General features: G+C 38.7%; 3 protein-coding genes across 4 annotated transcripts; 1 reads left to right on the top strand and 2 right to left on the bottom strand.

Annotated features, from left to right (window-relative positions):
* Window positions 1–1020: 1020 nt before the first annotated feature.
* Window positions 1021–4003, bottom strand: LOC118636288 (zinc finger X-linked protein ZXDB). 2 transcript variants are annotated; one of them, XM_036271366.1, is made up of 2 exons: window positions 3757–4003; window positions 1021–3720 (listed from the first exon to the last, which is right to left on the bottom strand). In XM_036271366.1, exons 1-2 carry the CDS (start codon window positions 4001–4003, stop codon window positions 1514–1516), a joined length of 2454 nt encoding a protein of 817 aa, XP_036127259.1. In that variant the 3' UTR covers window positions 1021–1513. The 2 variants fall into 2 exon arrangements, with proteins under 2 accessions (XP_036127259.1, XP_036127258.1); XM_036271365.1 differs by having other exon boundaries at window positions 1021–4003.
* A 16280-nt stretch (window positions 4004–20283) lies between these two features.
* On the top strand, window positions 20284–20969 carry LOC118636289 (ferritin heavy chain-like). The gene has a single exon (XM_036271367.1). The coding sequence runs from the start codon at window positions 20284–20286 to the stop codon at window positions 20833–20835; it is 552 nt and encodes a 183-aa protein (XP_036127260.1). The 3' UTR covers window positions 20836–20969.
* A 41257-nt stretch (window positions 20970–62226) lies between these two features.
* VAMP7 (vesicle associated membrane protein 7) lies at window positions 62227–106233 on the bottom strand. The gene is made up of 8 exons (XM_036271407.1): window positions 106111–106233; window positions 98621–98775; window positions 92193–92250; window positions 90086–90223; window positions 87623–87713; window positions 75898–75965; window positions 68098–68190; window positions 62227–64176 (listed from the first exon to the last, which is right to left on the bottom strand). The coding sequence occupies exons 2-8, from the start codon at window positions 98764–98766 to the stop codon at window positions 64114–64116; spliced, it is 657 nt and encodes a 218-aa protein (XP_036127300.1). The 5' UTR covers window positions 98767–98775; window positions 106111–106233; the 3' UTR covers window positions 62227–64113.
* Window positions 106234–144179: the final 37946 nt, after the last annotated feature.

Raw genomic sequence — 144179 nt, 5'->3', positions numbered from 1 at the left:
ATAGAGGGAGCAGAGCTGGCAGAAAGCAACAGATACCAATTTAGGTGGAACAGAACAAGTGGTTATAAACAAAACTGATCATGAAACCCAGAAGAGTTGAATGGAGGAGACTTCATATACATATATGTATATATATATGTATATACACACACACACATACATATATATACATATATATGTTACTAAGCAAAATGCAATTGTAATGTAAATTAGGTAGATTTTAATATCAGTTATTGCAAAATCTTGGCCACAACTATCTCACAAAATTGTGAGAATCAAATATAACATTTATGAAAGTGCTATATAAAATGTAAAATGCTATACACATGTAAGACAGACACTATTTACTCAATATGCAAACAAAACCTCTCATTCCAACTATGGGATAAGGCACACAATGAGCTCTCTGGAGAGAGAGGGGAGAAAATCTCACTCAGGTCCATTCCCAGATTTTCTTGGAACTGCAGGCTTTATAGTCACTCTAAGGGCTGCCTTTGAATACAGGGCAAAGACAATGTAATTTGGTCTAATGGGCATGTGGACAATGTCATACAAGAACTGTGGGGAGAAAAATCCTTCTTAATCTGTAGGAAAAAAAGAGATTTCCTTCCGTGCTCCTTAACTTTCACAAAACTTTATTGACTGCACAAGTGTGATATTAAATTATGCCAATTTATCCTCTTTGAGGAAGGAATGAGAGGGACAGTAAACATCATAAAGATTCACAAAAACATGCCAAAACACATAACATATTCCCTCTAACAGTAACTACTGGGGTAGAAAAAGAAATCTAAGATGCACCATGTAAATGTACACTGAAATGACCATTTTACAGCTAGAGAACTGAGGCTTAGTGAGACTAAATAATTTATTTAAGGCCACTTATTAAACACCACAAGTCAATTTTTTCTGGGACTGAGTTATATTAAAGCCCTGGCACATTCACAACACAGTCTTACATTTAAAAAAAAAAAAAAAAAGAGGCTATAAAGATAAACAGGTAAAAAGAACCAGCCCATATTTTTAGCTTCCTATTTTCAAGTTCTACCGCTAGTTTTAGAAATACTTTGGCATTGTGTAAAATTTCCATTACTTTTTAAGTTAAACAGCAGTTCCACAATTTCTGATCATTTAACTCTCAATGCAGTTTCCATCACATTAAAAGCACATGCAATAGTTAATCGTTGTAAAATGTTTTCAACTTTTCCAAGAAGAGCAGAAAATCATGAAAATACAGAGCTTGAAGGACCTTAGAAAGAATCTATTCAAACCACCTCATTTTATAAATAAGGACATTAAGGCTCAGATAGGTTAAGTGACTTGCTCAGGGTCACACAACTTGTCAGTTCCAGACTCAAGGTCAGAATTGAAACCTCCACACTTATAGCCTGGGGCTCTGTTCCTTTTCAAACCTGTAAAAAATGATTGCAGTTACACATTTAGTCCAGAACATCCTTAAAATCGAGTGTAATAAGGAAAGTAAGCCATGTGGCGAGGAATGAATGGAGTCAGTTCATACCAAAAAGGAGCTGCCAGTCACTGTGATAAGATCTGTTTCTTTCTGGCAACCATGGTTTCCCGCTGGATTGGAGAATCCAAACTGGGTTTCTTCCTCCTGTCCGAAGAAGTCCGAGTCAGGATGTACGTTCCACTCTGCTTTGGTTGGCGTCAGTAGTTCTGAGACACTGTTTTCACAGAGGGTGCTTGAAGGAGTCAGAGCGTCTGTATCCACGGTTAGCTTACTGCTGGGGGTCAAAGCTTGGGGCTCTTGACTGGAGGTTTTCATAGCCAAAGAGCCCAGAGATCCCAGTGGGCCCGCGCCTGGACTGGAGACATCATCCATATCTAACGGGCTCTGCTGAAAACCGGTGGCTGTCGTTCCAAAAAAGAGAGAGGTATCCAGACTTTGAGGCAGGTCAGTGGTGGCCATCAAGGCCCGAGGATCCACAGCCTGCGCTAAGGAAGTGTTACTGTTAGCAGGGAGGTTCCCGGCCAGAGTTGAGCTCACAGAAGCCACATCAATAGTCAAGATTCCAGAGTTCACCAAGGCCGTGTCCAGCACCGCCGCGGAACTATTGTTGCCAGGCACATCGGAGAAGAGAGACACCAGCTCTGCGTCACTGAGATCACTCTGTCCCTGGCTGGTAAGTTCACTGCTGGGCGTAAGAGAATTTGCAGCTTCTAGCTGAGCTAAGAGATCCTGGCCCAGGTTGTGCCTTTTGGCCATGTGGGTCTTCATGCTGTGCTTGGACGTGAAGAGTTTATTACAAGTGGAGACCGGGCAGCGGCTCTTCCAGGTGTCCACATCCTGCAGGTGTTTCTTGGAGTGAATGTAGAGGCTACTGCGAGCAGAGAACCTGGCAGAGCAGCCTTCCACGGGGCACACGAAAGGCTTTGTGCCCAGGTGGGTTATGCTGTGGCCTTTCAGATGCTCGGCCCTCGTGAAAGATTTCCCACAGCCCTCCACCGGGCACATGAACCTGCGGTCGTCGTCGTGCTTCCTTTTGTGCCTGAGCAGTTTGGACATGCTGGTGAAGTTCCAGCCACAGCCATCAAAGTCACAAAGGAAAGGTCTCTCTCCGGTGTGGCTCCGCAGGTGAATTTTCAGACGACAAGCCTTGTCGTACTGCTTGCTGCAGCCAGGGAAGGAGCAGGAAAAGAGTTCCTGTTCCCTGAAGTGGGCGCGGTTATGGGAGAACAGGGCACTCACTGTGATAAATGTCTTCTTGCAGCCGGAGAAAGCGCACTGGTAGGGCCTTTCGGGCTCGAAGTGGCTGCGCTGGTGGGCGCTGAGCTTGGCCTGCGTGGGGAAGCTCTCTTCGCACACCTCGCACTTGAACGAGTTCTCCTGCTCGTGCCCCTTCATGTGCGCCTTGAGGTTGTACACGGTGGTGAAGCTCTTGCCACAGCCCTCGGCCGGGCAGCCGAAGGGCCGCAGTTTGTCGTGCGACTGCAGGTGCCTCTTGAGCTTGTAGGACGTGGTGAATGTCCAGCCGCAGCCGCCCAAGGGGCACTTGAAGGGCCTCTGGCCCTGGCTGCTGCTGTGCGTCAGCAGGTGCACCTTCAGCTGGTGCTTCTTGGCGAAGGTCTGCCCGCACTGCGCCTCCGGACACAGGTAGAGCACCATGCCTGAGCCCGGGCCCGGCGGCCCGCGGGGGCTCTCGGCGGCGGCCGGGCCCTCCGCCTCCTCCTCGGGCGCAGGGGCGGGCGCGGGTTCCGCCGGCTCGGCCAGCAGGAGGTCCGGCGGCAGCTCGGGGCAGTCGCCCGGCTGCGCGGCGTGTGGGACCCCGGCTTGCGGGGCGATCAGGCCCGCGGGCTGCGGGGCGGGCGCGACCCCGGGCTCCCAGGCTGGCGGCGGGGGCGTGGCCAGGGTCAGGACGCCGTTCTCGAAGCGCAGCAGCAGGTTTTGGTTGTGGATGGTCACGGTGCCCGCGAAGGCCGCGGCCGGGCCCGGGCCCAGGCCCGGGGCGGGGATCGGGGACGGGACCGGGGCCGGGGCCGGGGCCGGGGCCGGGGCCGGGAGCGCGGACAGGCAGCGGGGGCCCGGCGCCGGGCGGCCCGCGGGGTTCGCGCCGCTCTCGCCCCCGCGCAGCCCTGGGCCGGGTTCGGCCTCCTCCCTCCAGACCGGCCCTGCGGCCTGGCCGGCGCCCGTGGTCTCCACGTCGCCACCCACCGGGTCCAGCAGCACCAGGAAGAAGTCGTCGCCGCCGCCGCCGCCTCCTCCGCCGCCGCCTCCTCCGCCGCCGCCTCCTCCGCCGCCGCCAGCTTGGTCGGGCCTCGGCGCCAAAGGGCTCGGGCCCGGGCCCCGTGAGGCCGCGCGGGCCTCCTCGCGCCGCCGCCCGAGCCCGCCATCTTGGGGGCCCCGGAGCAGCAGGAGGCGGCGCGCGGGGGCCTGGCCAGCCCGCGGGTCGGGGCCTCCGTGGACTCGGCCGCCGCCCGCGGGGCTGCCAGCGCCGCCGCCCTGTCGCGTCCCGCGAGCCGGGAGCAGCCTCGGGATTTCCATCTCCGCGTCCGTGAGGCTCGGCTGGAACCAGAGCCGCGGAGGAGGTGCGACCCCGCCCCCTGCCGCGGGCCCGAACACGTTCCTGAAAGGAAAAAAAAAATGTGCAATGCGCAGAAACTGGCCCTATCAGATATTAAAACGTGTTTAACGCCACAGTGATTTAAATATTGTGGTACTGGGTCTCTGGAACAGAGCAGAAAGCCCAGAGGCAGAGCCTGGGAAGCATGAGGAAACCCCACAGTTAGTATTAGTGGGAAATCCAGCCGATCTTCCCAGGTAATGGGGAAATGCCGGTTCACTTGGTACATGGTGCTGGAATACCTCGGTGTCTGCCTGCCACATGCAACCGAAATCCGTACCTCACTGTGTAGACCAAAACAAACACCCCCAGCCCCTCCCAGTGCTAAGCATGGTGCTTAGTACTTCTCACGTGTGAAAAAATGTTGTGCTGGCTGGCTGGCTGGCTGCGTAGATGAGACAACATTCCTCAGAGAATACAGTGTGTGTCCATGTTAAACTACCATGGTGCTAGCATTTCCTACTGAAAATGACGTCTTATTTGTTTCTGTTTTCTGGACAACTTCCATACCCAGAACTGTCTGGAGCAGGAAGTTTGGAACATGATGTTTGGTTCTGCTGATGCAGAGATTAGAAGCAGTAAGAGGTGGGGGCGGGGTGGGGGCAACGGATGAGCACTGTTCTGCCTAGAAATGATGCAAAGCCTGGAGGAAGAGAGGATTTATATTGAAATCTGGAAAACCCACCCTACTACCCCAGGGTGGTCCCTATACAGTGCACAACCTACACCCAGTCTTTGCCCTCCCACCATCGGTTACCCCATGGTAAATTTTATGTCCAGTCTCACAGCACAATGAGAACAGTCGTCAGCTTACTCTAGGTTCTCCAGCACAGGGAGGTCTCCAGGTAGGCGTGCCAGTTCAATGTGATCAGGTTAAACCCCAAGTCTCTGCAGTGAAGTCTCCCGAGAACTGAATGCACAGATGCCCGTGTGCAGTACACACCACCACCACTACCACCACCACCACCCGGTGCACCTGCTTGCATTTAGTGGTGGTGGCCTGTCATGCCTAATGATCTTATCATTGATTGTGATGGTCCTCCAGTTTGTCTAGCAAGAGAGAGGTTTAGAGAGATTACTTGATTAAGGGGTACTTACAGTTTAAAGAATCCCTGCCCCCCCCCTTTAATGATAATGTACACTTGCATCCACAGCCATTCAAACCTCATCAAAATTTCTACTTCGCATGTTTTTGTTTATATTTCGTTTGGGGGGATGGGGAGAAGCTGGTTTCAAATCTGAGATATAGAGGCGTGCATAAGACATTTCAGCCAGACTTAGATAACTGTAAGAGAGCCAACACCCATTTAACCAGGACCAAGGTCAAGAACTCCCTCCCTCCCCAATGGATATACTTATTATCCTGATTTTGTGATAATCATTTCAGTGCTTTTCTTTATAGCTTTACCACTTCATACGAAGTTATGAAAACAGAATTATACTGCATGCTTCCTTTTATAGCTTCCCTTTTTCATTCTGTATCAAATTCGAGAGAATAATCCATGTCACGCACAGTAGCTGTAGATCTGTTGCCTCCATCGTCGACTAGCAGCATCCCAGTGTATGATGTTAGCAAAGTGATTATGATCTGGCAGTACCATTCTGTCGTGGATGGACGCTAAGGGTTGTTTTTCGTTTTTGACTATTGCTATGAACAGTGCTGCGAAGAACTTTCTTGGACATTTCTCGTGGGACACATTGGAAAAATCTCTTGGGCATACATCGGAGAACAGAATCACTGAACCATATATATGCAAGTCTTCATCTGTTCTAGATGATTCCAAATTGTTTTTCTGTAGTTGTTGTCCCAATTTACTATCTTGCGCATAGCACAGAGAGTTCCTGCTGGTACACGTCTTCGCCTACACCTATTGCCAGAATTTCATACCAGATTTTACTATTACTGTTAAGCTATTGCATATTCTCATGTCTATGAGCCTTTCAGATTTTTCTCTTTTGTGAAAGTCCTGTTCAAATTAAACTCTTTCACCCATTTCTCTGTTGTTTTCCATTGTGTGCTTACTGATTTAATGAATTATTTTTGTGTTTTAAATACCAGTGCATTGGTGGTTATACATTTGGCCAAAATATTCCCTTGCTCTGTGGTTTGTATTATCACTTGCTTTGTGTGGTGATTTGTGAACAGAAAATCTCATTCATGATATAGAGTAGTTCCATCCTCTCTGTGGCTTGGCTTTTTGTGGTTTCAGTGACCAGTGGTCAACTATGGTCCGAAAACATTAAATGGAAAATTCCAGAATTATACGATTTATAAGTTTTAAATTACACATCGTTTTGAGTAGCGTGACGAAATCCCCCACTGCCCCTACTCCTTCCTGCCCACGATGTGAACCATCCCTTTGCCTAGCGTATCAACACTGTACATAGAGTACAACAATATATTTTCAGAGAGAGAGAAAGTGGGGGCGGGGGGAGACCACATTCACTTAATTTTTATTACAGTATATTGTCATACTTGTTCTATTAGTAATTGCAGTTGTTAATCTCTTACCGTGCCTCATTTATAAATTAGACTTTGTCATGAGTATGTATGTATGTATGTATGTATAGGAAAGAACATACGATATACAGGTTTTCGGGGATACTCTGGGGGGCCTTGGAATGTATCCCCAACGGATAAAGGAGGTCTACCAGTCAAATTTATTAATCTGCATTTTGCGGTTAGTGCTTTCTGCTTTAAGATATCTGCCCCAGTTCTGGGGCCATGAAAACATTCTCTGTATTGTCTCCCAAATACTTGTGGTTTTGCCTTTCACAGCTAGGTCTCAGTCCACTTGCAATTGTTATTTGTGTATGGTGTTGAGAGGGGTTCTATTTTTTTCGTGGGAATACCTGATTTTCTCAACGCACCATTTATTGAAAAGTCTGCACTTTTCCAACTGATTTGCAGCACCACATGTATCATAAATCAAGCATCTATGTATGGGTTAGTTTCGATTCATCTGTCTATTTGAAATACCACATATCATTATTAATTGCTACAGACCTATAACCAATCATGATATTTGGGTAAGGCCATTCAATTCTACCTTGTTCGACAAATTACCTTGGTTATTCTTGGCCTCTTTTGATTCCATTTAGTCTTATTACTTTTTATTATTTTAGAGAGAGAGGAAGGGAGAGGTAGAAACATAGATGTGAGGGAGAAGCATCCATTGGCTGCCTCCTGCATGCCCCCTACTGGGGATCGAGCACGCAACCCAGGCATGTGCCCTGACCTATAACAGAACCTGAACCTCTCAGTCCCTGGGACGATGCCTAATCCACTGAGCCACACTGGCCAGGCTCTTTTGAATCCATTTAAATGATCAATCACTAGAAAACATTCAACCAAAAGCTTGTTTGGGGTTCTAATTGGGCTTGTGTTGAGTTTTTAGGTTTGATTTCTTTTCAATATTGAATGTTTGATTCATGGCTATGACGTATGTCTCCTTTTTAATTTTTTTAATCTTTATTATTGAGAGTATCACAGATGTCTCCCTTTATAACTCCCCCCCCCCGCCACCAGTGCCTCCCTCCACCCTGTTCTGCCCTCTCCCAGGCCTTCACCACCCTATTGTCTGTGTCCATGGGAAATGCATATATGCATATAAGTTCTTTGGTTAATCTCTTCCCACCCCTCTCTCCACCTTCCCTCTGAGGTTTTTCATTCTGTTCTGTGTTTCCATGCCTCTGGTTCTATTTTATTTATCAGTTTATTTTGTTTGTTAGAGTCCACATATAAGTGAGATCATGTGATATGTTTCTTTCTTTGACTGGCCTATTTTGCTTAGCATAAGCAAAATAAGTACTCCAGGTCCCTCCATGCTGTCTCAAAGGATAAGAGATCCTTCTTTGTTACAGCTGCATAGCATTCCATTGTGTATATGTACCACAGCCTTTTTTATCCACTCATCTACTGACAGATACTTGGGCTGTTTCCAGATCTTAGGTATTGTAAATAACGCTGCTGTGAACATTGGCCTGCATATATTCTTTCTGGTTGGTGTTTCGGGCTTCTTAGGATGTGTTCCTCGCAGTGAGATCACTGGGGAAAATGGCAGTTCCGTTTTAAATTTTTTGAAGAAACTCCACACTTTTCCATAGTTGCTGCACTATTCTTCAGTCCCACCAGCAGTACACTAGGGTTCCGTTATCTCCACATCCTCGCCACCACTTGTTGCTTGTTGATTTATTGATGGCAGCCATTCTGACAGGTGTGAGGTGGTACCTCATCATTTTATTTATTTATTTATTTATTTATTTATTTTTTAAATCCTCATCCGAGGATATTTTTACATGTATTTTCAGACAGAGTGGGAGGGAGCGAGCGAGGGAGGGAGGGAGGGAGGGAGAGCGAGAAAGAGAGGAGAGAAACATCGATGTGAGAGAGACACATCGACTGGTTGCCTCCCGCATGACCCCAACCGGGGCCGGGGACGAACAGCATCCGAGGTACATGCCCTTGGCCAGAATCGAACCCGGGACTCTGTGGTCAGTGGGCCGATGCTCTAACCACTGAGCCAAACCGGCCAGGGCTGTCCCAATGGTGTCTCATATTTTTCCCAAAAGAGGATATTTTACCCTAGGTACTTTATATTTTCACAATACTATTTTTTGACATTTTATTTTCTAAATTTGTTGCTGGTAGATATGATGTAATGGGCTCGTATACGTTGATTTTTTTTATCCTCAAATGTCCAAACACGTTTACTGATTCCAACAATTTGTCTGTAAATACCCATAGAGTTTAATATACACAATCATATCATTTGCAAATAATGCCACTTTTACTTATCGCCAAATATTTTGTTTCTGTTTTTCCCTTGCTGCTCTCTCTAGAAGATAATGGACATCTTTACTTGATGAAGCTCTCAAAGAGAAACTTTCAGTGATTCTATGAATGATATCTGTTACTAATGTCGTGTTCTGTAGCAGTCTTGATTCAATCAGGAGATAGAAAGTACACAGTGGACAGGGGAAGTTCAACATAAATAATTATTAAACTATGACAAACGTATGATACATAGGATATAAGAAACCTCTGTACGGTATTTGAGGGCTTAGGGAGAGTAGCCAAGGAAAGACACACTTGGAATGGGGGCCCCTCCCCAAGAATGGAGTCCACTCCTCATTGGAGAAGGTATGGAAGATGCAAGTGAATGGCAGAGGAGTTTGCTGGTTTGCCTGTGCCAGAGCTGGACTACAGAACCATAGCTGGTCGGTAGTTGCGAGGTAAGCAGGCAGCAAAGCAACCCTCTGGAGCACATCAGTGTGGACATGCCACAGCTAGTGGCCAGTGTGTGGGCATGTAGTAGGAATAGGGGTCCTGGTAGATAGAGTTGGGGGTGTGGAGCTTACAGTGTCCTATTCATAGAATCGGGAGGGCTGCAGTGTTGGGAGAGCTGCAGCATTGGGAGCAGTCCAGGGGACAAAGCTGCTATTGGTTGGCAGGAGGGGAGGGGAGTAGGAGAGCAAGCAACCAGAGGAAATCAGTGAGCAAGTGACTTGGAGCCTAGGATATCCCTATGAAGAGGGCCACAGAGAGCTGATCACCAGGCCACATGAGGATTGCACATTCAGCAAGACAAGGACACCTGTTACGGGCTCATGCCTGGGGAAGGGCGCCCAGTATATCTTCACACCCACCCTTCGGAGAGCCAGAAAGCACAGGAGAGCCACTTCCTCCTTCATCTTATACTGATAACGTGTAACACTGTGCTCAGTTTGAAGGAGAGGCCCTTAAAGGATTTTGTCTATTATCAGAGAGCACACACTGAAGGGTGATGGTAGAGCAGAGAGGCAATACATCAATAATTGGCTTCATATACTTATCGGTTTAGGGGAGTCCTTTCTAGTCTTTGTTTGTGTGAATAGTAGTCACCCTGCCTGCCAGGGTTGTTGTTAGCTCATCCAAGGACGAGTACTGGCCATCCTGTTGTGTCTCTGGTATATTAATAAAGCAGCAGGGCTGGCTATTTCAGGAGTTTTAATAGACTGTTTAGGATGGTTGGTGGCCCCTTAGTTCCCTGGTCTGAACTGAGTTTTGCTGAAAAACCTAGGCCCTGACACAAAGGCATGCCACGGTGTTAGGGCAGGCAGCCTGTGAGCCCTGTACTGCAGCCTTATTCAGAGCTTGCTTGCTGCTCCTTCAAGGAGAGCCTTGGTGTGTGGTGACAAGGCCTCTTCCACCATAGGTGTGAGTAGCATATTTTCTCCTCAGGAATAGACTTGTTTATACCTTAAACACTGCTCTGCTTTCCTGGTAGCTGCACCTGAGCGGAACAGGGAGAAAAGGTCCTTGGATTTCATTTAAAGTCTCGTCTAGTGGAGCCCTGCCTATGGAGGAGCAGTGCAGAAGATTCCTGTGTTACCAGTGTTGGCAATTCGAGTGCTTTATTCGCACTTTTCTCAATTGGTTTCCGACTCCAAAATGGTGGGGGCAGGGGGGTTGATGGGAGAAAATGCCACATATTTTGCCCTTTCTTAAGTGGCAAACAATCCATTCTTTAGTGATTAAACTGGCAACTTATATCGAAAAGGATGGACATTTTAATAAAAAGCTTTTCTTTGGGTGTGTCCATAGTCAATAGATAGAATAAGACAGCACTAAATCAGGAGAGGAATACACTTTCCTATTACTGCCAATGTATAAAGCATATTAACTCGTGTGTTCAGAAGCCACACGAGACTAACTCACTCTTCAGTGAGCATACTATTTACAAAGAGGACTGGGATGGCTTCCTGACCCAGGCACCCTGAGATCTAGTACACGAGGACATGCAAATGAACAGGTTTATTATCCTTGGCAACTGATGATCAAGTGGAGTGCCAATTCATTGCCATCAGGAACCCCCAGTCTGGGGTGCGGTGAAGTTAGTCAGTACAAAACAGCTCCACTGTGATACAACATGGCTGTGAAAACAGCATGGCTGTAAGGGGGCCCTGGGGCCAGGATCTCTCCCCTCCACAGCTCTGTTCTGCTCTTTGCTGGTCTGCTCTGCTCTGCTCTGCTCTGCACAGGTCTGTATTGTGTTGCTTTGGTCTGCTCTGCTCTGCTCTGCTCTGCTCTGGTCAGTTCCATTCTGTGCCAGTATGTTCTGGCCTGCACTGTTCTGCTCTGTTCTTTTCTGGTGAGATATTTGCAGTATTTCAGCTCAGCCAGGGAAATGTAGTCTTCAGTGTTGTGTGGAAAGGGAAAGTGTGTTCTCAGAGTCAGAGGGGAGCTGGCTTATATGGACCGAAGCCCCTGCCCCTGGTCTCTGATTGGTCCATCCTCATGCAAATGCCTCCACATCTTCACAGTTTGGTTGGTCCAAAAGGCACTATCCTGATTGGTCAGAACAGAGCTGCTCTGGTTGATTGGAGCTGCGTAGCTCTGATTGGATGGGGAAAGCCTCAGTCCTACTGGCTGAAATAGGATTCCAGGAACACCTTCATAAGGGCTGGATCAGATGGCAGAAACCCAGTGCAGGCAGGCCGTTCAGTGGAGAAGCAGGTAGTCCAATGCTTGCTTCTACGTGCAGTTTGTGCGAGAGACCCTGTGTAGAAATGGTGGCTAGGCTCTTTTATTTTTATGTTTTAATTTGAGCCCAGTTAGCCACCAGGAGCCCTTTCTAGTAGGCATCTTCTTTCTCAGCATCCACAGCCTTTAAATACTGGTTGGATCTCCTGCCTGGTCGGTCCACTGCCACTCTAGCAATGGTGAAACACATATGAAGTCTAAAACGTGTTCACTAACAGGAGAGAAGCTCTCTAGGCCTTCCATTTGGGAAGCTGTCACCACTGGGCATCCAAGCAGGCACTCTCACTTGCTAGAAATCATGGAAAACCAGGATTTTTGGAACCCCACCCCTCTAATCTGTGGTTTTTGAAGGTGGGCTGTGTCACGGTGATGTCTCTGCCTGCAGGAGGAAGGTAAATTTGGAGTTCCTCATGAGGCATGGGCTGGAAGGGACGCACCAAAGTCGCATGCTGTCACTGACAACCAGAATGACCCCTTTCCTGTCACTCTTGCACCCCAGTGAAAGAGCACAAGGGACTAAATTAGGAGCTGTTGATATTGCGAGGGTACAGTCTTATTCGCTCTGTCCCTCATTCCAATCTGCCATACTCTGCCAGAGGATGCAGAGAAAGAGCCAAGGTTTAGTAGTTCCTGGAAATTCAAATAGTTGTTTTCACCTGGTCAATGGAGGGAAGAAGAGATGGGGCCGGGGTAAAATCTGTATTTATGCCTGGCTACCGGTTGTGCTTTGGGCAAACTTGACAACTACTGCACCACAGAAATTCTCCCCAGGCCCTGCATCCACTTGTACAATGTAATAACATTTCTAAGTGTCACACTAGAACCAGCTAACACTGGTCCTATTCTTTAATAACAAGACCTGAAACCAAAAGTATTAGATTTAAGTATTTATGAGTAATACTTGGGATCACCACTCATAGGTAACACTTGTGAACTCTTTTGTAAAAAACAATATATGTTTTTATTGATTTCAGAAAGAGAAAGGGAGAGAGCGAGAGAGCAAGAGAGAGAGAGAGAGAGAGAGACAGAGAGAGACAGAGAGACAGAGAGATGGAGAGAGAGAAAGAGGGAGAGAAACATTCATTGGCTGCCTTCTGCACAACCCCTACTGGGGATGGAGCCTGCAACTCGGGCCTGTGCCCTGAGCAGGAATTGAACTGGGACCTCTCAGTCCATGGGATGATGCTCAGTCCACTGAGCCACACTGGCTGGATGATGTTTTTCTATTTCTTACGTTAAAAACAACACTCTATATATGTATTCATAGAGCTCGCACCATCACCAACATATTTACCTGTTTTTTTCCCAAATTTAATTAATTAATTTATTTGTGTTACAGATGTTTCTCCTTTTCCCCCCACTGATACCCCGCCCCCACCCTCCCTGCCCTGTCCCCAGCTTTGTTGTCCATGTCCATTGTTCGTGCATACATACATATAAGTTCTGTGGTTTATCTCTCCCCCACCACCCCTCCTCTGGGGATTGTCAATGTGTACCCCACTTCCACGTCTCTGGGACTACCCCATTCTTCAGACTATTATGTTCATTATATTCCACAAATAAGTGAGATCATATAATCTTTGTCTTTCACTTCATGGCTTGTTTCACTCAGGATAACACTTTCCAGGTCCCTCCATGTCGTCTCAAAGGATAAGAGATCTTTCTTTCTTACAGCTGCATAGTACCCCACTGCGTATATGTACCACAGCTTTTTTCATCCATTCGTCTACTGATGGACACTTGGGCTGTTGCCAGATCTTAGCTATTGTTAATCGTCCTGCTAAGAACAAGGGGTGCATATATTCTTTCTGACTGGTGTTTCAGGTTTCTTAGGGTATATTCCTAGAAGTGTGATCACTGGGTCAAATGGCTGTTCAATTTTTAATTTTTTGAGGTAACACATATTGTTTTCCATAGTGGCTTCACCTGTCTGCATTCCCACCTGCAGTGGTCTTGAGGCCCCTTTTCTCCCTACCCTCGCCAACACTGGTTGTTTGATGATTTGTTGATGGCGGCCATTCTGACAGGTGTGAGGTGATACCTCATTGTTGTTTTAATTTGCATCTCTCTGATGATTAGTGATGTTGAGTGTTTCTTCATATGTCTCCTAGCCATTTGTGTGTCCTCTTTGGAGAAGTGTCTATTTAGTTCCTCTGCCCATTTTTTAATTGGATTCTTTGTCTTTCTTTTGTTGAGTTGTATGTATATACAACTCTCTATATATTGAAAATTAACACCTTATCTGATGTATCATTGGCAATGATGCTCTCCCATAGAATGGGTTGCCTTTCCATCGTGATGATTATATCTCTTGCTGTGCAGAAGCTTTTGAGTTTGATGTAGTCACATGTGTTCATTTTCTCCTTTGTTTTTGTTGCCTTAGGTGATGTATCAGTGAATATTCTGCTGTGTATGATGTCTGAAATTTTGTTGCCTACAGTTTCTTGTAGGATTTTTATGGATTCATGAGTCACATTTAAGTCTTTTATTCATTTTGAGTTTATTCTTGTGTATGGTGTGAGTAGATGGTCTAGTTTCATTTTTTTTGTTGTTGTTGTTTTTTTGTTTTTTTTGCATGTAGCTGTCCAATTCCCCAACCCCATTTATTAAACAGGCTGTCCTTACTCCACTGTATGCTCTTGCCACCTTTGTCAAATATTAATTGAGCCTATTGCCTTGGGTCCATTTCTGGGTTCTCTGTTCTGCTCCACTGGTCTATATGCCTTTTCTTGTGCCAGTACCAGGCTGTTTTGATTACAGTGGCTTTGTAGTATAACCTGAAATCTGGTAATGTGATCCCTCCAACTTTGTTCTACTTTTTCAAGATTGCTGTGGCAATTCAAGGTCTTTTTTGGTTCCATATGAACTTTTGAAGTATTTGTTCTCGTTCTGTGAAGTATGTCCTTGGTATTTTGATGGTGATTGCATTGAATCTATAGATTGCTTTGGGTAGTATGGACATTTTCATGATGTTAATTCTTCCAACCCATGAACCAGGCATGTGCTTCTACTTTTTTTTATCTTTCTCTATTTCTTTTTTCAATGACCTTTAGTTTTCTGTGAATAGGTTCTTTACTTCTTTCGTAAAGTTTATTCCTAGGTATAATAATTTTTTTGTCCCAATTGTAAATCGGATTGTTTTCTTAGTTTCTCTTTCTGTGAGTTCATCATTGGTGTAAAAGAATGCCATCTTGAAGTTAATTTTGTATCCTGCTACTTTGCCAAATTAATTTATAAAGTCTAGTCAATTTGTGATGGAGTCTATGGGGTTTTCTACGTATAGTATTGTGTCATCTGCGAATAATGACAATTTCACTTCCTCTTTTTCAATTTGGATCCCTTTTATTTTTATTTTTTTTTCTGTCTGCTGTGGCTAAGACTTCCAGTGCTATGTTAAATAAGAGTGGCGAGAGTGGACATCCTTGTCTTGTTCCTGTTCTTATGGGAAATGCTTTTAATTTTTGCCCATTGGGGATGATGTTGGCTGTAGGTCTTTCATATATGGCCTTTATTATGTCGAGATATGATCCCTCTATTCCCACATTGCTGAGTGTTTTTATCAGAAATGGGTGCCGTACTTTGTCGAATGCTTTTTCAGCGTCTATTGATATGACCATGTGATTTTTATCTTTTATTTTGTTTATGTGGTGTATCACATTTATTGATTTACGAATATTGTACCTGCCTTGCATCTCTGGGATGAATCCCACTTGGTCATGGTGAATAATATTTTTGATGTATTTCTGGATCCCATTTGCTAGTCTTTTGTTCAGGATTTTGGCGTCTATGTTCATCAGGGATATTGGTCTGTATTTTTTTTCTTTGTAGTATTTTTTCCTGGTTTTGGAACTGGAATTATGCTGACCTCATAAAATGAGTTTGGAAGTCTTCCTTCTTCTTGAATTTTTTGAAATACTTCAAGGAGAATGGGTATTAGTTCTTCTTTGAATGTTCAGTAAAATTCCCCCGTGATGCCATCCAGGCCTTCACTTTTGTTTGCTGGGAGAGTCTTGATTACATCTTCAATTTCTTTCGTTGTTATTGGTTCATTCAAGTTTTCAATCTCTTCCAGGTTCAATTTTGGGAGACTATGTGTTTTTTGAAATTTGTCCACTTTGCTTAAATTGACGAATTTGTTGCCGTATAATTGTTCATGGTATTTGTTCACAATCCTTTGTATTTCTGTCCTGTCAGTTATTATTTCTTGTCTTTCGTTTCTGATTTTGTGTATTTGGATTCTCTCCCTTTGTTTCTTGGTGAGTCTAGCTAAGGGTCAATCAATGTTGATTATCTTTTGAAAGAACCAGCTGTTTGTTTCATTGATCCTTTGAATTGTTTTTTGGTCTCCATGTCATTTATTTGTGCTCTGATCTTTACTATTTCCTTCCTTCTGCTTGATCTGGGGTTTTCTTTTTGTTTGCTTTCTAGTTCTTTAAGTTGTGAGGTTAGATATTCTATTAGAAATTTGTCTTGCTTCTTGAGGTAGGCCTATAGTGCTATGAACTTTCCTCTCAGAACTGCGATGGCTGCATCCCGTAGATTTTGTGTTGTTGTGTGTTCATTTTTATTGGTTTCCAGGAAGTTTTTAATTTCTTCCTTGATCTCCATGGTAACCCATTCATTATTCAATAACATGCTATTTCACCTCCATGTTATCAGATGTCTTTGCATGTTCTTGGTGCAAGTGGTTTCTAGTCTCATGCCATTGTGATCTGAGAAGATGCTTGATATGATTTCAGTCTTCTTGAACTTGTAGAGATTTAGTTTGTTCCCTAACATGTGGTCTATCTTTGAGAATGTCCCATGTGCACTTGAGAAGAATGTGAATTCTGCAGTTTTCGGGTGTAATTCTCTGTTGATATCTATGAAATTATTTTGATCTAGCGCTACATTTAGAGTCTGTGTTTCCTTGTTAAATTTTTGTCTAGAAGATCTATCCAGTGATGTCAGCGGGGTATTGAAGTCCCCTGCTATGATTGTATTGCTCTTGATTTCTCCTTTGATGTCCTCCAACAGATTTTTAATATATGTTGTTGCTCCTATATTGGGTGCACATATGTTTACGATGGTTATATGTTTCTGTGGGAATGATCCTTTCAATATTATGTAGTGCCCTTCTTTGTCTCTAGTTATGGCCTTCATTTTGAAATCTTCTTTATCAGGTATGAATATTGCCACCCCAGCTTGCTTATTTATTTATTTATTTATTTATTTATTTATTTATTTATTTATTTATTTTTGGTCTTTGTTTGCTTGAAAGGTTTTTTTCCATCCCTTCACTTTCAACCTATGTGAGTCTTTTGTTGTGAGGTGGTTTTCTTGTAAACAACATATATATGAGTCATGCTGTCTTATCCAGTCAGCTACTCTGTGTCTGTTTATCAGAGCATTCAAACCATTCACATTTAAAGTGACAATTGATATGTACTTATTTATTGCCATTTTTGTTTAGTGTGGTTCTATTTTTCTTCCTATTCCTTCTACTTATTACAGTACTCCTGTTAGCATATCTTGCAGTGCTGGTTTGGTGTTAATATATTCCCTTAGACTATTTTGTGTGTGTGTCTGGAAAGCTCTTTATTTGACATTCTATTTTGAATGATAGCCTTGCTGGATAGACTAGTCTTGGATTCAGATGCTTGTTTTTCAGGACCTTGATTACTTCATGGCACTCCCTTCTGGCCTGTAGTGTTTCTGTTGAGAAGTCAGCAGAGAGCCTTATTGGGTTTCCTTTGTAGGTAACCTGCTGCTTATCTCTTGCTGCCTTTAAGATTCTCCCTTTGTCTTGAATTTTTGGCATTTTAATTACTATGTGTCTTGGTGTGGCCTTGTTTGGGTTCTTCTTACTTGGGGCTCTCTGTGCTTCTTGAACTTGAATGCCCTCTTCCTTCATCAAGGTAGGAAGTTTTCTGTCACTATTTCTTCAAATATATTCTCTAACCCTTGCCCATTTTCTTCCTCCTTGGGGACTCCCATGATGTGAATGTTAGTACGTTTTCAGTTTTCACACAGTTCTCTTAAGCTGTCTTCCTGTTTTTTATTGTTTTTTTTCCCTATTGGTTTTCGAATTGGTTGATTTTTCTCTTCCCTGTCTTCTAATTCACTGATCCGGTCCTCAGCTTCCTCTACTCTGCTGGTTAGTCCTTCCGATGTGTTCTTAATTTCTGCTATGTCATTTTTCATTTACACTTGGTTGGTTTTCAATGTTTCTATATCTTTACTTATGGTGCTGATGTCCTTACTCATGCTGTTGAGCCTCCTTGTCAACATCATGGCTCTGAAGTCTACCTCTGATAATTTGTTTCACTGCATTTCATGGATCTCATCTTCGATAGTGTTCTCTTGTTCTTTCATTTGGGATTTATTTCTTTGTTTCACCATTTTGGCTATCTCAGTGGGTTTTGGAGCCTGCCAGATTTTCCCTGTGGGTCTTGGTGTTCTGCTGTTTGTGGCTCCCTCTGCTGGGTTTGGAGGAGCCTGGTTGGGCCCTCGTTAAACACCACTGTCACGTCTTACTTTCCAGGGTAGATTTGCAAGCCCAGGAAAGGTTCATTTATCCTCTAACTTCTTCCTGGTGGCTAGTAGTCTCAGTTACTCAGTGCCTTGGAATGTAGCACTGGTGTTCTGCATAAGAGGATTTCCAGAGGGTGGGGTAGATGCTGGTTATTAATGAGCTTGAATTTGCATTCCTATGCCTCACCTGAGAAAGCCTGAATCTCTGGGACGGGGGGGTGCTGCTTTTCCCCACAGTTCGGGGAAGGAGCACATTGGCCCCCATTTTTTGTGGCCACTACTCAGCAAAACTCTAAGTGCCCTCCTAATCCCAGGAATCCCCACTGAGTTCCAGCCCAGTCTGCCCTCCCTCTGCTGTAGACCCCAGGTGAGTGGCTGTGGGTATTTAGCGCTCTGTCTAGGCTATCTGCTCTGTGGAGTGGGCTTGGTCTTTATTCCCCAAGGGCGCTGCTCACACCTTAGACTGCTGTTGTCCCTGGGCTCCCAGCCTGCCACCCTCTCACGCCTCTGCAGATCCTACCTATGCCCCTGGTTATATGGTCCTGTCCTACTGCTTTCTGTTGCTTTTTTTTCTGAGGATTTGGCTTTATTTTAGTTGTAATTCTCGTTTGGTCCACAAAGATCGTCTGTGTAGCTTCTATTCATTCATTCCATCTCCATTTTCACATCCTCTATGCCTATTTTGTGTGCAGCTGAGTTGCACAGGCCTTTCTGTTTCCCCCACACCCTGCTGGTCCCCCAGGAAACTGGATCACACAGTCCCTTTGGGGACCTGGGTCTGTGTCTATGTTATCAGCTACTGGGTCGCACAGGCCTCTCTGGTGCTTCAGCACCCAGCAGGTGCGGAGGGTAACTGGATGGCACAGTCCCTGCTGGGTCATGCAAGCCTCTCTAGTGCTTTAGCACCCTGCAGGTCCTGCGGGTAACTGAATGGCGCAGTCTCTGCTGCGTTGCACAGTCCTCTCTGGTGCTTCAGTACCCTGCATGTCCCGGGGGTCACTAGATTGCACAGTCCCTGTTGGGTCGCACAGGCCTCTCTCGTGTTTCAGCACCCTGCAGGTCTCTGGGGTAACTAGATAGCACAGTCTCTGCTGGGTCACACCGGCCTCTCTGGTGCTTCAGCATCCTGCAGGTCTCCTGGGTAACTGGATCGCACAGTCACTGCTGGGTCAGACAGGCTTCACTAGTGCCCCCGCATCCTGCAGTTCCTGTGGGCAGGCAGCTTGATTGCTCCAGTCTCTCTGGGGCTCCAGCTTCCCACTGCTCTTGTGTGCTGCTGAACCGCACAGGCCTCTGTGGAGCCCCAGGTCCAGCAGCTGACGGCTGGGGATTCCTGCTGCCCAGTGGGACTCAACTCAGTGCTGCTGTGCAGTGGGGCTGAACTCCTTCTCAGCTTTTGCTGTAGCTTTTGGGGATGGGTCTCAGCTGCTGGTCTTTGCTTCTGTTGCCTGGGGATAGATGTCTGCTCTCTAGCCTCTGTTGCTGGGGGTATATCTGGACTCTGATCCTGCTGCTACTATGAGGGATGGTGCTGGGCTCTGGGCTGTCTACAGCTTCTGTGACTGGCATCTTGGGAGCTCCACTGCTGTGCACCGGTCTGTGTTGACACAGACTGTCCACTGGTCCGATGGTGCCAGGTGCACTGGTGGGATCAGGTTGCTGGGCCCTAGCTGCTCCCACTGCCTCCTCCCAGGGAAGACCTGGGATCTTCCAAAATGGTGGGACCTCCCTGCTGTGCAGGGAGAAGCACCCTGAAGGGCACCTTACCAAGGTAGCAGGCTTCTCTGTGCACAGCACGGAAACCTTCTGCTCCACGTCTCTGCACTGTTGGGGTTTGGTCGTCCACCTTCACGTCCACTCACACTCTCTCACACACTAGCTCACTCCCTCACACACTCGCTCACTCTCTCACACACTCACTCTCCGTCCGGTCCTGCCACCGTCATCTTCCTCAGGATCTAAACATCACCTTTAAAAATGTCTTTGTTGACAGTCTTTGCGGAGAGTCGCCGTGGTTTCCTGCTTCAACAGTGCTTGGACGGAACCCGGTGCTCGACCCATCCCCCTCAGCCACCTGACCGGCCTTCGGCCACCTCCTCACCGCGCCTCATCCCCAAGGCCCCGATCCAGCGCCGCGCAGCCGCCCCTCCTTAGCCGCCCGCCATGACGCCCACCGCGACCACCTCGCAGGTGCACCCGAACTACCACCAGGACTCAGAGGCTGCCATCAACCGCCAGATCAACCTGGAGCTCTACGGTTCCTACGTCTACCTGTCCATGTCTTACTACTTTGACCGCGATGATGTGGCTTTGAAGAACTTTGCCAAATATTTTCTTCACCAATCTCATGAAGAGAGGGAACATGCTGAGAAACTGATGAAGCTGCAGAACCAACGAGGTGGCCGAATCTTCCTCCAGGATATCAAGAAACCAGACCATGACGACTGGGAGAATGGGCTGAATGCGATGGAGTGTGCATTGCACTTGGAAAAAAATGTGAATCAGTCACTACTGGACTTGCACAAACTGGCCACTGACAAAAATGACCCTCACTTGTGTGACTTCCTTGAAACTCACTACCTGAATGAGCAAGTGAAATCCATCAAAGAACTGGGTGACCACGTAACCAACTTGCGCAGAATGGGGGCCCCTGAAGCTGGCATGGCAGAGTATCTCTTTGACAAGCACACCGTGGGAGACAGTGACGAGAGCTAAGCCTTAGGCTGGCTTCCCATAGCCAGGGGGGTGACTTCCCTGGTCACCAAAGCAGTACGTGCATGTTGGAGTTACCTTTACCTTTTCTATAACTTGTACCAAATCATCCACTTACATCTTTTCATTTGTACCATTCCTTCAAATAAAGTAATTTGGTACCCCCCAAAAATAAATAAATAAGTAAAAATGTCTTTGTTTTCTCATGTATTCCTTTCCTCCTTACCTATCCCCACCCCTATCCTTAGGCAATACTGATTTATTTGGGTTCTCTCGCTATAGTTTAATTTGTGTTTTCTGAATCTTACTTAAATAGAATCATACCCAATATTCTAATTTTTTTGTCTTTTTAAACATAGCATAATTATTTTGAGAATTACCCTTGCTCTTATTTCAAGCAATAATGCATTTCTTTTTGTTGTTGTGCTGTATTTCGTTGTATGGTTATTTGGGTTGTTTTCAGTTTTTTACTATTACAAATAAAGCTACTATGACAGTCAGTTTAGTATATCCCTGTGGGTCTATTTCTGGATTCTCTCCTCTGCTAAATTGATCTATGGTCCAACACTTTATGTCAATGCCACACTTTTTTGAATTCTGTAGCTTGGTGATAAGTCTTGCAACCTGGCAGTCAGTGTAAGTCCTACACTGTTTGGCGCAGGGGTAGAGCGTCGGCCAGTGAACCAAAGAGTCGCGGATTCGATTCTGGTCAAGGTATGTACCTCGGTTGCAGTTTGGTCCCTGGCCCTGGTTGGGGTTGTACAGGGGGCAACCAATCGATGTGTTTCTCTCACATCGATGTTTTCTCTCTCTCTCTCTCTCTCTCTCTCTCTCTCTCTCTCTCTCTCTCTCTCTTTTCTCCCCACCCACTCTATCTGAAGATAAAAGGAAAAATATCCTCAGGTGAGGATTAAAAAAATAATATAATGATAATTATTTTGAGTCCTATGCATTTCCATATAAATCTTAGAAATAGCTTGACATTGTTGGGAAACAGTTCTTTATAGGTCCCATATTTCTACCTGAATTCTGACCACAAGTATTAACATCCTTTGTTTCAAACTATTCTTCAGTGCTATTTGTATAAACATCAACCTTGGAAGAAAATACAGATAGTGTTTTCCTCTGGGACAGAGAGCATATTTGTTTGCTGTTCAGGATAATAAAGATAGTATTTCCCTCTGAGGAGGTTTGTTAAAATGCCCTTTAAAAGATTGGAGTTTCCTACACTGTAATGCAAATGCACTTTGAGCATATCCTACAACTGCAGTACTTCTTATCATCGGTGTGGGACTTTGGAACGGACATTTGTAGACCATTGCAAAAAGTTCATGCTGCCTACTGTGGCATGAATAATAAGCCACCTTTTACATATGACGCAGGAGTCTTGTATCATCTTCCAGCATCTATGATACTCTGTCAAACCAAATTGTTAGCTTACAAGTAGGGTAAAATCTTTGACATTTCAGAGTTTTTGACTCTCAGTTGCCTAAAAGGATGTCCAAAGTAGACTCCAACAAGATCTCCAAATCCTACCTGTAGTGCATGGACACAACCAATGCATGTTTAGATGTTCTGCTTTCATAGATTTACCAGCCATCTATGGGGGTTATTGCCCTACTTGACATTGAAGATTTTTTTATCTATCAGGAAAATCAATGCTTGTTAGAAATTTTGTCTACTGCATGCTCACATTGAACATGTGGAATATTTCTTTTACATACATTGTTTCTTCTTCTCTGGCTCCTATGCTGTTTTGGGGGCACCAAAAGATCTTGTTCTTGTTTGTTTGTTTTTTGTTTTTACACAAAAGCAAACAGTTCCACACAGCTGTTTGTTGCACTTTTCAGGGCCAGTTGTCCTGAGAAGTCAAGTTTAAAAGGCAGAAGACCAGTTATTATGTTGGAAATGAAATTTTTGCCATTATTTGATAATCCCCTATCTTGGGATCTCAATATGTTTAGTCATGTAGGTATTTGTTTAGTCATGTATTTATGGTAGTTATATTACATGTCCTGAGTGGGACGAAATGGGATGGTGTGAGATTTTCCATTCTACTAGGATTAACATACAATTTAAAACTTATGAATTATTTCTGAAGTTTTCCATTTAGTATTTTCTGTCTGCAGTTGACCATAGGTTACTGAAACTATGGCAAATAAAATTGCAAATAAGAGGAACTACTGTAAACACAAAGAAGGCAGCAGTGGTGGCCACAAAAGACAAAAGCTATACGACGTTAAGACAACACACTACAAAGTAGAAAAATGTAAGTCCTTCCCTATCAGTAAATACCTTACATTTACATAGATTAAACTCCCTAATTAAATGACAAGGATTGTTGCAATGGATATTAAAAAATGATCCTACAATATGCTTTCTATTAGAGAAGCACTTTATTATATTTATTGTTGAGACTATTAGAGATGTCCCCATTTTCCCCCACTTTGCCCACTTCCACTCAACCCCAACTCCTCTTCCCTCTGGCCATCATCACACTGTTGTCTGTGTGTATGAATTATGCATATAGGTTCTTTGGCTAATCTCTTCACCTTCTTTCATCCAGGCCCCCACCCCCACCCCCACCGCACATAGATCGAAGGACACATAAAAATTGAAATTGAAAAGATGGAAAATTAGCCCGGCTGGGGTGGCTCAGTAGTTGAGCATTGACCCATGCGCCAAGAGGTCGTCGGTTTGATTCCCAGCCAGGGCACGTGCCCAGGTTGTGGGCTGGATCCCCAGTAGGGGGCATGCAGGAGGCGGCCAGTAGATGTTCTCTCTGACCGATGTTTCTATCTCTCTCTCCCTCTCCCTTCTTCTCTTTCTAAAATCAACAAAGAAAAAAAATTTCAAAAAGAAAAGATGGAAAATTATATTCCATACAAATTGTAATCAAAAGAGACTTGAGATGGCTATATTAATATCAGACAAAATAGACATTATTGTAATAAGTGTTACAAGGCAAAGAGAAGGAAATTATATATTTATAAAAGTGTCATTTCACCAAGAAGATGTAACAATTATAAATTGCATGCATAAAATACCAGAACTCCAAAATATACAAAGCAAATATTGAAATTAATGAAGACTGAAATACACAGTTGCACATTGGTTGGGGACTTCAATAACCTGCTTTCAATAATGAATGAAACGACCAGACAAAGGATAAATAAGGAAAAATCCCTAGCCGGGTAGTTCAGTTGGTTAGCGTGTTGTCCAGTACCTCAAGGTTTCGGGTTTGATGCCTGGTCAGGGCGCTTACAAGCATACACGAATGCATAAATAAGTGGAATAAGAAATCAATGTTTCTTTCTCTCTCTCTAAAAGTAAAAAAGAGCAAATCTCAGCTTTAAAGATAAATGAGAAGAGAGAGACTTAAAGAGCACCATAAAATCAATCATCCTCAACAGACATCGAGAGAACACTGTACCCAACTACCCCAAAATACACCTGTGTTTCCTCAAATGCACATGGTACATTTTCCAGGATAGACCATATGTTATGTCACAATATAGATTTCAATAAGTTTGAAAATTTTAAGTCATATAAATAATCTTTTCCAACCATAATCAGTAGCATAATAATATCATAATAAGGGAAGGACAGAGGTGCAAAACAGTCCTTCATCACTCAATGAAAAACAGAAGTCAATAGCAGAAGGAAATCTGGAAAATTCACAAGTATATGGAAATTAAACAACACGATATTAATCAACCAATGGTTAAAATGTAAATCAAATGGGAGTTTAGAAAATATGTTTGGACAAATGCCAAAACCATAACATAGCAAAACTTATAGGATGCAGTGAAAGCAATGCTGTGAGGAATATTTATAGTGAAAAACACTTTAAACAGGGAAGATCTCACATGAATAAACAGATTTTACAACGTAAGGAACTAAAGAACAAAGAACAAACTAAATCCAAAGGTAACAGGAGGAAGCAAATAACAAAGATTAGATCAGACATGAATAAAATAGAGACTAGAAGGACAGCAGGGGAGGTCCAAGATGGTGACAGAAAAAGTGGAAGTTACACTCACTTCCTCCCAGGACCAAACTAGAATTGTAACTAAAATTGACAACAATCAACTTGAATAACAAACTGAAGACTAGCTGAATAGAAGTCTCATAACCAAAGATTTATAGAAGAAGCCACATTGAGACTGGTGGGAAGGACGGAGAAGTAAAAAGGGCTGGCCTCACACCCATGGGCAGCATTTGAGAATCTGGAGGGAAATCTCAGCTGCAGAGGTTCCCCCTGAGGAGCAAGGAGTCTGAACCTACACCCAGCTTCCCAGCTTGGAGCACCAGGAAAGAGGTGCCCACATAACATCCAGATGTGAAAACCAGCAGGGATTATATCTTCCAGGGAGAGGCAGGAGTCTGCTGGAAATGCAGGCCCGGTTAAAGGGCCAGAGAACAAAATCTCGTCCATGGCCACTCACCCTGGACTCCAGCAGAAGAAAGGGAGAGTCATACAGAAAGAGACTGAGTAGTGTGGCTCTTGGGAGAGGGATGGAGGGACGGCCACCAAGGTCTCTGTACTGAGTCCCTCTCCCACACCACTCGCAGATGCTATCTTTTCTGGGTGGAGCACTCCCCTCCATAGCACATAAGCTTGGAGGAATGCACCAGCTCTGCCAATTCCCTCGGGGCCCTACTCTCCTGAGCTCTCACCTAGCGGAGGAATCTGTTGCCAGTGGCCAGACTCGGCCCATGGTGCAAACTTTCTTGGAAGACTCTCAAGGAGGTCTGGGCAGACTCCAGGTAGCAGAGATGATAAGGAAAACCTGAATTGTGTGGATCTAGGGCAGGGGCCATTTTACCCTCACTTGTCCAACCAGTACCACCGCATTTATGCAGAGCCCTCCCTCCACACATCCAGATCTTGTAGCCTGACGAATTCTGCTGGCCTCCCCCTGATGACTCCCTGAGACCCCACCCTACTACAAAGGTCTGCAGGCCCCTGGAAGCTGGCCTTGGTGTACCCTGAAACTTCTGTTGAGTAGCCTCAAACCCAACACTGGTGCTGAGTTTGAATCTGTATCAACCTGATGAACACCACTCGATTCTACCTGATGACTCGCTGAGAACATACCTCACACAACTTGTGTACTGCCAAAGGCTCTCTCAGTGAATGAGCCTAACAGGAAGCTGGCAGGCAGAGGTGAATCTCTCAAAGTCTTGGACCTTTTGCTGACCTGCCCTTAGGCTCAGTGCTGGTGGAAGCTGACATTGGTACACAGATTGGCCCCTTGTACATGCACCAGGGACCAGCAGAGGCAGCCTCAAAGTGTGGATCACTTTGTAGCTCCCAACAGGTAGCCAAGGTTGAATCACAGGCAGAACCTCACAGTGACCAGCACCAAAGTCCCTCCCAAGGGGTCCCAGAAACAATACACCTGGTGGCTGGCTTCAGACCAAAACAGAGCATTATCCTATTAGCTCCTCAAGCGGCATACACAAAGGGAGATCTCAGCAAGCACCAGTCCCTGCTCGGATGAATTCTGCTTTACTGGGATCAGTCCCCACATAGAAGCTTGAATACTGTGGTTGGGATCAATCCTCATGGTCAGCCATCCTGAGAGTTAACCCCACCCACAAACACATGCCAACAGCAATCAAGATTCAAATACAACTGGAGGGCTCACATAACACAGACAAAGTATATTCCTAGAGCACATAGCTCAGGTGATCAGGGAGGATGCGCCACTGAGCCCCACAAGACACCTACTACATAAGACCACCATACCAAGACTGGGAGACTTAGCAGATCTACCTAATACACAGAAACTAATACAGAGAGGCAGCCAAAATGAGAAGGCAATGAAATGTGCTCCAAATGAAAAACAGGAGAAGTCTCCAGGAAAATAACCAAATGAATTGGAGGCAAGCAATCTACCAGATACAGAGTTCAAAACCATAGATACCCAAGGAACTTAAGAGATGAATGAATAAAGTCAGTGAAAACTTAAAGAGATAGTAAGCATAATAAAGAACATAAAATCATAAAAAGAACCAGTCTGAAATAAAGAAAACAATATCTGAAATGAAGAATACACTAAAGGAATCAGCAGCAGGTTAGATGAAGTAAAGCATCCATTCAGTGATTTGGAAGAGACCATCCAATCAGAGCATAATAAAGAAAAAATGTAGCTAGTTTAAGGGACCTCTGGGACAACACCAAGAGCAACAATATCTGCATCATAAGGGCACCAGGAGGAGAAGAGGGCGAGCAAGGGATTGAGAATCTATTTAAAGAAACAAGGACTTAAAACTTTCATAACCCGGTGAAGAAAAAGACGCACCAGTCCAGGGAGCACAGAGTCACAAACAAAATGAACCCAAAGAGGCCCACACCAAGACACATCATAATTAAAATGGCACAAGTTAAAAACAGAGAGAATCGTAAAAGCACCAAGAGGAAGACAGTTTGTTGCCTACAAAAGAGCTCCCATAAGACTATCAGTTGCTTTGTCAACAGAAACATTTCAGGACTGAAGGGATTGGCACAAAATGTTCAAAATGATGAAAAAGAAGGACCTACAACCAGGACTAATCTACCCAGCAAGGCTATCATTTAAAATTTAAGCAGAGTTAAAGAGCTTTCCGGACAAAAAAGAGCTGCAAGAGTTAATTACCACCCAACTAGTATTACAAGAAATGTTAAAGGGACTTCTTTTAGAAGAAGAAAGAAAAACTAGAGGAACATAATCATAAAGAATAAAATGACATCAAATATGTACCTATCAATAATAACTTTAAATGTAAATGGAATAAATGCTCCAAATCAAGATACATAGGGTGGTGAAATGGATAACAATACATGACCCATATATGTGTTGTCTGCAAGAGACCCACCTCAGAAGGAAAGACACACACAGACTGAAAGTAAAGGGATGGAAAAGATATCTTATGCAAATAGAAACAAAATATGCCGGGATAGCAATACTTTTATCAGGCACAGCAGAATTTAAAACAAGGGCCAAAATAAGAGACAAAGGAGGGCATTACATAATCTTAAAGGGATCAACCCAGCATGATATAACGCTTGTAAACATTTATGCACCCAATATAGGAGCACTTCTATATGTAAATCAAATATTGATGTCCATGAATGTAGAGATCAACAGTAATACTGTCATAGTAGAGGACTTTAACACCCCATTGACATCAACAAGGAACAGTGACATCAAATGGCACACTAGACCAGATATGTCCAATTGGTGCTTTCAGAGCATTTCACCCCAAAGCAGCAGAATATGCATTATTTTCATGTGCACATTGAGCATTCTCCAGGATAGAGAACATGTTAGGACACAAAACATGTCTCAATAAATTTAAGAAGATTGAAAAAATATCAATCATCTTCTCCTACCACAATGGGATGAAACTAGAAAAGAATTATAAGAAATGAACTGAAAAACTCAGAAAGTAGTGAGCTAAATTACATGTTATTAAACAGTGAATGTGTTAACAATGATATTATGAAAACCATCAAAAGATACCTTGAGACAAATGAAAATGAAAACACAATAACCCAAAATCTATGGGACACAGTAAAGCAATACAGGCCTACCTCAAGAAACAGACAAACAAACAAAAAATCTCCTATGAAAAATCTAACATTATACCTAAAGGAAAATAAAAAGAACACCAAACAAAGCCCCAAATGAGCAGAAGTAGGGAAATAATAAAGATCAGAAGAGAAATAAATGAAATAGGTCTAAAAAGCAATGCAAAAGATCAATAAAAGTAAGAGCTGGTTCTTTGGAAAGGTAAAGAAGATTTATAAACCTTTAACCAGACTCATCAAGAAAAAAAGAGAGAGGACCCAAATAAACAAAATAATAAATGAAATGGGAGAAGTGACAACGGACACTACAGAAATACAAAGGAGTATAAAAATATTATGAACAACTATATGCCAACAAATTGGACAATCTGAAAGAAGTGGATAAAGTCCTAGGAACATACAATCTTTCAAACCTGATCAAGAAGGAACAGATAATCTGAACAGATGAATTACAAATAAAATTGAAGCAGTAATAATAATTTTTAAAAAGGACAAAAGTCTTAGAACTGATGGCTTCACAGGTGACATTTCTCAAACATTCAAAGAACTAACACCTGTCTTTCTCAAACCATTCCAAGATTTCAAGAACACAGAAGACTTCCAAGTTTATCTCATGGGGCGACCGTTATCCTGATTTTAAATCCAGATGAAGACACTACAAAGAAAGAAAATTATCAGCCAATATCCCCGATGCACATAGACACAAAATCCTCAACAACATATTAGCAAAGCAAATACAACAATGCAATGAAAAGATCATATATCATGAGCAAGTGGGATTTATTCCAGGAATGCAGGGTTGGTACAATATCTGCAAATTAATTAATGTGATATACCACAAGACAAAATAAAGGATAAAAATTATACAATCATATCAATAAACACAGGAAAAGCATTTGGCAAAATCGGTCACCCATTTATGATAAAACCTCTCAGCAAAGTGGGAATAAAGGGAACATACCTCAACATAATAAAGCCATATAGGACCAACCTACAGCCAATATCATACTCAACTACAAAAAAAAAAAAAAAAAAAAAACCCACAAAAAACTAAACCTGTTTCTCTTAAGATCAGAAACAAGACAAGGATGTCCACTTTTACCATTCTTATTCAACATAGTACTGGAAGTCCTTGCCACAGCAATCAGACAAAATGAAAGAAACAAAAGGCATCCAAAATATAAAGGAAGAAATATAACTGTCATTGTTTGCAGATGATATGATATTGTATATAGAGAATCCTAAAGATTCCACCAAAGGGGAGGGGGAAAAAACCCTCCTAAAACTGATAAATGAATTCAGGAAACTAGCAGGATATGAAATAAATATTCAGAAATTGGTTGCATTTTTATACACCAATAATGATCTATCAGAATGAGAAATGAAAAACATTACATTTGTAGACTGGCCGATGTGGCTCAGTGGATTGAACATTGTCCCATGAACTGAGAGGTCCCAATTCAATTCCTGGTCAGGGCACATGCCTGGAGTGCGGGCTTGAGCCCCAGTGGGGGCCGTGCAGGAAGCAGCCGATGGATGTTTCTCTCTCTCTCTCTCTCTCTCTCTCTCTCTCTCTCTCTCTCTCTCTCTCTCCTTTCCTTTCTCTCTAAAAAAATCAATAAAAAAAGAAAGGCAAACAAACAAACAAAATTTCATTTGCAATTGCATCAATAGAATGAAAACAACTAGGAATAGATTTAACTAAGGAGGTAAAGGACCTGTACTTGCAATGTTATTAGACACTGAAGAAAGAAATTGGAGAAGATAGAAATAATTGGGAGCATGTATTATGCTTATGGATAGGAAGAATTAGCATCATTAAAATATCCATACCTATGCAAAGCAATCTATAGATTCAATACAATTCCTATCAAGATACCAATGGCATATTTCACAGAACAGAACAAATAATCCAAAAATGTATATGGAACCACAAAAGACCCTGAATAGCCACAGCTATTTTGAGAAAGAAGAGCACATTTGGAGGTACTGGCATAAAATCAGACATATAGATCAATGGAACAGACTAGAGAGCCCATCAATAAACCCATGCCTATAAGATGAATTAATATTTGACAAATGATGCAACAACATACATGATATGAAAACAGTATATTCGATAAATGGTGTTGGGAAATTTGGACAGACACATGAAAAAAATAAAACTAGACCTCCTTCTTATACCGTATACAAAAGTAAACTCAAAATGGACTAAAGACTTAAATGGAAGACTCGGTAATATAATAATCTTAGAAGAAAATACAGACAGTAAGATCTCTGACATTTTTCTTAGCAACACTTTGTTTTATAGATCTTCTTGAGTGGTGGATAAAAAAATAAACAAATGGGACTACATCAAACTAAAACAAAGGAGAGGAAATCATTACCAAAACCAAAAGACAGTTTTCTACATGGGAGAACATATTCGCCAATGACACATTTTATAAGGGGTTAATGTATAAAAGTTATAAAGAACTCATACAACTCAACACCAAAAAGCAAGCAGTTGAATTAAAAAATAATCAGAGAGATGCAAATTAAAATGACTATAAGGTATCACCTCACACCTGTCAGAATGGCCGCCATCAACAAATCATCAAACAACAAGTGTTGGCGAGGGTGTGGAGAAAAGGGGACTCTAGTACACTGCTGGTGGGAATGCAGACTGGTGCAGCCACTGTGGAAAGCAACATGGTGTTTCCTCAAAAAATTAAAAATTGAACTGCCATTTGACCCAGTGATCCCACTTCTAGGAATATATCCTAAGAAACCTGAAACTCCAATCAGAAAGAAAATCTTTACCCTTGTGTTCATAGCAGTGCTATTTATAATAGCTAAGGTCTGGAAACAGCCCAAGTGTCCATAAGTAGATGAGGGAATAAAAAGGCCGTGGTACATTTATACAATGGAATGCTATGCAGCTATAAGAAAGACGTATCTTTCACCCTTGAGACCAAGTGGAGTGACCCAGAGAGTATTATGCTAAGTGAAATAAGCCAGCCAGAGAAACAAATATCACACACTCTCACTTCTTTGTGGAATCTAATGAACAAATTACCTGATGGACAAGATAGATCCAGAGACATGGAAGTAGGGAACAGACTGACAAAGTTCAGAGGGAAGGAGGGTGGGGAGGTGGGAAAAGATAAACCACCAATGGACACAGACATCAGTGCAGTGAAGGCAGGGGGTGGGAAGAAGTAGGGTGGAGGGTGTCAGTGGGGTGGGGGAAAAGGGGCAGCTGTAAGACTTTAAGCAATAAAATAAATAATAATAAAACACTAATGCAAAAGAATATATGCATGCTTATGTTTATTTCGTTGTTATTCACAATAGCCAGAATATGGAAGAAACCCAAGTATCCATTAACAGATGCGTGGGTGAAAAAATACATACAATGAAATACTACTCAGTCATATAAAATAATGAAATCTTACCAATTTCATTGGTAGCATGATGGATCTAGAGGGTGTTGTGCTAAGTGAAATAAGTTAGTCAGAGAAAGACAATTTATATCGAAATCTGGAAAACCCACCCTACCCCAGGGTGCTCCCTATACAGTGCACAACCTACACCTACTCTTTGCCCTCCCACCATTGGTTACCCCATGGTAAATTTTATGTCCAGTCGCACAGCACAATGAGAACAGTCATCAGCTTACTCTAGATTCTCCAGCACAGGGAGGTCTCCAGGTAGGCGTGCCAGTTCAATGTGATCAGGTTAAACCCCAAGTCTCTGCAGTGAAGTCTCCCGAGAACTGAATGCACAGATGCCCGTGTGCAGTACACACCACCACCACTACCACCACCACCACCCGGTGCACCTGCTTGCATAGAGTCGTGGTGGCCCAGTCTCACTGTAGTGGTGGTGGCCTGTCATGCCTAATGATCTTATCATTGACTGTGATGGTCCTCCAGTTTGCCTATCATCAGTTGAGTTGGGAATTGTTGTAAATTCAGGGGGAAATATCTAGCAAGAGAGAGAGGTTTAGAGATATTACTTGATTATGGGGTACTAACGGTTTAAAGAAACCATGCTCCCCCCTCCTTTTATTTATGTATTTGTTTGATTGTTTGTTTATCCTCACCCAGAGGTATTTTTCCATCGATTTGTTTAATTTTTTTAGAAAGAGTGGGAGGGAGGGAGGGAGATAGAGAGAAAGAGAGAAAGATCTATATGAGAGAGACCTATCGACTGATTGTGTTCTGCATGACCCTGACCAGGGTGGAGGATAGAGCCCATAACCCAAGTACATGCCCTTGACTGGGAATCGCACCCTTGACTGTCTGGTCCATGGGGCTGACGTTCTAACTGTTGAGCCAAAACAGCCAGGGCGTTTCTTCCTCTTTTAATGATAATGTACACTTGCTGGGCTCTTGATTAGGAGATCCAGTTTTTCATCCACAGCAATTCAAACCTCATCAAAATTTCTACTTTGAATGTTTTTGTTTCTATTGCATTTTTTGTGCTTTGGGAAAGCTGTTTTCATATCTGAGGTATGAAGTACATAAAACATATCGACCAGGTTTAGATACTTTATAAGAGCCAACACCCATGTAACCAGACCAAGGTCAAGAAATAGACCATTGCTAGCCTTCCAAAATTCCTTCCAATCACAACCCACTCTCCCCAATGGATATAGTTATTATCTTGACTTTGTGATAATCATTTCAGTGCATTTATTTATAGCTTTACCACTTTATATAAACAGAATTATATTGCATACTTCCTTTTACAGCTCTCTTCTTTCATTCTGTATGAAATTTGAGAGATGAATCCTTGTCATTCATAGTAGCTATAAATCCTTTGTCTCCAATATTGACTAAAATTCCAGTGTATGATTTTTGCAAAGTGATTATGATTTAATTATACCATTCTGTACTGAATGGATATTAAAGGTTATTTTTAGTTTTTTACTATTGCTATGAACAATGCTGCGATTAGGCAAGAAAAGAAATAAAAGTCATCCCATTCAAAAATAATGATGTGAACCATCTGTTTGCTGATGACATGCTCATGTACATAGAAAATCTTAAAACTCATTACAAGGACAGTTAGAACTAATAACTGAATTCAGTATAGTTTTTGAATACAACACCAACATACAAAAAACAGTTGTAACCTAACATTCACAATCAACTATCCAAAGTAATAACAAGAAAATAATTGTATTTACTATAGCATCAAAAGATATAAAATAATTAAGACAACTAAGGAGATGTACATGGAAAAGTACAAAATATTGATGAAATTAAAGAAGACAAAAATAAGATGAGAAAACATATTCATGGATTGGGAAATGTAATAGTTAAAACATTCATTTATGAAATTGGACCCTTTTCTACCATCACTCATAAAAATTAATTCAAAACAGGTTAAAACTTTAAGTGCAAGATCTGAAATTGTAAGACTCCTAGAACAACATATTAGAGAAAACTTCTGTATATCAATGTGGCCAATAATTTTTTTTAATATAACACCAAAAGCACAGGCAAGAAAAAGTAAAAATAGACGAGTTTGACTATATCAAACTAAAAACCTCTCTGCACAACAAAGGAAACAATAGAAGAAAAAGGGAACCCATGAAATGGAAGACACTACTTGGTAACCATATACCTGACATGGGGATAATATTGAAAACATATATGGAATTTCTACAATTCAAAACAAAACAAAAATAAGTCAGCTAAATTGGGCCAAGTACTTGAATAGATACGACTACAAAGAAGACATGTAAATAGGTGTATGAAAAGATTTTCAACATTACTAATTACCAGGGAAATGAAAAACAAAACCACAATGAGGTATTGTCTCACAATTGTTAGTATGGCTGAATTTAAAAAAGAGAGAGAGATCCCTGGTTGTGCGTTTGAGTCCTGATCAAGAGCATGTACCTGGGTTGCAGGCTTGATCCCAGCCCAGGTCCCGGTTGTGGTCACGTGAGAGGTAGCCAATTGATGTGTCTCTCACATCTCTCTCTCTCTCTCTCTCTCTCTCTTCCCCTCCCTCCCTTTCACAATATCTAAAGATCAATGGAAGAATGTCCTCTGGACAGGATTAACCAAAAGAAAAAGAGAGAGAGAAAGAGAACAAGTGTTGATGAGGACATGAAGAAATTGAAACCTTATTACACTATTGATGGGAATGTGAAATGTGCAGCTGTGCCCTGGCCGGTTTGGCTCAGCGGTTAGAGTGTCGGCCTGCGGTCCTGAGAGACCCGGGTTCGGTTCCCACTAAGGGCATGTACCTAGGTTACAGTTTGTCCCCGGCCCTGGTTGGGTCATGTGGGTGGCAGCCCCTCCATGTGTCCCTTTCACATCAATGTTTCTCTCTCTCTTCCTCTCTTTCCCTTTCACTCTATCTGAAGAAAAAAATTGAAAAATGTCCTCGGGTGAGGAAAAGAAGGAAGGAAGGAAGAAAGGAAGGAAGGAAGGAAGGAAGGGAGGGAGGGAGGGAGGGAGGGAGGGAGGGAGGGAGGGAGGGAGGAGGGAGGGAGGGAGGGAGGGATTAGCTGCTATGGAAAGTAATATGGAGGTTTCCCAGAACATTAAAAATAAAACCACGATGTCATCTAGCAATCCCCCTTCTGGCTATGTATCCACAAACATTGATAACAAGATCTTTAAGAAATATTTGTATCCCTGTGATTATTGCAGCATTATTTACAATAGCTAAGATGTGAAAGCAACTTAAATGTCCATCAACAGTTAAACAGATAAAGAAAATGTGGCATATGCATACAATAGTATAGCATTCAGCCTTAAAACACGAGAAAATCCTGCCATGTTGATCACCGTGGATAGCCTTGAGGACATTATGCTAAGTGAAATAAGCCAGTCACAGAATAACACATACTGTATGATTTCACTTATATGAAATCTAAAATAGGCAAACTCATAGAGGCAGAGGTTTATTTTTATAAAGACTTTATTTTTCAAAGCAGCTTTAGGTTCACTGTAAAATTTAGGGGAATGTACAGAGATTTCTGATATAACCCTGCCCTCATGCATGCATAGTCTCCACCATTATAAACGTCAGAGTGGTACATTTGTCATAATTGATGAACCTACTTTGACACTTTATAATCACTCAAAATCCATAGTTTACATTACAGTTCACTCTTGGTGTTGTGCATTCTATTGGTCGGAACAACTATATAATGACATCTCCATCATTATATTATCTTACAGAGTAGTTTCACTGCCCTAAAATTTATGTGCCCTGCCTGTATATCCCTCTCCTCAGCGCCTGGCAACTACACTAGCCTTTTTACTCTCTCCATAGTTTAGGCCTTTCTTGAATTTCATTTAGTTGGAGCCTTCTCCCAAAACCAAACTGTAATTACAATTAAAATATAGAAAAATCATCCTGAATAACCAACTGAAGACTAGCTGGAGAGAACCCTTATAACCAAGGATGTAAAGCGGAGCCCACATTGAGGCTGGTAGGGAGTGTGGAGGTGTGAGAGGGCTGGCTGGGCTAAGCCCTACAGGGAGCAGCTGAAGTTCTGGACAGATATCTCAGCTATAGGAGGGTCCCCCTGAGAAGTTTGGGGCCTAAACCCCAAGCTGGACTCCCCAGCCAAGACTACTGGAACCAGGACAAGTACCCACATAACACCTGGCTGTGAAAAGCACGAGAAGTGATGTCTGTCAGGTAGAGATGCCTGGAAACACAGGCACCCTCGTGAAGGGCCAATGTACTACATTATATTTGCAGCCACCCACCTTAGGCTGTGGCAGAAGGAAGGCAGAGTGGACTAGAGCTGCATGTGGAGACTTTGGGGTTCACGGTTCTGGGGAGAGTGCTCAGAAGGCTGCTGCCTGAATCCCTGTGCTGTCAGTATGCTACACTGTGGAGGCCATCTTTCTTGGGCAGAGTTTTCCCATCAAAGCAGCTTTAGCCCAGGGGAAAGCAATTTCCCTACCCATTGGAAATTCTTTTGTCCTGCCCACTGGGTGGAGTTGATGCCTGGCAGAGAATTATTACCTGAGGCTCATTAAGTGACGAAGACTAACAGTGAGCCTGAAGGCAGAGGTGGATCACTGGGTGCTTGAGTCTGTCTCTCCTGCCTCTCTGTCTGGGGCTTGTAAAACCTGACTTTGTTGTTCAGCTTGGTCCATTTCATACACATGCAGCCCTGGCACAGGGAGCCACAAGCAGTGGATTGCCGATATCCAAAGGGAGATTTCGGCAGGCTCTAAACCCTGCTGAGCTGAACTGCATTTCACCTATAACTACACAGCAAACTGCACACTATGTTGGCAAGGGTTGAGCATCACTGTCAACCAACCTGAGGGTCAAGCCCACACACGAACGTGCCAATAGCAATCAACACTCCAGTACAACATGAGGGCCCACGCAAAGTTCACAAGGGACATTATTAGAGCACCTAGGTCTGGTGATCAGGGAGACTGTGCTACTGGGTTCTACAGGTCACCCACAACATAAGACCACCCTACCTAGATTGGGAGTCATAGCAGATCTACCTAATATATAGAAACAAACACAAACAGGCAGCCAAAATAGGGAAACAAAGAAACAAGCCACAAATGAAAGATCCAGAAAATTCTCCAGAAGAAGAGCTAAATGAAATGCAGATAAGCAATTTATCAGATATAGAGTTCAGAGTAATGATTATAAAGATATTCAACAGCATGAGAAAAGATATAGAAATAATGAAAAACCAATCAGAAATGAATAATGACATGGCATAAATAAACAGCACCCTGGAGCCCGGCCCCTGTGGCTCAATGGTTGAGCATCAACCCATGCACCAAGAGGTCACTGGTTCAATTCCTGGTCAGGGCACATGCCAGGGTTGTGGGCCCAATCCCCGGTGGGGGGCATGAATGAGGTGGCCAATCGATGTTCTCTTCCATCGATGTTTCTATCTCTTTCTCCCTCTCCCTTCCTCTCTCTCTAAAAAAAAGCAATAAAGAAAAACATTTTAAAAAAAGAAGAAAAAGAACATCAAGGAAGAAATAAATACCAGATTGGAAGAAGTTAAGAATCAGATCAGCTAACTGGAAGACAGGGCAGAAAAAAATTATTCAATAAGAGAACCAAAATAAATAATAAACAAACAATCAAACAGGACAGTTTAAGAGAGCTGTGGGACAATATGAAATGTGACAACATCTGCATCATAAGAATACCAGAAGAAGAAGAGAGTGAGCTAGGGTTAGAGAACCTTTTGAATAAATAGTAGCAGAAAACTTCCCTAACTTGGTGAAGGGCAAAGTCACACAAGTTTAAGAAGCACAGAGAGTCCCAAGCAACGAAAACCTAAAGAGGCCCACGCCAAGTCATAAATTAAAATGCAAAAAAAAAAAAAAAAAAAAAAGGCAAAGAGAAAATCTTAAAGGCAGCAAGAGAAAAGCAACATATTACCTACAAAGAACCTTCCATAAGGCTGTCCGCTGATTTCTCAACACAAATACTACAGGCCAGAGGAGAATGGCATAAAGTATTCAAAGTAATGAAAAGCAAGCATCTGAAACCAAAACTACTCTATCCAGCAAAGCTATCATTCAAAATTGAAGGTGAAATTAAAGGCTCCCCAGACAACAACAACAAAAAAGCTAAAGGAGTTTATTACCACCAAACTAGTACTACAAGAAATGTTAAAGGGATTGCTATAATAAGCAGAGAGAGGGAGAGAGAGAGAGAGAGAGAGAGAGAGAGAGGCATAATGAATTAAAATGGCAATAAATAAGTACCTATCAACAATAATCTTAAATGTAAATGGATTAAATGCTCCAATGAAAAAGCATAGGGTAGCTGAATGGATATGAAAACATCACCCATATATATGCTGTCTCCAAGAGACCTGTCTCAGAAAAAAATGAATCACACATGATGGAAGTGAAGGGATGAAAAAAATGGTTCCATGCAAATAGAAATGAAAAAAAGCTGGTGTAGCAATACTCATATCTGATAAAAAAAAAAAAAAAAAGTTCAAAGTGAAGGCCATATCAACAGACAAAGAAGGTCACTACATAATAATAAAAGCATTGATCAAACAAGAGGGTATAACCCTGTTAAATATATATGCACCCAATATAGAAGCAGCAAAATATATCAAAACACTTCTTGAGGACTTCAAGGGAGAGATACACAGCAATACAATCTTAGAAGGACTCTTTAACACCCCACTGACATCAATGGATAGATCTTCTAAACAAAAAATTAACAAAGAAACAGAGACCCTAATTGATACACTAGGTCAGATGGATTTAATTGACATTTACAGAACATTTCACCCCAAAGCTGCATAACATACATTCTTCTCAAGTACACATGGAACATTCTCAATGATAGACCACATGTTAGGACACAAACTAAGTCTGTATAAGTTCAAGAAGATTGAAATTATACCAAGCATCTTCTTAGATCACAATGGCATGAAACTGGAAATCAATTACAATAAAAACACTCAAAAACATTCAAACACATGGAGGCTAAATAGCATGTTATTGAACAGTGAATGGGTTACTAAGGAGATCAAGCAAGAGATAAAAAAATAAAAAAACTTCCTGGAAACTAATAAAAATGAACACACAACAACACAAAATTTATATGGTCACAGCAAAAGCAGTCCTGAGAGGGAAGTTCATAGCATTACAGGCCTATTTCAAAAAACAATAAAAATTTATAATAAATTATATAACCCTACGATTTAAAGAGTTAAAGAGAGAACAAAAAGAAAAACCCATAGCAAGAAGAAGCAAAGACATAATGAAGGTCAGAGTGAAAATAAATGACATAGAGGCCAAAGAGACAATATAAAAAATCAATGAAACTAAAAAGTGATGCTTTGAACAGATAAAGAAGATGGATCAACCTTTACCCAGACTCACCAAGAAGCAAAGAAGGAGGACCCAAATGAATAAAATCAGAAATGAAAGAGGTGAAGTAACAAGGGACACCACAGAAATACAAAGCATTGTAAGAAAATATTATGAACAATTATATGCCAACAAATTGGACAAGCTAGGTGAAATGGACAAATTCCTAGGATCACACACTGTCCCAAAACTGAACCAGTAAGAGTCAGAAAACTTGAATAGACTAATAACAACTCAGGGAATTGAAGCTATAATCAATAAACTCCCAGCAAACAAAAGCCCAGGTTTTAAAAGGCTTCACAGGGGAGTTTTACCGAACTTTCAAAGAACTAACACCTATTCTCCTCAAATTATTCCAAAAAATTCAAGAGGAAGGAAGACTTCCTATCTCTTTTTACAAGGCCAGCATTATCCTAATTCCCAAAACAGATAGATACTAAAATGAAAGAAAACTACAGGCCAATATCCCAGAAGAACATGGATGCTAAAATCCTCAAAAAAAATATTAGCAAATCACATCCAGTAATATATACATATATTTTTTAATTTTTCCCATCAATTAAAATATTACATTTTATTTGCAGCTTAGCAGATACAATTCAGGATTACCAGGAGTCTAATATTATTTCATTACAGTAATATATTTTTAGAAAATCTATTCACGACAAAGTGGGATTCATCCCAGGGATGCAAGGCTGGTACAATATTCAGAAATCAGTAAGTGTGATGCACCACATAAACAAAATGAAAAATAAAAATCATATGATCATATCAATAGATGCTGAAAAAGCATTTGACAAAATCTACCACTCATTTCTGATAAAAACAAACAAACAAACAAACAAAAAAACGGTCAGCAAAGCAGGAACAGAGAAATCATATCTCAACATAATAAAGGCCATATATGAAAAACCTACAACCAACATCCTCCTCAAAGAGCAAAAACTAAAAGCATTTCCTTTAAGAACAGGAGCCAATAGGGGTGTCTGTTTTCACCACTCTTATTCAACATAAGACTGTATGTCCTAGCCACAGCGATCAGAGAAGAAAAAAAAAATAAAAGGCATCCAAATTAGAAAGGAGGAAGTGAAACTCATTATTCGCAGATGACATGATATTGTACATGGAAAACCCTAAAGACTCCACTTAAAAAACCACCAGATTTAATAAATGAATTCGACAGAGTAGCAGGATCCAGAATTCTGAATAACATCCAGAAACCGATGGCATTTTAAACTCCAATAATGAACTCGCCGGAAGAGAAACTAAAGCAATCCCATTTACCATTGCAACAAAAATGTTACGATACATAGTAATAAACTTAACCAAGGAGGTAAATGACCTCTTCTTACAAAACTTCAGAACATTGAAAAAAGAATTACATGTAGAGGAATATTTTTAAAAACTGAAAGCATATAGCGTGTTCTTGGATTAGAAGAACCAACATCATTAAAATGTCCATACTACCCAAAGCAATCTAAAGATTCGATGCAATCCTTATTAAACTACCAGTAGCATATTTTATAGACCTAGAACAAATACTCCAGAAGTGTATATGGAACCAAAAAAGACCATGCACAATTGCAGCAATCGTGAGAAAGAAGAACAAAGTAGGAGGGGGTCACAGTACTGGACATTAGGCTATACTAGAAATCCACTGTAATCAAAATAGCATGGTACTGGCACAAGAACAGCCATATAGGTCAATGGAACAGAACAGAGGAACCAGAAATCAACCCAAGCCAGTATACTCAATTAATATTTGACCTAGGAGGGAAGAGCATACAATGGAGTAAAGACAGTCTCTTCAATCAATGGTGTTGGGAAAATTGGACAGATACATGCAAAAAAATGAAAGTAGATCACCAAATTACACCATACACAAGGATAAACTCAAAATGGATAAAAGACTTAAATGTAAGTCATGAAAACATAAAAATGGTAGAAGAAATGGTAGTCAGCAATATCTCAGACATCTAACGTAGCAGAATTTTCACTGATATATCGCCTAGGCCAAGAGCAACAGAAGAAAAAATTTATAAATGGGACTACATCAAACTAAAATATTTCTGTGCAGAAAGAGAAACCAGCATCAAAATGAAAAGGGAAACCACTCCCTGGGAGAACATATTTTTCAATGATACATCAGGTAAGGAGTTAATTTCCAAAACATATAAAGTACTCATACAACTCAACAAAAGGAAGACAAACAATCCAATTAAAAAATGAACAGAGGATCTAAGGAGACACCTCTCCAAACAGGACATACAAATGGCCAGGAGACATATGAAAAAATGCTCATCACTAATCATTAGAGAGATACAAATTAAAATAACTATGAAGTATCACCTCACACTTGCCAGAATGGCCACCATCAACAAATCATCAAACAAGTGCTGGCAAGGATGTGGGGAAAAGGGTATGCTAGTATACTGCTGGTGGGTATGCAGGCTGTGCAGCCACTGTAAAAAACAATATGGTGTTTCCTCAAAAAATTAAACATTGAACTGCCATCTGACCCAGTGATTCCACTTGTAGGAATATATCTTAAGAAGCCTGAAATACCAATCAGAAAGAATATATGCACCCCTATATCATAGCAGCGCTATTTACAACAGCTAAGATCCCGAAATAGCCCAAGTGTCCATCAGTAGTTGAGTGGATAAAAAAGCCATGGTACATTTACACAAAGAGATACTATGCAGCTGTGAAAAAGAAAGATCTCTTACCCTTTGAGACAGCAGGAAGCACCTGGAAAGTATTATGCTAAGCAAAATAAGCCAGTCAGAGAAAGACAAGTATCACATGGTCTCACTTATTTGTGGAATCTAATGAACAAAATAAGCTCATGAACAAAATAGATCAAGAGACTTGGAAGGAGAGAACAGACTGACAAACCTCAGAGGTAGGGGTGGTGAAGAACAGAGAGCAACCAAAGAACTTATATGCATATGTGCATAATCAATGGACACAGACAACAGTGCAGTGAAGGCAGGGTGAGGGGTGAGAATGGGGAGGAGGGTGTCAATGGGGGAAAAAAGGAGGAACATCTGTAATACTTTTGACAATAAATATAAATTTTTAAAAAATGGACCTGAGATAAAATTCTATTGCTCAGCTGACCTCTCTATGACACTACTCTGAGTGGGGGAGTGCAATAACATTTTGGGTCTCATGGAAATAGTGTCAGCTCAGAACCAGTATTCAGAAATCCCAAAAAGTCTAATTATTTCCTTTTCCATAATGCAAGGTTCCCTGGTAAGATGATATATCCCTTTGGGAAACTAGGAGAAATATTTATAGTACATGTTTTGGGGGTTAGAGTAGTGGGGTCCTTTCTCAAGGTGACCTAGTATCTCCTTCATGTAAGGGTTTCTGGGTCTGTAAAACTGCCTCAAACCTGGGAATTTATTAAGGCTACTTTTCTAATTCAAGTTAGATATTTGTTCACTTCACCTGGAGTTCTTCCACTTATACAGATCAAGTAATAATATACTAAAAATATCATGGCATCATGGCTGGGTGCCTCAGTTGGTTGGAGCGTCATCCCATACACCAAAAGGTTGTGGTTTTGATTCCTGGTCAGAGCACATACCTAGATTGTGGGTCGATCTCCAGTTGGGGTGCATACAGGAGGCAGCCAATCATGTTTCTCTCTCACAATGATGTTTCTCTCTCTCTTTTCCTCTCTCTCTCTCTGAATATCAACAAAAACATATCCTCATGTGAGGATTAAAAAATAATAATAATAAAATAAAAACACCAAGGCCTCCAAACACCCAACACCATAGGTCTTTGCACGTTAGATCATTCTTATTACTATTTTAACTCTGCTATCTTTTATAGTATCCACATTAATTTTCTAAGGCTGCCATAATAAAGTACCACATAATGGGTGGCTTAAACATTAGAAAGTTATTTCTCACAGTTTTCGAGGCAACATTATATATGTTTATATTATATATTATATTAATATATATAGTAGAACCTCGTTTCTCCAGTTTAACTTGTTCCAAAAGGCTGTTTGAGAAGTGATTTTCTCTAAAACAGAATCATTTTTTCCCATTAGAAATAATGTGAATTGAATAAATGCATTCTAGACCCCCAAATGATTTCCTGTTTTAACCTAAACAGTACATGTTTAATCTATAAATACTTTAAAAACAAAAAGCACATGAAATGTAAATTAAAATTTAACAAAAAGGAAATTAAATATATAGTAAAAAATGAAAATTTACATACAAAGCACAATTTTCTGAGATGTTAAAAACAGGAAGTTTAGCAGTAAACTGACTCAAACTCATGCATTCTTTCCTTTGTTTGTCACCTGAGGGAGTAGTGACTGATCATATAGGTATCAGCATGAAAGAGTTGTTGGGTCTAGAACCAAAGTATTTTTCTTTTTTGAATTAAAAATGGCATTTCTTTTTTTTTTTTTAATTTATCTTTATTGTTGAAAGTATTACAGATATTCCTCCTTTTTTCCCCCATGACAACATCCTCCTCATTCCTGGTAACCTTTGAAACAACATGGAGGGACCTGGAGAGTATTATGCTAAGTGAAATAAACCAGTCAGAGAAAGACAAGTATCACATGATCTCACTTATTTGTGGCATATAATGATCAAAGTATTTTTTTGACAACTAAGACATTTTTCCCTGAACAACTTGGTCAAGAACCAAATTGTTCAAGATGGGAGACATTCTAAAGCCTATTTTTTACTTTGTGTGTGTGGAGAGAGAGAGAGAGAGAGAGAGAGAGAGAGATTAAGGAATTAGGTCACGTGATTGTGGGAATCTGCAGGGCAGACTGCTGACAGGCTGGAAATTCTGGCAAGAGTTAATGTTACAGCTTTGGGTCCAAACAGTCTTAAGGCAGAATATGTTTTGTATTCTGATTATCTCAATCTTTTCTCTGAAAGCATTTAACTGATTGGATGAAGTTCACCGCATTATAAAGCGAAATCTGCTTTACTGCAGGTTTACTGATTTAAAATGTTATTATATCTAACATCCATTTTGCAGCAATATCTAGACTGGTATTTGACCAAACAACTGTGTCCCATAGCCTCGCCAATTTGCCACATGAAATTAACCATTACTGTGGATTAGGCACGGAGTCATAATAATTATGAGCATAGAATTTGGTGGATATTGATGTTTTAAACATAAAGTCTGAATATTTTCATTTTCCTATTAAATTTTTCACTCATTATACAAATATTCATCAATGAATAGCTTAGAATCTAGATGTATCTATCCATGACAAAGCAGAAATTCTTCATCCCAGGCCTCCTTTTATTACTCCAATGCAAAAATGTTTAAGGGACCTGGAGAGTATTATGCTAAGCAAAATCAGCCAGACAAAGACAAATATCACATGATCTCACTTATATGTGGAATCTAATGAACAAAATAAACCGACCAACAAAACAGATCCAGAGAAATGGAAGCTGGGAACAGACTGATGGATCTCAGAGGGAAAGGGGGGAGGGAGAGCAGAAAGAGATTAACCAAAGAACATATATGCATATATACATTGCTCATGGACACGACAATAATGCAGTAAGCCTGGGGTGGGAGCCAGGTGGAGGGGAGCAGTGGCGGAAAAGTAAGAGGGGACATCTGTAATACTCTCAACAATAAAAATAAAAAAGTGAAAAAAATGCAGAGGAAATAGATAGCTATTCCTCTTAAACCTTAAAAAATGATAAAACAGATAACACTCAGTTTTTTTTGTTTTGTTTACTCTCAGTATGCAAATAGAGAGTAATTTGCATAAGAGCCACTTGTTCTCACCTGTCAAGGTTAAACACAGCTCAAACAACCTTTTTTTTTTTTTTTTAAATCCTCATCCCAGGATATTTTCCATCTATTTTCAGATAGAGTGGGAGGGGAAAGGAAGAGAGAGAGAGAAACATCTATGCAAGAGAAACACATCGACTTGTTGCCTCCCACAGGACCTCGACCAGGGCCAGGTACCAAACCTCAAGTGAGGTACATGCCCTTGACCTGAATCAAACCTGCGACTCTTTGGTCTGCAGGCCAATGCTCCAACAGCTGTGCCAAACCAGCCAGGGCTCAAGCAACACTTTTAAAAACCTGCTTTGATTATTCATCACAGTGCTTGTATTTTAATGCATATTAAGAGAGCACAGACTTCTGGTTTCCGGTTCTACATGTAAGGGGCTTGGAAAGCAGCAATCCTCTCTCTCTCTCTCTCTCTCTCTCTCTCTCTCTCTCTCTCACACACACACACACACACACACACACACACACACAATGACAAATTAGGCCTTAAGTTTATCAGAAAATTGAGGTCACAAGGGCAAACCACTTCCCTGAGAATTGGAGAGACAGACAAATACAGACAAAGGCACCATACCAGGAGTAGAAATTGCTCCTAGAACCAACCAGGATCTGTTAGGAATACTTAGAATAATTGGTAAAGATTTCTCATGGGTTAATTTGAGAGATAAAAATACTGCAAGCTCAGTCTTAGAGGGACTTCCATTCCTTCCAATGTTTTCTTCCAGAAACCCAACCAGTTTCTTGTGGTAAAGACCATAGAAAAATCCCTACATTGTACCAGAAGGGAAGGAAAATATTTTGATATATGCTCAAAGTATTCTGTTTTTCTTAACCAAAGTCTGCCTCCAAAGGAAATTATTTTACCAGAGCCTAATAAACCCATGGGAGTGGAAGTACCCAACTTTAGCCCTGTTTAGCCTTCGAAGTGGGAGAATGATAATAGGAAACTCCAACCCCTTTTATCCTTCTTGTTTCACTGAAGTGGTAAAGAAAAGCAGAGAAGACTTGTGGAAGTCATGAACCTGGGGCAGAGAGTCACTAAAAGGCTGAAACCTAATCATAAGACTGTAGAACTCTTTTACTCCTCCCCATCGCACATCTTACCACCATATCAATTGTTTTTCTATACGATAACAAAGGATTGCAGCTAAAAAGAATTGCAAGGTTTAGACCCTATTTAAAAAAGATTTTAGGGAAACACACAGGAAGATAAAACAAGGATAGCAGAAGGTTTTTAGTCTCCGACACCTACAGCTACAGTAAACACAGTCTAATTTCTAGTCTGATAAAAAAAAAAAAATACATACACCAAAGGCCTTAAAAGTCATGCTAATGTGTAAAATCACAGTCTGGCCGGTTTGGCTCAGTGGTTGGAGCGTCGGCCTGCGGTCCGGAGAGACCCAGGTTTGGTTCCCACTAAGGGCATGTACCTCGGTTGCAGTTTGTCCCTGGCCCTGGTTGGGTTGTGCGGGTGGCAGCCACTCGATGTGTCCCTTTCACGTCGATGTTTCTCTCTCTCTCTCCCTCTCTTTCCCTCCCACTCTATCTGAACAAAAAAATGGAAAAATGTCCTCCGGTGAGGATAAAAAAAAAAAAATCACAGTCTGAAGAGACAGAGTGAGCATCACAACTAGACTCAAACATGGTAAATATTTAAGAATTACCACACTGAGAATTAAAGATAACCATGATTAATATTGCTAATGGGAAACTGGACAACATGCGAAAACAGATGGCTAAAGTAAACAAAAAGAAGGAAACTCTGAGACTCAAAAGGAAATGGTAGAAATAAAAGAAAAACTAACAGCCCAGCCAGTGTGGCTCAGTGGATTGAGCTTTGTCCCATGGACCAAGAGGTCCCCATTGAATTCCTGGTCAGGGTACATGTCTGGGTTGCGGGCTTGATTCCCCAGTACAAGGAGTGCAGAAAGCAGCCGATTGATGTTTCTCCCTCACATCGATGTTTCTATCTCTCTCTCTGGAAAATCAATAATAACATATTTAAAAAAGAAAATTAAGAAATAACAAAATTTAAAAGCATAACTTAAAAAGTAGATGTGTATGACTCATTGCTTCTAAGAAGTGTTACCAATTTCTGAATAATAATGGTAACGGTCAGACAAACCAGGTGATCTCTTTCTGAATTTTTGTTAATGAGCTAAGCTATATGACAGAATGTGACAGAATCCTACCATATAACTTCAGATTTCTTCCTTAACTAAAATTGTAAACTACAAATTCTTAAAATATTTTAACTATCAGCACAAAATTTACAGATTCCCAAACATAAATGAAGTGGTATGCTGTTTTTATCATTTGTTTTAAAGGTAGTTCATTTAATTAAGACTTTTATATATGAAGAAATTATGTTAAATGACAGATGAATTCCTCTTGTATATTAAATTAGATGAAAACCACATCAAATGTGATATATTAAATTATCCTCAGCGAAGTTTCAAGTAGCCTTTTCAAAACTAGAAAGGCAAAGAAATCCTGATGGAGAAATAGTACATATGGAGAGACAAATGTAAAAAGATGAGGGAAATTGAGAAGGATAGAAATAGAGATCCTAACTAAAAGGGAAACAATGTAACATATCTTAAACTGATTGATGATTCAAGAAATTTATAAAGGAGTGTCCATTTCTTTAAGGAGATGCTGATTTTACTGAACCAAGTATCCAGAGAGTGGTGGTAGAGGAGGAATAGAAGGAGAAGCTATGGTTGGATGAGAAAATGTATTATACCTTCTGGGTTTTGCTAAATTTCTTCTAGTGTTCTCATGACTGTGAATAAGAGTTTTGCCTCACCTCACTAAGAGTAAAGGTGTTTTCTTTCCTCAGCATATCTTCCATGATTTGCAGCTCCAAGAGAATATGTTTGTTTTTTAAAATGTTACAATTGTGTTGTTGGTCTTAAATTTCATTCTCCCACCTCCCAAAATGAGCCAAATGGGTTATTCAAATTATCATGTCTTCTTGTAGAGTTCTTGACTTAAGGTCACAGAGTATCTATGCACCCAGTATGGGTGGAGGGAAGAGGTCTTGCTCTCTTACTAAGTAAACTTTACTCAATACCTCCCTGCGTTTATCGCTTAAATAGAAATGATTATAAGGAGAGTGAGGAGGAAAGATAATCTCTTTCTGTTGAACATATGTTAAACCTTTTGAATCACCTGAAAAAAAATTATATGATGTCTAAAATTACTTTTAAATATATTACTTGTAATGACAAACTTGAAGCTGCAATTTGCAATTTGGTGAATTTTCTTCTGAAACAGCATTGCAGAGACAACCTAAAAAATGTAGTTGATGATCTATCTCTTCCCTCCCCCCATCAGACCACAGAACGTATATGCTTGTATGCATAACTAATGGGCATAGACAACTATGCTTAGGGGGAGGCAGGTTCGGTAGGAGGCTGTCAACAGGGGGAAAAAGGAGAACCATCTGTAACAAAAATAAATTAATAAAAAAATATATAGTTGGCGAGAGAACTTAGAATTAATAATTAAAACCTCTTCAGTTTAGCCTGGCTGGTATGGCTCAGTGGACTGAGCATTGTCCCATGTACTGGGAGGTCCCTGTTCCGTTCCTGTCAGGGCACATGCCCAGGTTGCAGGCTTGATCCCCAGTAGGGGGCATGCAAGAGGCAGCCGATCCATGTTTCTCTCTCACATGGATATTTTTCTCTCTCCCTTCCTCTCTCTAAAAAAAATCAATAAAAACATATTTAAAAAAAAAACTCTTCCGTTTACAATGTTGATGCTTAAAAAATTACAGAGATAATTTATCTAGATACCTGATAAATGAATTGGCCATTGCGATATAGTAATAGCGTTTATCCTGTAATAGTTTATTAGTTTTTTGAAATCAGCCTTTTGGGGTTACCTTTAAACATCTTTTGCATATATAAATATGAAATCAGGCTATCTTTCAGGCAATTTTTCTGGTAACATTGAAAAATATCTTTGGTCCAACTCAGGTCTTGGGAAAATATGGTAGCCGTGACATTTGTATTTGTCTTGTGAATAACCACAAGTAGACCTTCAGAGGGTATTTGGAAATTATAAGATCTTGTAATTTACCCTCAAAATTTGCTGTGAATGTGGGGGTGGGGACAGAGGTAAAATTAGAGTATTCATTGGGTACAAACTATGCTACATTGCTGACATAGGGATTGCATCTCCCTATTGGGCATCCATCTACCCAGGATGCATTTTTGCAGCCCCAGCCAGAGTACCCTGGAGGTAGCTGGGCTGTTACTGGTCAGGAGTGGTTGTGGGGACTTCATTGTTGGTGCTGCATTTTTTATTGGGTTGAGCAGGGGTATCTGCAGGCCCCTTTTGGATCTTGTCCTCCCTTCCCTTGAGGTTGTGGACCTGGGCCTTGAGTGGTGACTCTGGGTGTCAGCTCAAGTCCTTGAGTGGCCTGGATCTATAGCACAGCAGAGCCTATACTATGGGTTGCCAGCATCACACAGGTTCTCCATGTTCTGCGCTTTAGGCTTCTTGGTGAGAATCTTGGTCCTGGACAAGTGCTGCGACCCCTTGGCCAACTCAGCAAGTAACTGGGGCCTGAACCCCAGCACAGGGGACCTGTTGGCCCTGTGGCCAGGGTGGATTCAGGCAGGTGAGCCATCTTCAGAAAGAAGAACAAAGTTGGGGGTGTCATGCTACCTGATATCAAACTATACTACATGGCCATAGTAATCAAAATAGCATGCTACTGGCATAAAACAGAACATAGATCAATGGAACAGAATAGAGAGCCCAGAAGTAAACCCTTGTCTATATATGGTCAGTTAACCTATGACTAAGGAGGCAAGAATATACAATGGGATAAAGGCAGTGTCTTCAATAACTTGTGTTGGGAAAACTGGAGAAATACATGCAAAAGAATAAAACTGGATCACTTTCTTACACTATATACAAGAATAAACTCAAAATGGACTGAAGTTTTAAATGTAAGTCCCAAAACCATAAAAATCTTTGAAGAAAGCATAGGCAGTAAATTCTTTGACATTGTTCTTAGTAATACTTTTTGGATATGTCTCCTTGGGCAAGGGAAACAACAAAACATAAACAAATAGGACTACCTCAAACTAAAAAGGGTTTGCACAGCAAAGGAAACCATCAACAAAATGAAAACACCATCTACTGAATGAGAGAAGATATTTTCCAATAATACATGTAATAAGGGGTTACTATCCACAATATGAGAACTCATAGAACTTAACATAAAAAACAAATAGTGATCTGATTTTTAAAAAGGGCAGAGGACCTGAATAGACCATTTCTTGAAACAAGACATACAAATGGCCAACAGATACATGAAAAGATGCTCAACAACAGTAATAATCAGGGAAATGAAAATCAAAATCAAAAGAGAGAAAGAGCCCTGGCCAGTTTGGCTCAGTGGTAGAGTGTCAGCCTGCGGACCAAAGAGTTGTAGGTTCAATTTCAGTCAAGGGCATGTACCTCAGTTGTGGTTCGTCCCAGGCCCTGGTCAGGGTCATACAGGAGGCAACCAGTAGATGTATCCCTCTCACGTCGATGTTCCTCTCTCTCTCCCTCCGACTCTATCTGAAGATAAATAGAAAAATATCCCTGGGTGAAGACTTTTTAAAAAGTGTTTAAAGAGAAAGAGAGAGAGAGAGAAACACACTCCTGGGTTGGACAGATTGTTTCCCATAATAGGATACTACTGGTTGAGGGGCATAGTGTGGGCTTAATATCCAACTTTTTCTGTACTCACCTAGCCTCTGGTCTTTTGTCAGTCATAGGGGAATGAATTATTTTTAAATGCTTAGCCCAAAGTGGCTTATTTTCTAATTTGCACTTCTTCGTGTGCAATTGCAGCAATTTTGAGAGAAGGATCTCCTAAGCATGGAGCCTCTGGAATTTGTCTGAGCCTGGGTCTACCGTTTACTAGTGATGTTCCTTTGAACAGGTAAAAAAAAAAAAAAAAAAAAACACCTCTCAGGGTCATTGTTTTGTCATTTGTAATATTCCTCATTTTTATAGTTTAGAACATTCATTACTTCATAGTGAGCACTAAATAAATAATGTGAAAGACCTAGGCTTAGGCCTCAGCTTAGCCTCCTGAGAGGCTGTAAGACTGGACCTCACAATGCCTCTTGTTGATCATTTGTAAATTAGAGCTCATTATACCCACCTACTAAGGTTTTGTTAAGTTAATAAGATTACATACATGCAGGGCTTAGCACTATGCCTGGTACAGATACATTTTTCAATAAATGTTAAATTTACTTTTTTGATGATGACAGTTATGAGTTTATCTCATTAAAATTTTTTTCTTTATTGATTTTAGAGAGAGGAAAGGAAAAAGAGAGAGAGATAGAAACATCAATGAGAGAGAACATCAATTGGCTGCCTCCTGCATGCCTCATACTGGGGATCGGGCCCACAACCTGGGCATGTGCCCTGACAGGGAATCAAACTGGCGACCTCTTGGTGCATGGGTCAATGCTCAACCACTGAGCCACACCCACCAGGTGAGTTTATCTCATTTTAAATATAGTTAGTGATTTCATATATGAATTGAACATATTAAGAATAAAAGTGAAACTTCTATAAATAAAGTTGTATTTGAGACTTATTACTATTAGACAAAACTAATTATGTTTATGTCCATAATTCCCCATCTTTTAAGCAGATAATTTACTGGGGAAATGAAACTGGAGTAGTAAGATACTGACACAATTGTCTAAATAAGTTGTTCCCGTTGCTCCACTGGTAGTTTAAACTTTTATTTTAATTTCCTTCCTGGCTTCACCTCAAAAGACTTGGTAAGAGCAGAAAAACTATGCTTATGGACCCAATGATCCAGAAACTCTACACCTTTTATCCTAAGGAACTAAGCAGAGATGTGTACACAGTATGAGAATATTCAATGAGGAAAAACAGTTAAAGTCAACCTATATTCAACAACAGTAGGAAGACTAGACAATGTATGACACACCCATGGAATGGCATATTAGGCAGCCATTTACAATCATGCTTACACAAAATATTTATGTGTGAAATAATCATCATATATGTGGAATTTTAAAAATAGCACAAATATAGTAACAGTCTTGGATAAATTTCTAGAAACACAACACCTAACAAGACTAATCAGAAAGAAATATAAAATCTGAATAGACCGATAACTAATAAGAAGATTGAATCAGTAATCAAAAATCAAAATAAATAGTATATATAGAAAGCACTTTGGAAAATAGAGAGGGTTCTTCAAACATAAGCTTTTATTGTAGAACACTTAGCAGAACTTTATATATAAGTTAACCCAAATTACTTAATTTTTGAATGGCTAAATAAATCTCTTAAACATATGATTGGTAGAAAAGTAAGGAAATGTTAAAGGTGCTCTCATAAGTTACTTTCCAAATGTCTGCAGGTACTTCTGGGCCAATTCCTGTTCTTCTAATTAAGCTTGCTACACTTCAATGTATGGGCAACTTGGAGAAATGTGAATTTATTTATCATGGCATTTTTTTTCTGTTATATTTAATTATAGGGGCTCCCTGACTTATCAACAGCATATTTAAAAATTATTAGCTCATTCAATTCTGAGGATAAGTTGGGAGAATAGGGAAAGCATAACATCTCCACTGCAGTGAAATATTTCCCTAGACACATTACTTGAAATGATACTGGTTAACAATAGCTCCAGTGCTATTATTGTATAGTAGCTGAAAGGCTTTTGGACTTGAACTGCAGCATTGGCTCTTCTTGGATCTCCAGTCTGCCAACTCACCCTGAAGATTTTGAACTTGTCGGCCTCTATAATCATCATGTAAGCCAACTCCTTAAAATAAATCTCTTTCTCTATATCTTCACATCCTATTGCTTCTGTCTCTTTAGAGAACCCTAACCAATATAATGGCTTAAAAATGGGAGATTGGGTAGAAAATAGATTGGGAAGGCCAAATCTGCAGAGGCTAGCAATTGCTTGGCGATGGAAGGACAGAGGAAGAAAAGAACTTGGTGAGTTCTAGTCTATGTGACTGGAAGAATGACACTGCCTCAAATTAGAAGAGAATCAACTCAGTTTGGGACATCTTTAGCCAAGAACCGGGTATAGTTATGGACATTAAGTTTGATAATGATGTCTGAGCAGGTGATACAATATAGAACACCGTTGAATAGAAGTAACATCTGAAACCATGGCAACATAAGATAGACCAAGCAGTCAAAAGAGACTTCAAACAAACAAACTAACTAACTAAAACAATGGAGAGAAAGTCAAATCAAGACCAATACAGCTTATTGTGTGTTTGGGGTTGGACAGGGAGTGCCTGGAACCAGAAGAGCAGCCTAGGGTAGGGGATGGATCAGGAGAGTTTAGTTAGTGTGGCATCCCGGAAGGAGAGAACTTCAAGAAGAGGAGATCAACCATGATGACCACTACAGAGAGATGAGGACAAGTAGCCTTTGGAGGTTCTACCATATTGTGATTTTAGTTGAGTGACAGGTACAGACAGTGGCTTACACCGAGTTAATAAGAAAATAGATGGTGAAGAAATGAAAGATATAAGAGTAGGGTAATTTCCAAAGTGAGAAATCTGGTGATAAGAAGAAATGAAAGGAAAAGATGGCCAAAAGAAAGACACTACTTTTGTTAGTGAGAGGTGAACATATTGTGAACACAAGGAAAATAACCCGTACTGAATATACACATGAAGATAAGATGATTGACTGGCTGAAGTACTTTTGGAAGGAAATGTGATAACAGCCAAACCTGAAACCTGACGATTAATTCCAAAGAGAAAATAGTGGAATAATATATGAGTTCAGCTCACCTTCTAATAAAAGAAAACAAACCATAAAACAATCCTCTCTCACACCAGCATGCAGTCCCTCCTGACAGGGTAATGTCAGCAGACTCCATAGGAAGAAAGACGGGTATTTAAAAAGATACTGAGTTCTAGTTTCTCTTTAAGGAGAGAAATATCTGATAATACTCTAGATAAATACATTTAAGTAAATTAAGATTAAAGTACATTTTCAGCATGAGAGTGAATTAAGTTGTTTTCTAAATGCAGTAATTAAGTCAATGAAGTAAAAAACAACAACAACACCCTAAACCCTCAAAACTTACATAAAATCCAACTATTGATACCTCACTAGTTTATGTTACAGCAAACCCACAGGCTAAATCAGAGATGATATTCAATCTATCATGTTAATTTGGTCCCAATAACTCTGAAGGATCTTTGGAAATTCTTTTACAGATGAAACATCAAATTTCTAGGAGGTATCCTTGTCTTTTATCATTCTTTCTTTCTCTATTATTTAAGAAGAACGAATCTTGAGTATAGAATGTTTATGCATTATTTACTAAGTTTTTTCTCCCTTTATTTATTTATTTACTTATTTTATCCTCACTCGAGGATATTTTTGCATTTATCTTCAGATAGAGGAGAGAAACATCGACATGACAGAGACACATCGAGTAGTTGCCACCCACACGACCCCAACCAGAGCCAGGGACAAACTGCAACCCATGTACTACATGCCCTCAGGGGGAACCAAACCCGGGATCCTCTGGTTTGTGGGCCGACGTTCTAACTGCTGAGCCTAACCGGCCAGGGCAGTTGTTTCTCCCTTGAACTGAAGTTGATATTGGTGATGATATGAGCAGTTCAAGTGTCTAAAGAAATATGCTGGAGTATAACTGTTATTATAAAACTGCACCAAAACCTGGAAGGTACACTTTTTCTACTGTGGGATACATAGATGCTTTATGAAATGCTCTTTAGGAAAAGTAATAAATATACACTAGAAACTGAGTAATGAATGACACTGCACTGATGAACTCTCTCTGCTGACTACCCATGGCCAGACTGTGGCTCTAAAATTGAATACCTTCAGCCAAGTATGTAAACTTACATTAAAATAAACTATTGTCCTCCATCATAACGGACAGAATGTCAGACCAAAATGATGAAAAGCGCCTTCCATAGTGAAAAGACTGTCAATGCCAGAAGCTGATCAAATTAGGGAAGCTTTATCTTGGTGCTTCTTTAAATATTTCATAAGATTATAATAAAAAGGTGACACCTATTTGGAATATACAGTTAATATTCACCAAGTACCAAAGACTAGAAGTTATTTACATATCTTTATTATTTTTAAAGTTTATTTTTTCTGTTCTAAATGTAACAACAACAAAAAGTTACTGCCCATGGTACCTAGCACCCATAAACTTGGAGGGCAGGAATATACAAGGCCAACTGGTGCTAAACCACTGACAGGTTTAGCCTGAACTCTTTCAAGTTGACACTTGGAGGCTGTGTTGATGGTAGTACATTCCCCTGCAGCTCAATCCCATCCTCTCTGGATACCAGGGGTTGTCTCTCCAAGTAGCCAGCTCCACTGCCCAGAGCACAGGCCCCAGAAGACCCTACTGGCCAGAGAGCAGAGTGGAGGATGAGGAGACTTGCTAAAAGTGTAAACTGCTCCACCACAGTGATAAGGGAGCCATCATGGCAGTGGCAGAGATGACAGAAATGGCTGATTCCAGCAGAACGGCCAGCGATAATGGACGCCTAGAGCTGGTCCAGCTGATGGATGGTGGAGATGGACTACAGTGACAAGGGCTGAAGAAATGGTCAGAGGTTGAAAGACAGGAAGGCCATGGGTGCTATGAAGAGTCCAGTATAGCTGGAGAATGACGAGAAGAGACCAAGATTAAGGAAGGTTAAGGAGGGTCAACCAAAAGTGCCAAAGCTGGTGATGTAGAAGAGGGGTGAGAACTGGCACAAAGCAGGTATGGAATGACAGAGTGAAGAAGTGATAGGGAGGAAGGGACAGGAGAGAAGGTGGGGGGATTGACCAGGAGCTTAGCTTTGTCAGAGAGTGAAGATGTGGCATGAAAAGACCAAATCTTGAACCTAGTGGGTGGAAATAGACATTGAACAAGAATAATGGAGACTGCCAGATGGTGATGAAAAATGACAAAACTTGGCGGAGATAGCCGGATAGAGATGGAAATAATGGATAATATAGGGTGTGGGGTGTTGAGCTGTTGCCAGCCTAAGGTTGTTGACTGTGTACATGGCCTATGGGTTTGGGATCTCTTGGGGAAGTTTTGGCTGAATCTTCACTGTTTTCCCAGGTTTTCCATATATCTATATACGGCCCCACCAGAGCCTGAAGTTCCCACACCAGGCAATCGCTCTGAACCTGCCAGCAGCCTTCGCCAAGCCACCTTCTGACAAGGCAAAGCTGATAAACTCTACTCCAACCCTCATGACAGGTCTAGCTACCACAGCTGTGTAGGGAAGGGGCAGGGAGGGCTGTTCCAGAAAAGCTGTCTGAGGAGCCTTGGTATTCAGCTCTTTCTGAAATTAATATACCTGGAGTTGAGTCCCTAAGGCCCCTTCAGCCCCAGCCCCTAGGCCAGAGCTCAGAATTCCTCCCCAGCCTGCCTCCCCAGCTCTTTCTTGGGACTGTAGTCATGCAGGTCTTTCTGTTTTCTTTTCATATCCAAACTTTTGGCTCTCATTCCTATGTTCCTCTTGATCGGGTCCTTCTAGACTGCCTCTTTTACATGCAAAATAAATCTTTAATTTGCACCCCACTGCCCCCAGATGTGATGACAGGGTCTATAAACACACTGTTAGTTCAAAAACTGACCTGGTGAAAGTAGGGAGCCAAAGGGGGTAGGGGGTGGCATAAGGTATGCATAGGTAAGAAGACAGTTGACTCAGGGTGTGCCAAGCCCTGCGCCAGGATTCACCTAGAGGACTCCACATTCCAGTGGGAAGCTTCCAAGGCACAAATACTGAACCTGGGGCCATAGGTCTGACATATTCTTTGTTGGCTCAGAAGCCTTTGGAGACAGAAGAGCTTTTCCTGGAAACCTACACTCTGGTGTTATTCCCATGATGAACACTAGATAGAAGCAGAGAATAACTTTTCCTGGTTACCTCCACTCCGGTGATATTTCCAAGATGCACACTAGATGGCAGCAGAGAAGAGCTTTCCCCTTAGAGACTCTGCCCATTTGGCTTAAAATGAGAATCTAGGCCCTTGGTATTAAGTTCACTTTGAGATAAATCCTACTTTAGGCCCTTTACCTACTCTCCCCATTTCCCAGATGAGACAAGGGCAACTATTATTTCCATTTTGCAGTATTTAATCTGAAGACTGATTCTAACACAGTTCAAAATCTGGAACTGAACCTAAATGGGCCAAAATAGACCAGAAGAACAACCACACACAGTATCCTGGACAAATAGAACAATTCAAATAGTCCTTGCAGCTTTGCGTTGAGTCTTGGTCATTGTACTTGAAGGAAATCTGCACATGACCTAATGGTTCAGCTTGCCATGCACTCAAGCTGGTGTATGGGTTGGGACTAGGGCAGGCATCTGGGGATGGGGACAGGTCCAGCAGATCCCTATAACAATGACTTCCCAACTTCTATATCCTGCCTGTCCTCCAGCCTTTTAAAATCTGTTCTTCAGTCCAGAGCACTGATCTGCTTCTGCCCATTATCTCTTCCTCTGAGATCTCAACTGACAACAGCTTCCTAGCTACTCAGAATGAAATCTAGGGTGAAGGTTTCCTTAAGGGGGAATTGCTGAGCCCCAGACAAACACTGGCCCTACCACCAGCTGCTTGACTTCAGGCAAAAAAATGAAAACTCAGTCTCCTCATCTGACATATGGGGATAACTGTTATGCTCCCTCTCAGGGTGGCTGTGAAGATTCAGTGAAGTAGTGCATGTTTGCTCCTGACCAACATATAATCAGCACTCACTCTCCCTTCCCCTCCCTTTCTTTACACTTTATGGGCCAGATAAATAAAAAATTAGCAAATAGGTTTTTTTTTTTATTAGCAGAATGAGTTCTCCTATTGGTGTCCAAATAGTCAAAGTCCAACTAAGTACTAACTCTTGCATCTATGGTAGCTTTATCCTCAGGATATTAACCACAGCCTCATTCTGGTCTTTGTACTCCTGCTGCTCTTCAAAGACATGGTTCCTGTCTCAGCCCAGGCCAGCATCACCTCTGACAGTCTTCTCAGTGCCTCTCTTCTTCCTACCCCTCTCTCATCCAGTCCAATCTCCACATTGTGACCAGCTTGATCATTCTAAATAGGGATCCAATCCAGTCACTTCCTGTGTAGAGAACTATTAACAGCTTCCCCTCACTCCCCCAGCCTAGAGACTAAAATCTCTTTCATCAGCACTGTGTTGAGACTCTACCAGGCCAGTTTCTTCTCCTGGTCCCATTTCCTATCATACCACCACAATTCAGTAACCCACCAGGTACCCCGGTTGTCAGCATTAACCTCTCTGGTTGGATGATTGGATAGAGGTGCTCACACTGAGATTGAATCTGAATGCAGGAACCTGAATAAAATATAGACTTTCTTGAATAATAATGCATCAATATTTGTCCATTAATTGTAACAATTCTATTAAAAAACTAGAAAGAGAGAAGTTAAAAGTAAAATAAAATAAACCTATTGAATCAAACTGCAAACATAGAGGAAATGGGTGATTTCCTAGTAAAAATAAACATTGATGTTCTGGGCCCTAAAATAAGTAAAATATGAACAGATAAATTATACATAGAGGGACCTCTTCCCCATGCTGGTTCTCCTGTCATTATCCTGGGGTTTCCCTCTCTCAGGACAGGAAAGGAACAGGGACAGAGTTACTCAGTAGCTCCCCTAAAGTCTGACCCCATGCAGATCTTCATCTCCCAAGCTGTGCCCTGCTCAGTGAGAACATTGTACTGGAGGGAGTCTTTTGTCCCTTTTTATTGAATTTCTTGGGGTGACACTGGTTAACAAAATTATACAGGTTTCAGGTCCACAATTCTACTAAACATCAGTACACTGTTTTGTGTGTTCACCACCCTGTCAAGTCTCTATCACCATTTATCCCCTCATACCCTCCTCCACCTCCCCCTACACCTCTGCCCCTGGTAATCCCCCTGGTAATCCCCACACTGTTGTCCATGTCCATGAGTTTTTTCTCTTTATGATTTCACTCATATGTGGAATATAATTGTAGGGTTGGGGGTTTGGTGGATGAACAAAATGTAACCTTGAGGTATGCATTCTCATGGCCTGGCCAGCCAAGGATCAAAGTATATGTGTGAATAGATAAGGTATGTATAAAAGGGTTGGAACACCACCCTAACTGAATGTATAGTATATGTGTAGCTAGATAAGGTATGCATGATAATGGGTTGGAGAGCCATCCTGAGAGCAACAATGGGTGATATGCCCAAGCATGAATGAGTTTGTTATGATGTATCTCTGCTAAAAACAGTGAGATACAGGAAATATGCTGGGCTTGGCTGTATGGTGAGCAGAGATGGATCTCAGGATTTAATTACCTAAAACACCATGTAACCTAGGGAACTGCTTTACAAATAAATTGGGCAGCACCCAGAGATCTGGAGCATTTGCTCCCTTGCGATGTTCCCCCTCACTCCAAGCAGTGTCTGCTTGTAGTTCATTGTGTTGCAACGACCCCTGGCAGGCTGAGAGAGTCAGCACTGATGAACAAAATAAACTAATAAGCAAAATAGAGACAGACTCATAGATAGAGAGCAAGCTGACAGCTGGGGTGGAGGAGCTGAGTGGGGGCATGGAGGGACTAAGCAAAAAAGTCTGAGATTATTGACTCCGATGTGTCAGCTAGGACTTTTTTGAGTGCTTGGAACTGGATACGCTGAAATAAAATAAATTAATATTTTTAAATGGTAAAAATAAATGAATACTTGCAAGAGGCAAGTTTAAGAGTGGGTTTGGACCTGGTAGGTCCAGGTTCTCACACTCTTGCACCCTCTCTAACCCTCCATCCTAAGTGCCTTTGGGTGGCACTATTCACAGGCATAGTTTCTCTCCCTGCATTGAGAGCCTCCAGCAACTCTGGGCTGATCCACTCATGGGGAAGGGATTCTCCTTCCCTTGGGTTCCATTAAAAGTCAGAGCTTAAAAATGCCATTTGGGTACTGAAATATCAGGGTGAACACTTTGTAAATTATATGATTGTCTAACCACTATGCTGTACACCTGAAACTACTGTAAAATAATATTAAACAAAAAATATCAAAAAATCCCTTTGGCCTGGCTTGGGTCATTCTCATCCTTGAACTCATCAGAGCACCCAGAGTATGGTATGTGACAGTGGTTAGATGTGGGGTCAGCCCTTTTGAACTGCTTGGACTGGAAACAGGTGAGATAAATTCCCAAGGAAAGCTGAGGTGCTGGATTTGGGCGTGAGGACAGACTCTGGTTTGGGCAAAGCAGCAGATTTTACATGACTGGTGTCCCACTGCAGAGGTATGGAATCTGAAGCCCCAAAAAGGAAGGGGTTCACTTCAGGTCAGGAGCTGCTGCTACCCATCCAGTTCTCTTGCTGTCCTCCCACAATGGCAAGAAGCAATTTCACTTGCTGAAAAGGCAACTTCGTTGTTAGTGGTAAACCCCAAGTTCTGCCTTTGGCACTGGGTCCTTGCATCTCCTTCTCTTTGGAAAAGAGGTATAAAAAAAAATCACAATATATTTTGGATTTAGATAACGTTTTTGTTTAATGAACAGCAAGAACCCAAAATAATTTTGTACAATGTATCCTGACCAAAACAATGCTTTCACTTACCCTTAAAAAACCTTTCTCCAGAAGATATGGCAGTTAAACTGAGCTAGTGAATACATCCGGTACCACTTGGCTTTCCTGGACTGGCACCACAGCTCTTGCCAGAAGCTGGGGACTTCATAGAAACTCCTTTCTCTATACCCTTTTAGGATTATGTTTTGCTAATGAAATGAACTCGTGTGAGACTTGCAAAGCAGAAGAAAGCGGAGGCCAATACTCTGATGGTCATGGCAGACAGACAGGAAGGTGCTAAGGTGCCTGGTGTACCCCAGCTATTTCTTAATTTCCTCCACTCCACATCCAGCTCATCCTCCTGATGACTGGCCCTGCTGACCAATTTGGGTGCAAGTTTGGTACTTGGCATCAGGTCTACTGAGGCTGTGGCTTCTACAAACCTTTCCACATGTCACTCTTCACACCCACTTTGGCAAATAGATATGTAGCGATTCTCAAGTTTTTCAGCAAACTCCAACTTGTCCACCAGTGCCAGTGCTTCAAGTACAAATGCTTAAGACAACTTCCTCTGATTCCTGGTGCCTCCCTCCTGGACCTTCTCTTCCCAGTTTGTCATACACCTGTGTGACCTTGAATCCTGTATCAAACCCCTTGTTTCCACAATACTTGTCTTGGCTCTGTTTTCCTCACTGAATGCATACTAAATCATAGGTCAACCACCACCACCACCATTCCATCCCATTTATTCTTGAAAAGATGGAACTGTCAGGAGACCTGCTTCTAACGTAGAACACTGTAGGCATGGATGGGGGGAGGAGGTCTACAGCTGCTATTACTGTTGTTACATCTATTTCCATCAAGGTACCTGAGAAAGCAACCCAATTTCTTCATCTATCTCAAGGTCAGGAAAGATAGGTATTAGCAGACCTAAGCAAGGAGAAACCATTATCCTATGTAAGCCATATCCATTCATTCTGAAGGAAACATATGGATTATGAAACTACTTGACCCTGTGGCCAAGGGTTTGAGGTAAAGAGAAATATCTAAAATCCCTGAGTTTGTTGTTCTGTCTCAACCATGGTCTTAGGATGATGATTATGGAGGCTGCATGGTTATTTCAGGATCTTTCATTACTTTCAGTAGGACCTACATATTGGATTAAGTTCTTTGTGACTTTTGATTTTTCAATTTTATAAACCTAAGACAATGCCATTGCTCTATACTGAAAGGCTACAAGTCACACTTTTAAAAATAAATTTTTAATTGATTTTAGAGAGAGAGAAACATCAATTGGTTGCCTCCTGCACGCGCCCTGACTGGGGATTAAACTCACAACCTGGGTATGTGCCCTGACTGGGAATCAAACCAACAAACTTTTGGTGTACGGGACAACACTCCAACCGAGCCACACCAGCCTGGGCACAAGTCACACTCTTAATGTATTTTCAGCATAAGTAAAATACTTTTGTTCTGTAAAATGTGGCAAAATGTCACTGGAAATTAGATTCAAGGAAGAAATTCTAAAATAAGCAACTCATCATATTACTCTTAAATTTTATTAATGCCTTCCGTTTGTGCATCATTTAAAACAAGATGTGTGCTTTAAAAAGCATTCTTATACATAAACAGATTAAAGGACTGTTGAGGAATCTATCCCTAAAACATGCACATCATTTTTTAGTCATGTACAAGAAAGGGAAATACATTTTAAGTCTTTTTCTTTGGATTAAAGACATTTGGAAATTATTACTCAGGAATGCCAGCTGTTTTCCTGGAACAGATGTGTTTTCCAATAGGAAATGCTGATGTAATTAAAAGGCATTAGTGTTGATAAACAGAACTGGAAAAACATTTGCACTACATAATCACCAGGAAGAGTTCCTGTGGACCTAAAGTACAAGTCAAATAAATGAATCCGGTAGCCTGAATCGAATGGTTTAGATTGAAAAACAGGTAGCATGAGCCAGATTATGTGACATACATATATATATATATATTATATAATATATAATATAATATATATATATACACACACATTTATATATATATACATATATATTATATATATATTCAAGGCACATGACTAGGCTAAACAGGTAGCTGGGTTTTACTGATTAATTTGTTCTTTCACTGGGAAAACAGTCAAATGTAATTTAATTTCCATTTACTGGCACTTATTGATAAATAAATGCAATTAGATCTAGGGCAGCAAATGTCCTTTCAGATACACATTAAAGGTGCATACTAGCTAACAGAAGCCAGAGTAGCCAAAGCAGTATGACTATACTCCAGTTTTCTTACAGTGCATTTAAATGAACATTAAACTGTCTTGTATTGTTTCTATACATCATACCGCCTACTCTCATTTCACAAAAGAATTATTCAAAACTAGGCAATTAAAGAACTTATTAAACCACAGAGGATGCTCAGATTATTATTCAACAGGAGTCAAACCCAAACCCTGCCGTTGACCATTGACTATATTCTGTTTGGGCTTTTCCCAGACTGGAAAAAAATTCCCACACTATCTCCCTTCGTACAGCAAAAATGCCAGCATATTCACTGTGGTTCTCTTTTTTTTCTTTGGCGAGCCAGGGGAATTTGCCTCCCCACTCCTTCCATGACATATTCCATTAACTATACAATTGCCCTAAATATCAACTGAAGAATAATATACAAACAAAATAACCTTCAATAACATTTAAATCATCCTCTCCTCAAATCAACTGCAACGTGGAAACAGAAAATAACAAGCTCTGCGAGGTTTGTAAATGGTCAGAACTTTCTTCTTGAAAGTGAATACTAGGAGGTCAAAGATAATTCCATGTGCTTCCATTGGGCTAGCAAAATGTTCTCCATCTGACTGAGATAAAATGTCTAAGACTTCACCTGCTTGGGCTCTTAGAAGCAAGAAGCACCAACAATTTAATTACAATTCCCCAAATGACAATCATTCTCCATTTATATTGTTTTGAAGCACCTAAAACTCGAGAACAAAACAACAAAAATGAGATGTTAGCAGTACTATCTACGTATCTCTTAAATACTTTTGTGTGCACGTACAAAACACATATCTTTAGTTCTAGTAGGCAGCTCATAAGACCGGTCTTTCCTCCTTGGTGACAGCTTTGTGCAATCACAAACAAAAAGGTTTCTCTAAGTAGATGACAGTAGTTAACCAACAAAACAAACAAAAAGCCCATTATGGCTACTGTTGCAATAAATTGTTCAATGTGAAGTGTATTGAAATAAATTGGTTGACAGGAGAAATATCATTCTGGATGCATAGAATAAGTTTATAAACAGAAAAAAAGAGAGACGGATTGAAAAGACTGGCAGACACCATCTGTCAGTATTAAAAGGCTTAAATCACATAGAGCTTGTAACTCCTTGTTCTCGCATATCCTTGGTTAATGATAACTTTTTCTTCTTTATTTCTATACACAGTTTGGCCATGTAAATCCACCACACAGAGGTGACACAATGATATAGATGAACACCTAGAGGAGGAGGAAGACAATTTTATTTTCTTGAATCTATCATGGCTCCTAAATAATATATAAAGCAACATAAAGACCTACTAACAAATACTGGTTCCATCAGAATAGCACTTGTGTAATAATACAATACAACAATGTAGTATTTTCAGTGACAGAAGTTGAGTTAAAATGATCCTTTTTAATATAATTCTCACTGATTTAAATTCCACTATGATTTCTTCAGTGGGAAAGAAAGCAGTGGGGTTGTTTCTCTTTACTGGAACTAGAAAGAATCTATTTATAAGACCAACTCTTACTGATACATCATTAATAGTCATAAAGATCACAAATTATAATTCCCTTAAAGTATGATTTTACTGTTAAGTACATTCTTAGGTTTTACACATGGATTTTCATTATTAGGATAAAAAATTAAAAAGCATGAGTAGAGACTCTCTACATTTACATTACCTATTAGCAAGAATGTTGTTACTAAACTTTCAGTGGATAATGACAAAATAATTATAATGAACAAACCAAAGGAAAGCTAATGATAAAAGAAAGACAGCAAAAACACTAGTTCTATTATAGATATGTTAGCTCTTTAAAGTAATGTAATTTTAAATTATAATATATTTATTTTTTATTGAATTTATTGGAGTGACATTGGTTTACAAAATTGTATAGTTTTCAAGTGTACATGCTTGCTCATGTTACTACATTCCAAAAAATACATTTATTTTAAACATTAGGTTCACTGTATTAACTTAGTCATTTTGTTTTGCTTTAAATTACATTTTGAGATGTTGAAGTGACTGTTTTTTTTCATTATTCACATGCTTGGGGAAAAAGTTTATAAATTCCATGGTCCCTCCCAAAAGTCATTAAAGTGTTATGCCTTACTTCTCTACAAATGTTGGGGACTGGTTTACAGCAAATTCTGGTTACTAATGAACTGATTAAACTACTCACATCATATTCATTTACACACACACACACACACACACACACAATTACAATTTGATATAAAGTTGACTATTGGCCAGATGAAATATAAGGACTTTTAAGGCTGAAGTACAATATGTTAGGTGAAAATATCTTTTGGCAAAAAACAAACAAACAAAACAAAAAACTCACAAAGATTGATATTGCATTTAGAGTACTGTTCTTTGTGTAGTAAATAATCAATAAAAATGTGAATTTAACAATAAACCAGCTTCATAAATCCATCTACATTCCCAGAGCAAAGAAAAAAGAAAAAAAAGCTGAGGAGCCTAGAATGTGTCACCTGAGGATCCTGAGCAAGAGGACATTTAAGGCCATGACACAATTTCCAATATAACACCAACAGATCTACGGCAGCCCTTCTCTGTTAGGTGGGTCCAGCTGTCTAAGGTGGAGGACCTCCAACAGGGTATGAGAAAAAGTGGAGCCAAGTCAATATCTGCTCAGAGTTAACTTTGGCCTCATGCAAATGAGAAGAAGAAAGGCTACTTTTTCCAGTCACAAAGCACCCACAAAATAAAGCACTCCCCCCTTAGAGCAGCAGCTCTCAAACTTCTGGTACAGGACCACTCCATGCTCTTAAAAATTAGTGAGGACTCTAAAGAGCTCTTGCTTAGGGGTGTTATAACTGTCAACACTTACCACATTAGAAATATATTTTGTTGTTGTTGTTGTTAATCCTCACCCAAGGATATTTTTCCATTGATTTTTATTTATTTATTTTTTAATCCTCACCTGAGGACACTTTTTGCATTCAGAGAGCGAGAGGGAGAGATGGAGGAAGAGAGAGAGAGAGAAACATTGATGTAAGAGAGATGCATCAAGTGGTTGGTTGCCACCCACACAACCCCAACCGGGGCCGGGGACAAACTGCAACCGAGTTACGTGCCCTTATCGGAAACTGAACCCAGGTCTTTCCAGACCGTGGGCTGATGCTCTAACCACTGAGACAAACTGGCCAGGGCTCCATTGATTTTTAGATAGAATAGAAGTGAGGGGGAAGGGGCATTGACATGAGAGAGACACATCAGTTGGTTGCCTCCTGAACTACTCCAACCAGGGCTGGGGATCAAACCTGCAACCCAGGTAAGTGCTCTTGACTGGGAATCAAAACCACTGAGCAAACCGGCCAGGACAGAAATAAAAAAAAATTAAAAATAACTATATAATTCATTTAAAAATAAAAATAATAAATCTATTACATATAAGCATAACTATATTTCTGTGAGGTCAGTTTTATGTGTCAACTTGGCTAAGTTACAGTGTGTTGCTTTACTCTGCACATGTGATTAAAACTCATTATCAGTTGACTTTAAGTAAGGCTGATTATCCTAAATAATCTGACTTAATCAGTTAAAAGGCCTTAAGGGTAATGCTGAGGTTTCTTTGATGAAGAAGAAATGCCGCCTGTCAATTATAGCTTTCCTCCTGCACCAGAGGTCCAGCCTGCCCTACAGATTTTGAACTTGCCTAGCCAGCTCCTGCCATCATGTAAGCTATGTAATTTCCTGTGATATATCTCTTATGTGTCCGGAGAAATTCATGGAGTACATTTGTTAACAAATACAAGTTCCATGAAAAAAAAAAAAGGTTAAACTAAGTATAATAAGAGTTCTTAGAAATTTAAAACATGGTTATAAAACATAAATAAAAGAGCTGGACAGAAGAATGAACACAGCTGAAAATAAATTTAATTTGCTGTAACAGTTAGAATAATTCTCCCAGAATGCAATGCAAAAAGGAGTTTAAACATACTGAAAAGGTTACTAGACATGCAGGATAGTTCAAAGAGGTACAATATCTGTTTACATAGGGGTACCAAAAGGAGGACAGCACATAGACTAATTTATACTTATATGTAAGAGAACTACTAAATAAATATTAGGAAATTGAAGTCATCATATATATTAAAAATATTACATAATAACCTCTTAGTATTTATCCCAGAAATAAAAGAATACTTAATGATAAATGCATTTATCAATGTAATTCAATATATTCATATTAAATGTAAATAGTCACATGATCAATTCAATGGGTACAGAAATATCATTTCCTAAAGTTAAATGCCTATTCCTGTTCAAAAGTTTTAGCAATCTAGAAATGAAACAAAAGTTCTTTAACTTGACAATGAAAATTCAACAAGAATTCATAGTAAATGTCACTCTAAAAAATGAAATATTAGAAGCATTTCAATTAAAACCAGGAACTAAAAAAAGATGCTCATTGATATCATATTTATTCAACACTGCTAGTAAATGCAAGAAAAATATATAATTATATAAAATTGTATATACAGGGTGTGTGTGTATGAATTTGATGAAATTAAAAGTATTGATAGATGTATTATAAATTTACCTCTATAGCAGGGATCAATAAAATACAGCCCATGGCCTATGAGCTATGAATGGTTTTTATACTTTTAAATTGTTGCTTAAAAATAAGAATATGTGACAGAGTGCATGAGGCCCACAAAGCCTAAAATATTTATTATCTGGCACTTGACAGAATGTTTGCTGACTCCTGACCTATAGCATACAGAAGAATCAACTGACAAACTATGACAATTAAGAAGTTGTGTAAATTTGCCAGACATAAAATATATCAATTAGAAAAAAGAAAACAGCAATAAATAGAAAATGGAGTCAACTAAAAAGTGTCCCATTTCAGTAGCAACAAAAACATTAAATATCCAGGAACATCTGAAATGCCTTAAACAACTCCTTACATATAAAAAGTTCTAAATAGGGATATGGTGTTTAAGTAGAGATAATATTTTAATGTGACTTCATAGGAGAACCACTGCCTGGTCATGTGTTTCACTCTTAAAAGTTATATGTAGCTCATTTTAGAGTGCTAATTATTAGAAAGAATCCCAGCACCTAATTTCTTAGAGATTAAAAAATAAAATCACACACAAAAAAGACAAAAACTTACAATTGATATGATGATGATGATGATAGTAAGCTTCAGATTCTTCATACACATAGCTCGGGCAAGATTTCTACTGGTTGTTTTGAAGGTGACAGACTAGGAAAAAAAAAAACATGAATTGTTTGAACCCTGGCATTGACTATGATTGATTTGCAGCAATATCTCCAACTTTTACTTTCATTAATTCTATTTTGTTCCAATGTTCTTTACCTCTTCCCTCTCTTCCTATGTAGAGATGGCAATTCATAATCACTAGTTCCCAAAAGCAGGACTCTGCCAGGTCTATGGTAAGCAGTATGAGGCCATTAGAAAGACTTCCCTCCTTTTTCTTCTCCACCATAGCCACGCACTTGATGTCAAGCACCAGAAGTGGTTCTTCCTGTTAGTGGAAAAGTCTTATCCTCTTGATGCTCCCAATAAGAAAGGCTCCTTCTAAGCCAGTTGGCTACAAACACATTTGCCTATTCTGCCCAGTATAATCCTGGGATTTGGGGCCATAACACCTATTCAATTTCCATAGGAAGATATGTATTTACTTGTATGAGAGCCAAAACCCAAAAAAACTTCACCCCCTTCAGTTATCCATTTTCTTTTGAAACGTCAATTTCTCAGTATCTACTGAACCATTCCCACCAAGACAGGAGCAGTTGAAAACAAGCAAACAATAAAATTCCCTAAAAGCCCAGCAATTCCACTTCTAGATATATATCCAAAAGAGTTGTACACACAAGTTCACCAAAAGACAAAATACAAAAATATTTCCAACTGTACTATTTATCTTATCTCAAAACTGAAAATGATCCAAATGCCCATCAACTGTACTGTGTGGTGAAGAACTCAAAGGGGTCTGACCTTTGCCCTCAGCTCCTAGGAGATAAAATTCTTGTATATGGGCTAGCCAAATAGTAACAATGTGATTTAGGGTGGGGACTAGTGTCACCACAGAAAGACCAAATATGTGATTTACGGTAGAGGCTTTGGGTCAGACATAGAGAAGCTGGAGACTGAAGACAAATCAAGCAAATAGGCAATCAGTCAATTGTGCCTATGTAATAAAACCTCAGTAAAAACTGAACACCAAGGCTTGGGCAAGCTTCCCTGCTTGACAATATTCTATGCATGTTGACACACATCTATGCTGGGAAATTAAGGTGTTCTAACTCCATGAGGACAGAACAGAAGCTCTGGGTTTGGTGCCTCCCTAAACTTCCTGCTACGTGTTTTTTTGCTTTGCTTGAGCTTAATCTGCATCCTTTACCTGTAATAAAGCTTAATGGTGAGTAAAAAAGCTTGCATGGAGTTCTGAGTCCTTCTAGTAAATTATCAAACCTGAAGGTAGTTTGGGAACAAATAATCTTGCAGTTGGTGTCAGAAGTGAGGGTGGTCTTGGGGACTATACCCTCTAAACTGTATAGTTTTTAAATTTTTCAGCTGCCTGAACTCTTTGGAATTACTCACAAACTAAATCACAATAAAGAATTCAAGAAAGAAGAAGATAATGTGGATATAAAAAGTAGTGAGCAATGAAACTAATAAGCCTAAATATAGTTATGTGACTCAATAGGTTGGGGTAGATCCACAATCCTCAAGTCAATATTTGAACACTGACAAATAACTAATTGTTTTAAAATATTATTTTATTATTTATTTTTAAATTAAATTTATTGGGGGGGGGTAACATTAGTTAATAAAATTATATAGGTTTTAGGTGTAAATTCTATGACACATGATCTGTACATTGCATTGTGTGCCTACCACCCAAAGTCAAATCATCCTCCCTCACCATATACTTGACACCCTTCACTACCCCCCACCCCACTTCCCTCTGGTAACCACCATACTGTTGTCTGTGTCTATAAGTTTTTATTTGTTTGTTTTTCTTGTTTGCTCATTTGTTGCTTTCAGTTTTATATCCCACATATGAGTGAAATCATATGGTTCTTGGCTTTTTCTGTTCAAATTGTTCCACTAAGCATGCTATTCTCAAGGTCCATCCACGTTGTCACAAATGGCAGTATTTCATCTTTCCTTTGGCTGAGTACTATTCCACTGTATCTCTGTACCACATCTTCTTTATCCAATCATCTATCGAAGGACATTTTGGTTGTTTCCATGTCTTGGCCACTGTGAATAATGCTGCAATGGATATAGGGGTGCAATATATCTTTGCAAATAAATTTTTCAAATTTTGGGGGCAGATATCTAGCAGAAGGGTTGCTAGGTCATAAGGAAACTCTATTCTTACTTTTTGAGGAACCTCCATACTGTTTTCCATAGTGGCTGTACCAGTTTATATTCCCACCAGCGGTGAATAAAGGTTCCGTTTTCTCCACAATCTCTCCAACACTTTTTATGATTTGTCTTGTTGATAATAGCCATTCGAACAGATGTGAGGTGGTATCTCATTATGGTTTTGATTTGCATCCCAACAGCTAGTGAAGTTGAGCATCCTTTAATATATCTTGGCCATTTGTGTGTCTTCTTGGGAGAAGTGTCTGTTCAGGTCCTCTGCCCATTTTTTAACTGGTTTGTTTGGTGTTGAATTACATGAGTTCTTTTTTTTTTTTTTTTTTATTTACTTATTTTTTTTTATTGATTAATTTTTGTTACAAATGATTCTCCTTTTTTCCCCACTGATTCCCCCCTCCCCCTTCCCTCCCTGCCCCTTCCCCAGATTGTTGTCCATGTCCACTGTTCATGCATACATGCATATAAGTTCTGTGGTTCATGAGTTCTTTATATAGTTTGGATATTAACCCCTTGTTGGAGCTATTGTTTGCAAGTATCTTTTCCCATTTGGTTGACTGCCTTTTTGTTTTGTTGTTGGTTTGTTTTCTGTGCAGAAGCTTTTTAGTTTGATATAGTCCCATTCATTTATTTTTGCCTTTATTTCCCTTAACTTTAAGGTCAAATTCATAAAATCTTCTCTAAGACCAAGGTCCATAAGTTCAGTACCTATGCTTTCTTCTATGTAATTTATTGTTTCAGATATTATATTTAGGTCTTTGGTACATTTTGAATTAAATTTTGTACATGGGGACAAACTATAGTGTAGTTTCATTCTTTTGCACGTGTCTTTCCAAGCTTTCCAATGTTTCCGAGCACCATTTATTGAAGAGGCTTTCTTTTCTTCATTGTATGTTTTTGGCTATTTTGTCAAAAATCACCTGCCCATATATATGAGGTTTTATTTATGGGCTTTCAATTCTGTTCCATTGGTCTGTATGTCTGTGTTTCTGCCAATACCATGTTTTAATTATCGTTGCTCCACAGTATAATTTGAGGTCAGGTAGTGTGATATCTCCAGCTTCATTCTTTTTTTTTTTTATCCTCACCCGAGGATATTTTTCCATTTTTTGTACAGATAGAATGGGAGGGAGAGAGAGGAAGGGAGAGAGAGTGAGAAACATCGACGTGAAGGGACACATCGAGTGGCTGCCACCCGCACGACCAACCAGGGCCGGGGACAAACTGCAACCGAAGTACGTGCCCTTAGCGGGAACCGAACCCGGGTCTCTACGGACCACAGGCCGACGCTCTAACCGCTGAGCCAAACTGGCCAGGGCTCCAGCTTCATTCTTTTTATTTTATTTTATTTATTTATTTTTGTTACAGATGTTTCTCCTTTTTACCCCATTAACACCCTCTTCCCCGTCCTGTCCCCAGCTTTGTTGTCCATATTCATTGGTTATGCGTACGTGCATATAAATTCTGTGGTTTATCTCCCTCCCTCCTTTCTGGGGATTGTCAGTCTGTACCCTACTTCCACGTCTCTGGGACTACCCTGTTCTTCAGACTGTTATGTTCATTATATTCCACAAATAAGTGAGATCATATGATACTTGTCTTTCTCTGTTTGGCTTGTTTCGCTTAAGATAATACTTTCCAGGTCCCTCCATGTCGTCTCAAAGGATAAGAGATCTTTCTTTCTTACAGCTGCATAGTACTTTTTCTCAGGATTGCTTTGGCTATTTGGGGGCCTTTTGTGGTTACATACAAACCTGATGATTTTTTGTTCTATTTCTTTTAAAAATGTCATTGGGATTTTGATGGGGACTGAATTAAATCTGTATATTGCTTTGGGTAATATGAACATTTTAATTATGTTGGTTCTTCCAATTCATAAACATGGAATATCTTTCCATTTCATTGTGTCTTTTTCAAACTCTTTTAATAATGCTTTGTAATTTTCAGTATATAGGTCCTTCACATCCTTCATTAATGTATTCCTAAGCATTTTACACTTTTCGTTGTAATTGCAAAAAGAATTTTTCTTTCATTTCTTTTTCTGAAATTTCATTGTTAGTATACAGGAATGCAGTGTATTTTTGTACATTGATTTTGTATCCTGCAACTTTGCTGTATTTTTTTGTTTTTGTTTTTTCTAATAGATTTTTGGTGGAGTTTTAGAGTTCTCTATGTAAAGAATAATGTCATCTACAAAAAGTGACACTATTACTTCTTCTTTTCCAATTTGGATACCTTTATACCTTTCTTTTGCCTGAATGCTCTGGCTAGGACTTCCAGTACTATGTTGGATAAGAGTGGTGGGAGTGGATTTCCCTGTCTTTGTTCCTGATTATAGAGGGAAAGCTTTCAGTTTTTCACCACTGAATATGACATTACCTGAGGGTTTATCATACATGGCCTTGATTATGTTGAGGTGCTTTCCTTGTATACCTATTAACTGTTTTAATAATAAATGGATGTTGTGTCTTATCAAGTGTTTTTCTGTACCTATTGATAAGATCATATGATTTTTATCCTGTTTTGTTAATGTGATGTATTACATTGATTTGCATATGTTGAGCCATCCTTGTGCTCCTCGAATGAACACCACTTGATCATGATGTATTATTTTTTAATGTACTGTATTTGACTTGCTGTATTTTGCTTAGGATTTTTGCATCTACATTCATCAGACATATAGGTTTGTAATTTTCTTTTTTTGTGTTATCCTTGCCAGGTTTTGGTGTCAGGGTTATATTGACCTTATAAAATGTGTTGGGAATTATTGCCTCCTCTTCGATTTTTCTAGGAGTTTAAGAACTATAGGTTTTAAATCTTCTTTGAATGTTTGGTACAATTCACTAATGAAGCCATCTGGTCCTGGACTTTTTTGGGTGGGGAGGTTTGTGATGGTTGTTTCAATTTCCTCACTGTTGATCGGTCTATTTAGATTTTCCAATTCTTCATGATTCAGTCTAGGACGGTTATATATTTCTAGAAACTTATCCATTTCTTCTAGGTTATTGAATTTGTTGGTATATGGTCTTATAGTATTCTAGTATGATCCTTTGTATTTCTGTAATATCTATTGTAACTTTTCCTCTTTTATTTCTGGTTTTGTTTATATGAATCTTTTCTCTTATATTAGCAATAAATATTAGAAAATGAAACTGCCCAATTACAATAGGATACAAAAGAATGACATTCTCAAGGGTAAATTTCATAAAATCTGTATGAGACCTGTATACCAAAAACTAAAAAACATTGTTGAGAAATGTAAAGAAATCCTACACAAAAGCAGAAATGTTTATGGATAGGAAGACTCAGTTGTATCAAGATACCAATGCTCTTTAAATTTACCTACAGATTAAATGCAACCACAATCAAAGCTAAAATATTTCTTTAAAGACAAAAAATAACAAGCTTACTCTGAAATATAAATGGAAATGCAAAGGACCTTAAACAGTGAAAACAATACTGGAGAAGAACATAGTTGGAAGACTTAGGGAATTCTATAAAGCTACAATTATCAATACATTGTGGTATTGGCATATAGGTAGATAAACAGCTCAATAAAATAATATAGAGAATCCGAAATTAAAGCTCCATAGAGGAGAACGTATAAACAAATTTTGGTAGGTAGATTAATACAATTGAATAGTAGAAAACAATAAAAAAAAGAATAAACTATTACTACATCTAACGATGTGGATAAATCTCATAGGTATAATAGTGAGCAAAAGAGGCCAGACACAAAAGAGTACATAACATATGATTTCATTTCTATACATTTTAAAAACAGGCAAAATATTGTATAGAGTGATGTAAATCAGAAAAATGATAATAGTGTCAACAATAAAATAAAGTTAAAAAAATGGTTATCTCTATTGGGAATTACTAAATGGAAGGGCATGAGCCAACCTTCTGAAGTGTTTGAAATGTTTCATATCTTGCCCAGCCAGTTTGGCTCAGTGGTTGAGCGTCGACCCATGCACCAAGAGGTTGCTGGTTCGATTCCCGGTCAGGGCACATGCCCAGGTTGTGGGCCAAATCCCTAGTGGGGATATGCAGGAGGAAGCCAATTGATGTTCTCTTTTATCGATGTTTCTATCTCTCTCTCCCTCTCCCTTCCTCTCTCTCTAAAATCAATAAAGAAAAAAAAAAGAAATGTTTCATATCTTGATCTAGGTGGTGGTTACATGGGTATAGACATATGTAAAAAACAACTGAACTGTACACTTATTAAAAACAATGTATTGTACTTGCTGTACTTTATTGTATGTATGTTATTCCTCCAGAAATAGAGACACCTGTTAGTTAATTAGCCCCTTTTGTTATCCTGGGACATACAGTCAACAAAATTAAGAAGACTTTCACTTGGAAAGTACAAAGTATATTAGTATAGGTCAAATAAAGACCACTCCAATCTTAATCTTAGGATTAAGAATAGCTAAGAGATAGACTGGACGTACCAAAGAATTCATTGGTCTGCAGATCTGGGATCAGATACTTCTTTCCCCTCTTCACACACCAGCATTGGGTTATAAAGTGAGCCATTATAGAACTCTGGAGTTTTGAATTCCTGTATGGTGCCACCCTTCCTCCAATTACCATGTTGTTTGATGAAAAAACCTGTTATCCTTCTAAGATCTACTGTTAATAAATGTCCCTGGAAAACTAATAACAATAAACATTTAAATAGCTCTTCCTATGTACCAGAAACTGTGTCAGGCACTTAGCATGCATTATTTTATTTAAGCGCCAAAACACTATGAAGTAGGTACATCTCCATTTTACAGATGACTGAGGCACAATTAAGTAACTTTCCTGAGGTTACACAACTAGTAAGTGGCAGAGATGGGATTCAATCCTAGGTAGCCAGACTCTAGAGCTTGTGCTATTAACTATTACAAATCTAGCTGCCAGTGAGAATGAACTTGAGCACTCAATGATCTGTTTCAAAAGGTAAACTTCCACTTTGCATTTAAACCTGTAATTGTACAGACCCAAGTTGTAATCTCTGCCCTCTTTCAATTCAATATCATCTTTCCTCAAAACAATCCACTAACCAGATGGAGAATGCAAAGATACACGTAATTGTAGAATAAGTAGGTCATGGGGACACGACTCCTTTAAGGCTCAGTGGCCTTTTCTAATCCCTGCCTCTTGCTTGATATAAGGAAAGCTTATGCTGTCACAGTAAGCAAGAAAGTGACTGAACTGTCCAGGTTTCAGGATTCATACTGGGTCACAAGTGGCATGAAAATTTATTTTTTCATGTTGTACAAAATGTACAGAGGAGAACAGACTGCTATGTGCAGTTGAGGTACTAAACTATATAGGCATCATAAGTTTTAAAAATTGTTTCTGTAAACTGAGTATGTTTTCCAAACCAAAGTTTCCTTAATGGTTATTAATGGGTCATGGCTTTTTTCCCCCTCACTGTTATCCTCATAATTACAATGTAATCATATAATGGAGGTCAGAATAAAAAATACTACAGTACTGAATTTAATACCATTCCCTATTAAGTTAGCCATCAACCAGTTTCTCTACTTTACATCTTGTACTTACCGAATCCACGAGATTTTCTGTTTTATCTATCAATAATTCCAGTCTTTCTCCACGCTGAGCTACCAGATCTAAAAATGTTGGAAAAACAGAAAATATCATGTTTATATTAAAGATGTACTATTTTTTGTCTTTGTTTTAAACCAAATCTGATTCTCATTATAGTTGGTACTCTTAAGAACTCATATTTACTAGAGAAGCACTTCTATGTTTAAGTAATAAAAGACATTAGTAAAACATATCAACTAAAGTGGGGGTTGGCAGTTTGCTTTCTGTAAAAGGCCAGATACTAAATATTTTAGGCTTTCTAGGCCAAACAGTCTCAGTTGCAATCATTCAACTCTGTCAGACATAGACAATATGTAAACAAATGGGTATGACTATGTTCCAAGGAAACTTTATGTAGAAAAATAGGCCCGATTTGATCCAAGGGATGTAGTTTTCAAAATCCTAAATTAAGGGTATAATCTGAGAGAGAGAGAGAAAAAGAACCCACCAAAATGAGTGAGAGTTGGACACTTCAAGAATTGTGGTGTGAGGAGCTCCACAGACCCTCTCTCCAACAAAAAAAACAAACAAACTATAACTGGTAAAAATTATAAAAACAAGCAAACAAACAACAGCCATTTAGTCTCTGAGCCCTGGCCAGTGTGACGCAGTTGGTTGAGTGCCGTCCCGTGCACTGAAAGGTCGCCGATTCAATTCCCCGTCAGCTCACGTGTCCAGATTGCAGGTTTGGTACCCAGTTGGAGTGCGTACAGGAGGCAACTGATTGATGTTTCTCTGTGACATCAATGTTTCTCTCTCTCTTTTATCCTCCCCCTTCCTCTCTCTCTCTCTAAAATGAATAAAAACATAAAGTCTCTGAAAACTGTGAATGTCCTAAGGACATACAGCAAGTGAAGAAACGTTTACACAGGACAATCAACTAATTCTCAGTAAGAACAGTGAGAGTCTATGGCATTTAGACCATCACCTGCTCCATACCTCAGCTCAGTGAGATGGAAGCTCTACTCCTGATAAGTAAAGCCTCGGGATTCTCTTCCTCCTCAGGCCACAGTCAAAGACTATGCTTTCTCCCTAGGAGAGGCAAGTCGGGGCAGGTTGTCACCCTTTCTCCTCCCATCCTGCCCTGAGGTTAAATGATGCAGAAGTTCTATTCCAGCAGGGCATGGTTGATAGGTCTGAGGCTACCTTTCTTTACCTAACTCCAACACATAGAGAAGATTCTCTACTTTAGGTGGCAGGCCAAGAATACTGGGCCCTGAGTGCCCCTGTCTTGACTTACTCATGGAGCAGAGGTTCCATGCCAGGAGACACAAGCCAAGAAGACCATGGTTACCAAGCACTCCATAGGCAGAGCAAGTGTGTCACTCCCAAGAGAAGCAGTCCACTGTCCCTATCCATAGCTCTAGAGCAGTGGCTCAGAAACTGTTCTCAGGTGGAGAGGCACGTCTTAAGAACAGAGAGGTTCCCCTAAGAGCACAGACTTTATTTGGAATGGAGTATGGGGAAGTTTAAGTCTAAGAGTGTTGTCAAAAACAAAGATTTTGGCCCTGGCCGGTTTGGCTCAGCGGTTAGAGTGTTGGCCTGCGGTCCGGAGAGACCCGGGTTCGGTTCCCGCTAAGGGTACATACCTCGGTCGCAGTTTGTCCCCGGTCCTGGTTGGGTCGTACAGATGGCAACCACTCGATGTGTCCCTTTCACGTTGATGTTTCTCTCTCTCTCTCTCTCTCTCTCTCTCTCTCTCTCTCCCTCCCTCCCTCCCTCCCTCCCACTCTATCTGAACAAAATATCAAAAAATGTCCTTGGGTGAGGATAAAAAAAAACAAAACAGAGATTTTGGAGGTAAGCAATTAAGACGTAGCTGGTAGCATCATGAGAACCACAAGTTAAGCTATAGGCCAGCTAGAAGTTTAACAGAGTACCAGGGAAGAGACAGCTAAGAAGAACCCTTCTGAGGTCAGAACAAACATCTAAGACTGGCTACAAAGACAAGGGAGCCCAAATCTAATTAGATCAGTCTGGAGCCATTTATGTCTGGGGAACTGTTGGAAAAAAAATAGAGCAATTAGCCTGCAATTAGTGAAGGCTAACAGCTGGGTGAGACATCAACAGAGGCAGAGCAGCTAGAAGCATAACAGGGAGATCAAGAAGAGACAATTAAAATAAGCCATGTCATTTCAGGTGACCGTGTATGCCCAAGGTTGTTCCCTCTGAGAAGTGACATTAGAGGCTAAACACTATAGGAAAACGGGCTTTAGAGAGTTAAAGGCCAGCACAATCACTAAACAAATAAATCAGCAAACAACAAACTCTGGGGGTTGGAAATTAGTATCCAGAGTTGCTACAATATATTATCTAAAATGTCCAGTTTTCAACAAACAGTTGAGATATGAAAACAAACAGGAAAGCGTGACCCATACACAGCAAAAAGCAGAGATTAGAAATTCACTCTGAGGGTGCTCAGCTGTGGAATGAAATTAGAAATCAATAACAGAAGAAAAATATATGGGATGAAGTCAAAGCAGTGTATAGAAGGAAATTTATAGCAGGGATTATATAAGGAAATTAAACACCCATATTAAAGAGAAAATATTATAGACTGAATTATGTCCTACCCCAACTAAATTCATATACTGAAGCCTTGAAGGCCTAACCACAACTGTGATGGTATTTGGACATGGGACCTTTGGGAGATCATTAAGTTTAGATGAGAACATGAGGTCTCTGTCTCTCTCTCTTACCCCCACGCCTACTCAAAGACACAGTAACAAAGCAGCAATCTATAAGCCAGGAAAAGAGTTCTCACTAGAGGGAAGGACATAATACAGATTAGAGCAGACAAAATTAAATACAGAACAGAAAAAAAAGAGAAAAATCAATAAAACCGAAAGTAGATTAAAGAAATTTGACAAATCTGCCCTGGCCAGCTTGGCACAGTGGTTAGAGCATCAGCCTGTGGTCCAGAGAGACCCAGGTTCGGTTCCCACTAAGGGCACATACCTCGGTTGCAGTTTGTCCCCCGGCCCTGGTTGGGTCGTGCGGGAGGCAGCCACTCGACGAGTCTCTTTCACGTCGATGTTTCTCTCTCTCTCTTCCTCTCTCTCCCTCCCACTCTATCTGATCAAAAAATGGAAAAATGTCCTCGGGTAAGGATAAAAAAATTTTTATTTTGACAAATCTACAAAAACTAACCAAGAAAAAAAGAGAAGATTCAAATTACTAAAAGAATCACTATCAACTTCACAGAAATTAGAGGGACCCTAAGGGAATACTATGAACAAAAGTATTTCAACACATTAGATAACTTAGATAAAATAAATTCCTCGAAAAACATAAACCACCAAAACAGACTCAAGAAGAAATAGAAAATCTGAATTATACTTATACAAATTAAATACAAAACAGAGAGTGAATCAGTAATATTAAAATGTTGCACAAAGAAAGGCCCAGACCCAGATGGCTTCAAAGGTGAATTCTACTAAACACTTCAAGAAGAATTAATATTAATTTTTCACAAACTCCTCCAAAAATAGAAAAGGAGGGAACATTTCTCAACTTATCCTATAAGGCCAGTATTACTCTGGTATCAAAACCAGACAAAGACATCACAAGAAAAGAAAACAACAGATTAATATCTCTTATGAATATAGACATAAAAATCTCCAATAAAATACTATTTAACCCTTATTTTTATTGTCTAGATTAGCACTGGCCAATATAAATATAACACAAGCTACATGTGATTTTGTAATAGCCATTGGTAATCAGTGAGATTTTACATAGCTGCCTTAGATCTCTGGAGTCTTGCAGATGTCCTGTCTAGCTAATCCTTCTAGGTTGCTAGTGACCAGATAGTTTGTGCTCACATGATCATCTGTATTCCTGTTATACAGGACTGACTGAAATGACAATTGGATCAAGCAAAAAAGGGATTAAGAGTCAAACTCGGGAGAAACTAAGGCAGTGTGTGGAAGGACTCAGAACATGTGAGAATTCCTTAAATAAAAATTTATTAACTTTAAATAAATTGTGCCTATGTTACAAATAATAAAAACCCTTTACACTTAAAAAAATACTAGCACTATAAATCCAGCAATATGAAAAAGTGGCATTTATTTTAGAAATGCAATATTGATTTAAAATCCAAAATCAATGATTGTAATATACTGTATTAACAGAATAAAGGGAAAAAAGATGTATGATCATTTCAATAGATGCAAAGGACCACTTGACAAAAATCCAACACCTTCTCATTATAAACCACTTAACACGTAGGAAATAGAAGGGAACTTCTTAAACCTGATAAAGGGCACCTATAAAAGAACCCCTGCTAACATGATATTTAATTGTGAAAGACTTCCTAAGATCTCCCTAAGATCAGGAATAAAACACTTTTTTTTTTTATCCTCATCTGAGGACATTTTTCCATTTTGTTGTTCAGAGAGTGGAAGGGGGAGAGAGAGAGAAACATCAACGTGAAAGGGACACATAGAGTGGCTGCCACCCACAGAACCCAACCAAGGCCAGGGACAAACTGCAACCGAGGTACATGCCCTTAGCGGGAACCAAACCAGGGTCTCTCAGGACCGCAGGCCAATGCTTTAACCACTGAGCCAAACCAGCCAGGGCAGAAATAAGACACTTTTATTTGCCACTTTTATTATACCGGAAGTTCTAGAGAAGGCAACTGGGTAGGAAAAAGAAATGAATGGTATCCAGATTATTAAGGAAGAATTAAACCTATCTTTATTTTCAAAATGTATGATCCTGTATATAGACAATCATAAGTAATCCACTAAAAAGCTTTTAGAACTAATAAATGAGTTCTATAAAGTTCCACAATATAAGGTCAGTATACAAAAGTCATAAGAAATCCAAAAATGGAAGAGAAAAATTCCATTTACAATAGCATAAAAAAATAAAATACTTGAAAATAAGACAAGAAGAATGTTAGAAGAGAGATACTATTAAAGAGAAATTATTCTGACACTTGTCAAAATGGTAAGGAAGACTTTATTCAAGACTATAGCAATAGGGGTCAAGACTATCACAAGAGGGGGAAGAGATTGAGCTCAACTCTGAATATACCAAGGACAAGTGGGAAATGCTAGCATTATGGCAGCCCTGCTACGGAATGGCACTTTGTCCATGGTGGGTTCCCACCTTGCACCCTGAGCTGCCAGGATAGGCTCCTACCACCAGCAGCCCTGAACTGGAATAAGTGGATTGGAAAATAGTTTTACTTGTTTTTATTCATCTTTCTTAAATGTATGAATAGCACATATTTATTTCAATGTTTAATAGAAGTGTTTGTGGTCTTTATTTAAGTTTGGTGATGTTTTTGTGACCAAAATTATACTGTAGGAACTTAATTCCTGTTTATCTCAATTAGCCTAAGGTAAAATGGGTTTCATTATATATTGTTTCTCTTAAAGTTGCAGTTTCCAAGAAGCTCCTGAAGACATTAAGTGAGGACTTATTGTACACCACTCAAAAAAAAATTAACTTGAAATGGATTAAAGACTTAAATGTAAGACCTGAAACCATAAAACTCTTAGAACATAACATGGGAAGAAGGTCCTTGACATTGGTTTTTGTAATAATGTTTAGGATATGACACCAAAGCACAAGCAAAAAAAGCAAATATCAACAAGTGGGGCTACATCAAACTAAAAAGCTTCTGCACAGCAAAAGAAACAATCAACAAAATGAAAATACAACCTACAGAATGGGAGAAAATATTTACAAACCATATATTGGATAAGAGGTTAATATCTAAAATATATAAATACTTCATACAACTCTAATATACACACACAAAACAAAACAAGCAAGCTGTTAAAAACGGGCAGAGGAACTGAAGAGACATTTTTCCAAAGACATACAATGACCAACAGGTACATAAAAAGACACTCAACATCACTATCATTAGGAACAAGTAAATAAAAACCACAATGAGGGAAGGGGAGGCCACAGGTGGAGCCAGTATGCAGTATGGCCAGAGGCCTCCAAGGGCTATCTTCCGATTGAGCAGCTGGAATGTGTTCAGTGTAGGCTTTGTGCCACAAGCCACGTCAGTCCCTCCTTGCCTCCCTCACTGCTAATCCCCAAGGCTCTGGGCTGCTCTGCTCTCCAGATCTCACCCTACCCTGCCCATGTGCAGCTCAAGGACAGGCAATGAGATTTGCAGATGCAAAGCAATGTCAACAAAACCACCCTCCAGCCTGGAAAAAAAAAAAAAAAAAGAAAGGAAGAAAGAAAGAAAACTGGCACCTCTTTGAATGGCTAGCACCAAGAAGACAAGAGATAACAAGTGTTGGGAAGCATGTGGAAAAAAGGAAATCCTTTTGCTCTGTTGGTGGAAATGTTAATTGGTTCAGCCAGGTTTCTCAAACAATTAAAAATACAACTACCATATGATCTAGCAATTCCATTTCTGGGTATATATCCAAAGGAAATAAAAATAGGATCTTGAATAGCTATCTGCACTCCCATGTTTACTGCAGCACTATTCACAATAGCCAAGACATGTAAACAACAGAAGTGTCCATCAATGGATAAAGAACATGTGATACACACACACACCACTGAAATATTATTGAGCCACCAGAAAGAAGGAAATTCTGCAACAACATGGATAGATCTCGGGGGTACTATGCTTAGTGAAATATACCAGACAGAGAAAGACAAATATTGTATATTATTTATATATGGAATCTACAAATGTCAAACTTGTAGAAACATAGAGTAGAATGGTTGTTACCAAGGGATGGGGTTTGGAAAAAACTGGGGAGATGTTGTTAAAGGGTACAAACTTGCAACTAGAAGATGAGTAAGTTATGGAGATCTAATGCACAGCACACCAATTATAATCAACAATACTGAAAAGAGGGAACATCTATAATAATCTCAACAAAAATATATAAAGGAATAAAAATAAAATGCATTATATATGTTAAAAAATAAAATGTAAGGATTTTGCATTGCAAATATAAAGTCATTGAATTTAAATATTCTTCAAAAAATCAATACTGTATTATATACTTCAAAGTTGCTAAGAGATTAGATCTTAAAAGTTTTCAACACACAAAAAAAGTAATTTATGTAACAGATGTTAGCTGAAACTAAGGTGGTAATCATACTGCAATATATAAATGTATCAAATCAACATGTTGTACACCTTAAATTCACAGGATCTTGTATGTAAATTATAGCTCAATAATGAAAAAAAAAGGACAAGTGGGGATTTATAGCCAATGAGCAGAGTGAAGGGGTGGTCAGTGCATGGAAAATTACTAGGAAGAGAAATCAAGGGTAGGAGAATCTTGCTAAACTGGCCTAAAGGATCTCCTCAAGGCAGGCCAAAGATTTACACATCAAAGGTATGGGATAAAGAACTTTGACCAGCTATCAAGGGTAATCAGATATCAAAGGTAGGGGGTTGACTTAGCAGGATTCTTTGCTAAAACTGGTTTAGGCAAGCCAAGGACACAGCCCAAGGATGAAGCCTAGTCAAACACAGGGCTCAGAAGAGCCTGTTTAACCTTTGGTCAAGCATGGTCTTTGTCACGTAAGACTTGCACACTGAAAACTCAAAACATTGTTGAAAAAAACTTAAAGAAAACCTAACTCAATGAAAAGGCATCTCATGTCCATGGATCAGAAGTTTAATATTGTTAACTGGCAATAATACACAAACTGATCTACAGATTTAGCACGATACCTATCAAAATGCCAGCTATTTTGATTTCAGAAACTGACAAGCTCACCTTAAAATTGTTATGGAAGTGATAGGTACTCAGAATAGCTAAAGCAATCTTAAAAAAGAAAAACAAAGTTGGAAGACTCATACTTCCTGATTATAAAACTTATTACAAATTTACAATAATCATGACAGTGTGGTACTGGTGTAAACACAGACATATAGTACTGGCACAGAACTGAGAGTCCAGATAAACCCACACATATATAGATAATTGATTATTTATAAGGATGCTAAGACTACTCAATGGGAAAATAAAAATATTTTCAACAAATGGTGTTAGGACAACTGGATATACACATTTGAGGGAATTAAGTTAGACCCCTTCCTTACTTTATACACAAACACTAACTCAAAATAGATCACAGACCAAATTAAATAGCTATAAAACTCTTAGAAGAAAACAAAGGAGTAAATCTTTGTGACCTTGGCTTAGGCAATGGTCTCAAATATAACATCCAAAGGAGAAGCAAAAAAAATAATAATAATAAATTGGACTTCATCAAAATTAAAAACTTCTGTGGTTCAAAGATCACCATCAAAAAAGTAAAAAGAGCCCTGGCCTGTTTGGCTCAGCAGTTAGAGCACCAGCCTGTGGACCAATGAGTCACGGGTTTGAATCCAGTCAAGGGAAAGTACTTCTAGTAGGATTTGTCCCCGGCCCTTGACGGGGTCGTACAGGAGGCAACCAGTTGATGTGTCTCTCATATTCATGTTTCTTTTTCTTTCTATCTCCCTCCCAATTCTATCTAAAGATAAATGGAAAAATATCCTTGAGTGAGGATAACAACAAAAAGTGAAAAGACAACCTATAGAATATGAGACAGTATTTGTAAATCATTTGTCTCATAAGGGTGTAGTATCCAGAGTATACAAAGAACTCTTACAGCTCAACAATAAAAAGACAATCCACTTAAAAAATGACAATGGATCTTAAATAGACATTTCTCCAAAAACATACAAATGGTCCTTTAGCACATGAAAAGATCCTCAACATCATTAGTCACCAGGGAAATGCAAATAGAAACCACAATAAGATACCATTATATACATACTAAATTGGTATAATAAAAAAAATAATAAAATTTGGCAAGGATATGAAAAAACTGGAATCCTCATGCATTGCTACTGGGAATGTACAATGGTGTAGCCACTTTAGGAAAGTTTGGCCTTACTAAAAATGTTAAACATGCCAGGGGAGGTGGGGGTGCAGACTGGGTGGAGGTAGGCAAAGTGGGGGGATGGGGGACATCTGTAATAGTGTCAACTATATGTAACAAAAATAAATAAATTTTAAAAAATAGTTTTAAAAAAATTAAATTTAAAAAAGAAAGAAAAAAATATCAAGCATGGAGTTCCCATGTGACACAGCAATTCTACTCCTAGAGCAGAACTGAAAACATATGCTCACACAACAACTTGTAAACTAATGTTCACAGAAGCAGTATTCATAACCAAAAAGTAGAAACCACCAAAATGTCCATCAACTAACAGATAAATAAAATGTATCAAAACAATGGAATATTCAGCCATAACAAGGAACGAAGTACTGTTAACATGCTACAACATGAACCTCAAAATCATTATGCTAAGTGAAAAAAGCCAAAATACAAAAGGCCACATATTATATGATTCCATTTATATGAAATGTCCAGAAAAGTCAAATCTATACAGACGGAAAGGAGGTTAATAGTTCCTTAGGTCTGAAGGTTGAGGGGAAAAGAAGAGTGACTGACTAAATGGGTACAGGATTTTTGGGAGGAGGTGATAAAAATGTTCTAAAATTGATTGTGGTGATGGTTGCACAACTCTGATTAGAGTAAAATAAGGACATGATTGGTAACCTATGCTGTAACTCAATAAAATACTGTATGAGCATAACATAGACTAACAACAGCTAACAGTCATTACCTCTTCCTATGTGCCTGGCACTGTACAAAGCACTTTACATACATTGCCTCTTTTATCCTGGTATCCTTAGGTTCTATTATCTCCTTTTTGCAGATTAGGAAATAAAGCTCAGAGAGGTTAGAAGGACTAACAGCAAGTAGGAAGTGAAATCAGGACTCAATCTCAGGCACATATGACTCCAAATCTTGATCACTATTATTATACTGCCTCCATGAAACAGAATACAAACTATGATTACAGCTATGTAAACATGTGGATAAAAATTTAAAGGAGCCCTGGCCAGTGTGTTCAGTGGTTAGAGCGTCTGCACGAGAACTGAAGGATTGTAGGTTTGATTCCCAGTCAAGGGTACATACCTGGGTTGCAGGTTCAGTCCCTGGCCTTGGAGGGGTGTGTGTGGAAGGCAACCAGTTGATATGTCTCTCTCACATCGATATTTCTTCCCCCACCCCCATTCTCTGTGAGAAATCAATGGAAAAAAATATCCTCAGGTAAGAATTAACAACAAAATGTAAAGGAAAGAAAATGGAAATAAATCTTAGGATGGTGAGACCAAGAATATATTTTTTAAAATATCTTTTCTCAATGTGTAACTGTTCTAATAACATAAAAATAATTCAAATAGTAAATCCAAGATTGTAAGTAAATAGACATTTATGTAATTTGAAAATGTCTCAATTAAATATCTTACAAAGCAATTATATAATCCTTTTTGTTCAATTTTATAGAAGTTATTGTCTATGAGATATTCCCCTTAGAAGATATATTTAAAAGAGTGATTTTCAAACTTGAGTGTGCATTGAAATCCTCAAGAGGACTTGTGAATACACAGATCGCTGGGCCCCAGCTCGAGTTTCAGATTCGGTAGGTCTGGACTGGGACCTGAAAATCTGCATTTCTAACAGGATGCCAGGAGATGCTGGTATTGCTGGCCCAGGTATGACACTATGAGAACCAGTGCTTAAAAAAATATATATCGTCATCCTAAATCCAAATACCATTGAATAATCAGTTTAAAAAATAAACTTTATGCATTTCTCTGGATTATTTTCATGTGCTAAATAGGTTCTTGACAAAACACAGGCTGATGAAGTTTATATATATAACACATAGTTCATACTTTTGAAGAATATAACAATTTTTGGTCTAATTCTTTCTTTCAATCAAGAGCAACAAACTTTCGTTTATCTCTCCCCCACCACTCCCTCTTCTGGGGATTGTCAGTCTGTACCCCACTTACATGTCTCGTATGTATGAACAATAGATATGGACAACAAAGTTGGGGACAGGGTGGGGAGGGGGGAGGGGGAATCAGTGGGGGAAAAAGGAGAAACATCTGTAACAAAAATAAATTAATTAATTAAATTTTAAAAATGTGAAAAAAAATTATAAACTTTTACTAAATTTTTTTAAAAAAAAGAGCAACAGCCCTGGCCGGTTTGGCTCAGCGGTTAGAGCGTCGGCCTACGGTCTGGAGAGACCCGGGTTCGGTTCCCGCTAAGGGCACGTACTTCGGTTGCAGTTTGTCCCCGGCCCTGGTTGGTCGTGCGGGTGGCAGCCACTCGATGTGCCCCTTTCACATCGATGTTTCTCTCTCTCTCTCTTCCTCTCTCTCCCTCCCACTCTATCTGTACAAAAAATGGAAAAATGTCCTGGGGTGAGGATTAAAAAAAAAAAAAAAAGAGCAACAAACTTTCTAAGGAGGTCAAATAGTTATACTTCAAGGTATCTACTGATAATATTAGCTGAGTATCACCAGCCAAAATTGACTAAATTATGCTAAATTGCTGAATGGTTGTGAGGGTCTCAGAAATTAGTCTTGCTAAGCTAACTAACAAATTAGAATATAAAACAGTCATAAGTACTAAAAAGAAAACACTCAAACAGTAGGCAGTATCATAGGTAAGTAATCCCCATATCTCAGCTGACAATTAGCTTCCAGTAGTAAGAAGGAATTCTGTTTCAGTCTCTCCAGAATAATTTGACCGCAATCAAGTAATTTATTATCATTTTTGCCCACATTCATGTTTACTATGCCATGAAACGTACCTATGTTTCTGACCATGATTCCTTTCAGTTCATCCACTTGGGCTTGAGTTTCCATCACTTTGTCTAGGCCCTTATTTTCAGAGTGATGCTTCTGTAAGAAAATAATATTTAACTTTTATGGTATCCAGACATTTATTTACAATAGGAAAACAAAAAGAAGAGGAATGACATTGAGAAATGCTATATAATTATGTGTCTGTTGATATAAAAAATATGTCACTTCATTCAAAATTGTTATCAGACCTAGGAAAAATATAGACAGCATTAAAATACTACCATATAAAATATAAGTGTTATAGTATAAAAAAATCATCTTATTTTAAATAAGGAAAGCTAAATATATTATAATATATCAAATATACATGTGAGACTCTTGGAACTGAAGTAGGGAGTTCAGATAAGGAAGAAAGAAGAACAGAAGACTGTAGTTGGGACAGGGGAAACAGAACAGGGGAAGGGTATGGTACATTGTTCCCCACTTCTTGGGTCTGTATGATGAGGTAGGAGATGGCTCAACTTATAGACATCTGTTCTTATACTGTTGGAATCAGGGTATATGTCCTATTTTCATTGACTTTTTATAAGATTTAGAAATGTAAGACACTGATAACAGTATATATTTTGAAATAATTATCCATAGCTAACAACTATAGAATGCTCAATACACAACATTCCAATCACCTCACTGTGCCTAAATACCTCAAGTAGAGGATATTACTTAATTCACCCCAAAACTCTATGATGAAGATGCCATCATTGTTATCTCCATTTACAGATGAGGAAACTATTCAGAGGGTCACACAGAACTGGAGCTAATGGCAAACTAGCTAAGTTGAAAGCTGGCTGCCAGCTGACCCTATTTACTTTTGACTGTGCACTGGTATATTTTCTGTTGATGATGTTTTACATAGTTTCACATATATGAATGTTTCCTAGTGACAAGTATAAAACAAATCAACTGAAAGAATAATAAAGATTTATAACTATTTAAAGGAACTTATCCCCAGAGCAATGCATATTTAGAAGTACAACACTTAAAAAGAGTACTAAAAAGAACACTTACAGGAAAAGTGAAAAGGAAAATATTTAATTACAATAAGTTTTTATTTCTCACTCAACACAATCATAGATAGAAGTTGTTGTTTTTTTTCACTTAAATAGCTGCATGAATTAAAGGTAAGAATTTTGCCCTGGCCAGTTTGGCACAGGGGTTAGAGCGTTGGCCTGCGATCCAGAGACCCGGGTTTGCTTCCCACTAAGGGCACGTACCTCGGTTGCAGTTTGTCCCCGGCCCTGGTTGGGTTGTGTGGGTGGCAACCACTCGATGTGTCCCTTTCACGTCGATGTTTCTCTTTCTCCCTCCCACTTTATCTGAACAAAAAATGGGAAAATGTCCTCAGGTGAAGATAAAAATAAATAAAAAACAATAAAAGGTAAGCATTTTTAAAGGTCTCAGCATCATTAGTCATTAGGGAAATGCAAATTAAAATCACAATAAGGTATCACTAGACACCCATTAGAATGACTAAAACTAAAAAGGATGCAGAAACTCTGGAACTGCTGGTGGGAATGTAAATGGCACAACTACTTTGACAAAAATGTGTCAATTTATTATAAAATTAAATAACACTCACCATATGACCCAGCAATTCCTTTCCTAGGTATTTACCAAAGAGAAATAAAAACATACATCCGCACAAAGACTTGTATGTGGATGTTCATAAGAGCTTTATTTATGATAGCTGAAAACTGACAGCAACTCAAATATCCAGCAACAGGTGAATGGATAAACAAATTGTGGTATATACATACACTACTACTAGGAAAAAGAAAGGAGCTACTTATTTACACAACACGGATGAATATCAAAAGCCTTACACTGAGCAAAACAAGCAAGAACAAGAGTACATAATGTATGATTCCATGTATAGGAAATTCTAGAAAAGACAAAACTATAGTGAAAGAAAACAGAGCAGTGGTTGCCTGAGGCCCAGTGTGAGGGAGAGGACTGACTGCGAAGGAACAAGAGGGAACATTTAGAGTCATGGAGATGGTTTCTGTCTTGAAAAGGGTGATATTTCACAGGTGTATACATATGTAAAATTTCACTGAACCGACAATTAGGTACGCATATAGATAAACAGACATTAAAAGAACTACTTTGAGCTGTTCAAAAATTACATTTGTCTCATGGAATGGTAGAAAGTTATTAAATAGGTTAAGAGGCCATTCGGCATGTTGAATAGATTTATGAATTAGGTAGTTTAAGTAAATGATCTGTAATGTCCTTCCCAATCCTGAGATCCTCTGACCACTATTAATAGAAAATATCACCAACTATTAGCTTTCTATTGTTTTTAATCAGGGAAATTTTATTATGTTGCAGGGTCTTCTATATTCATAGTACTTTAAGGTAATAAAGAAAATTTGAATAAAAATACTATATCCTGAGAAAGCTCTTACCAGCTGTGCAGCTAAGACACTTGAGAACTCACTATTCATGGCATATGGGAGTGCTGTTTGTGCTCTTGAACCATATGTAGTCTGGAACCTCTTCTTTATCTCATTCAGAAAATTAAAGGCTCGGGAACGTTCAAAATCCTGACAAGAGACCAACACAGAGTTCAAAAGTAAACAAAATATGACATAGATGATTAACAACCACAAGAACAGCTAACATTTACTGAGCAATGATTCCATGAGAAGGAACTAACACTGACCTCATTTTACAGATAAGGAAACAAAGTCTCTGGAAAGGTAACTAACTAGCCAAAGGTCAGACAACTAGTAAATGAATGAGCTGAGAGTCCACTCCAAACATGTTTGATTACTGCCAAATGAAGATAACAGAATCTAAGTTAGCTTCTTGAGAGAAGGAATTGGGTCTTACTTCCTCCGTATCTTTCACAGGATCTTTTAGATGGCCTAGCACAAGATGTTTAATAAATCCATAATAACAGTACAGTCTTTCATATACAAAGATAACACTACTGACATAAGCTTTGAATTGATTTTTTCCAATAGTGATATATTTGAGTAGATCAAGTGATACACTCTTGTCTAATCCCAGCTAGTCAGAAAGTATGTATATCTACAAATACTTATACACTCACACACACACAACTATAGCTTAATGGATATAAGACTCAACTCTGACCATCCCAAATTTAGTGAAATTTCTTTCTCATCTACTCCAAGCCCTTTCACATCAGTCATTTTAGATATAGCTGGATTTTAAAAAATAATTTAAAAAATACTATAAAACCAGGGATAAAAATCACTGTGATGATCACTATTGTTGACATTCATCTCCACTTCACCTAAGACGGTTAGTCTAAGCCACAGGTTCTTAAACTGGGGTCAGTGGTCCAAATTCAAGGGAACTATGTACTTGGATAGAAAAAAATAACTACATTATTATTTTCATCAATCTTTAACTTATATTTCAAATGTGAATGTAGATAACAAACCATAGTAGTATTATTAGATGGTACAGTGACTTTGTCACCAATAGAAATCTTTCTTCATATACCATCAGTTATAGATATCTCAAAATATTGTTTAAATTCATCACCACTTCAAAATTATTATTAGTTATTAGGCCTATGACTAGATCTTGTTAATAAATTCATAAAGAAGCATAAACATCACTATATCAATTTTAAAAATACTGTGAATACTATCTTTCAATATACTTAGTTTTTAGTCATATACTTCATATTTTAAAACATTCTGGAAGGGGCCCATGAATGTCAAAGGGGTCTGTGACACAATAAAGGCACAGTCATGTCAATTATATGTCTCTTGTCAGTGATCAAATTAGAAATATGTAATGTAGCCTAGTCTTAGTCAATACAAAATGAAAGGAAGTCCACTTTGAAAGCAGGGGTAGGAGAGAGTGTGCTTCTGGCAAATTTTCCTCATTCCTGCAATAAGAAACTAGAGAAGATATAGTTCCCCTTCTCTGGACACAAATAAATAAGCATGTGGCTACATGCAACCACAAGGTGAATGGGGAATGTGTCTAGAAAGGAGCCAACACTAAGGATAGCAGAGGAGAGAAAGGACCTTGATGACACTGTTAAGTTATTGACCATTTTGAGTTTAGAATCTATAAATACTCAAAAACTAGCCTACCAATGTGAACTACAGGTTTATAAAGCCGATCATAGTGTTTTGTGATTTTCCCAAAGTGCATATACATTAAAAATGCAGTATTGATTGGAGGGATTAAATAATTTAATATTTCAGATAAATTCTGAAAGGATTTGATACCAAAGAGTGATAATTAAGAAAACCAATTCTCACTACACAATAGGATAAATGTACAAGTTGTAAGAGGTTAACCTAAACCTCTACCAAAAGCAAGTTGATTTGTATATACCCAGATATCAAATTTTCTTGTCATTTGCTGCTCTATATGATAAATGCAAAGTATAGAAAAAAATTTCTGGCTATGGACAGTTATATCCATGTCACCACTATCCACCATAGACATAATTAAGAACTAAGAACTGACCGTACTAATAGTACACATAATTAAATAGCAATATTTCTTCAAATTACTTACATCATCAGTAATACAAAGGTATACAATTCTATCTTGGCAGATGTAATGAAACAAGTAACTGTAGGATAAAAGATATAAAAATTATGTGATTATGAGTAATATCTCTTTCACTTCTACTTTCTTTGTATAAGCAAATTCATACTGCTAATGTGAGCATATTATTTACAGATACTGTCTATTCTTTCTCTTTCCCTCCCCTATACATACCTGTTTCTTTCAAGTCAAACTGATAGAATAAGAAATTAAAAGAATGCCTCTACCCCAGCTATACAGCACAACAGTGTACACTTTACCCATTAAAATGATAGCTGCACAAGCATAATTGGACTCTTAAGGCCTAGACAAGAGAAGATATCTTAGGAGGCACATGTAATTAAGATTAACCCCCAATGAGCCACATGGTCTTCCTTGCCTTCTCCTAAGATCTCAAAGCAAATACTTTCTTTCTACCAAATATTCAATGATAACATTTTGTTTGGTTATCTGCTTTGAGTCAGTTGCTGGGCTGGGTGCTGAAGATACAAATAAGCAAACATCAGTCCCTGCCTTCACATAGATCACTGAAGGGAATTACAGGGCAGCATGGTTTAAGTAGGATGAGAAATTAAAGTCAGTCCATGGTGTTCTGGGGACATAAAGGAGGTACCTAGCAGAGTTTGGCTAAGGGTAGAAGGAAAGATATCTTAGAATAAATAAGAGATAGCAAGGTAAAGAGCAAGAGAAGTGTTCCAGAGTGAGAGACCAACAAGCATAAGAGCCTGGAGCAAATAATGGGTTTAAGAAAGTAAAATTATGACCAGAGTATAGAATATAAGGAAAAAATAAATTGCACAGATGAGGCTGGAGAAGTAAGCAAATACTAGGTTATACAAGACTTTAAAACCTCACTATGCATTATCCTAAGAACAGTGAACAAGGGGAGAGTGTGACTAGTTTTCAATATAAAAGGTTGCTTTGGTCCTGGCCGGTGTGGCTTAGTTGGTTGAGCTTCCTACTGTGCACTGAGAGGTTGCTGGTTTGATTCCTGGTCAGGGCACATTCCTGGCTTGTGGGTTCCATCCCCAGTAGGGGGCATGCAGGCAGGGGGGTATATAGGAGGCAGCTAATCAATATTTCTCTCTCATGGATGTTTCTATCTCTCTCCTTCTCCCTTCTTCTCTCTCTAAAATCAATAAAAACATATTTTTTAAAAAGGATGCTTTGCCCAGAGTATGGAGAACTGACTGAAAGGAAGACCAGTCAGGAGATCTCCTGCAGTATAGCAGGTAAGAAACAATGAGGGAAATAAACTAAAGTACTATAGGCACAAGAAGAAGGAACAAAAAATAAACAGAACAGAACCTGATGACTGGCTATCAGGGGTAAGGCACAGGGATAACTCAATTTTGTCTCCCAGATTTCTACCTTGAACAAGTGGATAGACAGGAATATCTGCTGAATTATATTATTAATGTTCACAAAGAGACTTCATATGAATTACAAGGAGGTATGGGAACTCAGGCAAAACGTCCTTCTCCGCTGATTTGAAACTGTTCACATTAATTCCACCAATGACTTTTCTCTCCACTATATCCTTGACAACAGTCTTGCCTTGTTTACGTGATTATCTCTTTCCTCCTCTGTTGATGTTTTCCAGCATCCTTAGCCCCCTGCTTTCCTCATATACACTCCCTGAAGAGCGGCATCCACTCTCACGGTTTGTTGTTGATGTTTATTTTTAGCTACCACAATTACGATGATGATTCCAAAATCTAGATCTGACCTATATCCTGAGCTCTAGGCCTGTATATGCTAGTGTCTACTAGACATATCCAACCAGATACACCATAGACAACTTAAGCACATATCCAAAATGAAAGTCATCCTTTTCCTTACAAAATTTATTTCTCCTAAATCACACTAGGGAGTAACTTGGTGCAAAGATAACAAAAGGTAATAAGGGATGGTCCCTGCTATCAAGGAGCCTACAGTCAGGGGACAGAGACAAAAAATAAACATTACAATTATAATACAGTGTGCAAGTACTACAATATGAATAAACCCAGGATACTATGGAGACACACAAAAAGGGGGCACATGGCCCACCTTGGAGGTTAGAGGTTTCTAGAAGAGGCTAGGTGGAGTTGGGGGGGGGGGGGCGGGGAACATCTGTAACCCTGTCAACAATTTAACAAAAAGACAAAGTTAGAGTTTTTAAAAGTAAGACAAACATATTCCAGTAAAAGGTACTAGCTGTTGCAAAGGCTAGGAAAAGAGAAAGACTCGGGCACTGAAATGCAAATAGCTAAGTATGGTTGAGAACAAAACTAAAGGCTAAAATAGTGAGAGATAAAGCCAGAGAAGGGAGCAGGGGCAGATCTTAAAAAATCTTCCAAGTCAGGTTCAGGACATTTAGCCCGAGGGCAAGGAATACAGTGCTGAAGTGAGGGACAGGAACAGAACTGCCCTTTTAGGGTTAAAGTGATCATTAAGAAAGTATTTCATTTGAGAACTGTAAAATGAGCAAACATTTACCAGGGGGCCTAAGGGGGAAGGACATTCCAAGATGCAAAAACATGATAAAATACTGAACTTTGAAGTGATCTGGCTAGGTGGGCGAATGTCGAGAAGTCCTATAGAAACAAGGATAGAAAGGTCTGAATGGACAAAATTGTGAAGGTCAAATTTAGGATTTTTTTAAAATTTTTATTTCTTGATTTTAGAGAGAGAGAAAGGGAGAGAGAAACACTGATTTGTTGTTCCACTTATTTATGCATCCATTGGTTGCCTCCTGTATGTGCCCTGACCTGGGATTGAACCCACAACCCTGGTATATTGGGATGATGCTCTAACCAACTGAGCTACCTGGCCAGGGCCTGGGTTTTATACTAAAAGTAATGGGTTTTAAGTAAGAAAGTATAATCAGAAATGTGAAACACAGATTTAGGTAGACAGCAGAAAAACCAGTTAGGAGGAGACTATTAGAAATGAGAAACCACGCCCTAGCTGGTTTTGCTCAGTGGTTGGAGCATTGGCCTGCGGACCAGAACCCTGGGTTTGGTTCCCGCTAGGGGCATGTACCAAAAAAAGAAATGAGAAACCATGAAGGCCTCAACTAATACTATGACAAGTGGGGATAGAGGAGAGGGGATGAATTGAAATACCTCTTTGTGGGGAAAATGGCAAGGATCTGGTAAAGGAGTCAAATATGATTCTGAAGTTTTAGGCTCAGACAACTGAATGGATGGTGATGCTGTGAAAGAGAGGAATAGCAAGTGGAAGCCAGATTTCAAGGAGAAATGATTTATTTTACAGTAAAATTGACTTACTTTAGTGTACAGTAATAAAATATATTTTTGATTGGGAGGATGGAACGTGATTATAGGAAAGAGACCAAGGCAGAAGGTTAAAAGGAAAAAAAAGAAAAACACAGTGGTAGAGCCTCACTTCAAAGAATACTGGGCATGCCTGCATCAGGATGCAGGTGGAGGGGCACTGCGGATGAATTACGTTGCCTTCTGGTACCATAACAACATTTCTATTGAATTACATATTCGACCTTACCTTGTAGCTAGCTATGGCTATGTGACTAAGTTCTGGCTGATAAAATGTGAGTGGAAGGTACGCCCTACTTCCTCATCTTGCATGTAAAAGGACTGAATGTGCTTTCCCTGGGAACTGACTAGAAAAACACAGATAGTAATCCCAAGAAGTTTTCTGAAGAAACTATAAAGTCATAATCACAAGAAGTTAGCTTTATTTAACCCTTAAGGCAACCTACAGGCCTCTAAACCACACCAGCAAGTAGAAAACTAGAAAACGTGCCCTGTTCCCAAAGATGATACACTCTCTAACACCCATGTTGAATGAGGCAAGAGAGGAAAATGGACCAGGAAGAACCTCCTGGAGAAAAATGCCAGAAGTCAGGGAGAAAAATGAGGGAATTTCTCTAATAAAACAGAACCACTGCCCTGGCTGGGTGGCTCAGTTGGTTGGAGCATCATCCTGCACACCAAAAGGCTGCAGGTTCAATTCCTGGCCAGGGTGCATAACTAGGTTGTGGGTTCAATCCCTGGTCAGGGCACAAATGGGAGGCAACTGATGGATGATTCTCTCACTGAAAGGGTTAGTAATGTTTTAACAAAATTAAACTCCATTCTGATCAGTTATTTCTGCATGTAAATACTCAGGCAGTTTTCTAAAAAACCCTGGGACTGACACTCAGAAGAACCATGAAGATAAGGGGTTAATGATGGCCTTCGAAACTTGGAGGGACCATAAAAAAGAAAGAGATTAATAACTGCCCTGATCTCTGAAACAAGCTCACCTTGTCCTCTGCAACAGATTCCTCCCTTGCCTCTGTAGCAGTTCATATCAGCCCTGGCACCAATTAAGCAGCGCCAAGAGAATGTGGGTTTTTTTTTTAATGCAGTTCTTTTTTTTTTTTTTGTGGTTTCTGTAGTTTGTACCTATTTAAGCCAGAGGGGAAAAGAAGCTGGTGCTGGGCTCTTTTCGGCTCACCCCGCCTGCACCCAGGTGCATGCAATAAAGCTATTTTGCTCTACACTGGCCTTGCACTGTGGATGTCATCTCCTGCCCGCTCAGACCTTTTACTCACATCAGTGTTTCTCTCTCTCCCTCTTCCTCTCTCTCTAAAAATCAATAAAAACATACCCTTGGGTGAGGATTAAAAAAAAAAAAACAGAACCACTAACCATTCCCAGGTCACAACAGGGACTTAGAAATTGCTATGAAGTGGTTATTTTAATACTGCTAGGCAGCAGGGACTTCTACATATGTTTCATTCTTCCCGTTTCTAAAGGAGCATTTGTAACTTTCACTGTGATGATGGTGTTCTTATTTCACCATTGTTTATTGGGGAGCAGAGGGAACATATAACTTGTCTTTAAGTTTATAGTCAATGGGCCACAGGAGGCACCCCTGGGCCTGAGGGAGAGGACTGTTTATCACCCAGAGTCTCTGGACTTGGAGCTAGACACAGTAACTAGATGAGTCTTTGGGGCCACCTCCTACAGAGAGGAGGCATGTTCTATGTTTGGGAAGAAGAGCACACCCAGATATTTGGGTGGCCCAGAAGAGTAGACTGGAAGATTGCAAGCCATCTCCTGATGTCCTAAAACTTCCTCCAGAGTAACAGAGCTTTAGGTGAGCGTACAGCTGCACAGCCACAGCTAGAAATGACAAATCCTAGCTTCCCTTCCAGATAGATTAGCTACATTACTACACAGCAAACAATAAAATGTAAGCAAAAGTTTCTGAATAATAAAATATTGTTCAATAAAATATTTATGGGCTTTGCCTTTAAAAATACTGTGCAACCTCAGGGAGGTAACAAGAACTGAAGAAGCTGCCTTGGCCAGAGTTGGAAAGTACTGATTAAAAATGGCTTAGCTATCCCACCAGCCGCAAAGTACTCACCTCTGGGCTATCTAATTTAAGTTAACAGTGTATTTTGGGGTCTCTCTCTCTCATAGTAGCTTAGACTAGTTCCCAAACTACAGAAGGAGTTATCCCTAGAAAGCAGTAAGGACCTCCTTCTGAGATAAGAACTAAGAAAATTAGCATGGGTTAAGTAACAAATGTTTAAATACTGATGAAGAAGGTTAAGGTACTTTTTATCTGATTACCAAGATTACCCATCCATGCCCTGTTCAATCCATTCTCTAACCAGCCACCAGAGTGATCTTTCTAAATCAAAACCTAACCATGCCAACCCTGGCATCTTCAATGCCTTCCCATTGCCCATACGGTAAAGTCCAATCTCTTAACATGGCCTGTAAGGCTCTACATTACTTCCTTTCTACCCATCTCTTTAGCTTTATTTTCATCATGCTGAGCACCAATCACAGAAAACCATCTGTAGTTCCCTACATATGCCCTTTAATCTCATGCCTCCATACTTCTCTACTAGCTGTTCCTCTACCTAGAATGCCATCCCTCTAACCACTCACTACCTCCCGCCCTCTACTATAATTTTCTATGGATTTGACTCTCTCCTTCATTAAACTATAACCTCTAAGAGGGCAAATACTGTGTAGTTTCTTGTATCCCAGCACTATGCAAATTAGTTGGTAATACTCAAGCACTCAGTAAATATTTACTAAAAGAATGAAGAAAGGAATATTATATATCTTATCTGTATCAAGTTTCACGTATCCTAGAGCTCTATATAGCAAAGTCATTTTTACATCTCACATTTCTATATCTTTCTTTACAATATTAGTATCACTTCAAATGAGAGAATAAAATAATCACAAGTTAAATTTGTAATTAATAGAATTAGACATGTTCAAAGCTAGTAAAGGTTACTGTTTTGTCAGCTTTTTCATATTATCTATCAAAAAGTTTCTTTTCTAGTTTTATTATACTGTCCTGATTATAATAGAATTCATTTCTTTCACCCTTTACTCATGCAGAGCAGAACTTACTTGCCATGTGAGTATGTCAGTTTGTTATTTTCAGATGGTATCTTAGCCAGAATCTGCTCTGTCACCTCCAGGAAGTTTCCTCCACACCAAGCATGTTTGGCAAGGATAGTAGTTCCCCTTGCAACAACAGCAAAAAGAATAGCCATGGCTTCAATCTATCAAAAGGAAAAAAGATACACATGACTTAGAATATTTATAACTTACTATCATTTATCAATGTCTGTCTGGACACAGTCTTGACCAAAGCATTGTAACATTAAACATAACAGACTTAATTATAGGCTTAACAAAAATCACAGTCAACCTAAACCATGTTGATATGCATACATATATACAGACATACCAAAAACATACATATATTTATGAATGTGTGTATACAATGCAATATATATGTGATACATACAACGTACATGTGATACACACATGTATATTACATTGATAGATTTCTACAGCAGAAATTCATATCACCCTTTAAAAAGCGATGACAATAGCTAGCAAAGGGATATAAAGACATCTTCATCCTTTAATGCAGTAATACCATCCTAAAAATTTATACTTGGGAAACAGTTCAGCAGAAGTTAGACTCTATTATTATAAACAATAATAGCCCATATTTATTAAGTGCTTACTATGTGCCAGGCACCATATTAAGCATTTTACAAATATAAGCTCATTTAACCCTCACATCAATAAAATTATACACTATTATGACACTCTCATTAAAATGAAGAAACTGAACTATAGATGACTTATATAATTTGCCCAAAATTACAGAGCTAGTAAGTGATGAGTTGGGATTTAAACCCAGGCAGTATGGCTCTAAAATCCACAATCTTATCCCTATATGTATACTGCCTCTATGAGAAAGGCATTACTTACCCATAATAGAAACAAAGTGAAAATAACCCAAACTTTCCACAGTAGAGGAATGTTTCTATAACTTATGGTAAGAGTATTCATAAATGAAACATTTCTAAAACAATGCAGCATGCGTTTAATATTACTTTCCTTGTATTTACGAATCTGTAGTATTGCTTTCCTATATAATAGCACTTCGTCTTATCTAATCATATAAACATATAAAGAGATGAAAAAATGCCTTCCAAGTTTTCAACTAATTCTTAAACCTAATGTTATTTGTTAACATGTTCAGTTTCGTCCAATAAGCCAGTGGTTCACAAACTGCAGTGTGAATGAGTCATCATAGGTGGCAGAGTAAGAGTAACTTGTTAAAATTTCATATTCTTGGTATCATCCCCTGAAATTCGGATTCAGTAGGTCTGAGGTGGGGTCTCAAATTGTATTTAATATAAGCCTGCCTGAATGCAGGTGATTCACACAACCATATTTAACATAGCAATAGATGTAAAGTCAGGGGATCCATGATTTCTTTTCGGAATTCTAGCACTGAAGGACAGCACACAGCAGAAGTGCTCATTTGTCTCTTGAAATGAACTCCTCTCATTCCACTCTCTAAATGAGTGTGTTCCACAGAGTTATGTCCTAAGTCGTCATCTATCTGGATTTCTCCTTACACATAGATAGCAAGTTATAATTTCTAAATCACTTTTCATATGTTATCTCCCTTGATTCTAAAAGCCTCAACTGACCCTGTAGCATGTTCCAGGTACTCCTCTATTTCTTAAAATCATAATCTATACACCCTCTCTGCTTCTCTACATCCTTTTAACTCTTCAACTTACTCTGTTCTGGCTTTTGTCCTCAACACTCCACAGAACCATGCTTGCTAAGATCACCAATAGCCTCCCTGTTGCAAAATTTAGTGGTAATTTCTCTATTCTCACCTTACTTGACCTCTCAGAACAGTCACCACTGCTGACTAAACCGTCTTTCTTGAAATACTCCAAAATGTCTGGCTCTCCTTCTGTCTTCTTGCTGAGTCCTCATCCTCTAGTTTACCTCTAAATGTTGAATTTCCACAGGGTTTGGTTCTTCACTCTTATCCCTAGATGAGCTCATCTAAGTCTGCCATTTTAAGCATGATTTATTTGCTGAAGACACATTATATGCAAAGAAACAAAACAGCCCTAGCCGGTGTGGCTCAGTTGCTTGGAGTGTCATCTTGTACACCAAAAGGTGGTGGTTAGACTCCCAGTCAGCACACATACCCAGGTTGTGGGTTCAATCCCTGGTGGGGCATGTGAGAGAGGCAACTGATCAATGTTTTTCTCTCACACTCATGTTTCTTTCTCTCTCCCTCCCTCCCTGTCAAAAAAACTTTTTTTCAATAAAGCCAAAAAAAAAAAAAAAAAAACAGAAAGAAAGAAAAAGAAAAAAGAAACAAAGGCACACCAAAATTGAGGGAAAATCAAAGATAAAACCCAAGATGCAAAAAATAGTTGAGGGAAAGGTAGATGAATAGGGACCCACAAAGAAGACTGGGAAAGTGAAAGGAAAGACAGAATAGTGTGGTGGCCTAGAAGCCAAAGGGAAAGAAAGCTTTAAGAAGGCACAAGTGTCAGCTCCTAGCTGTGTTCACTGATGCACAGTATGATGACTCTACAACAGTCACTGAAATTTTATAAGGAAGGAGGTCATTGGTTAGGATCAAAGATACATGCAGTAAAATGGAACAAAAACACAAAGAGAAACAGAGATGAAAAATCATATGGTTCCTGACACACAGAGATGAAAAAGTAGTAGCCTCAGTTCCTTAGCAGCTTCAAGAAGAAAACTGAGTTTGGCAACAATACAAATACATCTAGTGTCTTAGTGGACCATAAGTTCATTATAAACTGACATGAGGTAATTGCTTAAAAAGCTTATGTAATCTTAAATTACATTAAGAAACAGGGTATCTTGATCTCTTAAGTACTACTGCCATTATGCTCTGTGGTGGTTAGAACACAAGTGAAATACTGAGTTCAATCTGGGTATAGTATTTCAAGACTGCACAGAAGGGCAATAGTATGGGTGAGAGACCTGGAGATTGTATCATTTAAGAATGGCTAGAAGAACTGGAAATACTTCACATGAAAAAGAGAAGACTTAGAGGGAATGAGACAGCAGTCTTCAAGTTTATATAAAGTACAGTCACCTGGAATGGGGTGCATTATTCGGAATATGACTAGGAACAATGGAAAGCAGTTATAGGGAAGCAGTGCTTAGTTCAATAAAAGCAGTCCCTAATTTAAAAATGCCTGACAGTTAAACAGTGAGTACATAGCAACAAACTTTACTTTCCTCTTAGATGTCACTAATAGGAATTTCTTTCTCCTATACTGCTAAAGATCCTATCTATAATCAAGTCTCACCTGCCCCCACTATAGATTTCTTGCAATAGAATCTGTAATGTCTTAATGAGTATTGGGATAATAGAAACAAATGTGACAGAAATAATACTGCCTTTGAAAACAAAAAATCTGCCTCTGCTAATCATTAGCAGTATGTGAATGTCCAATAAACCATAGAGTGCTATACAAATATAATATTCAAAAAGAAAAAGAATGAAAAGATAGGCCAGAGAGAAAAAAGAAGGGAAAAAAAGATAATGGAATATAAAAAAAAGTCCTATGAGTTTCCTATGGCTGCCATTTTTAAAAGTACCAAAAGTTTCAAAGCTTAAAACAACAGAAATGTACTATTTCATACTTCTAGAGGCCAGAAGCCCAAAATCAGGATGTTTGCAGGGCTGAGCTCCCTCTGAAATCTGTAGGGAAGAATCAATCTTTCCTTGTCTTTTTCTAGCTTCTGATGCTTTGCTGGCAACCCAGGGCAACACATACTCCAGTATGACCACATTTTAACTTAGATCTTAATTACTACATCTGTGAAGACCCTATTTCCAAATAAGATCATATTTACAGGTACCAGGATTCAACATACCTTTTTTGAGGACACAATAAACCCCCATCTTAGAAACTAACTGTTTCCCCCCAATCACTCCTCCTCTCCCTTCCACATATTCACATCACCGCAACCTGCCTCCTTCTCTACTCCAAAACCTCTATCCCATATCCTTCCTTATTTAAAAGTCCTTACAGCAAGGAGTGAGAAGGGCAGCCTCCAATAGCTTGGAGTTAAAAAGGACTGTTTCTATAGCCTAGAACAATGGATAGCAGTTATAGGAAAGGACTTTTTGTTCCAGTTGCTAGGATTCCAAAAACAAATAAACAAACAAAAAAGATATACTATGGGGGAATCCAAATGAGAAATCTTGATGTAGTTTTTACTAGAAGAATTATTATAAATTGTGGTGAAGGTCTTGAAGTCCATTAAAATAAAGGTTAAGTAAGATGCTACTGGTTGGCGTAACAATCAAAACATCATAAATGGCATTGTTATAGAGGAAACTGCATCCCTAGCATCAAACAAAAAATCTCACAAAGGAATCTGAGGAGTATATCCTTCTGTAAGTAAGGGACTGCCTGTATTTTAAAAAAGAATTGCTAACAAAATGACATAATAATGATGTAAATGATCCTCCTCAGTGAAGGCACCTTCAAGTGGAGGTTGAAGAGTTTCAGACAACTGATTAGGGGAAAAGGCCAAGTCAGTGTTTCTCACACTGCAGTCTATGTGTTCTGAGAAAATGTGAAATTCTATATAATTATATATTTTTATTTTTATAAAATTTAAAAATGTATATGGATATTCTGGATCAGCTACATGTATACCTTATAACTGAGGGATGGCACACAATTCAGTGTTACATTTGCATTATGAAGTCAGAGGTACCAAGAAGTTCCCTAAAATGACAATGCTTAATTTATAATGTATTGGAAGCATGTCTGGCAACTTAGGCTGGCATATCCTAAAATCATAATGACAATCATTACTCAAGCACTCTTGTATTTCTGTTGTGCTTTTTAATCAGTTATAAAGCTGAAACTTATCTTTCATAGTAACAATTTACAATTGAAAGATATCTGCATGGAAAAACTTTTAAAAATTGAGACTTTATCTGACATTCTGAAAATGAAAATGTGGCAGAATAACATGAATATATACATTATCTCAGGTTAAGGAGAAAATAATACATAAAGATGTGTTTGTACCAAGTGGAAACCAAATGATACCAAAATGTGCTGTATAAATAAAGGATGTGCAACTGTTCAAACAGAAAAAAGTAGAATTAACTTATTATATAATACATGGTAATGGTCAATGCAAAATAAAAAAGCACTCTGTATCATTATTTATATTGCTGCAAGGAGATTTACTATACTAATCCTTGCAACAGTTCATTAGCAGAATATTTCATAGGAAATACACAATGGATATAATGGATATTAATTTTTTTCCACCCATGTATCATGGAGGCCCATTAAATTAAGTGGGGGAGGCATGCAGGGTCCTCAGGAAAAAGATGGGAACTCATTTTAGGAGGAAGCTATGAAACAAGAGAAGACAGAAGTGAGAACAATTTAGGGAAGGTAAATAAACAAGCTTGATGAAATGAAATAGTCCACATTTGATTAATGAAAAGGTTTAGGGATAAATGTAATGGTCATATATAAAGAAGGTCTTGTATAGATTAAGTAATTGGGATTGGATCAAACAGTTTTTCTATTTCAATTCAACACATATGTTCTGAAGGTTTACTATGTGGCAGTCAATGTGGTAGACACTGGAATATGAAGACCAGTAAAAAAAGATCTGTACTGCCCTGGCCGGTTTGGGTCAGTGGTTAGAGCATAATCTTGCAGACCGAACAGTCATGAGTTTGATTCCCGGTCAAGGGCATGTACCTCAGCTGCAGGTTTGATCCCAGGCCCCTGTGAGAGTCGTGTGGGAGCCAACCAATTGATGTGTCTCTCTCACATCAATGTTTCTCTCTCTCTTCCCCTTCCTCCCACTCTATCTAAAAATCAATGGAAAAGTATCCTCAGGTGAGGATTAAAAACAAATATACATGTACACTCAAGGGAGCTATAGTACAATGTGAAAGACAGACACAAACAAATAAATGCAATAAAATGTAACGAGTAATATAAGAATGCACACAATTGTTCAGGAGATTTCTTTAAAACTTTGTGTTTATCACACCTTGAATGAAGAAAAGCGAACACACGTGTCAGCCTATGTTTTAGGAATTTTCTCAGTATACTGTTACAACTTTTTCCTTGGGAGGAAGGTCAAAGTATCTATTTTGTCCTCACTAGGTTCCCAATGCCCAGCATAGTGCCTGACATATACTATTCCCTCAAATATTTGTTGAATAAATGAATAGACATTGAGCATGATTTGGTTTTAAATATATTATAAATGATAAATAACTTTATTAGTAGGATCTGGCAAAAGGAGTATTGTAATTACCAACTATCTCCTTAAGTAAGATAAAGCAGTTGGCCTGAGAACAATCCAATCCCCAAGTCTTCAGTCTGGGTCTTAGGAGGAAATAAACCAACAACAGATAAACCACCAATTCTGATGTAATAACCTTGGAGGAGACAGAATAATGAAGAACAGCCATTGATATGACAGAGGAAAAGAAGAAGAGCTTATTGAAAGCCTTAAGTCTGATCACAGCTCAAGACTGTTCTTGTTGGTATTGTAAATATTCTTTTTGGGTGATGCTATTAGACCCAAACCAATGGCTATGACTTTCTCATAATAGTAGCCTACCCTGTCAAGTCAACCACCTGTTTTATGTTACATTGACTACCACTACCACCATATAACATGCTCTTGACTATTCCTCTTTGTTCCCACACAAACATGTAAGCTATTGAGAGCAGCGGTTTCCAACTGTATCCCTTGCACTTAGAAGAGTGTCTAGCACATATCAGCTGTTCAATAAGTGCTCTCGGACACAGCTATACAAAGGGAAATAATGTCCCAAACAGGATAGTATACTCTGGGATCAAGGATGGGACACTGGAGGTACAGGTAGTTTAGAACAATTAATAAGACAGAAAAGGGTTTGATAACTGATTGTAGGTGTAATGGGAGAAGGAAATATAAAGCATGTACCAGAGAACCTATTACATGGTCAGAGTATGTTAAATATTGGTCAATAATAATAATAACATCATACATATCTGACGTTGAGAAAAGAGGTCTGGGTGGAAATACAGCTCCTACACAATCTGAGGAAGAAGAATGCCAACACTGAGTGGTGGAGGAAGGGCACGGAGAGAACTAGAGACCCACGTAGGAGCTCAGAAGGTGAAGCTGAAAGTGACGTCATAAAAACAAGGGCGTCAAAGAGGAGTTTTCAGAAGACTAGAGATGTCAAGAGATTCAGATGCTACAAAAAGGTCTTTCAGAATGCCAGCTAGGATAAACTTGTCATTTTTCCCCCTCCTATAAGTGACGCATTCTGACACTCTATCTTGAGGCCTTTTCAGTGGCATAAAACTCACTTCGCTAAAACTGGACCCAACTGACAGAACTGTCGACAACAGAGAACCCCAAGCCACCCTAGTACTGCCTGCTCTTTCCACCTCAGCACATTCAGGTCGACACCTCTGCCCTCCCTCCGCCGTCGTTTTCCCGCCTTCGGCCGAGCGCCCCGCTCCATTTACCTGTCCGGGCACCCTCTGAGAGCACACGGGCTCGGGACCGAGGGGCGCGGTTCAGCGGAGGGTCGCTGCCTACCCGCTCCCAGAGAAGGCTGGGACCGGACGCCGCCAGCTTCCGGGTACGGAGCCCCGCCCGCGCGCGGCCTCCTGGGAATGTGAATGCTCCTCCAATGGAAGCGGGCGGGGGGCGGGGCCTGTGCGTTTCCAAGCCACCGCACTTCCCAGGAGCCGCACTGCATTCCGGGAGTGGTAGTTTGGACTGGCGTATAGCCTACCCTCAGTCTGTCACACGTTCAGGCAACTCTTGTTAACATCAAGTGCTGTTCCTCTAGGAAAATGAGAGGATGCAGGGCCACAAAGAATCTACCCGCACTGAGTTGGAGGGATAAGCCGATCTTGTCCCACCATCTCCCTGCTTAGTCTCAGCAGGTAATGTCGCCCGTTACTTCACACACAAAATAGAATTCATCTGGCAGGGACTCCCTCTACTTTCGCCATGAAATTTTCTAAACTACTTGCAATCCTCATAAATCCTTTATCCTATTCTTTTGCAATGACAACAACTACTACTACTCTAATTTGATCTAAGCTCCCCCTTCTGTTTTGCATCCCCATTCCCTTTTGCCAACTCCGAGTCTAGCTCCACTGATGAATCCTCTGTTTCCTAACATTTCAATGGCTCCCTGCTACTTGACTTTTTATGATCAGCATTTAAAGATTGTAAAAGTTTCTGTCATCTAAAATATTACAAAATCATGTTTCTCAACTTCTCCCCGCCCCCCCCTCCCCCGCCCCCGCCAACCCCTTACCACACACAGCCTTAACCTTGTGGTCCAGGCAAAATTCTCAACAGTGTTGCTAAAACAATAGACACTTTTCAACCATTACCATATTTCATTCTACAAGATTTTGCATAGAGTATTCCCCTCCTTCTTGAAACCTTCTGTTTTAGTTCCAGATGCTTTAGCAAAATAACACAGATTGGATGGTTTAAACAACAGAAATTTATTTCTCACAGTTTCAGAGGCTGGAAAGTTTCAGACCAGGGTGCTAGTATGGTCAGGTTGTGGTGAGGACCTGCTTCCTAGTTCGCAGACTGCTGCATTCTTTCACATCTTTTGCAAGGGCACTAATCCCATTCATGAAGGCTCTGCACTCAAGACCTAATTACCTCCCAAAGGCTTCACCTCTAAATACCCTCACTTGAAGATTAGGGCTCAAACATATAAATATGGATGGGGAGCACATTCACTTCATTGCACCCTCTAGACTCTTAGCTCTTTCTAAGATGTTGCATTCTCCTGGTTTCTCTTTCACTTCTGTGGCAGCTTCTCACTTTCCTTGAAATGTTCATGTTCCATAGTACTCTGCCCTAGACTCTTCTTTGCTTACTCTTCACACTTTGGGGGGGGTGATCTTAACCATTACCATTGCTTTAGTTGTCATCAGTATGCTTATTATTCCCACATATAGGAAGCCCAGACAGGACTCCTGTAATGGAGACTGAAATATCTAATGACAGCTGGGCATCTCTTTCAGGCACTTAAAACTTGACGTAGTATTCAGTTAGCCTAGTACATGTCTACTCTCCCCTCTCCCATAACCTGCTCCTTCTCCTTTAATCCCATTTCAGTGAGTGGTACAACCATGCAACCTGTTGCCCACACTAGAAAACTGGGTATCATTTTGAATGTTTTTACTCCTCATTGCTCACATCCAATCACCAAGTCATTAATTCTATCTCCTAAATATCTCACTTGCAAGCTTCAGTTTTCTCATCTTTAAAATGAGGATAATGCCCAGGCCGGTTTGGCTCAGCGGTTAGAGCGTCAGCCTGCGGTCCACAGAGACCCGGCTTCGGTTCCCGCTAAGGGCATGTACTTTGGCTGCAGTTTGTCCCCGGCCCTGGTTGGGTCGTGTGGGTGGCGGCCACTCGATGTGTCCCTTTCACATCGATGTTTCTCTCTCTCTCTTCCTCTCTCTCCTTCCCGCTCTATCTGGATAAAAAATGGAAAATTGTCCTCGGGTGAGGATTAAATAAATAAATAAATAATAAATAAATAAATAAATAAATAAATAAATAAATAAAATGAGGATAATAATAGGACCTATATTAAAGGATTATTGCAATTATTAATAAACAGTAGTACCAGGCAGAGAGTAAGCCCTCGATGATATGTATTTATTGAACCAGCACTGTGGTTGTCATTACTTCTTCTTCATTAGATCTTAATGATAGCTAGCATTTACTTTTATTTAGTTTATATTTAGAGAGAAATAAAAGGACAAAAGTAATGGTGAGATATTTTGTGCAAGTTACCCAACTGCATTCCTCAGTATTTTTCCAAGCATGACACAATATAGTACTGGTCATGAGGCACTATACACATGGTTCTACTCTAACATGTTTAGGGTATACTGTACCTTAGTTATTGTTATTAGCTCTGGATGGGCTATAGAGAAACTGAAGTACATTCAGAGAATTGTGACTCAAATGATCGGGGCACTAGAAATCAGATTTAACTTCTCTATGCCTATTATATCTTCTTTACCACCACATCTTCTCACTTGAGATTGCATCTAAAACAAAATCTGATCACTTCAAAATCCTACTTAAAACTTTCATTGCCTCCCCAATATGTAGGGGATAAAGTCTAAGATTCAAGGCCTCCATGAACTGAACTCTCTCTCTCTCTCCTGCTTTATATTCTGCTTTTCTCACCAACACATCCTGTGTTCAAGCTTGCTTCTGTATGGCGGTATTCACCCATCCATCCATCCATCCATACAAACATACATACATGCATTCCTTCAACAAATGTGTACTGAGTGCCTACTAGGAGCCAGGCCTGTTCTGGATACTGGAGATGTAGCAGTGAACAAGAAAGACAATGTCCTTGCCTACATTGAGCTAGAAATTCAATACCATGCTCTTCCATGCATCAGTGCCTTTGCACATTCCACCTCCTCTGTCTATTATTCTTCAAGACCTATCTCAAATATCACCTCTTCATTTTCCAGCAACATATATGTTTCTTTTCTCAACTTTATCCACCCTCTGCAAAGGTTTACTTTTCACATTAATATTATTTTTATTCAATACTGATTTTTTGAGAGACAGCATAGTATCTTAAAAAGGGAATGAGTTTTGGAGCCCATATTATTCTGTAGTCTCTTCTAAAGTAGTACCATCTGTGCTGTAAAATATTTAGCATAAGCCTTTATATTGGGAAATCAGAGGTTTCTCTGAGGAGGTAACATTTAAACTGAAACCTGAACATCAAGGAGGAATCAGCCATAAGAAGATGAGAGGGAACAGACATGAAGCCAGAGTGACTGATTGTAGTGGAAGTGAGGGGATAATGGTTGGAGAGATTACATTAGCCTTCTTTCTGCTCCTCAAATATGTCGAGCTCCTCCCCAACTTTGAATGTTTGCACCAGCTCTCTCTCCTTGGAGTTCTGTTTCCTCTTATCTTGTGGCCAGAGAGTCTGGCAAGGCTGTGTAAGCTAGGATAAGGAGTTTGGATTTTATTCTAAGTGTAATGGGAAATAATTAGAAAGGTTCAAGCAAAGGAGTGATATAATCTTATGTGTGGGTTTAAAAAATGATCAGGCTTTATTTAGCATGCCAATACATTGTCTATTCTGGCAATAAATTAATGTGTACAGCTTTCAAGGTAGGTTGGTTAGTTTCCAAGAAAAATGCTTCTGGATATGTATACTAAAGTATATGTAGAACCATTTAAATGGGTAGCTTTATAATTTTCAAATTTGGAAGTTCTGTTACCATTTCATCAAGCTACTAAAGAATAGAAACTCTTTATTCACGATTTTATTTTTTTTACTTTTAAAATATTTATTTATTTATTTTTGTTACAGATTTTTCTCCCTTTCCCCCTTAGACACCCTCCTCCAGATCCCCCCACCCCGCCAGCATTGTTGTCTATGTCTATTGGTTATGCACATATGCGGATAAGTTCTTTGGTTTATCTCATCCCTCCTCCCTCCGCCCTCTTCCTCTGAGGTCTGTCAGTCTGAATCGTACTCCTTTCTATGTCTCTGGGTCTATTATCCATGATTTTAGATAGTTTGAGTTTATGGAATAAAAGTTCCAATTTCCATTTCAGTTCCTGCAGCTACCAAGCCTGGAATTATAGAACTGATGATTTAGATAACCTAATCCAGTCTCCTAATTGTACTCATGAGAAATTTTCTGGTCTTGACAAAGATTATAAAGCTAAGAGATGAAACCTGGCTTACAAACCAACTCACATGTACTAGATGGTCTAGAAATGTCTATTGAGCTAAAATGAGATACATATATCACACAGAGCTCTAGATATATCTGGGATACCCTGGTTTTACATTCTGCTAACCATGATTGGATCCTTTTTTTTTCTTTTATTAATTAATTTTTGTTACAGATGTTTCTCCTTTTTCCCCCACTGATTCCCCCCTCCCCCTCCCTCCCTGCCTTTTCCCCAGTATGTTGTCCATGTCCACTGTTCATGCATACATGCATATAAGTTCCCCATTTAGGGGATTGTCAGTCTGTATCCCATTTCTGCGTCTCTGGGACTACACACTTCCTCAGACTTTTATGTTCATTATATTCCACAAATAAGTGAGATCATATGATACTTGTCTTTCTCTGTTTGGCTTGTTTCACTTAGGATGATACTTTCCAGGTCCCTCCATGTAGTCTCAAAGGATAAGATGTCTTTCTTTCTTACAGCTGCGTAGTATTCCATTGTGTATATGTACCACAGCTTTTTTATCCATTCATCTACTGATGGACACTTGGGCTGTTTCCAGGTCTTAGCTATTGTAAATAGTGCTGCTACAAACATGGGGGTACATATATTCTTTCTGATTGGTGTTTCAGGCTTCTTAGGGTATATTCCTAGAAGTGGGACATGATTGGATCTTGATGTGTTATTTTATGGTTCACAAACAAATCTAGTAACTGTTGCTTTGGCATCAAAATCATTAACATTGAATGAATGAATGAATGAATGAATGAATGAATACCCTGAAAAGAAAGTCATTGATATTATTGCTGTTTATCACTGAACTTGAGTGCTGCTTATGATTCTTTCTCCTGAATATTTGAACTTGGGCAACTTTTCTTCCTCTCTTCAATACTTGAAATAGACCTACCTCAAGAATGCCTGTTCTCTGAAATTCACAATCAGCAGAGGGAGCTAACATGTTATCAATACGTATAAAATCATGACATTTGAGTATGGGACAGTTTGTTTCTCTTTGCAGCTCATTCAAGTCAGAGTCATCACATATCCTGTTTTGTTCATTCTAAGACAATGGTTCTCAACCTTCCTAATTCCGTGACCCTTTAATACAGTTCCTCATGTTGTGGTGACCCCCAACCATAACATTATTTTTGTTGCTACTTCATAACTGTAATTTTGCTACTGTTACGTCTTAGGTGACCCCTGTGAAAGGGTCATTCGACCCCCAAAGGGGTCGCAACCCACAGGTTGAGAACTGCTGCTCTAAGCCATCAGTGGTTCCAACACAAGCTTTGGCAAAGTAGTTATGGATTACTTCTGAGTTATCTATCCCACACAGCAATGACATTTTCATCATATCAAAACATACCATTTCTTTATATCTGCAATAGAACAAAGCTTCTCATAATGCACCAAGCACTTACAGCATCCAGGTTTTTTGATTTATTATTTTTTCAGTCTAATGGCTACATAAAGGTGCTGGTAGGCAAAGAAAAGAAAAGAAAAGAAAAGAAAAGAAAAGAAAAGAAAAGAAAAGAAAAGAAAAGAAAAGAAAAGAAAAGAAAAGAAAAGACCATAGACTTGTTTTAATTTAAACATCCAGTGTCTGTGTGCAGCTATCAGTAATCGAATGTTCACATTCTGGTAAGCCACTTTTCTCTCTAATTGCAGGAGGCATTTCCCAAACAAACTGCCAGATGTCAGTGCATTTTTTCACTTTATATACACAAAGGAAAGTTGTATATATAAGGCAGTTTTCAAATTTCCATATAAGTGATTCTAATTTCTTGCTCCTCTTAGCACTGTAACAAAGGAAAGCTGATGACCCATTACTCTATATATATTTATTTTTCTTCAGGACAACATTTTCCCATCAGAGTGTGCCTCTGGTTTTGTTGCAGATTATAGAGATTCATAGATGTGCCCCAATGGGAATATCTGTTCAGATTTGGCCTCCCATTTTCAAGACAATCTTCAGCAAACAGAGTTGTAGATGCTTCACTTTTTAGGTAAAGTCACATGATATTGTGATAATGCTGAAAATGTTGTTGTCAGCCATAAAGACTTGAGAGATCAACTCCCATCTGGAGAACAATTTCATTAGCTTTTTCTAAAACCCAATGAGCATCCAGATATAGAAATATCTGCTCTGGTATAGAAAAATTATTCAAGTATTTTACTTACTAAGTTGGCATATTTTGATCCTTTCATTCTGTTATAAATTTTACCTCTCTTGGCTGCTGGACTTTTATATTTTCTTAGTTTTAAAGAAACATACAGAATATTCATAAGGAGATTCCAAATTTTGTGACCATTTCACTTTTTTACTTTTCTTTCTTATTTACTATCTTCCAGTTCCAGAGAAATTGGGAGTTCGCTACATTTTCTCTTTACTGGCACAACTTAGACCGGATGGAGTGTGATAGAAAAAGCCAACTTCACAGAACAAACAAGGGCAAGCTTGAGGCTTGGTGCAGCAGATGGAAGTGCAGTACTGACAAGGCAACTAATTTTTTAAGTTTCTAAAGCAAAGGTGATCTCAAATTACAAAAAGGGCTAATTTGAATGATCTTAATAACTGAATTAAAAGTAAGGGATAGTAATGACTTTGATGTAGATACTGCTGCTATCAGCAACTGATTAGGTTTAGGTTATAAAAATGATGCAATGGAGGGAAAGAAAGTACTGATTTGAAATTATCTTACTTTAAACTTGTGATGGAATATTAAGAACACTTCCAGTCAAAGTTCTAAGCATAAAATCCAGGCATGTCCCATCTGTTGGCTTACCTGTAAATTGATGTAAAGACTTCACATTCTAATGGGATAGCAAACCACAAAGAACTAGTATCTCTGTGAAGAGACCTATAACTTGGTGTTTGTTGTTTTGTTTTCCACTTTGGCTCATTCCCAGTTGTTCAGAATTTTGACTCCTCAAGCATTCAGCACGTAACCAACTATTTGTTGGTGGAAGGGGCTGGGATTGTTTCTTCACACATAAATTGACTTTTGTCATCAATCACTTTTATAATTAGAGAACACCCAGGACACATAGCCCTATATTCCTCATTCTCCATCTCTTCCTTCATGAGAATTCAGATGCCATGTAAGTTATCCCCACATGTGCAGTGGTAGAAATACATCTCTGAGGCATGATCATATAGCAAGTCCATGTTTTCCACCTTGGAACAGGTCAAGTATGTTCTCACCTTTGAGTTTTTACATCAGCTGTTTAATCAGCACTGAATGCTGAACCTTCAGATCTGTGCATCCACCTTTTTTGTCATTTGGGTCCCAGTTTATACCATCCCTCCTCAGATGGACTCTCCCTGACCACTATACAGTTCCCTGTTTTCTTTACAAAATTTGTGATAATCAAAATATTTTCTTGTTTACTTGCTTATTGTCTGTTTGTCCCACTAAATTTTATTCAATAGTGGAAAATATAAATTCCACACAGGCCAGAAAGTTATTGCTCTTGTTCACCATTCTATCTCCTCAAGGTGGCACAGAGTGGGTGCTCAATTACAGTTTGTTAAAAGAATACATACTAATGAGAAGGGCTAGCACTCCTCTGGTACTGCACTTAATCATCACTGAAATGGTGTAAAGTAATTATTATTCAACCTCCTTTGCCTGGGTCTTGGCTTCCTGACCCAGTCCTTCTTGCATAAATTTCAGAAGCACCTTAGGAGGAAACACAAGGAGGGGTGGGCAATCAGTGTTGGTTTGCTAAATTTAACGGTTCCAAACCCATACACAAACTGTTAGCTTCTGTCCTCTGCCTCCATTTCAGTGCCTGCTTCCTGGACAATGGCTTCTTGAAAGCTGATGATTAGCAGGAAGACGCCAGGATCGGGGATGGGGAACCAACATTTCACAACAAAATGGCTGGAAGACAGTGAGTAAATGCTAGCGAGGCTAAAGGATTTCTGAGTCCACAGCCCAGGGACTTTGGCAGAAATGCCCCCCAGGGCACAGAGCTTGAATTGGGATAGGGTCAGGCAGACTGGTGATTACTGCTTGAGGCAGCTGGTCTGCAGCCAAGTGTGTGCTGGAAGGACAGGGTGTCCTCTCTGTTGTTCTCTTCCCTCCAGAGGATTGTAGACTCGAGGACCACTCCGCATAGATATTGAACATGGCCACTGAATGCGAGATTGTGACACAGGATCTGGAGAGTGGTGGAAAATGGACCGAAACTATGATCTTCTTCGAGGGGCAAGTGGATGTAACAGTCATGTAGACCAAGTTAACTTTGGTTTTCTTTTGGCTCGTTCACTGTTCCTCAAAAAAACAGTGGACAGGGTTTCATCTCCCTCCCCACCATCTCGAGATTCCCGTGGAACACTTCTATGAAAGAAAGGAGGCTGGGGTTAAAATGATGGGACAAAACCACGGATGGAATCCACCTCTATAGTCTTATACAGTTGGGCTCAAAGGGGTTGCTTTAAATCACCCTGAAGTTAGAGGCTTTGGAGCTGGGTCTCCAACCTGAGGTGGCTGCTTTCTGGACCCTTGCTGTTCCCAACGCATCTCAAAGCTTTTTAAAATTCCCACTACAGCCTTCAGTTGTATTTCAAATCTGTGGCCATGGTGGTTCCCTGTAAGGAAAAGAACGAAAGCTTCAGGTAGTTCACATGTAAAGGTCACAATTTTCATGTTATATTTTAGAGTACTTGAAAACTGTTTGTCCATATGTCACACAAAGGAAATCAAAGAATATATGTTTTTAATATGTCCATCTTACTGCCTTCTGGAAAGTAATTGCAGAATGTTTTAGAAGGTCTGTTAAAAAGTGACTGGAATTCATTCACATCCTGTGGCTCACAAGATCACTAAGATACACTCTTGCTCAACTCTACATTGACGATTACTACATCTTCACACAGCTGTGCAGACCATGAACTTTGTTGAGAGATGGAAATACTTTTTTTTTTTTCAGTCATTAAGGCAACATATTTCAGTTGTCCAGACTTATTGAGTTATTCATACAATTATGGCCTGCCAAATTAGAAAGGCCAACATTCTAGGAATTTTTTAGAAGTTACCACCAGGCAATTACACAGAAAAATTCAGTTCAACAAACTTCTACTGAGGCACCATGTGCTAAGAAGAAGCATACAAAGTACTAGAGACATGCCGTCAAGGAACTAAAATAATATACTTGATTGATTCATTAGAAAACAAGCAAGTGTAAGAGTCATTGTGTCCTGGATTTTGTTACACCCCCAATTTCAATACAATTCATATGACTTCACCGTTCTGACTCTCATCTGTAAAATTATGAGGTCATATTTGCTGATCTTTTAGAAGAACTTTTATGTTATAGCTGTATTGGAATCTGGCAAAAAAGTTTGCCTTAAGTGATTGCTTTTCTCTTTAAAATTTTGCTGCATTTTATTGTTTGGTACTTGATACTGAGAAATAACATTGTTATCCTTTGCTTTCTCTTGGTTGGCAGGTGCTGGCAGTTGATACAGATGGAAATCACAGATGCTCCAGTGGCGTATCAGTTAGTGCGCGGTACTTACACAGATGGAAATCACATACATTTGTATTGCTCAAGGAGGACCATACCCTAAGAAACTCTCTCATTATATGATCATAGAGAAGTGAGTTTAAATATTCATCCACCAAGAGTTTGGTGGTTTCTTTTTAGAACCAATGGACTAAAACATTAATTCCTTAACACCAGTATATTGATGGGCCACATCAGAATCACCTAGGGTGTTAGTTGTTAACATAGATTCCTGGCCTACAGAGTCACATTTTTTAGAGTGGAAGATAGGGATCTGTTTTTGTAGCAAGGCACCCAGGTAATACCGATAAGCTTAGAAAATGCTGGAAAAGCAGAGGTTGTAAAACCTATTTATTTAATGTCCCAGTCTCAGAATAGGATCAGCTATAATCCTAAACTGAGATCAGATTTTTCAATTTGCAGTAGTGCTTACCAGAGTTAGGACAAACTGTCAGAATGTTATTTATTAGGTATAACTTAACTCTTTCATTCTGTAGTTCAGGGCTTAATGACTCTATGATATACTGATACCTAGGCCTAATTTCAGTCACCGGTTTGTAAAACCAATACAAACAAAATCGTCACTTGAGAGATACTGTAAGCCTCATGGTTTTTGAACATTATTCAAAACCTGCTTTCATCAGATATGTGATAAAAGTTTTGTATTTATACAAATAATGCATAATCAGTAATAAAAATAAAAATCAGAAGGTGCAAGTAGATAATAAGGAAAATGTAAAAATCAACCTTATATACCTTCCATCATATCATTGGTCCTCTGTTGACTATTGAATACTAACAATATAAAAATTACAAATAATTGTGCAAGGTAAAATTATAAATCTTGCAAAATATACAGGATTTCATAAAGTTGAAAGTTGTGTTGGATAACTGCTTCAACACACCAAAGCCACTGACACATGAATTAGATCAGTTACCAACTGAAGAAAATTACATGGATTGATAAGTGATGGATATTTTGATATCAAATTAATGAGTGGTCTTTAGAAGAAACAGTGAATTGTTCAAATGTTTTGGCAAAAATAACCCTTTTTATGCTAGGAGAATCACAAATGAGGTGTATCATGCAGCACTTTTATTGAGAAATGCTTCAAATCCCCTAAACAAGTCTTATTTCATTCATTGTCCATTCTAAAAATTAGTGCATAGCTGCAATTAAAACCTAAAGTATTTTAAAATATGATATTAACCAAGCTTATTTTCATAATTTTTGTTTTATTTTTTCTAGATGAAGTTCCAAACCTTTTTTCCATAATTTGTAATGAAATTTTATTTCCTTTTTAGGTTGATACCCTTCAGGTAGCATTTTAAATACCAGTTTTCCTTGGATAATAAGGACTTTCTGTGTATATGTGTGCATGGTGATTTTTTTTATTGAGATATAATTGACATATAAAATTATATGTTTTAAGTGCACAACAAATATTTATATATCTTATGAAATGATCACCACAATATGTCTAGTTAACATTCATCACCAAACCTTGCAGTTTTTTTTCTTGCGATGAAAACTTTTAAGATCTACTCTCTTAGCAACTTTCAGATACACAATATAGTAGTATTAGCTTATAGTCATCATGCTGTACATTTCATCCACATGACTTATTTTTTTATAATGAAGTATATACCTTTTGACTACCTTCACCTATTTTGTCCACCCCCACTTCTGGAAACCACCAATCTGTTTTCTATATCTATGATTGATGTTTTTTTTAGATTCCACCCATAAGTAAGATTATACAGTATTTGTCATTCTCTGTCTGATTTATTTCACGTAGCATAATGCTAAGTGATTTTGATTTTTTTCATTTGCTTTTGGTGTCATATACAAAAAATCATTGCCAAGACCAATGTCAAGGAGCTTTTCCCTTGGTTTTCTTCTAGGAATTTTATGGTCATGTCTTACCATAAGTCTTTAATCCATTTTGAGTTAATTTTTGTGAATGATGTAAAATAGAATACTAGTTTCACTATTTTGCGTGTGAATATCCAATTTTCCCAGTGCAATTTATTGAAGAAACCGTCTTTTCTCCATTGACCTTTCTTAGCTTTCTTATCAAATATTAGTTGACTGTATATGTATGAGCTTATTTCTGGGCTCTTAACTATGTTCCATTGGTCTATGTGTCTGTTTTTATGCCAGTATAATGCTGTTTTTATTATGATAGTTTTGTAATATTGCTTTAAATTAGGAAGTGTGATGTCCCTATCTTTGTTATACTTTCTCCGAATTTCTTTAGCTAGCTATTTGTTGTTGTTTTTCAAGGTTCCAAATGAATTTTAGGATTTTTTAATATTTGTGTAAAAAATGCCATTGAAATATTGATAGAGATGGCATTGAATCTATAGATAGTTTTGGGTAGTATGGACATTTTAACAATATTAATTCTTCCAATCCATGAACACAAGTATCTTATTTTTTGTCATAAAATATAATTTATTTTTCTTCTCCCATTTCATTCATCAATGTCTTATAGTTTTCATGTAGAGAGAGCTTTCACCTCCTTGGTTAAATTTACTCCCAGGTATTATTTTTAAAAATATATATGTTCTTGGGGAGGATGGTGTCAGTGGGGAAAAAAAAGGAGAAACATCTGTAACAAAAATAAATTAATAAAAAAATATGTTCTTATTGATTTTAGAGAGAGAGGAAGGGAGAGAGAGAAAAAGAGAAACATCGATGTGATAGTGAAACATCAATTGGCTGTCTCCTGCACCCCCCCCTACTGGGGATGGAGTCCACAATCTAGGCATGTGTCCTAACCAGGAATCAAACTGGTGACCTCTTGGTGCATGGGACAATGCTCAGTCCACTGAACCATCCGGCTAGGCAATGTTTTTTTTTTTTTTTTGATGCTATGATGTTTTGATAGGAATTGCATTGAATCTGTACATTGCTTTGGGTAGTGTGGACATTTTAATGATGTTAATGCATCTGTTGATGGGAATGCAGGTTGGTGCTGAAAATAGTGTGGAGGTTTCTCAAAAAATTAAAAACAGAATTGCTTTATGTCCCAATGATTCCACTTCTGGAAATATATTCGAAGAAACCTGAAACACCTATTCAAAAGAACACATGCACCCCTATGTTCATTGTAGCATTATTTACAATAGCAGGATTTACAAGCAGCCCAAGTGCCCATCAATAGATGAGTGGATAAAAAAGCTGTGTTACAGTCTAGCCAGTGTGGCTCAGTGGTTGAGTGTCAACACATGCACCAAGAGGTCACTAGATCAATTTCCAGTCAGTACACATGCCCAGGTTGTGGGCCTAATCCCTAGTGGGGGGCATACAGGAGGTGGCCAATAGATGTTCTCTCTCATCGATGTTTCCATCTCTCTCTCCCTCTCACTTCCTCTCTCTCAAAAATCAATAAAGGAAAAATAAATAAATAAATGAAAAATCTTTAAAAATATATGTTTTTTTTAAAAAAGCTATGGCACATAAACACAATGGAATACTACTCAGACACAGAAAACAATAAAATTTTACCTTTTGTGACAGCATAGAACCTAGAGGGTATTAAGCTGAGTTAAATAAGTCAGATAAAGAAAGACAAATACCATGATTTCACTTATATGTGGAATCTAAAGAACAAAAATAAACATAATAGAAACAGAGTCATAGATACAGAGAACAGACTGACAGTTGTCAGGGGAGGGGGTTGAGGGACTGGGTGAAAAGATGAAGGGATTAAGAAGTACAAATTGGTAGTTACAATATAGTCACAGAAATGTAAAGTACAGCACAGGGAATATAGTCAATAATCTTGAAATAACTATATATAGGACCAGGTGGGTACTTGAAGCAGCAGAGGTACCATTCTGTAAAGTTCATGATTTCTAATCACTATGCTGTACATCTGAGACTAATACAGAATAATATATATTAAATGTAAACTGTAATTGAAAAAATATGTATATAAAATACATAAATAAAACCAGGTTTGTTTTAATTAAACATTATGCTCTTTGAATTGTACAATACCACCGTCTTTTCTAATTATGTGCATTTAGAATGTACGTATGAAAGTTAAACATGTCTGTTTATTTAACCAGATCTATAAGTAGCTTTCAACAAAATTGACCTGTCCTTCCTTGAACATTTTTCCTACCTTGGTTTCCAATAAGCTTCATTTTCCTGTTTACCGCCCAGTTCCTTTTTCTAGGTGTTTCTCCTCTATCTGACCCTTCATTGTTGGAGAACTCAGAACTCTTCCTGAGCCCTTTTCTTTTTAATTCTACACTATTTTTCTAAGAAATGTCATCCACTCTTATGACTTCAACTGTCATCGGTAGTCTGATGATTCCCACATTTGTATCTCCAGCATACACCATTTTTGTAAGATCAAGACTGTATCTAACTTCATACTTCATGTCTGCATATATCATAGATCGATACCTCAAGTTCAATATGTTCAAAATTGAACTAATTATCTTTTCCCCCTTAAATATGCTTATATTCTGGGGTTCTCAAACTCAATAAATAGTAACACTGTCCACTCAACTGCTCAAGCCCTATGCTTATGTATTAATCTTATCTTCTCCTTCACCCAATATATACATTGAATCAAAAAGTCCTGTAAGTTCTACTTTCTTAAAAATCTCTCCAATTGTTTAGCTTTTTTTACCATTCCACAAACATAACTTACTAACCACAAGCTATTAACAATGCCTATTGTACTGTTCCAATGGCTTCTTAACAAGTTTCATCATAAAACCTTTTGTGTTCACGCCAATATTTTCTCCACATAGCAAAGAGTACGATTTTAAGTGCAAATTTGATTATTTCATTGTCTCAATCTCATTTCTCTTTGCAGCTCCCTAATTAATAAATCAAATTTCTTAACATTGCCAGGTCTCTGCCTACTTCTCTTTTATCTCATATTCTACTCCTCCCCCTTTTCTCCAGGTATACTGGCCATCTCTTATTTCCTTAAACACACCAAGTTTCATCCTGCCTCAGGCATTTGCCCGTGTTGGTTTATCAAACCAACGGCCTAAACAAGCTTACTCCTGCTCATTCTTTAGATATCTTAACTATCACCTTTGATTCTTGTACCTTGAAGTATAGATTATGTTTTTCATTGTACACTTCTATAATACTCAGTGCTCTCACCACTAGTAATTATTTAATTACAGGTTTCTTTCTTTATTCTACTACTAAAATATAAATGTTGTGAGGAAGGGAATAGTGATTGTGCTGTTAATTGTGTCCTCACTACCTGCCATATTGTAAAAGTGTTAGAAATAAATTACATGTATCAATGTACTGCAGTCATTCCACTGATAAATAAAAAATAAGTTTCAGATTATTGCTCATCATAGACCATTAAGATCATTTCTCCAAAAATACTAAGGTGTAAAATCTAGAGATATATGTATTTCAGTCATGTCTATGACTTAGACCTATACTTCATCCTCTATTGCAATCCTATTTTAAAATGTGCCTGAACTGTTGACTCAAAAATTTTCATTTGTATTATATACTGCTTCAAAGCCATGCATTATTCATTCAATGTCAAAATGCCCAGAAGTACTTTTAATTCTTTTTTATTTCCTACTGTGATGTTTCAAATCCTGCTGGGTCAGGTGGCGTTGACTCATCTTAGAAAAAACACTCATTTGACTTCATTATTTGACTTTCAAATAAGAATTCCTTATATTACACAAAAAGAATGAAACATTTTCTCTTCTCCTCTCTTAGATACAAAACCAAGAGCCAACTATGTGTTGTCTAAAAGAGATTCACTTTATTATACAAACACAGATAGGTTAAAAGGAAATATGTGGCAAGTGGTATACAATACAAAAAACAATCTAAAGAATGTTGAAGTGGCTATATTAACATCATATAAAATATATTTCAGAATATGAAATATTATCAAAAGTAAAGACAAACATTTCATAATGATAAACAGGTCAATTCTTTAGGAAGACATAGCAATCCTAAGTGTGTATGAACTTAACAATAGGAATTGAGCATACATGAAGCAAAAATGACAGAAATGAAAGACAAAACATTGTTATACTTGGATATTTCAACATACTTTTATCAGTAATTGATAGAACAAGTAGAAAGAACATCAATAAGAATATAAAAGATTTGAAGAATTCAATCAACAAATATGACTTGGCATTTATAGAAAACTTTAATCAACAACAACAAAACACATATTCTTTTCAACTGTACATGGAACATTCAACAAAAAAGCCATATTTAGGGCTATAAAGCAAATATCAACAAATTTAAAAGAAGTGAAATCATACAAAGTATGGTTCTCTGACCACAGTGCAATTAAATTAGGAATCTATAAGATATCTCAAAATATCCCTAAATATTTGAAACTAAAACCACATTTATACATAGCACATAGATCAAAAAATCATAAGCTAAATCAGAATATATTTTTTACTGAATGAAACTGAAAACATGGGATACTAAAATGTTTGTGTTGTAACTAAAGGAGTATTTAAGGGAAATATATGCTATTAAATGCATACTATATTAGAAAAGAAGGAAGTATTCAAATTAACAATCTAAGATTCTATCTTGATAACTAGAAATAGAAGAGCAAATTCAATCCAAACTATGGAAGGAAGAAAATAATAATGAAAAGGAATCAATGAAATTGAAACATAAAAACAATAGAAAAGAATCTGTGAAACCAAGAGCTAGTTATTTGGAAAGACTCATGAGCTTTAACTAATGAGATCAAGAAAAAAAGGGGAAAGAAACAAATAATAAATACCAAGAATTAAAGAGGGAACAGCATTACATATCCTTCACATATTAAAAGGATAATAAGGAAATATTCTGAACAACTTTATGCTAAGAGATTTTATCAATTATAGGAAATTGACAAATTCCTTGAAAAATCTAATTTTTGAAATTGACTATAAAAAAATCTGAATATATTATATTTTATAAAGACATTGAATTCATGATTTAAAAATATTACAGGACCAGATGGCTTCACTGATTAATTCTGTAAAACAATTAAGGAAGAAATAATATCAATCTTACACATATTCTTTCAGAAATTAGAACACTTCTCAAGTAACAATTTATTTATTTAGTTGTTGACAGTATTACAGATGTCTTCCAATTTCCCCCCAAGCCTTCACCACACTACTGTCTGCATCCATTGGCTATGCTTATATGTATATAAGTTCTTTGGTTAACGTCTTCCCACCACCCTCCCCCCAGCCCTAAAGAGATCAGTCTTTTCTATGCATCCATGCTTCTGGACCTGTTTTGTTAGTCAGTTTATGATGTTCATTAGATTCCACATATAAGTGAAATCATGTGATATTTGTCTTTCTCTGACTGGTTTATTTCACTCAGCATAATATTCTCCAGGTCCATCCATGGTGTTACAATGAGTAAGAAATCCTTCATTTTTACAGCTGCATAGTATTCCACATGTGAATGTATCACAGCTTTATTATCCACTCATCTACTTATGGCCACTTAGGCTGTTTCCAGATCTTAGCTCAAGTAATATTTAGGCTATCATTATCCTGACATTAAAACCAGACTAAGCCCTGGCTGGTTTGGCTCAGCTGTTAGAGCATCGACCTGCAGAGTGAAGAGTTGTGGGTTTGATTCTCAAAGGCACATACCTCGGTTGCAGGTTTGATCCCCAGCCCCTGTCAGGGTCAGGCAGAAAGCAATTAATTGATGTGTCTCTCTCACATCAATATTTCCCTCTCTCTCTCTCTCTCTCTCTCTCTCTCTCTGTCTCTCTCTCTTTCTGTGTGTGTGTGTGTGTGTGTGTGTGTGTGTGTGTGTCTTCCTCCCAGTCTATCTAAAAAGCAATGGAAAAATATCTTTGGGTCAGGATAAAACAAACAAACAAACACCTAACTAAGATATTACAAGAAGAGAAAGCTACAGAAAACATCCCTTATGAACAAAGATACAAAAATACTTAATAAAATATTACCAAATTGGATCCAGCAATATATATGAAGGATAATGAATGCATCAGAAACAAGTGGGTTTTATTCTGGAAATTCAAGTTTGTATTACATTTGAAAATAAATTGTAATTTACCATATCAATAGGATAAAAGAGAAAAACCATATGATCATGTTAATAGATGCAGAAAAATCATTTGAAAAAATCAAGACTAAATCATGATTTAAAAATAACTCTTAGCAAAAAGAAATTGAAGGGTACTTTCTTAACGTGATAAAGGGCATCTATCAGAAAAGCTCTACTGTTTTACTCTTAAGATTGAGAACAAGATAAGCATGTCCACTCTTGCCATTTCTTTTCAGCATTATATTGTGGGTCCTAGCCATTGCTATAAGGTCAGTATGAGAAATAAAAGACATAAAGATTGGAAAGGAAAAAAAACAACACAATCTTTCTTTATTCACAAGTGAGATTACTATGTACATAGAAAATCTTCCTAAACCTCCAGAAAATCTATTAAATACACAAGTAAGCAACGTCTCAAGATAGAAGATCAACATACTAAAGTCAACTGTATTTATGTAAACTAGAAAGTAACAATTGGATATCGACATAAAAAGCAAAATAGCATACAAAAACATGAATTAAAGTTACACTTAACAAAATATGTGCAAACCTGTACATTTAAAACTTACTGACAGATATTGAAGTAAACTTAAATGGAGAAATACACTATATCATAGGTTGGAAAACCCAGTCCTGTCCAGATGTCAATTTTCCTCATATTAATTCATAGATTCAAGTCAAGCAGATCAATATACTAACAGGGTTTTTAAAAAGATATTTACAAGTTGATACTAAACTTTGTATGAAGATGCACAAGATCTAAATACAAAAAGAATTTTCTAAAGTAACAAAATGAGAGTACTCACACTACCTGATTTCAATATGTAACTAAAAGGATGCAGAAATCAAAATAATTGGGTGTTGCGTAGCTAGTGTGGCTCAGTGGTTGAGCATTGACCCATGCACCTAGAGGTTGCCAGTTTGATTCCAGGTCAGGGCACATGCCCAGGTTGTGGGCCAAATCCCCAGTGGAGGGCGTGTGGGAGGCGGACAAATGATGTTCTTTCTCATCTATATTTCTACCTCTCCCTCTCCCTTCCTCTCTCTCTAAAATTAATAAAGACAAAAAATAATCATTTGGTGTTGGCAAAAGATACTCATATAGGTCAATGAAAAAGAATAGAGCATCCAGAAATAGACCCACACAGTTTTGATCAATTAATTTTTGACCAAGGTGCCAAGATAATTAAATGGAGAAAAGATAATCTTTATAGCAAATGGTGCTAGAACAACTGGATATCCATATGCAAAAAGAAAAAGAAAGAAAAGAAACTCGACACCTCATGCCACACAAAAATTCACTTAAAATGGACAATAGAAAAAAAAAAAAGAAAAAATCATTTCAATCTTGAGATAAGTAAAGCTTTCTTAGCATGCAATTGTAAGGCATGAGGCATAAAGAAAAAAAAACACTGATAAACTGGACTTCATCAAAATTTAAAACTTTTGTTCTTTAAATTATACTGTTAAAATAAAAAGACAAGTCACAGATTGGGTGAAATGTCTACAAAACAGATATCTGACAAAAGACTTGTGTCAAGAGTATACAAAGAATTCTTAAAACTCATGATAAGAATAATAATAATAAAAAGAAAACAACCCACAGAAAAAGTGGCCAAAAATTTGAACAGGAATTTTGTAAAAGATCCTCTATGAAACTAGTCATTAAGGAAATGTGAATAAAGTCACAATTTGATACTACTGTACACCCACTAGAATGGTCAAAATGAAAGGATGTAACAATACCCCATTTGGTAAGGATGTGGAGAAAATGAACCACATCTCTTTTTTATAACTTATTTATTTTTTTATTTATTAATTTGTTTTTGTTACAGATGTTTCTCATTTTTCCCCCATTGACATCCTCTTCCCCTTCCCCCCGCCCCATCCCCATCTTTGTTGTCTATATTTATTGGTAATGCATACATGCATGTAAGTTCTGTAGTTTATCTCTTCTCCCCCCAACACCTCCTCCTCTGAGGCTTGTCAGTCTGCACCCCATCTCTATGCCTCTTGGCTAATTTTGTTCAGCAGTTTGTTTAGTGCATTACATTCCACAAATAAGTGAGATTATGTGATGTTTGTCTTTCTCTGCTTGGCTTATTTCTCTTAGCATAACACTCTCCAGGTCCTTCCATGCCACCTCAAAGGATAAGATATCTTTCTTTCTTACAGATGCATAGTATTCCATTATGTACATGTACCACAGCTTTTTAATCCACTCATCTACTCATGGACACTTGGGTTGTTTCCAGATCTTAGCTATTGTAAATAGTACTGCTATGAACATAGGGGTACATATATTCTTTCTGATTGGTGTTTCAGGTTTCTTAGGATATATTTCTAGAAGTGGGATCACTGGGTCAAATGGAAGTTCAATTTTAACATTTTGAGGTAACACCTTAGTGTTTTCCACAGCGGCTGCACCAGTCTGCATTCCCACCAGCAGTGTACTGGAGTCCCCTTTTCTCCACACCCTCGCCAACACATGTTGTTTAATGATTTGTTGATGGCGGCCATTCTGACAGGTATGAGGTGATACCTCATAGTTGTTTTCATTTGCATCTCTCTCATGATTAGTGATGTTGAGCATTTCTTCATATGTCTCTTAGCCATTTGTATGTCCTGTTTAGAGAGGTGTTTATTTAGGTCCTCTACCCATTTTTTAATTGGGTTCTTTGTCTTCCTTTTGTTGAGTTGTATGGGCACTCTATATATTTTGGAAGTTAACCCCTTATCTGATGCATCATTGGCGATTATGGTCTCCCATATAGTGGGATCCCTTTCCATTTTGATGGTTGTTTCTTTTGCTGTGCAGAAGTTTTTTTGTTTGATGTAGTCCCATGCGTTCATTTTTTCCTTTGTTTCTGTTGCCTTCGGTGATGTATCAGTGAAAATTCTGCTGTGTATGATGTCTGAGATTTTGTTGCATACATTTTCTTCTAGAATTTTTATGGATTCACAAATTACATTTAAGCCTTTTATCCATTTTGAGTCTATTCTTGTGTGTAGTGTAAGTTGGTGTTCTAGCTTCATTTTTTTTGCAAGTAGCTGTCCAATTTTCCCAACACTATTTATTGAAGAGACTGTCTTGACTCCACTGTATGCTCTTGCTACCTTTGTCAAATATTAATTGAGTATATTGTTTTGGGTCAATTTCTGGGTTCTCTATTCTGTTCCATTGACTATCTTCCTGTTCTTGCGCCAGTACCAGGCTGTTTTGATTCCAGTGGCTTTGTAGTATAGCCTGAAATCTGGTAATGTGATCTCTCCAACTTTGTTCTTCCTTTTCAAGATTGCTATGGCTATTTGAGGTCTCTTTTGGTTCCATATGAACTTTTGAAGTATTTGTTCTAGTTCTGTGAAGTATGTTGTTGGTATTTTGATGGGGATTGCATTGAATCTATAGATTGCTTTGGGTAGTATGGACATTTTAATAATGCTAATTCTTCCAAAACACATCTTATTGATGAGAACATTAAATGGTACAACTACTATGGAAAAAGAGTCCGGCAGTTTCTTACAAAGCTAAACATATGCTTTCCATACTACCACTCTAGGTATTTATCCAATAAATACAAACATATTTCTATGAGAAGACTTGTATTTGAATATTTATATCAGCTTTATCCGTAGTAGCCTTAACATGGAAACAACCAAAATTTCCGTCAACAGATGAACAGATAAATTATGCTGTATTCATACAATGGAACGTTAATAATAGTAACAAAAGAATATTTGCTGAGACACGAAACAACATGACTGAATCTCAAAAACAACCTGCTAAGTAAAAGAAGCCAGACACAAAAGGGTACATTTTGTATGATTGGATTTTTATGGAATTCAAATGCAAACTACAGTGACAGAAAGCAGCTGGGACTGAGGGTTGGAGGAGGGTTTTGAGAATACTTTTGTGGATGATGGAAATGTTCAACATCTTGATGGTGGTTATATGATCATATACATTTGTCAAAACTTACAAACTGTAATGGGTACATTACTATATATAAATAACATCAGTGATTAAAGATGATTTAAATTAAAAAAAATTAATATTTGGTTTTAAAAAGAGTTCAATACCGCAGATGAAGAAAAAATGCATACAATGTCTGGGATAAAAAGGGCAATGGAGCCCTGGCCGGTTTGGCTCAGCGGTTAGAGCGTCAGCCTGCAGTTCAGAGAGACCCGGGTTCGGTTCCCACTAAGGGCACATACCTCGGTTGCAGTGTGTCCTCGGCCATGGTTGGGTCGTGTGGGTGGTGACCACTCGATGTGTCCCTTTCACGTCGATGTTTCTCTCTCTCTCTCCCACTCTATCTGAACAAAATATCGAAAAATGTCCTCGGGCGAAGATTAAAAAAAAAAAAAGAGCAGCGGATACAGCTAATAAATGGATTAACAAATTATAAAACCAGATTGAAGAACTTTTTCAATAAAAAAGAAAACCTTGGAGATATATACCATAGATGAAGATGTACTAACATCTGGGTGTTGGGAGTTCCAGAAAGGGAGAAAAAAAATAAAATAGAGAAGAGGAAAATTTTAAGAAATAATGTAGATACATTTTCCAGAATTAGAGGCAAACAATTTATCGACAGTGCTCTTATGGAAAAATGAGGAAAACCCACACCTAGTAGTAGTAAAATTTCAGAATATCTCAAGGAGAAAATTCTAATAGCTTATAAAGAGAATGAGCAAATTGTGTAACAGTGCCATACCTAGTGTATTTATCACTTGGAGCAGATCATTTCTTAATGCTCTCTTCCTTCATATTACAAAACTATTTTCAATGATAATTATGTAATAACATGCAAAAATCATTATCTTCTTGGTTTCCTCTTTAGTTTTAAAACAATAATTAATTTTAAAAGATTAAATTTCAATTTTAAGCACATCATTCAAATTCAGTAAAATATTTCATGTGTGAACTAAAACTTTCACTTACGAAACAAAAATAGCCTGTCTCACAGTTCATATTCTATTATATTGCTTTTAATATAAAAGCCAATAAAAACTCCAAGTGGTCCAACAAAATATAGAATTGAATTAACTCAAGGTTTTTTAAAATTATTCTTTACAACCATTGTATTATCATTATTTCAGATCCACCATTTAAATACAGGAAGATGTAGTAACAGAAGGTTTGGTCACATGAACGGTACCTGCAGCAAGCTTAAATGATTAGAAATCATTATGAACTTAACTCCCCAAATGAATGTGTGTAGTTGTGTCTGCATATATCATGGGCCAACTTAATCACTGGGATGTCTCTGTATTAACTTCTATGTAGTTAAAGGGCAAGTGATAAAACTGCTAATTTGAAAGCTACACATAAATTGTTAGAAGTAATTCTTATAAATCAACAATAATAGTATCAAATAAAAAACTTATTAGTATAAGAATGAAGAAAGGATATCAGGCAAATATTAAGAAAAGGAAATGGTGTGTCTACATTAATTTCAGATAAAATAGACTTTTACACAAAATAATATTAGGCATAGAAAAGATCATCACCAAATGGTGTTTAATTCAAATTTTAAATATATTTCTAGCCTCAAATATGAGAAGCAAAATTTGATAGAATTAAAGGAAGACATTTACAAATCTATCACATAGAGTGAGATTTCAACACATTTCTCACAATCAGTGTTATGTCAAGGAGACAAAAATATTTCAGAAGAATATAGACAATATCAACATCACAGTTAAGAAGTTTGACCTAAATTTTTACCAGTACTGACCCAAGAAAATATAAAAATTTGAATAGTTCTAAAATCATGAAATAAATTAAAACAGTATTTTAAACTATTCCTCCAGAGAAAACATCTGGTTCAGATAGTTTTACAGACAACAAGTTCAACTAAATTTCATGATCATCCTCATTTTAATCAAATTCTGCCAAGCAACACAAATAAAAAGGAATTCTTCTTAACTTATTCTTTAAAGACAGCATAATTATGATACTAAAAGCCAGAGAAGGACATTATGTGAAAGGAAAATGACATGTCCATTTTATATATGAATACAAATGTTAAATCTTACATGAAATACTAATAATTAAATCCAATGGTTGGTTTTATGCTAGAGATGAGAGTGGTTTAAAATTAGAACATGTATGAAAGTCATATAACATATTAACAGATTAAAAGAGAAAATTACATGATAATAGAAAAAACCTTTGATAAAATTTTGACTGTGGGGAGCAATGCAGTTTATTTCCTACTACATAGGAACAAGGAATAGTGTAGCCCTGATGTGTGCCAGCAGCCATCCTATGACTTTAAGGAGAGTCATCCTTAGGATAAATCTAACACCATGGATGGCAGAATTTAAGGGGAAGATTTGAAGAGGAGATCTACATTTTGTATTATCAGTATATATTCATATATACTGATATTATATATAGGGTGGGGCAAAATTAGGTTTACAGTTGTGATTATGTGAAACACAGTTTATTCTTGTATTATTATTTATTTTATTATTTTCCATGTGAACAACTGTAGTGCCTACTTTTGCCTCACCCTGTGTGGTATTTAGCACTACAAGTTTAGTTGAGGGAGAGAAGAATTGTAGATAGAGAAGAGATCCAAGGATGGAGCCCCAATGTTTGGAAGAATCAGCTGAGACTTACCTTGAAGGACCAGAAGAACAAATTCTGGGTTCTTTAAAAGTCAGAATGTGATCATCTAAGGTCTATAAGGGCCTAAAGACACAGGCTCAGGTATGCTGGTAGGACCTCCCTTGGAGTTCTCCTATTTCTGAGTGAGAGTAGGCTAAAATTTCCCCCAGTTGAGGGAAGTATCTGTTTCCTGGCTTCAGAGTGGAAATTTGTTAGTTCTGAGGATGGGGTTAACCTAGGCCATGTCATTTTAAGGTTTAATTTTCAGTATTGCCTACATAGGGTTAGGGATGGAAAAATAAATAGGTATGAAAATATTATCAGAGTATAATCAGAAGGACTGATTGAAAGTACATTAAGGAAAAAAACTGAACTGCAAGTTTCTATCATATGTGTTTCCAAAATTAACTGCCCTATGGTTATCTTATGTAAAATAGTAGCCAGAGGACAAAGATGAATTAGAACAGTTCCACAGGGAAACATAGGGGCCCCGATATATGTTTATTTTTAATTAGACACCACAAGGGTTAATTATATGAGGTCATTAGAGGAACAACTGCTCCAGATTATCTCTCTGATATGTGCACAAGTGGCAAGTTGCAATAGCAGATGTACTTTCCCAGCAACAAAAATACAAAGCCCTACACTTTAAGTAGAACACCACTGAACTGGAATTGGTCCAGAGGGTAAGGAGGGTGATAGGAAATCAAATAAGTTCAGGATTTTTTGACCTGAAAAAGAAATGATTCTAGGGTGGCATTCAAAAGTTACCATGTAGAAGGTGAAAGAGGATAGATTCGTGTAGCTCTAGTTGGAAAAAGAGCCAGTTCTTAAAGATACAGAATTATTTAAGGTACAGAGTTCATAAGGTACAGTTCTAGCTGTTCAACAATTGAACAGTTTGCTTCATGAAATAGTCTTCTGTTCAAAACAACATTTAAGAGACAGAATGATTCTTATTTGCATACTGGTGAGAATATTACAGCATTGAGTGGCTGTTGGATAGGAGAAACTTTAAGACCTATTTTAAGATTATTTTACTTTATAAAAAAAATACTTTCATCTTATTGGATCAACCCTGCATGTTTAGCAATGGAATTGGTATTCCCTTGAAGATTTATGTCATCTGCACTTTTCTTTTTTTTTTCTTCTCAAGTCTTTCACAAAACCATTGAATAGTACCACACTTCGGTTTTCAGGCAGACAGCAGTCTATGAATGAAAACACATTATGCGCAATTGCACATAATAGGTGGGCAAAATATTTAATGAACAAATCTGCTATGAATATCCTAACAATACCATTGATCTCAACATTTTATCATGTTATTCACTAGAATATTATCCAGATACCCTTAATATTCCAAACCAGAAGCCTATCAAAATAAATAAATAAATAAATAAATAAATAAATAAATAAATAAATAAAAGCAGCGGAGATTTATTGACCATTTACTATGCGTTAGGCAGTCTTTTAAACACCTTGCATAGCCCTGGCCGGTTTGGCTCAACGGTTGAGCACTGGCCTATAGACCAGAGAGTCCTGGGTTTGGTTCCCGCTAGGGGCACGTACTAAAAAATAAACATCTTGCATATATTATTCTAACACAACCCTTTGATGTAAGTACTAGTGTAAACTCCTTTTTAAAAATAAACAAGAGCATAGAGAATATATGCATTTTGCTCACACACAGCCACTAAATTCCAGAGCCAGGATTCAAACCCAGGTAGTCCCACTCCAAAGTCCCTGTTCCTAACCACTTGACCATGTAGTTTGGTATGACCTGCTTCTAGATAGTTACATTTAATGACTTCACTCTTTTAAATTAGATAAGACATAAAAAAGAGATAGTGTTGCAAGTTATCTGTAAATACATTTTTATTATAAAATTAAAACATTACTTATAAAGCTAAAAGTTCTCTTGAACAGCACACAAACCCAGTACTCTATCCAAATATAGCCAATATTATGTTTTTGCATAGTATATGAAGTATTTAAAATATTTAATTTATATATACAAACCTATGTATACATGCATGCACACATACACACTTTTTTTTTCTAAAGGTATCAACATATAAATAGAAGTCATCCACTGCAACTTGCTTTTTTAATTTTATTTTTAATTTTATTTTTGTTACAGATGTTTCTCCATTTTTACCCCATTAACACCCTCCTGCCCACCTCCCCACCCCGTCCCCAGCTTTGTTCTCCATGTCCACTGGTTATACGTACATGCATATAAGTTCTGTGGTTTATCTATTCCCTCCCCCCAACACGCCATCTTCTGAGGGTTGTCAGTCTGTACCCTACTTCCATGTTTCTGGGTCTAACCTATTCCTCAGACTGTTATGTTCATTACATTCCACAAATAAGTGAGATCATGTGGTATTTGTCTTTTTCTGCTTGGCTTGTTTCACTTAGGATAATACTTTCCAAGTCCCTCCATGTCGACTCAAAGGCTAAGAGATCTTTCTTTCTTACAGTTGCATAGTACTCCATTGTGTATATGTACCACTGCTTTTTTATCCATTTGTCTACTGATGGACACTTGGGCTGTTTCCAAATCTTAGCTATTGTAAATAGTGGTGCTATGAACATTAGGGTACATATATTTTTTCTGATTGGTGTTTCAGGCTTCATAGGTTAAATTCCTAGAAGTGGGATCACTGGGTAAAATGACAGTTCAAATAATTTTTAGAGGTAATACAATATTGTTTTCCAAGGTGGCTGCATGAGTCTGCACTCCCACCAGCAGTGTACTAGAGTCCCCTCTTCTGCACACCCTCGCCAACACTTGTTGTTTGATGTTTTGTTGATGGCGGCCATTCTGACAGGTGTGAGGTGATACCTCATTGTTGTTTTAATTTGCATCTCTCTGATAATTAGTGATGTTGAGCATTTCTTCATATGTCTCTTGGCCATTTGTATGTCCTGTTTGGAGAGGTGTCTATTCAGCTCCTCTGCCCATTTTTTAATTGGGTTCTTTGTCTTCCTTTTGTTGAGTTGTATGAGTGCCCTATATATTTGGAAATTAACTCCTTATCTGATGTATCATTGGCAATGATGTTCTCCCATACAGTGGATTGCCTTTCCATTTTGATGGTTATTTCTTTTGCTGTGCAGAAGCTTTTTCTTTTGATGTAGTCCCATGTGTTCATTTTTTCCTTTGTTTCTGTTGCCTTAGGTGATGTACCATTGAAAATTCTGCTGTGTATGATGTCCAAAATTTTGTTGCCTACATTTTCTTCTAGAATTTTTATGGATTCACGAGTCACATTTAAGTCTTTTATCTGTTTTGAGTTTATTTTTGTGTATGGTGTAAGTTGATGGAATACTTTCATTTTCTTGTATGTAGTTGTCCAGTTTTTCCAACACCATTTATTAAAGAGGCTGTCTTTAGTCCACTGTATGCTCTTATTTCCTTTGTCAAATATTAATTGAGCATATTGCCTTGGGTTCATTTCTGGGTTCTCTGTTTTGTTCCACTGGTCTATATGCCTGTTCTTGTGCCAGTACCAGGCTGTTTAGATTACAGTGGCTTTGTTGTATAACCCGAAATCTGGTAATGTGATCTCTCCAACTTTGTTCTTCTTTTTCAAGATTGCTGTGGTTATTCGAGGTTTTTTGGTTCCATATGAAATTTTGAAGTATTTGTTCTACTTCTGTGAAGGATGCCATTGGTATTTTGATGGGGACTGTATTGAATCTATAGATTGCCTTGGGTAGTATAGACATTTTAATGATGTTAATTCTTCCAATCCATGAACAAGGTATGTGCTTCCACTTTTTTATATCTTCCGCTATTTCTTTTTTCAATGACTTGTAGTTTTCTGCGAATAGGTCTTTTACTTCTTTGGTTAAGTTTATTCCTAGGTATTTTAATTTTTTTATCCCAATGGTAAATGGGATTGTTTTCTTAGTTTCTCTTTCTTTGAGTTGATCATTGGTGTATAAGAATGCCATCAACTTCTTGACGTTAATATTGTATCTTGCTATTTTGCCAAATTCATTTATTAAGTCTAGTAAATTTTCGATGGAATCTTTGGGGTTTTCTATGTATAGTGTCGTGTCATCTGCGAGTAACAACAGTTTCACTTCCTCTTTTCCAATTTGGATCCCTTTTATTTTTTCTTTCTGTCTGATTGCTGTGGCTAAGACTTCCAGTATTATGTTAAATACGAGTGTCGAAAGTAGGCATCCTTGTCTTGTTCCTGTTCTTAAGGGAAATGCTTTTAGTTTTTGCCCATTGAATATGATGTTCGCTGTAGGTCTTTCATATATGGCCTTTATTATGTCGAGATATGATCCATCTGTTCCCAGGTTGCTGAGCATTTCTATCAGAAATTGGTGCTGGATTTTGTCGAATGCTTTTTCAGTGTCTATTGATATGATCATATGATTTTTATGTTTCTTTTGGTTTATGTGGTGTATCACATTTATTGATTTGCGAATATTGTACCAGCCTTGCATCCTAGGGATGAATCCCACTTGGTCATGGTGAATAATTTTTTTGACGTGTTGCTGGATTTGATTTGCTAGTATGTTGTTCAGAATTTTGGCATGTATTTCGTTAGGGATATTGGTCTGTAGTTTTTTTCGTTGCAGTGTCATTTTCTGGTTTTGGAATTAGAATGATGCGGGACCCATAAAACGAGTTTGGAAGTCTTCCTTATTCTTGAATTTTTTGAATAGTTTGAGGAGAATGGGTATTAGTTCTTTGAATGTTCAGTAAAATTCCCCTGTAAAGACCTCTGGGCCACAGTTTTTGTTTACTGAGAGAGGCTTTATTACATCTTCAATTTCTTATGTTGTTATTAGTCTGTTCAAGTTTTCTATCTCTTCCCGGTCCAGTTTTGGGAGACTATATGTTTCTAGAAATCTTTCCATTTCGCTTACATTGTCGAATTTGTTGCCATATAATTGTGCATAAGATTTGTTAACAATCCTTTGTATTTCTGTGGTGTCAGTTACTATGTTTCCTCTTTCGTTTTTTATTTTGTGTATTTGGGTTCTCTCTCTTTCTTTTTGGTGAATCTAGCTAAGGGTCCATGAATCTTGTTTATCTTTTGAAAGAACCAGCTTTTTGTTTCATTGATCCTTTGAATTGTTTTTTTGGTCTCCATGTCATTTATTTCTGCTCTGATGTTTACTATTTCCTTCCGTCTACTTGCTCTGGGGTTTTCATTTTGTTTGCTTTCTAGTTGTTTAAGTTGTGAGGTTAGATAGTTTATTAGAAATTTTTCTTGCTTCTTGAGGTAGGCCTGTAGTGCTATGAACTTCCCTCTGAGAATTGCTTTCACTGCATCCCATAGAATTGTGTGGTTGTGTGTTCATTTTCATTAATTTCCAGGAAGTTTTCAATTTTTCCCTTGATCACTATGGTAACCCATTCATTGTTCAATAACATGCTATTTAGTCTCCATGTTTTCAAATGTCTTTGCATGTTCTTGTTGCAATTGATTCCTAGTTGCATTCCATTGTGATCTGAGAAGATGCTTGATATGATTTCAATCTTCTTGAACTTGTACAGACTTAGTTTGTGCCCTAACATGTGGTCTATCTTTGAGAATGTCCCATGTACACTTGAGAAGAATGTGAATTCTGTAGTTTTCGGGTGTAATTCTCTGTAGATATCTATTAAATCCATTTGATCTAGCATTTCATTTAGAGTCTGTGTTTTCTTGAAAATTTTTTTTTCTAGAAGATCTATCCAGTGATGTCAGCGGGGTATTGAAGTCCCCTGCTATGATTGTATTGCTGTTGATTTCTCCTTTGAAGTCCTCCAAAAATGTTTAAAATACGTTGGTGCTCCTATATTGGGTGCATATATGTTTATCTTCCTGTGCATAGATCCTTTCAATATTATGTAGTGGCCTTCTTTGTCTCTAGTTATGGCCTTCATTTTGAAATCTACTTAAGCATATATGAGCATTGCTACCCCAACTTTTTTTTGGCTTTTGGTTTGCTTGAAAGATTTTTTTCCATCCCTTCACTTTCAACCTATGTCACTCTTTTGTTGTAAGAGGGGTTTCTTGTAAATAACATATATGTGAGTCATGCTTTCTTATCCAGTCAGCTACTCTGTGTCCTTTTATTGGAGCTTTCAAACCATTCACATTGAAGGTGATAATTTATATGTATTTATTTATTGCCATTTTTCTTTAGTGTGGTTCTATTTTTCTTCCTATTTCTTCTACTAATTACAGCAGTCCTTTTAGCATATCTTGCAGTGCTGGTTTGGTGTTAATATATTCCCTTAGCCTTTTTTTTTTCTTTTCTGGAAAGTTCTTTATTTGACCTATTTTGAATGATAGCCTTGCTGGATAGAGTAGTCTTGGATTCAGATCCTTGTTTTTCATGACCTTGATTACTTCATGTCACTCCTTTCTGGCCTGTAGTGTTTCTGTTGAGAAGTCAGCTGAGAGAATTATGGGGTTTCCTTTGTAGATAACCTATTGCTTTTCTCTTGCTGCCTTTAAGATTCTCTCTTTGTCTTTAATTTTTGGAATTTTAATTACTCTGTGTCTTGGAGTTTGCCTGTTTGGGGACTTCTTACTGTACTTCTTGAACTTGAATGCCTTCTTTCTTCACCACGTTAGGAAAGTTTTCTGTCACTATTTCTTCAAATATATTCTCTAACCCTTTCCCATTTTCTTCCTCTTAGGGGACTCCTATGATGCAAATGTTACTACATTTGAGTTGTCCCACAGTTCTCTTAAGCTGTCTTCCTGTTTTTTAATTGTTTTTTCCTTTTGGTTTTGTGCTTGATTGATTTTTTTTACCCTATCTTCTAATTCACTGATCTGGTCCTCAGCTTCCACTACTCTGCTGGTTAGTCTTTCCAATGTGTTCTTAATTTCTGCTATGTCATTCTTCATTTCCACTTGGTTGGTTTTCAATGTTTCTATATCTTTACTCATGGTGCTGAGGTTCTTACTCATGCTGTTGAGCTTTCTCAAGATCATTTCTCTGAATTCTACCTCTGATAACTTGCTTAGCTGCATTTTATTGATCGCATCTTCTATAGAGTTCTCTTGTTCTTTCATTTGGGATTTGTTTCTCTGTTTCACCATTTTGGCTGTTTCAGTGAGTTTTGGAGCCTGCCAAATTTTCCCTGTGGGTGTTGGTGTTCTGCTCTTTGTGGCTCACTCTACTGGGTTTGGATGAGTATGGGAGGACCTAAGTTAAACAGCACTGTCAAGTCTTACATTCCTGGGTAGATTTGCAAGCCCAGGAAAGGTTCAGTTATCCTCTAGCTTTTTCCTGGTGGCTAGTAGTCTCAGTGCCTTGGAATGTAGGCCTGGTGTTCTGCATAAGAGGATTTCCAGAGTGTGGGATAGATGCTGGTTGTTAATGAGCCTCTATTTGCATTTCTTTGCCTCACTTGGGAAAGGCTGACTCTCTGAGGGGGTTGGGGCTGCTGGTTTTCCCCCCAGCTGGGGGAAGGAATACACTGGCCACCGTTCTTTGTTGCCACAACTCAGCAAAAACTCTAAGTGTCCTCCAAATCCCGGGTGTCCCCACAGAGTTTCAGCCCAGTCTGCCCTCCCTCTGTCATAGCCCCCAGGTGAGTGGCTGTGGTTATTTTAGTGCTCTGTCCTGGCTCTCTATGCTGTGTAGCTGGCTTGGTCTTTATTACCCAAGGGTGCTGCTCACAGCTAAGACTGCTGCTGTCCATGGGCTCTCAGCCTGTCACCCTCTCACGCCTCCACAGATACTACCAGTGTCCCTGGTTATATGGTCCTGTTCTGTTGCTTTTATGTTGCTTTCTTCCAAGGATATGTCTTTATTTTGCTTGTAATTCTCATTTGGTCCTGGGAGATCCTCTGTATAGCTTCTATTCACTCTGCCTCCATTTTCACATCCTCTTTGCCTATTTTGTGTGCAGCTGGGTGGCACAGGCCTTTCTGGTGCCCCTGTACCCTGCAGTTCCCTTGGGTAACTGGATCGCACAGTCCTTTGGGCACCCGGCTCTATGCCTATGTTATGGGCTTCTGGGTTGCACAGGCCTCTCTGGTGCTTCAGCACCCCACAGGTCCCACTGGTAACTGGATGGCACAGTCCCTGCTGGGTCACACAGGCCTCTGGTACTTCAGCACCCCAGAGGCTCCCTAGGTAACTAGATTACGCAGTCCCTGCTAGGTGGTACAGTCATCTGTGGTGCTTTAGCCCTCAGCTGGTCCTGTGGATAATTGGATGGCACAGTCCCTGCTTGGTTGCACAGGCCTCTCTGGTGCTTTGGCACCCTGCAGGTCCTGGGGTTAACTGGATGGCACAGTCCCTAATAGGGTTGCACAGGCCTCTCTTGTGCCCCCACACCCTGCAGTTCCTGTGGGTGGGCAGCTGGATTGCATCAGTTTCTCTAGGGCTCTCGCTTCCCACTGCTCTTGTGGGCTACTGAACTGCACAGGCCTCTATGGAGCCCCAGGTCCAGCTGCTTGTGGCTGGGGAGTGCTGCTGCCCCATGGGGTTCAACTCCTTCTCAGCTTTTGCTGTAGTTTTTAGGGATGGGTCTCAGCTGCTGGTCTGTGCTTCTGTTGCCTGGGGATAGATTTCTACTCCACAGTAGAAATGTTGCTGGTGGTATATCTCCACTCTGATAGAGCTGCTACTATGGGGGATGTTGCTGGACTACAGGCTGGCTGTGACTTCTGTGACCAGCACCTTGAGAGCTCTACTACTGTGCACAGGTCTGTGTTGACACAGAGTGTCCACTGGTCCAATAGTGCCAGGTGTGCTGGTGGGCTCAGTTTGCTGGGCCATAGCCGCTCCCACTGCCTCCTCCCAGGGAAGACCTGGGATCTTCCAAAATGGTGGGACCTCCCCATGGCGCAGGGAGAAGCACCCTGAAGGGCCGCTCGCCGCGGTAGCTGGCTGCTCTCATGCATAGCACAGGAACCTTCTGCTTCAAATCTCTGCACTGCTCGGGTTTGGTCATCCATCTTCACGTCCACTCACACTCTCTCACACACTAGCCCACTCTCACACACTCACCTTCCCTCCGGTCCTGCCCGCTGCCATCTTCTATTCTACATTTTAATTTTAATACATACTGCGAACTTGTAATCTAAAATGGCCAAACATACTGTCACTACCTGTAGGAAGGGTAGGAACTGTAGAGAACACAATAGTTTTTACCTAATCTAGAAAGTATTAGAGGTATATGGATAAATGTGATCAAATAGGGAGAGTGTAAACTGTAGAATCTGATGACACCCAAAGTTACAACTCCAGTGTGACCTCTTAGCTGAGCACCTGACTCTATTATCTAATTATCTACTTGATATTTCAATTTCTACACCTAATAGTCATTTCAAATCTAATGTATCAAAAACAGAACTGCTGATCTGCCACTCCCCTTGTCCTGATTGAAACTTGTTTCTCTCTCTGGCTTCCCTATCTAACTAACTCTACCACCATGCATCCAAACGCTTCAGCCAAAATCCAAGGTTCTTAGCCAGCCTTGCTTCATCTATACCCCCAACCCAATGCCCTCCATTTTGAAACAAGACCAAGATGTATCATTTCATCCATAAACATTTCAGTATGTATCTCTAAAAGATAAGGACTCATTTTAAAACAGTTACAATACCATATCTAAAGATAACTATTCTTAAGTTTTATCTGAAGCTATTATTGCATGTAAAGATAACAACTATTCCTAATATCATCAAATATTCATTCAGTGTCAAAATTTCTCTGGTTGTGTCCTACATTTTTTTTTTCCTTTATTGATTTTAAAGAGAAAAGAAGCGAAAGGGAGAGGGAGATAGAAACATCGATGAGAGAGAACATTGACTAGCTGCCTCCTACATGCCCCCCCCCACTGGGGACCGGGCCCACAACTTGAGTATGTGTTCTGACTGGCAATTGAACCGACAATCTTCTGGTGCATGGGTCGATGCTCAACTGCTAACCCACACTGGCCGGACTGTCCTACATTTTTTACTATTGGTTTTCTTGAATCAGGATCCAAACAATGCACATACGTTGGATTTGATTGGTATGTCTTTTTAATCTCTTTTAATCTATGGATTCTATTTCTCTTCTCCTTCCTTTCACTATATTTGTGGAAGAAATAAGTTTTGTCCTGTAATATTTCCTGCACTCTAGATTTTGCCAGAATACTTCTTCCTCATGGTGTTATTTAACCTCTTCCACTCTTGCCTAACTCATTAACTGGTATGGTATCACCACTCACCAGTGTCTCTGACCCCTGTATTTCCTGTAGGTACAGAGGTTTATCAGTTTTAGATTCAAATTTTAGCAAGAATAAATTATAAGTGGTGTTTTTTGTGCTTTCTACTGCATCGCATCAAAAGACACATATCTGGTTGTCTCTTTTTTGCCGATGTTAACACTGATTAGTTTTTTCCTGTGTTGTCAACCTAATCTATCCATTATAAACTTTTCACCTAAAATGTTGGCAGTTTGTGTGTTTTTTTTAATGATATTTGCCTAAAAGTGAATTAATATACTCACTAGGTACATGGTCAACCCTTACTTCTTGATTTCAAATCTTCAATAACTTAACACTCTCTATAGTCTTCTAAGTAGGATCAAACCATATTACTTTATGATCCCTTTTTCTAAGCAATTTCTCTTTATTTTTAACCTAGTCTTCAACTTAAAGACCAGCTCAGAGAAATAGAAATGGACTTTTCTATATACCTAAGACTTATTACTATTGTCCTTTTTATGATATTATGTTCAAATACATAGTGAATTGAAGTTGGTTCCTGTCGCAGTTATTCACATTTCATGCGGGTATTTTTTTAAATCTAAAGACATTAAGATAAACATTTTTGTTACAGATGAAGCAATACTGTGAAGTTTTGGGGGGCAAGAATTTAGTCTTGTTGAAAAGGTATAGTGACAATGAGTCAGGAACTTACAAATGACCCACCCTGCTGCCAGCATTGCTACAAAACCTCTTGGTGAATAGCCCAGATCCCTTCCAGTAAGCTGCTGAAAATGTTTGATTCCATTTTTTATTTGGTTGCCAATTTATTAAGTGGTTAACCTTGGACTGCATCTATCCAGCATTTAATGAATTAAGGCCAGTTTGAAATACCTTTAGAAATCTTAATAATTTCAATACACCAAGCTGGCACATTTATAAGCATCCAGCAATTGCTGAAATACTAAATCATCTTCACTAAAATGCAGTAGTTGCCAGCAAAGCATTAATCAACTCAAGAGCTAATTGTTAAGCTGAAAGAGTAAAAGCAATCCAACACTTCTCCCTCTCCTCACAGTTTAGGAGAAGGAGAAAAGTGGTGAGAATTACAGGTTCATAGAATTTCAGAGCTAGAAAGGCCTTCAGAGACTACTGAATTTATTGTCTTTACTGTAAAATGGGGAAAGTAAGACACAGTACTGTGAGTTAGTAGCAAAGTCAGGATTAAATTCCATGGCTCTAAAGTATAAGCATTCCTCATTTCCAGAATACTTTTTATTATGGAAAGATTCTAATTCACTACTCTCTATTCTAACTCACTCTATACTTCTATAGAGAATAGTAGGAGGAGACTGTGATGATGCTAAATAGCACTTGTGCATCTTATAGAAAATTTCTGACCCACATTGTTGTTTTACTCTATTACATATTAGTGCAGAAACCCAGGGCATAGTTTTGAAAGGCTAATTAAAAAATGTTCTTTATTCTAAATAAGAAGTAATGATTTTCCTTATTGCCTTTACTTACCTATTATAGGTGCATCCCTGACATCTGGAATATTAAACCACAGTGGTACCTATAGCCATTGAATTACAAACAGTGGTTTAGACAAAAACGTTTCTATTTGGCACTGAACTTCAGGATATGAATTTGTGAAAGCACTAAACCTCATTAATATTATACCTAGCCAGACACAACAACAATTTCTATTCTCTGAGTTCATACCAGATGAACGTGTACCTCTTCTTGTGGTAACATCAGCAGAAAAATAAAAGTTGACCATTTGTGGATGTCAGGAAACCAATTCCCTTACAACATATCAACAGTCTAGAAGAGAAAAAGAGAGAAAGGGGATGAGATGCAAAGTAACCCTGCACCAGGCAACAATAATAAATATTTCAGCAGTACTCAAAGTGTAGTGTGTATAAAAAACAACTGAGAAAAATTGCTAAGAAATATGTAGATAGAGGTAGCAGTGGTTCCCAAACCACAATGTGTATAGTGGCTACACAATTGTATATAATTACCAAAATTCATCTGACTGTACATTTGAAATGGATTAACTTTATTGTATATAAATAATATATTTATAAATTTTTTGTATTTATCTCAGAGAGAGGAAGGGAGAGAAGGAGAGAGAGGGGGAGAAAGAGAGCAAGAGAGAAGCATCAATGTGAGAGAGAAATATCAATTGGCTGCCTCTCACACTCACTCTGCAACCTGGGCATGTGCCCTGACAGGGAATCGAACTGCCACCTTCTGGTGTACAGGACTGATTCAATCAACTGAGCCACACTGGCCAGGACTTCATAAAAATTTTAACACTATTAGCCTATTTTATTTTGTAGAGAGGAAAAGGTCGTGTCTCCAAATATATGTAGCCATAAAGTAAACTCAATAAATTTGTATTACAAAAAACAAACAATAGAGATGCTGACACTGACTTGAGGAAATACTAGGTATAAATATATTTAAAAGAGTAGAATGCATAGCTCTCAACATGATAGCACCTTATTCTTCAAGAAGTCATTTGGCACCACAATTGGTTATAATGTTATTTCTTTTTTAAAATACTTAATATGAAAATTTTTTTTCTTTATTGATGTTAGAGCGAGAGATAGAAACACCAATGAGAGAGAACTTTGATTGGCCACTTTCTGTATGCATGTGCCCTGCTGGGGAATCAAAACTGGCGACCTCTTGGTGCATGGGTCAATGCTCAACCACTGAGCCACACCGGCTGGGCAATAATATTTTAATTAATCCAAAGTCAATATTCAGCAAGATTCACTCTCTGAGTCATATCTCCATTTTTAAAAAACTCTGTGATGGTTTTCTTATCAGTTCCAGCTGCTATGAACTCCTCTCTGTTAAATGTCATATAGACTTTTAATCCATTTATCCTAGTACTTACTTGTACTTTGAAATGTGACCAAAATGCCATGCTAGAAAAATCCTCAAGGGAAATACTTTACTACTTACGTTATATTTTCGGCTTAAGTATTTAGAGATGAGTTTTTCATATAACTTTATTTATATAGTTATGAGAAATGAGGCTAAAACTTAGTAAATTGATCAGTGACTACACAGAATACATGGGGCAGGATTGGTAACAAGCATAGATACGCTCATTAACATAAGGTAAATACGAAATAGCAGAATCAATGTATATAATACAAGAAAGTTGAGTCAGATAGTTATGCAAAGCCTGATATCTGGAAACTGTTACGCTACAGAAACTAGTAAACAGTCAATTTGAGGGTGGGGGGTGGAGTTTGGCAGCAGAGATGGTGGAGGCAGGAAGGTGACAACTATAGGACTGAAGTTTAAGATTTTCACTCTATTACTATAGGGGAGAGGTATATGAATACCAGGAAGGTTCTCTTTCTTTCTTTTTTTTTCTTTTTTTTCCTTGCTTGAGGTCATTTTT

This window comes from Molossus molossus, unplaced genomic scaffold (assembly GCF_014108415.1).
Source record: "Molossus molossus isolate mMolMol1 unplaced genomic scaffold, mMolMol1.p scaffold_m16_p_2, whole genome shotgun sequence".
In the NCBI taxonomy this organism is placed as follows: Eukaryota; Metazoa; Chordata; class Mammalia; order Chiroptera; family Molossidae; genus Molossus; species Molossus molossus.
Note: the sequence above shows the minus strand (reverse complement) of the source record. Positions and strands in the feature narration are given on the sequence as shown.

Coding starts and splice junctions, on each gene's coding strand:
- LOC118636288 (XM_036271365.1), bottom strand. CDS start 4,003: ATGGAAATCCCGAGGCTGCTCCCGGCTCGCGGGACGCGACAGGGCGGC.
- VAMP7 (XM_036271407.1), bottom strand. CDS start 98,766: ATGGCTATTCTTTTTGCTGTTGTTGCAAGGGGAACTACTATCCTTGCC. Junction 87,714..90,085: donor GTGTCTTAGCTGCACAGCTG/GTAAGAGCTTTC, acceptor ATTTTCTTACAG/AAGCATCACTCTGAAAATAA. Junction 68,191..75,897: donor CAGAAAATCTCGTGGATTCG/GTAAGTACAAGA, acceptor TTTTTTTCCTAG/TCTGTCACCTTCAAAACAAC.
- LOC118636289 (XM_036271367.1), top strand. CDS start 20,284: ATGACGCCCACCGCGACCACCTCGCAGGTGCACCCGAACTACCACCAG.